The 101,226-nt window shown below is 38.0% G+C and overlaps 1 protein-coding gene across 1 annotated transcript; it reads right to left on the bottom strand.

Moving 5' to 3' along the window:
* Window positions 1-3,528: 3,528 nt before the first annotated feature.
* Window positions 3,529-77,471, bottom strand: WDR44 (WD repeat domain 44). The gene is made up of 20 exons (XM_058536578.1): window positions 77,006-77,471; window positions 52,242-52,275; window positions 45,721-45,795; window positions 40,462-41,104; window positions 39,574-39,704; window positions 38,334-38,429; window positions 36,923-37,059; window positions 36,009-36,092; window positions 32,212-32,318; window positions 31,040-31,191; window positions 29,299-29,437; window positions 28,496-28,560; window positions 16,664-16,777; window positions 12,860-12,982; window positions 9,721-9,912; window positions 9,422-9,523; window positions 9,090-9,205; window positions 8,095-8,222; window positions 7,293-7,427; window positions 3,529-4,585 (listed from the first exon to the last, which is right to left on the bottom strand). The coding sequence occupies exons 1-20, from the start codon at window positions 77,080-77,082 to the stop codon at window positions 4,491-4,493; spliced, it is 2,745 nt and encodes a 914-aa protein (XP_058392561.1). The 5' UTR covers window positions 77,083-77,471; the 3' UTR covers window positions 3,529-4,490.
* Window positions 77,472-101,226: the final 23,755 nt, after the last annotated feature.

The following is a 101,226-nucleotide window of genomic DNA, read 5'->3' as shown; positions in this document are numbered from 1 at the left end:
AAATTGTTGAGGTCAACAAAAGCATGGGAAGTATGAGAAACTGTCATGGTTAAGAGGAGCCTAAGGAGACCTGACGATCACCTATAATGCCATACCCTGGACAGGATCCCAGAACAGAACATGAGGTAAAAACTAGTGAAATCTGAATAAAGTATGGAGTTTAGTTAACAGTAATGTAGCAATGTTGGTTCCCTAATGTGAAAAATGTACCACAGCAATGTCAGATGTTAACAACAGGGAAAAGTGGTGCAGGGGGATGTGAACTCTTTGCAAACTTTTCTGAAAATCTAAAGCTATTCTAAAATAAAAAGTTGGGCCGGCCCCGTGGCTTGGTGGTTAAGTGCGCGCGCTCCGATGCTGGTGGCCCGGGTTCGCATCCCGGGCACGCACCGAGGCACCACTTCTCCATCCATCCTGAGGCCGAGTCCCACATACAGCAACTAAAAGGATGTGCAGCTATGACATACAACTATCTACTGGGGCTTTGGGGAGAAAAAAATAAATAAAATCTTTAAAAAAAAAATAAATAAAATAAAAAGTTTATTTAAATCAAGAAGGCATAATATGCTTGAATGTATTATGGTATCCTGGATTGGATCTTAGAACTGAAAAAGGACACTGGTGGAAAAACTGTACAGCCTGAATAAATCTAGAATTTACTTAATAGTAATGTACCAGAGTTGGTTTCTTTAGTTTTGACGAACATACCATGGTGATGTAAGGTATTAACATTAGGGGAAACTGGGTAAGGAGTACATGGGAACTTGCTGTATTTTCTTTGCAACTTTTCTTTAAATCTAAAGGTATTCCAAAATAAAAATTTTATTAAAAAAAAAGTAATGCAGGGCAGCTGGATGTACAAGCAAACTCTATCTGTTTGGAGCACCTTAGATAACCTGTAATGATGGCATTTGATTTGTTTGGGACTCTGTAGTGAATCTCCCTCCTCATCTCCACACCGTCCTCCACGCTGGCCCTGCTGTATCGGCCTGAATTTATTTCATGTGCGTGGATCTACACCAGAAAAGCGGCTGTGGTTAACAGGGGAAGCCTGGGTTCCCCAGGAGATTAGATGACTCAAGTTTAGAGAACAAAACAAAACAAAAAAGGTCAAGCTTCAGAACTGAAAGGAAGAGGAGAGCACGTGGGGGCAGGGGGTCTGTTAAGTAGCAGTTAGCTCGGAATAGACGACAGTTAAGATTTTTTGGGAAATAAAACAATGATTTTAGGCTGGGAGAAGGAGAGGGTCAGAGACCAGGGAAAATGATGACACAGTGGGTACTCCATTTTCTCTGTCTTATCTACGGTTTACTCATAGACTCTTTCACCCATATTATCCTTGCTGCTTGTAATATTAGATGAACAAAGATTGGCCTGAGAATCAAGAGCCTGTCATGAGTTACTAGGAAGGGTAGAACAGACGGGTTAAGGCGAGAAGGGGCATTTCTAGGGCCACAGCCACAAGACAGTTCCAAGCCTCTTGTTTCTGTGGCCTTCTCCTCCACCAGACTGTGAGCTCTTCTGGCACAGGGATGTTGCCTTATTCTTCTCTAGTCCCAGCAGTGCTCTATACATAATAGGTGTTCAATAAACATCTGCTTAATGAATAAGTAAGGCAGGAAGCTAGAAACCAGTGAAATTGGGAATGTTTTTCTTTTGAAAACTTATGGGGAAACATTAAATCCCAAATATGTCTTTACCTTGAATTCCCATAATAATTAAGGTATTTAAAAATATTCTGATAATTTGGTTTTTTCACAACAGTGGGGAGATCTGGCCTCTGACTCTCAAAATTATACAACTGAAATTGGAATTTGGAAGATGGTATATTAATGTTAAACATATATTTCTAAGAATAAAAAGCCACTGCCCAGCTGTATAATTTGAGGATCAGAGAAAATGCTATGCTAAATTATGCTGAGTCATTAATATTTTAATTCCAATTAAGGTAAACAAGACAGGTGAAAAATGGCTCAATATGACTCTTCAAAGAGCTTTTAATGAAATGCGGTTTTAAACTTGTTCATCTAGCACAGTGGTTCTCAGCTTACCACACCAAGTCCATGATGAAATTTTCACCAAAAGAGAAATTGGAAAATAAGGGAATATGGTACTTTTTTTAAAAGCTAGGTTTATTCACTTTAATAGACTGTTCATTGCTCTAAGATGATAAGATTCTGCTTGACTTTTTTTTACTATTAAAATGTTCTCTTCTATGAAGAGGTGATAGCAGATGGCAGCAGTTTAAAAAAAAAAGTGTCGAGTTGGCAAAAAAAAATGTTGGTGCCCTATGTCAAGGCCTAAAATGCCATTCGTCTATGAAATCCCAATGCTAGCTAGAAAGCACTTCCATATACTTTTCTCTTTTTGGTCTAGGATGGCACTCACGGTTTCAGGAGAGGCAGTAAAAAATGTACATTTGTTGAGTACACCTACTGACTAGGCACCAAGCTTTATACATACATGATTTCTCAGTAAATCTTTACAATTTCAGTTAGATACTCTCATGTTACAGATAAGAAAATGGAAATTAATATAGGGTAAATAACTTGCCCAAGGAATGTGCTAATAGAGGGAACCAAATCCAAGTTCATCTGATTCTAGAATCTGTGCTTTTTCCTATAATATCACACTGCTTATTATAGTGAGTTTCTAATACTCATTTTAGGGAGGAATATTGTTCAATTTTTCTTTGTATATATCTTAATGCTACCTTTTCAAACTCACTTTCTTATAACTTTGTAGTATATTTATATACTGACAGCAAACATTTAAAAAACTAAACTCAGAAATGTCAGTATTCTCTTAAGCTTGCATCCCAAATATTTTTGCCTTTTTGTTCAAGAAACCACATAAAACCTATCAGGAAATATTCACATGGCAACACCCCGATTACCTGCTGCTGAAACGATCAGCACCACAGCAGACTACAAGTCCTCAGGCAGAAGTCAGTGAAAGCCAAGTTGCCTCAAAGAGTTCAAGACATTAAGTTCTTTGAAACACTAGACCAATCACACTGCCACCCAGACCTTGAGACTAAAGAAACTGGTTGGTTAGAAAGCCAATGGCATAACAACTCGCTCTATCAGGTAGAGTATAGAAGAGTGAGCAGAGAGATGAGGAGAGGGGAAGGAGAGAACACAGCACTGGCAAGAGGAAGAAAGCAGCATAGGAGTAAAACCAAGGCAAACAGTATCCAATGAACTAGAAAATCTGGATTACTCCAAAACCATGCAGGATTAACAAGGATATGACTGTGTCTTCCCAGCTTCTCACTTACACACTAAAAACAAACACAGTAAAGAACATATAAGCATATAGATGAACTCTTAGGAGTGTTCATTTTAGAACTAGAATTAAAAAATTTTTTTTCCTTAAAGGTATGTAGTTTCCTTAAATGCATTATAATTTAGGGGTCCAAAATCTGATCTTCTGCTTGCTAAGAATCAAATTATAAAACAAGACTGTTTTTCTTACATTCCTCAATTTACTGAAGTCATCTGAAAATAAAGTCACATGTTTAACAAGTGTTGGCGACCAAGTTTTAATAATACATATTTAACTTTCAGAATCATATGCTAACCATCAACAACATGATCAGGGTTCCATTGCCCCAGATGTTATTTCATTGGTACATTATATCAATATTTACAGAAGCTTTCAAATTCAACAACACAAAACAAAACAGCTTAATTTTTAAAACTACAATGCTTTAAAAAAATGTAAACAGTTCATTTTTACATTATTGTAAAAAAGAAGACTCACTCCTTAATGCGGCTTAATTTTAAGTGAGCAAAGCCTGGTGCTCATGGATAAAGAATGAAAAGAATTCTTTACATAGAAACATTGTGCTCCAGTGTGGAAAAAAAAGGAAATTATATATACACATACAAAGAAAAGAATCTTAAGTCCACAATTTAGACCACAAAAAAAAATCTTGTCCCCAAATTGAGAAATTTATAAAAACCATTTACACATGGTTGTTGACCTACTGAAAACCTATATAACATTTTTAAAACAATAACTCAGTCAAAAGACACCACTTTCCTTATAAATGAAATTTTGTGCAAAAGAAATTGTTTAAGCTAGAAACAAGACTCCTCCCAAATAAGAGGCCAAAAGAGTCACTGAAATAATTTAACTCTGTTAGATTTAGTGCATGTAACCAAAAGGCACACACATGTGATTAATATATTAATATATTTTTCATGCATAAACCTGTGCAGGTTCACAATTATATAACAAAAACACAAACATAACAAAACATAAAGCCTAATGTTTGGCAATGTTATTCTAGCCACATTCCTTTCTAGTCTATCAGTCCAGGGTTTACTAGATCATTAACACTGCCTCTCGAAAAATATATTATATTTGAACAACTTCCAATAAAAATTAAAAAAAGGATGTTAGCCTGAAACACTATAGTATTTTTTTCAGTTCTGATACATATATAAACTTACTGATATGTTTATTTTAAATGTCATTTCAAATTAAGATACATTTTTCCTTTTGTTAATAAACACTTTGATTGCTCCAGTGAAGTCAGCAGAGAGAAGAACTTCTGTGTTATCTGTCTTCATAATACCTTAAAAGCATAAAAAGAATAGTTTTTAGTTGATTTTAAAGGAATATGAAGCCTGCTGCCACATGTCACATGTCCATGACCCTCCACCTTTGGCGTAGAAGATCCTCTCCAAACCTTTTTAGTCTCTTTTCCGGCTCACTCCTGTAATCCTTTCATCCTCCTGTACCCCTCCTCCTCTCTGAGGCTCACTTCCACTTACTTTGTCTTAGCTGGTCTTTCCCTGGCCTGGGGAGATTACAGTCCCTTGGTGCTACGATGCCTGGATTTACACCCAGGTAGCCTAGGCCTCTAAGTTGTTTAATGCTTCATTTCATGGCAAGAGGCCAGCGTGTTACTCAGCCCAGGACTGGAGTGCTGGCAGGATGCGTTCAGCTGGGCAAGCCTATTGCTAACAGGGTTCTCTAATGAGGTTGACGGTTAGGTTAGGTTTACTGTACAGCACACATACTGAAACTGCCATGAGATGAAGTACATGTCATCGTTCTGTAAATGCTGACAGCATCTTTTACCTTTACAATCCACACTGAGAGCTATGTAGCTATACTGACTGGCAAAAATGCTTACCTCTTAGATTCGCCAGTAAAAGCATTTAACAAACAAAATTCAGTGTTAACTAACTCTATTATGCATAGGCAAAAACTGTAGATTTAAGAAGTACTGATTGGGAAGGAAGGAACTTTTCTTTCTAACTTTTAATTGGAAAGTTGTGTACAGGATGAGTTAGACAAATGATTTCACTCAGATTTACTAAAAACATATCCTAAGCCTGTGAACATTACCACCCTTTTGGCATATCTCAAAGTAGTGCTATGCAGCAGAAGTAGCAGCAAAGGACTTAGGAATACGAGAAAGGCTAGAGAAGAAAATAATTCATCATATACATACAAATGCTTTTTAAGATACAATAATAATGAGGATGATAACGATTACATCTACTATATGCCAGGCATTTTGATGGGCACTTTACATATGTTATCTTTAATTCTTATCACAACCCTATAAACTAGGTATTATTGTCACACGAGGAAAATTGAAGCTTAAATTGCCAAACATGTCAGGAACAAAGAGAGGGCAATCAGATATATTTTATGATCTCATACCCTGGGTTTAAGAGTTTATTCTTAGATTATACCTAGATAGGTACAAAACAGCAAACACAAATCTGAGTATGATCCATTAAAAGTTATGCCTCTTTAAAAAGGACTCAGTGAATTAAGTGAACCTTGTGAATATGGTGCAACTTTGAGAAGTTAAAAAAAAAGTCCTTTAGATTTTTCCTCAAATTGTTTTTTTTTAAATTTTATTTATTTCCCCCAAAGCTCCAGTAGATAGTTGTATGTCATAGCTGCACATCCTTCTAGTTGCTGTATGTGGGACGTGGCCTCAGCATGGCCGGAGAAGCGGTGCGTCGGTGCGCGCCCGAGATCCGAACCCGGGCCGCCAGCAGCGGAGCGCGCGCACTTAACCGCTAAGCCACGGGGCCGGCCCTCCAATTGTTTTAAAAGCTAGAATTTTCTGTGGAATGTATAAGGGAAATGTATAGAGTATAAAAAGGTATCACTGTGGAAAAAGAAAAGAAAAAAACCCAAATGACTTAAGTTAGAAGAGAGAAGCTAGATTTGATTCTGAGAGAAAAAAAAAAAAAGGAAAGAAAAAATATTTCCCAACAGGCATTTAGTAAAGGTTTAATAATTTGAGTCGATTTATTTTTAAATCTTGTAATTGAAAAAAGTGCTAGACTCAAGTTCATCTTTGCTACCAAAATTTTTCTTTACAGACAGAAGAAAAAGTGTATTTAGTGTAGCGTATAGTGCAAATAATACCACAAGGGAAATTACTTTAGACTAAATGAAATAAAAATACTTGAGAACTTGTAAGCATTCAAATACTTTTAGAAGCACCTTTTGTACATTGTATCTGTTGTGGCTTAACAACGCTCTTAAAGGCCTGGTTGTAGTCTCTAAAGTAACAGAAAATATTTAATAAACTATTCTGCAACTGATTTTAATAATACGAACTTGTTTTCATTAACAACTGGTCCAAATTTACAAGGTTTTACCATACTCTTAAGGACTAACAGGGGCCATTTTTATATAATTGGCACTCAATACTATTTGATGGTTTCTTTTCACTTCCTCATCTGAGCATTTTATATAACTGGAATTACTATTCATTCTCAAAGCATATGCTGCAAATGGCAAGAAATTACAGGCTTGTAAATAGCTATCTACGAGAAGCTGTAAATTTGTGGCAAGCAGAAAAAGAACACTGCTTTCATTTTGGTTTAATTCATTTATTCAGAAAATGTTTATTAAGCACCTACTATGTGCAGGCAAGCACCGTGCCAGGCACTGGCACCACAACAATAAGACATAGAAAGTCTCTGTCCTCACAGAGATTACAGTCTAGTAGAAGAGACAGAGAATACATTTTGTATTTGTATGTCTTGTTTGCGTTTCTCCAAGGAGAATGGTTGCCCATAAAAAAAAATTATTAACTTTCAAAATTTTCATTTTTAATTCCCAGGTGAATTTAAAAGAAGTAAAACTTGTAAGAAGGATGTTACTGAAATGTTCAGAAATGGATATCTGACAACTATTATGTTGTAAACAAGAAATATTCTCCATACTCATGAAAACCTCTGAATACCCAATATTAGGTTAATGAGGCTACAAAAATGCAGGACAAATAAAACGTGAGTACCTACCAGAGGGCATGGTATCCAAAACTTCAGCATCTTCGCCTTTATCATTCCCTTCTGATTTCTCAGATTGCACATCCAAAGACAACATCAAACTTGGGTTTGGAGCAAAGATGGCCGATGTGACAACTGCATTATGCGCTGGGAAAAAACATTTACTTCAGGAGAACTAATAAATTTGATTCCAAACATCAACACAAAAAGTATAATATGCAAAAAGTACAATAGCGTATGTTATATGCAAATATCTTTTAAAACTAACATAAAAGTAACTAAGAACTATTTAAAACCCAAAAACATTTTCTAAAAAAAAAAAAAAAATACCACATACAAGTTCTGAGATTCTATCAACTCTCAAATTTTAGACAAGTGTAAGTTCTTCCTTGGTATAGAAAAATCAAACAGGGCCGGCCCCGTGGCTTAGCAGTTAAGTGTGCGCGCTCCGCTACTGGCGGCCTGGGTTCGGATCCCGGGCGTGCACGGACGCACCGCTTCTCCGGCCATGCTGAGGCCGCGTCCCACCTACAGCAACTAGAAGGATGTGCAACTATGACACACAACTATCTACTGGGTCTTTGGGGGAAAAAAAAAAGGAGGAGGATTGGCAATAGATGTTAGCTCAGAGCTGGTCTTCCTCAGCAAAAAGAGGAGGGTTAGCATGGATGTTAGCTCAAAGCCAAATACAAAGCAAAAGCAGTGATAACTGCCAAACTGTCTCTGAAATACTGCCTATACACAGTTACTGTTAGTACATCTCCACTTTCACTTTATTCACTTATAAGACACACCAAAGTAGGCATTTCCTTACCTTTAATACCCTCCCAAAAGTCATTCCGATCTCTTCTGACTGAAGTAAACTTGCTTAGGTCATGGTAAGTACTCCAGATATAAACATACTTATCTTCTGAGCCGCTAACAAGGTAACTAAAATCATGGCTAAATTTGGGAAAGAAAGAAAAAAACAATCAAAGTTTTGGGGTTTTTTTTTTGGTTTCTATCAGTGCTTCCCACTTTAAAATACCTAAGAAAACACCCAAGAGAGCTTGTTGAAATAGAGACTCCTAGTTTCACTGCAGAGGTTCTAAACATGTAGGTCTGACATGGGGGCTATCACCGGCATTAGTGTTTTCATCAAAGCTCTAGGCAACTGTGCTGCTGGTTAACCCACACTGGGAGGAACGCCTACTTAAGAGATGAAAGGGAGAAGCAGAGTATTTTACCAATTAAATTAGTGGGTAATTTAAGAAGAAAGAACTGATAAGAAAAGGGCTGAAAGAAAGAGGGCTAGAAGCAAGAAGAGGCAGGTATTTCAGGAGAGCCTCCAGACCCCAAATTAAGAGTTCAAATAATGATATGTAAAGGTATAAATACAGGACACTGTACTTTAGGGTGTTAAGATGCTTTATTAGCTTCTGTACTTAAAAGGATCAAGACCATGGGTGGGGGGTGGGTAGTGGTAGGGTAAACCGCCTCTTAATAAAGCTTACATAAAAGTACAAAAGCACAAACTCTGGACCTAGGAGTCTTCTAAATCCCGGCTCTGCAACTAACAGTGTGACTCTAGGCAAATTACTTAATTTTCTCGGTCTTGGTGTCTTCATCCGCAGAACCGGGGCAACTCTAACTCTATCTACCAAACAGGTGAATACAGTAAGTATTGCATGATTGATAATTTGAGATACCAGCTGTAAAAGTGCAAAGGAACTAAAACACCATATAAACATAAGGCATAAATCAACGGAAAAACGGGAGTAGAGGCGAAATGTTCTGATCTCTTTTGGGAATTTCTCATTGCCAATTTACCTGAAACTTGCTTTGATCTGACTGCTGCTATTCACATAACCCTTATACTTCATGGACAATGACAAATCTCTAAGATCATATAGTCGGATTCTGGAGTCATTTGAGGTTACCAGTATCTAAAAATAAATCAAAGGAAAAGTTAAAAATACCATCTTTTAATCTAAGTTAAGGTATAACCAAAAAAGGGTGTTACACACATATAGAACATACCTCAAAACTAGAAAAAGCAGTATTCCATAGGAAAGAAAATATGTTCTTAGCCAAGACATTAAGAACTAATTTCCAGGAGTCTATATATATTGTGGTGAGAGATGGTTCTGAATACTTAGTACCTTATTTTCTCCAGGTAAAGGCTCAATTCCAGTAATTTTTCTTCCAACCTTGTTGCGCCCTCTGGTCGATCGGACATGTATCTGTGTGTGGTATTTCAAATGCTAAAAAGAAAATGACAAATTAAAAATATCAGAATTAGAAGGAACCTCAAAGATCATCTGATCCAGCTTGCTGATAGACATGGTATTAATTGCCCCAATTTACACAGCCCAGAGAGGATACACCAACTTATCCAAAAACCACAGAAGTGTTTTTACTAAGTATTCGATCATGTAATTTACACAAGATAATTATTTACCTCTGTATCATAGAAAATACATCTGCCATCATATGTCCCAATCACTGCATATTTGCCATTCTGACAGAAATTTGCAGCTGTGATCAATTTTGTTTGACCATCTACTTCATTCCATAAAGCCACTTTTTTGTCAGGTATGTTCCAAAGGCGGAGCTTTCCATCCAATGACCCACTTAGAAAATACCTGTCATCCTAAAAATGTGGCAAAAGAGAAAGCTTTCATGTCACCAGATCAAGAAAAATTCATTAGCAAATCAAAACCTTAAGTCTATTAGAAATAATATTTAAAACATGTAGATCTCATTGAAAAAGTATTAAAGTTTCCTTCCCAACCCTCCCACAACTATTCCTACCTATATGCTTCTTCAAGCAAGCACTGTTTTATTCACTAAAAATAACAATTAGAAACTTCAGTATTCATTTTAAAGAAATGACTTTCTAATCACTTTATCATATCCTTCAACTGCTTTCCCAAGTATGGATGTTAACAGATAATGTGTTGGAGTGTATAATATGTAGGAGAGGATTCTGTGATTAAATAAGTTTGAGGGGCCGGCCTGGTGGTGTAGCAGTTGAGTTTGCGCATTCCACTTCGGCGGCCCGAGGGTCACCGGTTTGGGTCCTAGGCACGGACCTACTCACTGCCCATCAGGCCGTGGCCCACATGGAGGAGCTACAACTCTACAACTATGATACACAACTATGTACTGGGGCTTTGGGGAGAAAAAAGAAAAAAAAGAGGAGGATTGGCAACAGATGTTAGTGCAGGGCCAATCTTCCTCAAAAATAAATAAATAAATAAGTTTGAGAAATTCTGGGTTACAGAAAGTGAAACAGGATTTTCAGTTAACATGCATTCTGAATCTCCAAAGTGGGGACAATGTAGGTAGCATTTTCCAACCTATTAAACCACAGACTTTTGGGGGGGTTGGGAGGGGGTCAGGTAGGAACACCTAGCATGGCTAGCATCTTCAAGGAACGAGTTTTGGGAAAAACTATCCTATAATGATACCTTTGCCCATACCCTCCTCTGGGATACATGTGACAGTTGGATAAAAGAGTAATGCCAGTTAGCCCACAGAACCAGTCAGTTTTGGGAACTATGACATCATGTCAGCAGAGAATCGCTTCACTATTCAAATTCTCAATCTCAAACCACGGGTTCTCAACTGGCGGCAATTTGGCCCCACAGGGGACACATCTAGCAATGTCTGGAGACATTTTTTGATTGTCACAACAGGGGGATGGGGTTCTACTGACATCTAGAGGCCAGGAGTGCTGCTAAAACTTTCCACAATGCACAGGACAGCCTTCCCTCCCTCTACAACAAAGAATCATCCAACCCAAAATGTCAGTAGTGCCAAGGCTGAGGAATCCTGCTCTAAACTAAACCAGGCCTACCACTAAGCTGGTCTAATTCTTGGTAACATAAGAATTAAAGATAAAATAATTGGGATGCCAAAACAAGAAATGGATTCTCTTCTCTGCTCAAGATTACTATTCTTACTACCTCTGAAGCCTGTCAAGGGTAATCTATGCAGGATGGACATTTTTGTGGCTATGGTACAGTAGTTCGACTCAATGTCTACCAGTGGAAGAAGAGCTGAACAAGTAAAAATACTTCCTCTTGGTCGTACAATTCAGAATCCTATTTATATACATACACACACGTGTGTGTAAACACGTGTGCATGTATTTCCATTTTGCTATTTCTTCTACAACTCTGCTACCTTCCTTCCAGGTAATATTTAATAGAGTCATATTTCCTAAGAAAATGTCAACATCACCCCATTTTTCCCTAGCCCCTCTTAAAAACTCAACAGGTCAGTAGGATTTTTAGAAATAGGGCTTTTCAGTTTCCAAAATAAAACCAAATAAAAGTATAGAAAAATTATTGACTAAACACAAACCTTAATAATAAAGAACTACATAGATAACTATCCCCAAGTAAATACTTCTCTCTTTCCACTCTGATACATTCTAGTTAAAATAGAGGTGGAGGGAAGGATTTTGCTCACAGTTGCTGACAGGGGTAAATGTATCCTTTTGCTGCATCCTTGGGTGACAGGATGGGCCTGTTATTCAGAAAGAAGCCTCGAAAGGCTTGATGGTCAAAACTGATAATGTATTAACATAGATTAAACATTTTTAATTTTCAAAAGTTCTTAACCAAGTCTTCTAAAGGTTCACAATCATTACCACCCATGTTATAAGCCTGCCATTGAGGAAAAAAACCTTTTTCCCCAAATTCTTCTCTTAATATGGGGAAAAAGAGGAAGAAATATGAATATAATTGAAATGTTGCATTAAAAAGACAACAGGTGTCAAACATATAGAGATGAGGACATGATTGGAAATGTAATCATACATCAATACAGGGGAGGGAAAGCCAACTAGAGTCAGCTCAAGCCCTCCGCTTATTGCAATCTAGCTAGTGGAGTAGCACCAACATGTGACTTTCCTGTGCTTATTGTTGCAAAGAACTAAAACTAATTTAGCTGTACACATTTGGGTGGCTCTATACTATAAGGGCATAAGATAGGTTGGCAAGTCCATGATAGTAGATTCTTCTCCTTTGGTTGAAATCACATGAAATACTTTCTTTTCAGAGAAAAGATATTAAAGGATTTTCTACACTGAAAACAAGTAAGAAGGGATTTCAAGATTAACAATGTTTCCAGATATTAAATAGGAATTCAGTACATCTTGTAATAAATTTTGGTCTTTGCCTCCTTTAATCTTTTCTTCTTTGTCTCTTCCCTTCCCAACCCTCCCACAACTATTCTTACCTATATGCTTCCCTTTCTCATTTATATACCTGTTGTCTTCTCTTTTTGCTCTCATCTCTCATCTTTAATAGGATACTTTATTTCTTTATTTATACCCTGCATGTTTTATTAAAGATTTGGGGTGACTTTTCACTGTTGTATTTAGAATATAACATTTCCGGTTCTTCTAATGCAGATTAGCGAATATTTATTTCCTTTCTCATTTTTAAAGCAAAATGAAACACTAAATTAAGTTGCCCTTAACCACGTGACTGTTAATAATTTTTTTCCTGTAGTCCAATTGCCCTCCAGAGAAACCCAGCTCCCTCACATTCCTTATAGTATTAAAAAAAGTATAAATAATTACTTACTCTTGGATGGAAAGCTATGGCAGTGACAAAATCTATATGTTGAAAGCAGCAAAGGCATTCTCTTCTGGAAATGTGCCATAACCTGACTGTCTTATCCATCGAAGAAGAAAGCAGAAAGTAGTTCTAGAGAGAAATTGACATTGATTATTTTATCACAATAAAAGTGACCTTTTGGTGTTATGTACCTCAATAGTTTTGTTATTATTATTGCTATATGTAGCATCAGAAAGAACAAAAGAATACCTAATTCATTTGAAAGATCTCATTTTTTTCTAAACAGTTAAATACCATATTTCTTTGATTCTAAGACTTTTTCACATTACCTATTCTGAAATTAGGATGAATCTTATGATCTATGTCAAAAGAAATCTGCCAGGTACCAACAGAGGACTAAGGTGTGCCTTAGTTGTTATAGCCTGCATATATTGGAACTTAGCTATGAATATAAGGCATCTATTCATTTGATTGTCACTTTGGTTGAATTATTTTCACATCGACAACACTGGTGAATTTTAACTCACACGGATTCCCTAAATGTCACTTAAAATGCCTTCAAAAACATTACCCTATAATGCAGCAGGGAAATGAAAAGTTATTGTGCACCTGTCACACCCTAGGCAAGAAAACTAGAGAATAGAAATTGTCAAATCTCTCAGAATAGATCACAGAATTTTCAAAGCTAGAAGAGAGTAGTGTAACTGATTTAGGCATTGCTGATGGCCCATTACCCAGCACCAAACATCTATCTGTCAAAAGCTTCCAGCTGGTAGAAGTTCTTTGATTTCTAAACATAAACTATTTAAGGGGAGAACTATGAATTATACTGAACAAGGAAACTCAAATGAGACCCTAAGATTCTTTGGTATGCCTAAAGTAAAAATCGAAGTAATGATGACATTTATTGAGTACTTAGAATGTGCTAAACATTGTTCTTAGAATGTGCTAAACATTGTTCTTAACACGATACAGCAACCCTACGAGGCAGGTACATTATTATTCCCTTTTACAAATGAGAATGCTGAGGCACAGAGAGGTTACATAATTTGTCTAAGACTATACAGTTCGTCAGTGGCAGAGCTGGGATTCAAACTTGGGTAGTCTGACTCTAGGTCCAGGTTCTAACCACTAACACTCTTCTGCAGAGTGCTCAAGTAGACCACATGCTACAAAAAGAAACAAGATGCTTTGTCATTTGCTCAAAGTAATAACGAATCTTTAATCTTTGAATGTAAAAAGACTAAGTGCAAATATTGATTTGGCTATGTTACTGTACTAATAAATATATATGCTATTTTGGGCTGGTTTAATAAGTGTACATTTTATGTGGTATACCTGTTTTTAAATAGATGGTGTACCTTATAATTAAAAAATAGAATTTTGAAAGATTTACAATAACTCTTGAAAGACCCAATAACAATTATCTTTATTTTCAAGATCTATTCAGTTCCAGAAACGTTTTGAAGAGTATGTGCAGTTTGCTTTATATTTCTTGTTGATTAATAACAACTGTATAAAATCTAAATCCATGGTCTGCTGTTCATTAAAACTGACTTTATTCAATTCTTGCAATAGTCCATTGCTTTAATCATATGAAATAAATATAAAGACATACCTAAAAGTGAAGATGCTGAAGACAAGTTAAGACTTGTTCTACTAGGCCAAGATATTTCTATTCAATAAATACTTATTGAATAAATAAAATTAAATAATTTTCTTCAACTAAGCATGATCTTGGGAGTCAAAGAAGTCAGATTCAAATCTAAGTTCCACCCATAACTAGTTGTGTGATCTTGGACAGGTCAGAGGCCCAGTCTCCTCATCTACAAAATGAAATACCGTCTACCTCACAGGGTTGTTATTGTAAGAATTAACAAGGGAATTCTTGTTACCTGGCACAAAATAAGTCTTCAACAAATATAAAACCCACTCTAAACACTGATTGTGCTAGATACGGAAGAGAAACGACAGTAAAATAAGATCTGGTCCCTACTCTCAAGGGGCTTAGAATCTTGTTGCAAACAAGACATAGAAATGTACATGGTTAAACAGTTAAGTAAAAAAAAGAGTTTAAGAAAAGAACATACAGGCAGATGAAGGCTTTAAGAACAAAAACTGAGGTTTCCTGGAGAAGAAATTCTGCCTTAAGACTCCAGTATGACTCCTGCTGAGTTGCCAGCCTGCCAGCCTGTCCTACAGATTTCAAACTTGCCTGCCCCCACAACTGCATGAGCCAATTTCTTAAAATAATCCTCCTTATGTATGTATATCCTCTTGGTTCTGTTACTCTGGAGAGCCCTGACTGATACTGTGGTCAGTGGAGATCTCATTTCCTCCAGTTAGTGTTATATTACAGAAAAAATATTGGTTTGCTTTAAGCAAGTAAAATGAATGCAAGGTTCCCAGTTACGTGCTTTGTACTTCTTATTCCAGATGAATATGATTATCAGATTAAGGATACTTTAGATTTCCATCTTCTGACAACTCAGTCAGATTTCGCACAGGGTGGGGAAGGAGTACAAAGACACAATTAGGGCTCAGTTTACAACCAGACTACCAGGTGAGGCCCAAGCTTGTTCCAGGAGATTAGAGAAAGACATTATGACAAATGGGTTATGAAAACCATCCAGAACCTCTAAACAAGTATGATAGGAGCAGCAATTCATAAAAGAAGTGAGTCAAGGCTGAAGCTCAGGGAAAGACTAACTTGCCAATATATACCAGTGATATCTTTGTGGTACATGAGGTTCTCCTGACATATTTACAATATATAGGCAGCACTGGTATCCCTGATAGTATTTTGTTAATTCAGTTGACTTTTCTCAGTTTAAGGATTCTAAATATTACTTTCCCCCTGAATTCTTAATATATTTTAGATTCTGATTACTGACAAATTTTAATACAAAGAAAGTGTAACATATCATGCAAAAATTCCAAAGACTGCTTCATGCTTTAAAGACCTTACATCAAATTTAAAATCTCTCTCTAAATTTTCACAAAACTGCTAAGATATTTGATCAGTGGCAAAACAGCCCTTCTACTTCCGAAAAAATTTTGCCCTAAGGGGGAAAAAAAAATCACAAAATGAAGACTTAACATTGATTCATAGAATATAACTGGTAAACCTAAATTAATAATTTCACAGTAGCAGAATTACCTCCAAATGTAGCAAAATGTAGCAGATAAGCCCCAAAGCAGTCTTGATTAGACAGATCAGACTTCACCTTTGTAGCTGAAGTCATATCCATTTTGCTGAGGATAGTTTACTTTGCAAAATTACTTTATAAAAATGGGGCCAGCCCTGTGGTATAGTGGTTAAAGTTTGGCATGCTCCCCTTCGGCGGCCCGGGTTCACAGATTCGGATCCCGGGTGCAGACCCACACCGCTCATCAGCCATGCTATGGCAGCGACCCACATACGAAATAGAGGAAGACTGGCACAGATGTTAGCTCAGGGCTAATCCTCCTCAAGCAAAAAAATAAAAAGGAAGATTGGCAACAGATGTTAGCTCAGGGCGAATCTCTCTCAGCAAAAAAAGAAAAAAAAATTATTTATAAAAGAAGCAAAAGGTACAGTATACAGACACACCCAAGTAGAAACTGTTAATATAAAGTAAACATTTTCTTATTAGCCTAACCTGATGTTTCTCTTTTTTAACTTCGATTAATTTGTAGATAACTCCCACAAAATAGATACGAACATTCTAACACTTGACAGTGTGACAATCATACAAATAAAACATTTCCTTTTACCCTAAAGTCATATTACATACAATAAATACACAAATTCAAATAAGAATTTCTTACTTTAGACCATGAAAGATCAAGGAGATCTGCAGTATGTCCCTTATATTTGCAAAACGGCCGTTGTCGAAACGGTGCATTTTTATCATCAGGGTCTTCATCAGCTCCACTGCATACCTATTTAGACATAAAGACAAACATTAAAACTACCAAAGCAAAAGCTTCATACTCTTCCCACTCCATCTGTTCTCTCATCATTTTGTATGACGCCTCACTGAAATCTTGATCCACCAAAAGCAAACTCCCCTTTATGCTGCATCTACAACTTATCACCTCTTCACCTCCTTGACCTAACAAACCAGGATCAACCCTGAAGACACTGCGCTATCAGAATCTTTTCCCTCCCTAACAGAGCTCCCACTTTGTCCTTCTGAGCATCTGTTCCTTCAGGAGAGGCAGGAGCCAGAACCAGAGGGTGATCGTGATTGGTCTAAGCTAATCAAGATGAGCTCATTCTCTTTCCCAGTGATGACTGGTTTAGGCATGGGTATGCGACACAATTTTCATTAATTAGACATGAGGTAAAGTTTATTGGGGGATGAGGGGTAACAGGGAGATGCTTCTAGAAAGATTTCCTCATTCTTAAAAAGGATCATACTAAAGGGACCTTCCTCTTTCCTGCCTCTGAACATTGTTGTTGGCATGTGACACCTGTAGCAGCCATCTTGGGACCATGAGGGGAAGAAGCCCAAGAGAACAACAAATAAAGAGCAGCAAAGCAGGAAGATGGTAGGACCCTGTGTCCCTGATGACACTACTAAGCTGCTGAATTAACCAACCCTGGAACAGCCTTACCGCCAGACTTGCTTCCTCATTGTTTAAGCCATTTTCAGTTGGATTTCTGTTATTTGAAGTGAAAAGCATCCTGACAGAGGTAGGCAGAAAATTATGCCATACATGTGTGCTGCATATTTAGTTTACAACATGGTCTTGTATCCATTATCTAAACGAATCCTAACAACTTGGTGAGATAAGTAGTAACATCATGAAGAGGAAGAAATTAAGAAAAAAATTGAGGTTCAAAGAAGTTAAAATAACATATTAAAGGTCACACAGCCACCTGTAACCAGCAGAACCAAAGCAAAAACACAAATCATCTAACTGTAGGACCAGAGACTGTCCCTCAAATGTTTTAGAGGGTGTAGCATGAGCAAAAATATGGAGTATGAGCTAAGCCTTGAATATTTAGGGAAGAGTAGGTAGGATGATAAGGATGGAGAAAAAAGTATATAGAGATATAGCAGGGGATTAACGTGGAAAGGTACTTTGAGACCAGATCATAAAGAGCCTCGAATTTGTGCCTTAAAAGTTCAGATATTCTAAGGCAATGAAGAGCTGACACAGGTCTCTGAAAAGGAAAATAACACGATCTGACTGGAGCTTTAGAAAGAGAATGCTGGCGACAATGTAAAAGATGGTTTGGAGAGAGAGAGTGGAGGCAGAAACAGCAGTCAGTAAATTTAAGTAAGAATAATGAGGGCTTAAACTAGGACAGTGGCCATGGGGATAGATAAAAACTACCACTACTATTTGCTCAGAACTTCACAGTTTATAAAAATATCTTCACATCAATTGTCGAGGTAGACCAGCAACATAGATGCCCTGACCTTTTGCCAAGCACTCCTAATCCTAGCTGACTACAACTACTTGCCCTAATTTTGCTGCCAGCCTAGGGAGCACTGCTAGAAGACATAAACTAAGCAGGCTTGTCTCATTACATAAAATTCAACTTTCTGTTTAATAATCATTTATGTTTCATTAACTCCTTCGCATATTTCCTCTAGCAGTGATTCCAGACCTCTTTTTAATTCCTTAAACATCCATTTTCTTCTCTTTGTACTCTATCTTTTTTCAAAACACTTAAATAATGTTTTTTTTTTTAATTATAAAGTAATACATGTTCAGGGTAGACAATTCAGAAAACATAGAAAGTAGAAAAACCAAAATTAAAATCACCCATAACCTGCTACATTTTGACCATCTTCAATCTTTCATTTTTTAAAAAAATAACTGAAATCATATTGTACACACAATTCGGCATCTTCCTTTTTATTATACCACAAGCATTTTCTGTATTTCACTGTTTGAAAACATTTACTGGCTGCATAATATGGATGCATCATAATTTAATCATTCTCTATTTGTTGGTCATTTAGACATTTCCATTTTTTTGCTAATATAAATAGCAGTTTAATGAATATCCTGGAACATGAATCTTTATCCCTATTTTATTATTTGTTTATCCTAATATAAGGGGTATTACTAAGTCAAAAAGTATAAACCTAAGACTTTTATAATGTCTACTGTTGTTGTTTTTGATAAAAGCAGGTAAGTTTATTAAAGAAAACTTCAGAAATACAGAGAAGTATAAAAAATAAAATAAAAATGACCTAAAATCCTACCACCTAGAGATAACCACTATTAATAATTCAGTGTATTTTCTTTAAATCTTTTATCTATAAATATTTATAGATTTTTTTAGTCAAAATTGGGATAATATTGTATCTAATTCTTCATTCTCCTCTTTTCATTTTATTTTGAATATTTTTAATGTCATTAAACAGTCTTTGAAAACAATTTAAGGACTGCATAGTATTCTATTGTATGGATTATGCCACAGTTTTTATTTTTCAACTCTTATTAGAAATTTAGGTTGTTCAAATTTTAACTGTTGTGTAAATAATAAGATGAAAATCCTTTTACTTACATCTTTGGGTAGATCTGATTATTTCTTTATATATATATATATATATTTTTTTTTTTTGAGGAAGATTGGCCCTGAGCTAACATCTGTTGCCAATCTTCCTCTTTTTTTCTTTTTTCTCCCCAAAGCCCCCAGTACATAGTTGTAGGTCCTTCTAGCTCTTCTATGTGGGACACTGCCTCAGCATGGCTTGATGAGAGGTGAGTAGGTCCGCGCCCAGGATCCGAACTGGTGAAGCCCAGGCCACCAAAGTGGAACATGCAAACTTAACTGCTGTGCCACTGGGCAGGTCCCTAATTATTTCTTTATGATAGGTTTTTAAAAGTAAAATTACCAAGTGAAGTGTTACATATTTTATCTATATATCTCTCTAAATAGCTATCTCTATCTATCTATCTATATAACTTTTTATTATGGACATTTCAAATATACATAAAAGTAGATACAATATAATAAATAGTATAGGGCCGGCCCCGTGGCTTAGTGGTTAAGTGCGCGCGCTCTGCTACCGGCAGGCTGAGTTCGGATCCCAGGCGCGCACCGACGCACCGCTTCTCCAGCCATGCTGAGGCCGTGTCCCACATACAGCAACTAGAAGGATGTGCAACTATGACATACGACTATCTACTGGGGCTTTGGGGAGAAAAAAAGGAGAAGGATTGGCAATAGATGTTAGCTCAGAGCCGGTCTTCCTCAGCAAAAAGAGGAGGATTAGCATGGATGTTAGCTCAGGGCTGATCTTCCTCAAAAAAAAAAAAAAATAATAATAATAAATAGTATAATGAGCCCCATGCATCCATCACCTGCTTTAACAATTATCAACATTTTACTCATCTTGTGTTATCAACCCTCCCACATTTCTGTATTTGCTTATTTTTGCCAGAGCATTTAAAGCAAGATCTAGACACCACTGATTTTATCAGTAAATATATGAATCTCCAAGGAATAAGCCCTCTTTTAAATATAACTACCATGCCATTATCACACCTAAAAAATACCATTTGTATCTAATATCTAATCCATATTCAAATATCCTGATTATATAAAAATGTTTTAAAGTTGGACTGCTATCAAAACTTGTAAGGCTTTTGATATTTATTAGCATACTATATTACTATATACCAGATATATTACTATATTCCAGATACAGATATATTACTATATACCAGATACTGTATTGGTTGCTTGAGATACCAAAATAAATAAGACATTTCTTATCTTCTCATAACCTATTTTCAATATTTAAAAGCCAGAATGAGCCTTTTAAAACGTCAGAATATGTCATTCTCTGTTCAAAAACCCTCCATTGGCTCCCATCTTTCTCAGAGCAAAAGCCAAAGTCCTTGCAATGGCCTACACGTTATGATTGCCCATCCACACTTCTGTGACTTCATTTCTACTACTCTTCCCCTCGCTCACTGGCTCCAGCTACCCAGGCCTCAATACTGTTTCTTTTTGTGTGTGTGTGAGGAAGGTCAGCCCTGAGCTAACATCCATGCCAATCCTCCTCTTTTTGCTGAGGAAGACCGGCTCTGAGCTAACATCTATTGCCAATCCTCCTCCTTTTCTCCCCCAAAACCCCAGTAGATAGTTGTATGTCATAGTGCACATCCTTCTAGTTGCTGTATGTGGGACACCGCCTCAGCATGGCCAGAGAAGTGGTGCGTTGGTGCGCGCCCGGGATCTGAACCCGGGCCGCCAGTAGCGGAGCGCGCACACTTAACTACTAAGCCACGGGGCCGGCCCTCAATACTGTTTCTTGAACACACCAGAAGTCCTGCCTCACAGCACTTTCACTTGCTGTTCCCTCTACCTGGAATGGAATGGAGAAGATCCTCCAGAGAGCCAAATGATCACCCCCTCACCTCCGTCAGATTTTGCTCAATGACAACATCTCAGTGAAGCTTTGCTTGTCCACCTTATTTACCCCCACCAGCCCACTTTATGTGCTTCATTTTTCTCCATGAAATGTATCACCTTCTAATATATTACAAAATTGACTTATTTTGTTTCTGTCTCCCAGCACTAGAATTTAAGCTTCATAACAACAGATATTTTTGTCTCTTTTGTTCACTACTATATCCTCAGTTCCTAGAACAGTGATTAATACATAGTAAGCACCCAACAAATATTTGTGGACTAAATGAAGATACAGAGCCAGACCTCAGGATTCCAACTTTGCGGAGCATAATGGTTAAGAGCTTAAGCTCTAGAGAAAGATCACAGCTGGGTTCTAATTTTGGTGCTATATCTACCAACTGTGTGAAATTGCTGAGTTACTTAACATCTCTAAGACTTTTTTCCTTCATCTGCAAAATAACGTTCTTAACAGTACTTCACAACAGTACGAGGGCTGTTGTGAGGTTAATTGAGATAAGCCATAAAATATACTTAGCAAATATAGATGGCACATAGTAAAGGCTTATAAATAGTTAGCTGTTGTTATACAAATTGACATAGTATACTACGTGCTTTTAACGGAAATATGGGCAAAGTACCGTGGGAACAGTGAGAGAGTATATGAGTAATTATGCATTAGGTGAAGCAAGGAATGCTTCAGCAAGAAAACCTGAGTCTTAAATGAATTTGCCAGGCAAAGGGGAACAGTATATGTAAATACATGGAATCCACAAAGGATCTGTCATTTTTGTTGGGGCAACAACAAACTGAGTGGTTCAGAACATAAGGTTTATGAGAGGGAAGGGTGGGAAATAACAATGAGAGCTGAACTCAGGCTGATATCGGAAAGACTTTGAGCCAAGCTAAAGAATTTGGACTTAATTCGACAGGAAAAAAAGAGAGCCAAAAGGAGTGCTTAAACAAGAGAGAAACATGATCAGATTTGTTTTATAGGAAAGTAATTCTGCTGGCAGTGCGGATGAAAGACTGGAATCTGGGAGAACAGCTCTAATGGTCCAGGTAAGAGATAAAGGCCTGGATTATAGCAGTGGAAATGAAAGGAATGGCCAGATTCCAAAGACATTTCTGAGATCAAGCAGCAGGATTTGGTGAACGAGTAGACATTGAAGGAAGATAAGAGAGTAGAAAGTGATCACAGTTTCTAACTCAGGAGATGGTATGGGTGTTAAACAATTAACTGACATCAAGTACTCTGTCAAAGGAGTGGTTTTCTCAGGAAAATGATACTTAATTCTGTTTTGGACATATATTATCATTGTTGATGCCTGTCTTTCCCCGTGCATAGCTCCTTAGCATGGATTATCCATTGCATCTTTATAGTTTCAGTACCTAACACATTATAGACATTTAATAATTGTTGACAGAACCAAATCTAAACCAAAGTATATTTTTAATAAAATGCTGCATATGTACAATTTCACGTAAATTACCTCTCACTCCCTTACAGTTAACTCCCTTCATCCACGTTTTAGATTCTAATGATCTTGAAGGGGATCAGAATACATCACTCCAAAATATGCCCCTTTACATAAGGATTACTTTGAGCTGAAGGCATCTGAGAAGAAACAGACACAAGAAAAATCTCTGCCCTCCCACTTTCTACCTGAAAGTAGAGCATAAAATTTCCTTTGTGAAGGTGTCTCCCCTTCACCTCACCCTTACCAGGAAGAAGAGAATGAATCTTATCTCTGAAGATAGCCCAAGTCTGCATAAACAGAACCTTACTAAATAACCCTTATCTTCCATTAGTTTCCCCCAATATATTTACCTTCCCACAATTTACTGCCCCTAAAAGGCTAAACCCCTTTTTCTTTGTCTTGTCACTTCTCTGCAAACTTATTGCTCTTTGTTAAGATGATATATATAGCCCCTGGGTCTAACTGCTTCTTTGAGTCTTCACTATTTTTCTATGGACGGCTTCCATAAGCATATGTAATAAACCATTTCTCCTATTAACCTGCCTTTTGTCAGGTTATTTTGTAGTAGATCTACTCAGAACCTGAGAGGGTAAAAGAAATTTTTTTCCTTCCCTACAATCTACTCTCAAAAATTCTAAGCAGCAGGGGCCGACCCGGTGGCGTAGTGGTTAAGTTCGTGCGCTCCGCTTCAGCAGCCCAGGGTTCGCAGGTTCGAATCCTGGGCGTGGACCAATGCATCACTCACCAAGCCATGGTGTGGCAGTGTCCCACATACAAAATGGAGGAAGATGGGCACGGATGTTAGCTCAGAGCCAATCTTCCTTGCCAAAAATAAATAAATAAATAAAATTCTAAGTGGCAGTCAAATGCTGTAGCACCCATATTGATGTTCTACTAATCAAGCACACAAAACACAGATTTGCCCAAGAAAAGCATTAATTTCTAGGTAAACAGCATACTTGCAACTTCTAGTGTTAAGAAGAAATTTTACAAGTCTCTAGCATAATGGAGAAAACTAAGTATACTCCTCTTCCCTTCTTCCTTACATTTACTGAGCTACTTTTGGAAACCAATAGAAACAAACATAACAGCCAGAATTCTAGGCTTGGCAAGACCAATGAGTAGGTGAGTGATCTTGGGTGCATCATTCCGTATGCCCAACTGTACAATAGATACTTTTATGTATTCTATTTTACATGGATGCTAAGAAGAGGGAGAACATAATTCAAAAGAGATAAATATAAGATATCACTATCATGAGAAAAAAGGAAAAAAGAATACAGACATCAGGAAAATAAACTCCATTGTGCTTACTGTGCCTCACTGCAGCTAACACTAGGTTCAAAGATAATACCAGATACCAAACTCCAAAGGCATATGAAATAGAGGCCTCTTTTAACTGTCCCCAAATAGAATGACAGAAGTGAAAGAAACCCGAAACAATCTTTTCTTGATAACAGTAGATATAAATGATACTCAACTATTCCAGAAAAAAACCTCAGTACTCCAGGGGGTCACTACTTTTTGTGTCAAAGAACTACTATGCTCCTCATTTAAAAGGCCTTGCATTCAAACAAGATTGGGAGTTGCTTAGGTTTTTCTTGGGGGGTGGGGTGTATGGGAGGTGGAAGTAGTTAAAAATCTGTAAGGAGGATTATTGAAATACGCATAATACAAGATGGTATAAATAATCCCTGTTTTTAATAGTATCAACGCCTGGAAACGGTATGGTGAATTAAACTAATAAAAGCAAACCCTTTTCCCTAAAGCAAAGCAGTTAAAATCTTCACTGCTACATTAGTCAGTGAAGACTTTATGGAGGAAGTGGGTCTTGAAGAATGGGCAAGCTTTTTTTTTTTTTTTTAAGATTTTATTTATTTATTTATTTTCCCACCAAAGCCCCAGTAGATTGTTGTATGTCACAGCTGCACATCCTTCTAGTTGCTGTATGTGGGACGCGGCCTCAGCATGGCCGGAGAAGCAATGTGTCGGTGCATGCCCGGGATCCGAACCCGGGCCGCCAGCAGCGGAGCACGCGCACTTAACCGCTAAGCCACGCGGCCGGCCCAAGAATGGGCAAGCTTTGAATAGAAAGAAGGGAGATCACAGGCATCCAGATAAGAGAAATAGGAATAAAGGCACAGAAGCAGGAATTCAACACCGATTCAGGCCTACCACAGTCAGGCATGGAGTTACGTTCCAAGGATACTAAGATCTACGAAGTACAGTCACGCACCACATAAGGATGTTTTCGTCAACAATGGACTGCATATACGACGGTGGTCCCATAAGATTAGTACCACAGAGCCCAGGTGTGTAGTAGGCTACACTATCTAGGTTTGTGTAAGTACACTCTAGGATGTTCACACCACGACGAAATCTAACGACACATTTCTCACAATGTATCCCTGGTGTTAAGTGACGCACGACTGTACAGTTCTTTGCCTTAAATCAGCCCAGAGCCTAGCCAGTGAGACAAACTGCCAAGGAAGATGTGGTAAGTAATATCAATGTCAAAGTACATATGATGTGCTATCAGAACACAAATGAGGAGCAATTTTGCCTGCTTGATTCAGGGAAAATAATAAGAGAAGATAAGATATTTGAGCTGAATACTGAAGCATGAGTAGACATTTCCCCTGTGAGGAAAGGGGACAGGGAAGGCATTCCTTCAAAAGCAAACAGCATGGATCAAGACATGAAAGTGAAAGAATGTTTAGGGTACAGACCTATATCCAGCATGGCAAGTAGGATGAACAGGCACTAGGGAATTGGAACTGAGTTAAAAGAGGTAAGATGAGACAATATCAGGAAGGACCTTATTCTGTAGGTAACAAGGAGCCATCAGAAAATTTTAAATCACAAAATGGCACAGTCAGATCTGTATTTTGAAAAAAAATACCTGGTGGCAGTATAGAAAATGAATTGGGTAAAGAACAGAGACAGAAAAACCAATTAGGAGGCTACAGCAAACACTTAAATGAGGATCAAGAGCCTAGACAATTTGCGTGACAATGAGGAATGAGGGGACAAATTCCATGGGCATTTGTAGGTGGAGGTAGAGTGGATAGGAATTTGCAAGTAACATGATATGTGGGTAAGGAAGAAAAAGTAATAGAGTATTTTTGACTGAGTTAAAAAGGTAACTTACGGATGATGATGCCACTAAAGAAGGTTCAAAAGAGAGGGGAAGCCGGGTTGTGGGTAGACGATAAAAATATTTCTGTGAATGACCGTTAACATCTAGCCAGTTACTCAAGCCAGACACCAGGGAATCATCCTAGGCTACTCATTCACCATCCCAGCCAGTCAATCACCGAGTCCTAGAGATCCCACTTTTACATCTCGCGAATTTAGCTCATCTTTACGGTTTCCAGACCCATTGCTATCATAATCTATCATAATCCAAGTACTCATTTCTTTCCTGGGTTAAGAGCCTCTTAAGTGGTCTCCTTGTCTCTAGCCTGGAGCCTCCATTCCATCCGTCCTTTACAGTGCTACCAGAATGCTCCTTCTAAAACAAAAATCTGAACATTTTAGTAAGTTCTTGATCGAAACCCCTCAAAGCCCCTCCTCCCCCAGTAGCTTGCAGGATAAAGTTCAAATGTCTTAACACAAAAGGCCATTGAAAATCCCAATCTTGCCTACCTCTTCTACTACTCTCACACATGCACCCTTTGCTCCAGCCACATAGAATTTCTTGTAGTACCTTTAACATGCCACGCTATTTCAGCCTCCATGCCTTTGCACTTGCTATTTGCTCTGATACGCCCCTTCCTTCCTAACTCCTAGCTCAAATATCAACGCCTCCAGGAAGCTTTTCCTGACATCCTGATTCATAAGGCTAACTCCTATATTTGTATAGTACCTTCTGTAGAATATTACCATCCAACACTGTAATTGTGGATATGTGTATTTCACTAGTTACCAAGGTCCCTGAGGCCAGAGAATATGTCTCATCTGATTTTGCAGAATCTAGCAGTGTCTGGCACATGTAACAGGCACTCAAAAAACATTTGTTGACAAAGTTCAGTTTTAGACCTATTAATTGATGTACTTGAAGAACATGAAGGTAGAGAGATCCTATTATATTATTCTGTGAAAAGGGCAGCACACACAATAAGATTTCATTCTTGTTTAAAGAACATAAAGCTATTTAAAGGAACTAAAGTCAGTTCAGGACTGGATGCAGCCAGTGAATATGTCAATTAAGAATGGTCAAGGAGGGGCCGGCCCGGTGGCGCAAGCGGTTAAGTGCGCGCGCTCCGCTGCGGCGGCCCGGGGTTCGCTGGTTCGGATCCCGGGCGCGCACCGAAGTACTGCTTGGTAAGCCATGCTGTGGCGGCGTCCCATATAAAGTGGAGGAAGATGGGCACCGATGTTAGCCCAGGGCCGTCTTCCTCAGCAAAAAAAGAGGAGGATTGGCGGATGTTAGCTCAGGGCTGATCTCCTCACAAAAAAAAAAAAAAAAAAAAAAAAAAAGAATGGCCAAGGACAGGGCCGGCCCTGTGGCTTAGCGGTTAAGTGCATGCACTCCGCTGCTGGTGGCCCGGGTTCAGATCCTGGGCGCGCACCGACGCACCGCTTCTCCAGCCATGCTGAGGCCGCGTCCCACATACAGCAACTAAAAGGATGTGCAGCTATGATATACAACTATCTACTGGGGCTTTACAGGGAAAAAAATAAATAAATAAAATCTTAAAAAAAAAAAAAAAAAAAGAATGGCCAAGGACAGAACCCTGAGAAACAGGCGACATTTAATGGAGTAGAAGAGGAAGAGACAGCAGGGATATAGAAAGAGAATAAGGAAAAACAGAACCATGGAAAGCTAAGAGGAGTATGTTTAGAATAGGGAAAAACTAGTGTCAAATACTATAGAGCCAATAAAATCCCAGGAAAATACTGCTGAGCAAGTGGACATTTTAGGTTCTCTTTGTTTACATCACCCTTGCCTAGATCAATACATAGGAAGCACAATGGATAGCTCAGAATAATATTTCATATTCCGTTTTTTAGGTTTAAAATTGGTTATATTTAACCTTCCAGCTCTGAGACCAAATGAAAATCATTAAGATATTTTAAACTACCTGAAACTGTGATAAAGCATTTATTAAACCAAGAAGATGGAAAAATTAAAATATTTCAGTATCTTTTTTCTTTCCTTAATTATTTCTTATTCAGTAAACAAAAACCTAACATGGATTTGAGGAGAGGGGATTTTGTTTAATTTAAATTTACATTAGTATGGGCCGGCCCTGTGGCTTAGCGGTTAAGTGCACACGCTCTGCTACTGGCGGCCCGGGTTCGGATCCCGGGCGCGCACCGACGCACCGCTTCTCCGGCCATGTTGAGGCCGCGTCCCACCTACAGCAACTAGAAGGATGTGCAACTATGACATACAACTATCTACTGGGGCTTTGGGGAAAAAAAAAAGGAGGAGGATTGGCAATAGATGTTAGCTCAGAGCCAGTCTTCCTCAGCAAAAAGAGGAGGATTAGCACGGATGTTAGCTCAGGGCTGATCTTCTTCAAAAAAAGAAAAAAAAAGATAAAAAAAATAAATTTACATTAGTAGTTTGGGAGCTTGAGTAATATTATTCACTGTCTGACAACCTTTAAACATCCCAATTTTTCTTTACCAATTCTAATAGAAGAAACTCTTGTTTCTAATGCATCTTAATTTTAATTAACTGTTTTCATGCAACTGTAATTTCTGATAAATAATAAAGTACTTTATGGTAAACAAATCAAATCACAGTATTTAACAATAGTAACCATAAAATAATGAACATACCCCTGTATCTGTATCAGATTTTGATGAATTTAGACTTTCCTGAGAAGGCGACGGGGACACACGTCCTAAAAACAACATAATAATTGTAAAAAGACATGTACACACACACACACACAAAAACATCAGCCAGAAATAATGACACAGTAACACCTAATTAATAGTCATAGAATATAACATTCTGGAAAAATACATCATTCTAAACAAGTGAAGCATTAACTCTTTAAGCATCAAAACATTTGTTTTTATCATTTTTATATAAAATCTTTATAAAATGGCTTAACCATTTCCCCAATTTAATAAAATACTGTTAAATCCTCATTATTCAAAGTGAATACATTCTTGTCAACCATAACAAGTAGCAAGATGAACAATAAAGGGGCAGAAAGGGTCTAGGCAGGGGTGAGACTCAAGGACCACTGAAAATAGTCTTTCTGCTCCAGGCAGGGCAATAAAAAGAAATGTATAGTAACACGGTTTAACCTTTTGTCAACTCATTATCACCTTTAATTATGTATTATAACATAATGCAAGCAATACCCACAGGGCTACTCAAGTATATAGGTATACAGGGCCTCTGCACTACACCTGAAAAGGGATTAAGGCAAAAGCTTTGTGGTAGCTTGTTTCACTGGGTTTAAATGCTTTTTGCTGCTGACTTCTATCTTACTTTTAGGTTTGTGGCTACTATGGAAAGTAGTGGTTGCTGTAAATGATTGGCAGATAAGAGGGCATTATTATACCTAAAATGTAAAAATACTAGATGTCTCCAGATTTTTAAAGCCCACAAATAAGTAAAAAAATACCTTCAGTATTGTACTTCATTCGCATATTGTTGAAATAGTCGAAAGCATTTTTTAAAGCCCATATTCTCACTACATTGTCTTGTCCAGCTGAGGCAAGTAATCGGCCACAGTGAGAAAATTTCATGGTCCAAACAGCTCCCTATGAAAACAAAGGAAGATTCAAAGTTATTACTTTAAAATTGAGACATTATTTTTAAGCCAAAGTAAAAAATTATGTCAAATTATACATACTAAGATAATGCTCACATTACTATCACCACTTAAGGCCAACAGTCCAATGGTGCTACAATACCACAAAGAGGGACTTTTAGAAGAAAGGCAGGATAAGATAGTTGCAGTTTGCCGTAATCTAAACTAACAACTTCAAGACTCCAAACCTTGTCCACATATTAATGGAAACGGAGAGTTCTGAGGTGGCCAGAAATCTCCACTGTAAAAGTACAAATCCTAGTTTGAGATCTCAGTCTCCTAGCTGAACATAACGGGGAATGGGACAGGAGGAGGCAGAGTCGTCAGCACAGCACTAACAACTGCTGACCAGGGCTGAGGGAAGAATAAGGCCCACCTCAGCACTGACCCTCACAGCACTGGGCATTTAGAAGTCTTGGAATGGTATGGTCTCATCCTGTTTTTCTCCCCAGAAACAAGGTTTCACAGTACGTGGCTAGAATTCCCAGATAGATACTGAAAACAGTGGTGCTGTGTGTGTGTGTGTGTGTGTGTGCACGTGCACGCATGCACGCGCCACGTGTTGGAGGGATTACAGGTCGTGAACCCTTAAATTGGAAAGACCAAATCCTATTACAACAAATACTGTTATAACTACTATTATAACTCACATCTACACAGATCAAAAAGATTATCTAAATTAGAGGCAACAGCTCATTTACTGGAATAAAATTCATTTCTACAAAATTCAAGTATATTAAGAAATTTGTCATTTGGAGCCTACCATTTGGAGTCTACTACAATGAGATTTTACTTAAAACTGGAAATAATGAAAGATTTTCAATACAGTACAAGGAAATTCATCAGATTCCTTAAGGAAGTTATTATAACCAACTCAAGTATTTTATGTGTAGATTATAAGCACCAAAGTTTAAATTCCAATCTGGCTGCCAATCTGATATGTTTATGGTTGCTTCCTTCCAGTTAAGCCAATTTTTAGATTTAAAATCTAAACAGATAAATAGATTCCCTGATCAAGGACCCACAGCATCATTTATCCAAATCTGAGTTTATTACTGCCTTCTCTGTGTTTCTAGCATTTTTAGGGAGTAATTGCAATATAATTTGTGCACTTTATCTACTTTGATACATTTTAACTGTGATAGAGAACTTGTACCTCTACCTCTCTCCTTGTTTTAGCAATCACCTTACAAAATATATTGAGCTTCTAAAATATTTGTGTAAATTATTTAAAATATAGCAGGGAATAGTTTAAACAATTTTCAAAGTGATAGACTACCCACTAATTTAACTGCTTTAAAGTCTGGTACCTTTCCATAGCTTTCTTAATAATATAGGCCTGGTGTTTACTTATTCAATAACTCACTTCTTGAACAATAATTCAGATAGACTCTTTATTACCTAGTCATTAAATCATATTAATATCAATTCACTCTTCTTGAGTCAGGCTAGCAAAATTACGTCACATAAGAAGAGATCAGCTTTACAGAAGCCCAAGTATTTCCCTCAACGGAAAAAAAAATCAATCCTGAAAAATAAAAAGGTTGCTTACCATATGTTCACCGCTAAGATCTTGCACCACTTTGATCTGATCAAAATCATAAGGTCCTTTGAAACCATGTGCTGCTTTAAATTTAACTGGTCTCGTGTATGGCATTCCTTCATCATCACTTGACGAAGGATCATCTTGATCAGTATGGAACACTGAATAGAAAAGCAACAGAAATCATCACTAGCTAATGTAGATATAGCTATCATATTTTCATATCCACTGCTTACCAAGAAAATTCATTAAATGGAAAAGCAAAATCTATTACTAAATAGCATATTGGTTAAGAGTATGGAGTCTGGTGCCAGACTGCCTGAGTCCAAATCCAGCTCTGTCATTTATTATCTGTGTGACCATAGGCAAAGGTACTTGACCTTTCGGTGCCTCAGTTTTTTCATCTATAAAATGGGGATAGGGCCGGCCCCATGGCTTAGTGGTTAAGTGTGCATGCTCCGCTGCTGGCGGCCCGGGTTTGCATCCCGGGCATGCACCGACACATCGCTTCTCTGGCCATGCTGAGGCCGCGTCCCACATACAGCAACTAGAAGGATGTGCAGCTATGACATACAACTATCTACTGGGGTTTTGGGGGAAAAAAATAAATAAATAAAATAATAAAAAAAGATAAGTATGTTGTTCTTTAAAAACAACAATAATAATAAAATAAAATGGGGATAATAATGGTACCTATCTCAGAGGGTTTTTATGAGGATTAAATGAGTTAATACAGGTGAAAGTGCTTAGAACAGTGTGTGACAAAGAATAAGTACTATATAAGGGTTTATTAAATAAAACAAACAAGTACAATTATGACAGAGGCATAGGAAGCTAAGATCTATGCAAATTTACAAAATTTACCTAATTTTGAAAATATTTATAAAAACTAAAAGCCTTACAAAACTAATCTACAACTGATTATTAAAAACTCAACCCTTCCAGGTCCCCCCAGTGACAAAGTATGTACAAATTCATGTTTAAGATGCATATATTCGTTTTCTTCCTGCTCATAAAATTAAGTGATAGTGAGAGTAACAGCCTTTATGGAAATACTAAGAAATTAGCTATAAAAAAGTTTATTACTTTCAATGAAACAGAATGCTTCTTATAAACTACAGGCTAAATTTGGATGATTACAAATCAATTAAATATTCAGTTGAGATGTTCTATTCACTTACCTTCGTCTCTAACACTTTTAACTTTATTCACAGCACGTTCACCATATTCCTCAGCAAGGTGCTTTGCTCTCTTTACTGATTTTCCCAGGAACTTCTTTAATTGAGTCCTTACCAAAGGTACAAAAAACCAAAATTATTTTTTATTAATTAACTAACTGTAAAAGTTCAACAATTCATAATCTCATTAGCTGTGACTGGTAAAGTATATTATTTTGAAATAACTTTTTTACATAAATAGTAGGTTTTTGAGTTTCTAAATCTCTTGTTCTATGGAATAAATATATTCAAGTCAATATGGCTATAAAGGAAATACACGCGCTTCCCCCCAATGTACAATATCATATACTCTAGAGCACTGGTTTTCAATGGTGACTAATAATCAGCTGGCGGGAATGGGGTGGGAAGGGAGCGTTTAAAGTGCAGATACCTGGGCCCCATCCCCAGATCATCTGATCTAGAGGGTCTAGGGTGAGGCCATGAATCTGCAACAAGTAAATGCTTTGAGAAGACTGCTGTAGAGAGTCATCCTCAAAAACACATTTACCAATAAAAAGACACTGTAAAGAGGTATTTACTTAGAAAATAAAATGCTTTGGTATTTTATTAAAATACTAGGTCCCTTGTCCCTTCTCTTTCAGTTTGGGTATTTGCATGCAATACAGTTAGGCTGAGCTTTCCCAGCAGGTATTCCCAAACACAATGTAATGCAAGTATGTACCTCAAACTTCATAAATAGATCTTATTTATTGCTTTTTTAATTTTCTAAGTCTCAAATTTCATATATTAAGATTTTAAAATACAAAGCACGGTACATGATATTTAAAACTAAAACAAAATTTACAAATCAGGGGGAAATTTTTACCAATTCATGGGAGCTCATAATACTAAGGATAATATTTGAAAAAGTGGCTAAACTATATATACAAAGATGTTCATTGCTGCATTGTTTAGAATAGGTAAAAAGTAGAGATAAATTGAATTTTTATCAACAAAAGAATGGATAAATATGTGATGACATACCCTTACAAATGGAGTACAATAAAATAAATGAGGCAAACTTCAGCTCTTTAAATATACCAAGCTTAGTCACCTCAGGGCCTTTGCACATGAGGTTATTTCTGCCTGGAACACTCCTCCTCTGGCTAATTTCTATTTATCTTTTAGGTCTTGGACCAAACAGCTCTCTCAAAAAAGCCCTCCTTGACTCTTGAGAACAACAGGTTTTCCTGTTATATACCCTCACAGCACCCCATATATTTCTTTTATAGTAATTACCACAAATGTAGTTAGATTTACCTGTGTAATTACATGTTTAGTGTCTGTTTCTCCTATTTAACTAGAAGCTCTATGAAGGCAGAGACTATGACTACCTTCTTTTTTTTTTTTTGCTGAGGAAGATTTGCCCTGAGCTAACATCTGTGTCAATCTTCCTCTATTTTGTATGAGAGCCGCTGCCATAGCATGGCCTCTGACGAGTGGGTGACAGACAGTGTAGGTCCGCGCCCAGAAACTAAACCCGGGCCGCCCAAGCAGAGCATGCCGAACTTAACCACTAGGCCACCAGGGCTGGCCCTATGACTGTCTTCTTAACTACTGTATCTGCAGCATCTAACTCCCATATCTGACTGATAGAAAGGCTACAATATATTTACTATTACTGTTAGTACTGATATGAAAAGATGTCCATTAAATATTAGATATTTAAAAAAAAGCAAGTTGACAAACTACAGGCACAGTATAATTCCACTTCGGTGAGAAATAAAATTCTATGGAGAATATACCTAAGAATTAACACTGATTATTTCCAGGGGTTAGAGTATGAGAGACTTTTATTTTCTATTTTATGCATTTTTGTATTACTTTTGATAATTAGAAAACACAGATGATAAAGCATTTTTAAAATTACTATAAGGTCTCTGCTATCTATAACTCAAGTTATATTTTCAGTATAACTATAGGTTTACTACTTTCAGCAAGAAAACAGATATTTTGGGCTTTGGGGGAAAAAAAATAAATAAAATTAAGAAAAAGAAAACAGATATTTTAATCATTTTGGATGAGAATATTTGTAAAATACATACTTTTGTGCCCGCTTCAATGGCACTTAATGTTCGATAAGTTGCTTTCCTTAATAAATAGGGTCAGTTACCATCTTTACTGTTCTTTAATACATAGAGGGTTTTTCAAATGGATTGTAGGTGGGCCATAATATTAGTTCCCCCCTCAGCCTTCAAGGCAACAGGGCAGAGCCCAAGGAAGCCAGAACCCTGGGCCAGTCTCTTCTGGCCATCAGCCAACTCATCAGTTGACCTCAGCATTCACTGGAAATATTACTGTGGTCTACATGTGTCATGACATCAGAAAAAGTTGAAAGCACTGCCATACGGAATATTGTGGTATGTATGAATCCTCATCATTTTTCTGATTCCTCTCTTACAAGCAGAGTATCACCTGCCATTCTTACGTACTGACTTACATGTTGTCACTGCTGCTTCTATTTTGCTGTGAGCTCTGACACCAGACGACCAGATTTCTTAAAAATTATGTAAGAAGTAAGTATAATGGCTTTGAATACACCTGAAGAGCTTTTCTTTTAGAAAAATGACGAGCTTTAATGCATGGAGTTAAGTGACATCTCTCCTGGATGTTTATCTGTCTCCTGAATAATTCCTAATTCTCTGGTTCCTGGTAGTGGCACTGCTAGACAGGCAAGCTCCAGATATCTGAGGTGTTATCATATGGCCGCATTACAGGTACATCTTTTCTAGAAATTATCCCCGCTTTCTTTGATACACTTTCTACACTAGGAAAAGATCATACCACAGTGGCAAATTCACTTTGGGCCTTAGACTGAATTATTGCCAAGTAAGTGACTTGTGCATAATCAAGCAAAATCTATATGCCCACCACTGTGCTAGATGTTTGTAGGGGAAACAGAAGGATGGCATGATCACAATCCCTTTGCAACATATAGTTTAGCTGTTTAACATCTATTTATCTTGTTTTTTAAAATCAGAAAACAGCTTAAGATAACATAAAATAAAGGGCAAAGGTAAGTTATATAGACTATAGGTGTCACTTAAATTGAGAAAAGGAAGCAATTTACTGTGAACTGGAGTAGTCAGGAAGAATCTCAAGTAGTTGGGTTTGGAAAGACAAATAGAATTTGCAGAGATGAAGAGAAAGAGAAAAGGCAACTTCGAGGACAATCATGTTCTTCTACTAACACTTCTGGTACCTACCATCAGAAAAATAATACAGGCATGATGCAAAATTTATTGACCATTTACTATATGTCAGATGCTATAAAAATGGCCAACACAGCCTCAATGAACTCGGCTGGAGGCAGGGAGTGGTGGACGGACATATAAACTGGATAGAGCAGAGATTTAAAATAGTATGGCAGGGCCGGCCCCGTGGCTTAACGGTTAAGTGAGCGCGCTCCGCTACTGGCGGCCCGGTTTCGGATCCTGGGCATGCACTGATGCACCACTTCTCCGGCCATGCTGAGGCCACGTCCCACATACGGCAACTAGAAGAATGTGCAACTATGACATACAACTATCTACTGGGGCTTTGGGGGGAAAAAAAAAGAAAGGAGGAGGATTGGCAATAGATGTTAGCTCAGAGCCGGTCTTCCTCCTCAAAAAGAGGAGGATTGGCATGGATGTTAGCTCAGGGCTGATCTTCCTCACACACAAAAAAATAATAATAAAAAAAATATATAATAGTATGGCAGTTCTCATATTTTTTTGATAAAAACTTGAAATGAAGAAAAGGGATATACTGTAACTCACGTTTTCTGTTTTAACCTTCCACCATCAGTATCTGTTGGTTGAGATTGTAACTTCTCTTCATCATCTGACTGCGCTGCATCATTACTACAAGAAGGACAAGAAGTCACTCTAAAAGAAGTCATTTCCCCCACACTTCTCAAAAATCTGTATGTATACTTACTATAAATTAGCTTATCAGAATAAGAAGAAAAATGATGTTAACATGCTTTATATAAATTTAATTTAAATGATGACTCTGAGAATTTAAAGATGTGAGACATCAAAGAATAGAATCTTTAAGCAAGGTGCAATGTACAAAACGTAAGTGAACGCAATTTAGGAACTTATGAAAAACCTACTACTAACGAGGCTTTTTGCTGGGCAAAACGTGCTGCACAGAAATGACAAATTAACTTGTAAATATCTTCCTTTTCACTCATCAGGCACATCATGTATTAAATTTTAAAAAGCTTTGCTTTCACAGAAATTATTCCTTAGATCTACATACATCTCACAGTAAAGTCCATCACCTCATTCTAAAGCCACTTTCTGACCCTACAAAGACAAAACAATTATTTATAAAATTTATGATTCTTCAAGCAAGATTTCAGAAGACCAGGTGTTCATTCCACATAGCTTTTCAGCCTCAATATGTTTTAATACTGTCTCTAGTATAATATAAATTATTTTAAAAGAAGAGAAACAAAATACTATGGGATTTAAGACACATATTACTTTTCCCGAGTAATTGTACAGTCTTAAGAGAGAACAAAGTTTAAGAATACATATGTTAACTAATTCTATTTTAACTCCAAATGTAAAAAAAAAAAAAAACAAGACTGAATGAAACCAAATTAAGGACTGTCATAGTTCATAAACCGAGGAATCTTTATCACTCTGAAATATTACAAATGATAAATAACATTAGGTCATACCTTACATATTCCTTAGTCCTTCTCATGATGTGTAGAGTGAGAGGATTAATACCTGTCGGCAGTTTCTCTTCCGCAAGACTCAAAGGTATTTCTTCTCCAGTATCCAGGTTCTTAATCATTACACTGGCTAAAATTTCCTGAGGTAAAAAATAACACCAAGAGGACCTATAATTTAATTATCTTTTTGAGTCTACAAAATTCTGAAACATTTAAGCTAAGGACTTTCTAGATACATTCAGTACTGTGTACAATAATTTTTAACATTTTTAGTGAGATACAATTTACACACCACAAAATGCAATGGTTTTGAGTACATTCATAGAGTTGTGCAACTGTCACCACTATCTAAGTTTAGAACATTTCCACTACCCCAAAAAGAAACCCCATACACATTAGCTGTCATACCTCTTTCCCCTCTCCTCCCAGCCCCTGGCAACCGCTAATCTACTTTCTGTTTCTATGGATTTGCCTATTCTGGACATTTCATATAAATTAAATTATACAGTATGTGGTCTTTTGTGATTGGCTTCTTTCACTTAGCACCATGTTTTCAAGATTCATCCATACTGCAGCATGTATCAGACCTTTATTCCTTTTAATTGCTGAAAAATAGTCCGTCCACCTGGATGGATATACCACATTTTATTTATCCATTCATCAGTGATGGACGTTTGTGTTGTTTCCACACTTTGGCTATTATGAACACTTGTGTACATTTTTTATGTGGACATATGTTTTCATTTCTCTTTGGTGTATACATAGGAATGGAATTGCTGGGTCATGGTAACTCGATGATTAATATTTTGAGAAACTGCCAATCTGTTTTCCAAAGCACAATAATTTTTTAAAATGTGTTTAAAAGCAACGAAAACTAAGATTTTGCTTCAAAATTTCATTCTGAATAAATTAGCCAATAGATGTATACTAAATTTTAATGGTAAGAAGCACTGAGTTTGTATATACTGTATATCATCTAATATGTATGAAAACATATATCTAAAATATCAAGTTCTTTTTAAGCCTACTTTCTGTAAAATATAGGTCTTGCTTTCAAAACATTTATTCCACCATATAATTGTGTGAAAGGGCAAGTTTAAGTCAGAGCTGCAAACTCCAGCACATTAAAAAAACAAAAACTAAGACAATCTTCAATTTTCATTTTTTCTTCTACATGACGATTATTTTTGCCTAATAGCAATAAACTTAAAAAGATTTTTATAGTAAAATATACATAATATAAAACTTACCATTTTAACAATTTTTAATTGTATAGTTCAGTGGCATTAAGTATAAGTACATTCACATTGCCATGCAATCATCCACCATCATTCATCTCCAGAACTTCTTCCATCTTCCCATTATGATTTTTATATTTTATGTTTTTAAGACCAAAAACAAAACCTAATTATACCTCATCAGTAAGCTCTCTCCCGGAGTTGGATCTAGGTCTCTGAGGGCCCATCACTTCACCTGCTATTGTCTGCCCATCAGGCGCTTTTCCATTTTCCTGAAATTATGTTTTTATAAACAGAAAGTAGATTGAGTCGATTTCTATAAATATTCAATGATTCATCACCACACACAGTTCTAAAGAATTTCGTAATTCAGATAATGGAGGCTACTGAAAATTTAAATGGAATACTCCATTTCGGTCCTTTATTATTCCCAGCACGATGAAAAACATAGGAATCAAAACTATTGCTGCCCATGAAATAATGTCTTAGCAGTTTTGAAAGCAAATAAATGTTCTGTTTGAACCTGGCCCAAAAGCAGTTCTCTACTAGGAGAACGCTAGCCCTAAGACTGCCATTAATCAGGGCTGTACGTGTGGATATCTCGAAGGCAGGAGTTGGCAAACTTTTTTTGTAAACAGCCAAATGGCAAAATATTTTAGGCTTTCTGCTTCACATATAGTGTCTGTCACATCTTCTTTTTCTTCTTCTTCTTCTTTTTAACAACGCTTTAAAAATGTAAAAACCATTCTTAGCTTGGGGACCCTGCAAAAACAGGCCATTGCCAACCTCTGCTCTAAGGCTATGACAAGACTATAGTGTCTTATCTCCCAGTCTGCTAACCTGCCCCAACCACAGCTACCACATAAGTAACCCTCGAGTCCCAGAATGTGGCTATGGTAAAAATTCATATTATCAAGTCCTATCTATTACCTTATATATGGATATATATAGCCTAGCATTTGAAGTTTTTTTCATGATTAGGAAAAGGAAAGTATAAAAAAATAAAAGTCCCCAATTTTGACCACTATAGGTCAGGTAAATGAAGATTGTAGTTGGTGTTTATTAATATCCATAATATTACAAATAGCAGCATCTGTCGTTTTTTGAATGCCTACTACGTGCCAGGTACTTGGCACGTAGTAGGCATACTTTAGCTCATTTCATCCTTGTAAGAAACCTTCAAGGAAGGTTTTCCCCCTATTTTATCAATGGGGCATCTGAGACTCAGATGTTAAATAGCTTGCTAGAGTCGCCCAGCTACTTAGTAGCAGAGTTGGACAAGGGATGTTAGGAGGCCAGGTTTTGGGAACAAGAAAATATTCAGCTTGGAGAAGAAAGAAGATTTGACAATCAACAAACCAGCCAGTTGCAGAAAGTTGATACAGCCTATATCAAATATAACACAAATTCACCAACCTGGGCAGTAACTATTTTATCTCCACTGGTAGCACTTGCCAAATCCAGAGAAGGCTGAGAATCCTTGACTGTACTCTCTGAAGCCATGGTCGTAGTTAGGAGAGTTTCAGATGTAATATTCTCTTTGGGTACTGCAATAGTAATAATAATGGTAATAACTAATACTTACATAGGCTCTTATACATAGCTTCAAAAGTGCTTTAACTCCTATTTGTCTGATTCTTATAACAATCCTGTAAGGAAAGTAGTTCTATTACTCTTGTTTTATATAGGGGGAAACCAGTGTCCAAACAAGTTATTTAAATTCCTCAAAGCTATACAACTTATACATTAAGAGATCTAGGACTTGAATTCAAATCTTAGGTCTCCAAATCCTGTGTTCTTTTCACCACCCCACGCTGGTTTTCCAATGGTAGCAGATTTGAAGGTTTGAAGTCAGCAGAAATGTTCGATTATGGTAATGTAACTTATCAGCAATGTAAACGTTTTCACTTTTTATTACTAAAACAATTTTTTTTGTGTGAGGAAGATTAGCCCTGAGCTAACATCTGTTGCCAATCCTCCTCTTTTTGTTGAGGAAGATTGGCCCTGGGCTAACATTCGTGACCATCTTCCTCTACTTTATATGGGATGCCGCAACAGCATGGCTTGACAAGCGGTACGTAGGTCCACACTAGGGATCCGAACCTATGAACCCCAGGCCGCCGAACGAGTGGAGCATGCAAACTTAACCACTATGCCACCAGGCTGGCCCCTACTAAAATAATTTTTATAATTCAGTCATCAACATGATTGTACATAGGATAAACTGAAACAAAATCAGAAAGTTAAACATTTTCAATTCCAAAATCTCCCCACAAAAATAGTTATTTCTCAATTAATACTTGCCATCTAGATCAGGCGTTTTAAGAGCCTCAAACTCCAATTCGCTTTTCTTTTTTCTTGGTGGTGGAGCAGGTCGAGATGGAGGTGGGGGTCTAGGAGGTGGGAAATTAGTTGGAGGAGGCGGGCGTGCTGGAACAGGCTTCTTTGTACTAGCCACTATATCAGGTTCTGGAGTAAGCTGTCTTGGGGGTTTGGCAGGAGCCACTTCTTCCACAGCAGCAAAATCTTTAGTAGGTAAGGAGTTTGAGGACGCAGGTTCTAGAATGTCACTTCCTTTGACTTCCATGGTTTCTTTGTTCAATACTTCTGTTTCAGTTTCAGGCACATTAACATTAAGCTGCTCAGCTGAACTTATTTCAGTTACCTTAGTGGTTTCATCTACTGGTTTCTCACTGGTGTCATCAGAAGGAAAACATTTTTTTGACTCTAATTCAGTTTCTTCAAATACATTCTGACTCTCCGCCTTTTTGGAATCTTCCTGTAGTACTTGATCTATGGCTAACAGTCCAGGTATATTGCTAAGATCTGTTCCTGCCATGATAGGACTTGCAGTGGCCTGACCAGAGTGTCCCTTTCCTTTGGAATCCAAAGAGTCATCTTCAAGCTGTAGGACTTTCTGACTCTCCTCAATAATACTTTCAATAATCTGATGAAAGGTTAAAAAGTAGTTTTTTAAAAATAAAGCTAATTACAAGAACATAATAACAGTAAGTACTGTATAAATGATTGGCTATGTGCCAGACAATGTTCTTAACACTTTACATATTTTAATCTTTTCAACAACCTTATGAGATAGCACTCTTACTATTATATGAAGGAGGGAACTAAGGCACAGAGGGATCAAGTGATTTGTCCAAGGTCACAAAGCTAGTAAGTGATGAAGCTGGCATAAATCCAGGGAGCTTCGTTCCAGAATCTGCACTCTTAACCATTATAATAGGGAATCTGTGTAAGTAAGTGAATCACAAAATTTCAATCAATCCTGTAAAATACAGTTCAAATCTAAATTTACATTCAGACTCTTCTTGTCATAGTTCACTTACATATTTATGCCAAGTTAGCTGCAGTAACAGCCTGCTGGTTTGAGTCTCATAAACAAAACCATGAAAATCAAAACCACCTAGTACAAGAATTCAAGTTGTTTAGCTCTGAACTCAAGCCTATGACAGGAAAAGCCGGCAGATGTAGGGAGATTAACATTCTTAAACAGACTATGTCTAACACTCCACTATTGAGATAGATGTCAGGACCACGGGAAGAGTTCAAACACCCAGCTCACCTTGCTTTTTTTCCCTTTTATTTCTTATCTGTAGCTGAAAAATACGGACCGGTTTTCTATGTCTTCTACCAACATTTAGAAGAAAATATATTTTCTACCCAGTCTTGTCATTATTAACACATTAAATCTCCCACCCCACTTATCTTTCCACCATGCCCAACCATTCTGCTTCTTCAATTCCTTTGCTCTAGAAAGTTAACAGAATGTGTCACAGAACCATCCTGATCTGGCTTACCACCAATTCATGCTAACTTGAACTGGATAATACTGCTGTTCAATAATATTCATTCCTCACTTCCCAGCATATTCCATATATTAATTTTTCTCAAGCTTCAAATTTTTATCCTAAACTTACTTCACTTTTACCAGAGAAATATTTTTCTGTGTGTGTGTGAGGAAGATCAGCCCTGAGCTAACATCCATGCTAATCCTCCTCTTTTTGCTGAGGAAGACTGGCTCTGAGCTAACATCTATTGCCAGTCCTCCTCCTTTTTTTTTTTTCTCCCCAAAGCCCCAGTAGATATTTGTATGTTATAGTTGCACATCCTTCTAGTTGCTGTATGTGGGACGCGGCCTCAGCATGGCTGGAGAAGCGGTACGTCGGTGCGCGCCCAAGATCTGAACCCCGGGCCGCCAGTAGCGGAGCACGCGCACTTAACCGCTAAGCCACGGGGCCAGCCCTACCAGAGAAATATTAACTAGACTCCACTTAATTTGTCAGTTAGGTGGTTACTGGGCACTGAGTACCTTAGTGATAACAGAAGCCAGATTACAGTGGGTTTAAGAATGAATGAGAGGTAAAGACATAGACAGCCAGCACAGTCTACATACTCAAAAAGTTTGGCTATAAATGGAAGAGGCTGCAAGAAAGTGATCCAGGATTTTTATAAGTTGAGGGAAAGGAGCCAATGGAAAGGAAGATAAAGTTCTAGAGAAGAAAGGAAAAAGGGTCTACTGTGTATTAGACCCAGTACACACATTTTCTATTTAATCATCACACAGGCCTTGTGAGGTAGCTAGATTCTCATTCTTCTACAAAAAGAGGAATCTGAGGTAAAGACATTAAGAATTTTGCCCAAGGTCCTACAGCTAGTAAACTACAAAGTCAAAACTGAAATCCAGGTTTTTCTCAAAAATCTGGTGTTCTTTATATTATACCATGCCACTTTGGACAGGAAAAAAAAAAGAATACTAAACTCTCAGCAATGACACGAAAACAAGATAAAAGATAAAAACAAGTTTGCAGGTAAAGGAAGTGAGAGATGATGGAAAGGAGTGAATTCAGCCTTCTTAGCCTCTAATGCCCACATGCAGTAGGAAACAAGGTTATCTGCTGAAAGTGAGCGGGATGCAAGTGGGCTTAGTGAACAGGAGATGAATGTAAAGGTTTGAAATCATCACTATGCATATTGGAAAGGCCTACACCATAAGAGGGCTTAAATGAGGTCGAAAATCATGTCTTCCCTAATCCCTTATCTGAGAATAATCTCTCCCTTCTCTGAACTCCTGTCATTCTTACTGTCCATTATAGTATGAACTATAATATAAATACAAGGTAGTATATGGGCTAGCTCTGTATAAATAATTTCTCCACACCAGATAATTAGTTCCTGGGAAACAAGACCCATGTTTTCTACCTCTTGATATGCCTCGATAGCACCTATTTACAGTGCCTAGCCCTCTATTTTTTTCTGAGTTTCAGCGGTAGCAAACAGGAAAGACCAAGAGAAGAACAGTGAGAGAATCAAGACCAACACAGAGATGATCATGCTAAAGCAACTACTTGCTTCACATCACCTCCCTGCTTCAAAAAACTCACTGCTTTCCCAGTGACCATGAAATAAAAACCAGATGTTTTAGCATGACATAAGAGACATTCCCAGAACCTGGCCCTAACTTTGGCCTCTAGACTCATCCTCAAGCATTCTGCACATTCCTCCTCTCCTTGCCTTTGGTTATGTCTTTCCTCTCCCATCTCTGCCTGCCCCAATCTTATCTATTCATCAAGAACCAGCTCAGATGCTACTTCCTTCATGAACTCTTCCCCATTCCTCCCACGAAGCAGGAAGTAGTCTCCCCCTCTGTTCTTACAATAGCTTGTAAGTTTATTTGAACACTTATTACATTTAGTTTTGTGTTTATCCAATCTCCTCTACTAAAATGTAAGCTACTGGGAACAGGGATTGTATTCTGGTCAAGGATATATCCCCATAGCCTTTATCATTAATGTGTGATACTTAATTCAACTGAAAAGGCTAGAACTTAAAAAGTGATACCTAGAGTCTTATGAATCACTCTACTGTCCCATAGTGTTTACTCACTATTTTTTCACCTTCTATTCTCTCCTTAAAAGTCACCTTTTTTTTGCTACTAACCATAGATAGTTACCCATTTGTAATTTATCCTAAGAAAAAATTCTTAAAAAGGGAAAGAAAAGCTCTAGTGGAAAAAATAGAAACACTTCAAGTTTTCAATAATAAAAATGGCTAGATACATTGAAATACATTTGCTTGATGGAAACTGATACATAAAGTGAAAACTGAGTAATGAAATCATGTAGAAATATGAAAACCTAAAAACGCTAAGAGGAAAAGGTAGAATATAAAATTCCATCTATACTACAAGTAGGTATAAAAAAAAAAAAAAAAAAAAAAGCAAATGAGTCAGAACCAGAAGGGAATGCTGAAAAATCAAGACAGCTATTTGTTAAATGTAGAATTGTGGGCAATTTCTGATGTAAAAAAAAATGGTACCACTCTTGTTATCTTATTTATGCTGATACACAATCCCATTTCTTCCAAAAATGAAATTTTTCCTTTTAAAGGAAAAAGTATAATCAATATTAAAACATGTAGTTCATTATATTTCTAAATTCCGTAAGGGTAAAATAACGGATCTCCACAGGGGGCGACTTTGCCCAGCACCCCTCCCCAGACATTTGGTGATGTCTGCAGACATTTTCAGTTGTCACAATGGGGTAGGGGTGGGGGGAATCTACTGACATCTAGTGGGAGAAGCCAGGGATGCTGGTAAACATCCTACAATGCACAGAGCAGTCTCCCCACTTCCCTCCACAACAAAGAATTACCCAGCCCAAAGTGTCGCTGCTGAGAAACTCCAGGGTAGAGAATGTGTCATCTTGTTGGTCTCTGGAAATCTACTAGCTAGAACAGTGCCTGGGGCACAGACCGCACTGAAAACTAGTATAAATGAATGAACACACACCATCTTTTCTCCTTGGGTTTTATCCTGATACTGTAAACTATCTATTGTCAAAATTTTTTTTTTAATAATTTTATTCATTTATTTATTTTTCCCCCCAAAGCCCCAGCAGATAGTTGTATGTCATAGCGGCACATCCTTCTAGTTGCTGTATGTGGGACGCGAGAGGCCGGAGAAGCGGTGTGTCGGTGCGCGCCCGGGATCCGAACCCGGGCCGCCAGCAGCGGAGCGCGCACACTTAACCACTAAGCCACGGGGCCGGCCCCCCGTCTATTGTCAAAATTTTTATCTTGTGCTCAGTCTCTTCTAGTAAACAAAACTCTGAACCTTCATAGAATCAATTCTTTAAAAGGTATCAAAGGCACTATTACAATAATGACTTATTGTAACCTCTAACTCCTAAAGACATCAGAATTTGCTGCACTGAGCTTTTCAATACCTTTAACTCTTGGTAGTACCCTCAAGAGTAGCTACAGCTTATTCTAATAAAAATACAAGCATAAAAAATAAAAACACATTATAAACACATTATAAAACATTATAAAACATTGGATAAATTACCGATTAGTTTGATAATGAAATGACTTCTAAAAAGCCTGAGGTTATCTTCAAACACAAATTTAACAGATTCAAGGAACATTTACTGAACATCTACCACATACAAAGCACTACACTAAAAGAATATAGAAAATTTTCCACTTTAAATATACCATATAAATATGACATCTGCTAAACTAATATTGACATTATATTTTACCAACCTTTTTAGACACATCTTGTTTCAATTCTTGTACAGGGGACTCACTTCCAAGTTTGTATGCAGTGTTCCCTGTTTCCTATTTTAAAAAGAAAAGAACAGAGATCAAACAACATCTTTTCTTTAAAACTCTGTTTAAAAATAGGTATGAATTAGAAAATATAGCATTAATAAAGCAATGGCCCATAGAGGGCTTAGACATTTCTATACTGATAAATGTCCAGAGATTTTATGCCAACTGGGACAATGAGATTTGCATAAGAAGGTTACCAATCAGCGATTTTCTATTTTTCTACTGAAACAGGATATTTTTCCTTTAAATGTGCCCAACTTTTTTTTTTTTTTTTGAGGAAGATTAGCCCCGTGCTAACATCTGTTGCCAATCCTCCTCTTTTTGCTGAGGAAGATTGGCCCTGGGCTAACATCTGCGCCGATCTTCCTCTACTTTATATGGGATGCCGCCACAGCATGGCTTGGTAAGTGGTGCATCGGTCTGTGCCCAGGATCCAAACCTGCGAACCCCAGGCCACTGAAGCAGAGCACGAGAACTTAACCACTACACCACCGGGCCGGTCCCAAAATGTGCCCAACTTTTTAACATTAAAAAACTGTAAAGGAAGACAAGAACTACTAAGTATCTTTGTAGCTTAAAAAGATTAAGGATTTAAGCAAAGTGTTGAATGAGAATTGTTATTTTTCCCAAAGTATTGCTCCATAAATATGCATAAATATAAAAGTACATAACAGAAAACCACATTCAGAAAATAGTTTTCTTAAAAACGCTACATGCCTTAGATAAAAGGAATCAAGACTTAATCAGAAGTTAAATGAAGTCCCCCAAACAGTAACAGATGCAAAAAATTAAACCCACCAAAAATACATATATATCTACGTATACATTCATATACACATACGTACATATATATATATATTCGGGAGGTTAGAGAAGGTAGAAATGGATACTGCATTTCTGCTGGAAAAAAATTGGGGTAAAATAAAACAATCATACATTTGCAAATCTTAACACAATATTCTTCTCCATCTTAAGTTGTCTTTACATTTATAAAAGTACAGCAATTTGAACGTTACTACCGATACTGAGAAAAAAACTTTTCATAATTCTTGGTGCACATTAACAGAACTTGGTAGAAAAAGGTCGCGATAACCATTTTTGACAGATAAGTGAGCTAAGGCACATAAGGGTGTATGTAAGTATTAAGGTAGCACTTATACAAGTATCAGGATATGATCATGATAGGCTCCATGATAAAATTACTCCCGAGATTACTATAATGCTAGAGATTTAATGTGCTAGAGAAATTTCCTTCTTTCTTTCTTTTTTTTTTTTTTTTGGTGAGGAAGATCAGCCCTGAGCTAACATCGATGCCCATATTCCTCTATTTTTTTTGTATGTCTGATGCCACAACAGCATGGCTTGATGAGTGGTGCGTAGGTCTGTGCCTGGGATCTGAAACCCCGAACCCCAGGCCGCTGAAGCAGAGTGTGCGAACTTAACCACTACAGCACCGGGCCGGCCCCGTGCTAGAGAAATTTCTGTAGGACTTCCAATATCTTCAAGTTGAAAAGTTGTTTCATTGAATTCTCCCCAGCATTTGGGGAATGTTACCAATCTTATATAGATTCTTCTACAGAAAAGTTGTTTCATACAATTTTAAGTGTTAGGTAAAATCCAAACTCTACCACAACTCATGAGGGCCTAATGTGATATGGCCCCTGCCTACAACTTTGACATCTTCTACATTTCTCACCTCCTTCTCCCTCCACAACCCCACAATTACACTTTGGCCAACTGGATGGTTCCTTACCATCCCTAGGGTCACAGCTCAAGTGTTATTACGTCAGAAAAGCCTTCTCTGACCACCTTAAAATAACCTCACCTCCTTAACTTTCTATCACATTATCCTATTTTCTTCTTCTTCATGGCACTATCACCATCTGAAACGACCTAGTTTACTTGCTTATTTTTTGCCTCTTCCTTACCCCACTAGAATGTAAGCTCCATGAGAGCAAGGACTTTGTTCTGTCTACCATTACTTACCCAGTACTTAAAACAGTATCTGGCAAAAGTAATCATTTGCTGAATGTTGAATAATGTATGCTCTGGCTTTTCTTCAGTTAATACACATATCCTAAGTTTATATATCCTTTAATCAAATCCTGTTTTAAACTAAAAAAAAAAAACTCTAATCAAAACCAATTAGTAAGATAATCTTGACAAGATGAGGGAGAGAGAATACTTGAAAGCTGATGGTCATTAAGAACAGTTGATGCATATTAGAGAAACACCTTCAACTGTCCTGCAAATTAAGTATATTTTATCCAATTATCCTCCAATAATTGCTCATTAGTAGGAAAATCAGAAGCACTGTACGACATAATTTTGTGGATATTTTCCCTAAGTTGACCTAAGCAAAAATACACACTGACAATTCCTGTACCTCAATTTAAGTTGTTTTAATTATGTACTTACAAAGATCACAGATTAACATTCTTACACTGACCCAAACTGCCAAGCAGTGATCAGACTTCTATTTTATTTGGCTTTAACAAAACTCTCTTGGACTTTGAACTTTTCAAAGATACCCACTCCTGTAAGGTAAACTGCTGTTAAGTCACAAGTTTAAAGGAGTGATATGGCACCTACCAGAAGATCTGACCTCTAGAGAAGTTAACTGGAAGATTTCTTAGTAAAACCTGACTTAGCATATGATTATGTCTATGATTAGTATATGTCTTAACCTATGATTCTGTCCCAGTGTGGTCTAAAGTCCAGGTCCTTCCCCTAGTGCCTCAATCAGGGTTTGGGGATAGCAATGAAAGCTAAGCATGTGCCTGCAGACAACCAACACCAACCTAGCTAGACATGCGATAGTCTTCATTTATTATCTCCTTCTGGAGACGGACTGCCCTATTACTAAAGCACAGCAGTTACTAAATCCAGCTTCCTACCATCAAGGCCATTTCTCTAACCCCTACCTATCACAACTTCAGAAACATGCTTCCTTAAAAGGTATGGTAGATCGTTCAATTTCTAGCAATTCATGCCACTGTTTCCCTCCAGCTGTGTTGGATAAGAGAGCTACTTGTACCCTCCTCACAGTATTGTTATGAGATTTGAGCTTTTTAATTTTAATAAGTACATCCAACAAAAGATAACTTGGTTTCACAAATCATTTGTACAAAAGCGATCTACACTCAGAGAAATCTTCATTATTATCTACTAAACAACATTAAGCTAAAAATGTTAGTTATTTAAAAATTCTGGTTACTTCCAGATTTTAGTAGTGAGCAAGGTGAAGCTATTAACAATGACTAAAATGAAATTTAAAAAAATGTTTTAGAGATGTGAACTCCACCCGTTTTGATGGAAGAGAAAAAACCCACAGGAAACAACTCTTAAACTGTTGTCATATCCATCCATCCATTCCCATGAACACTATCTGTGTCGGAGTCTCACGTCTTGACAATCTAACTGCCTTTTAACAACTCTCTCTGCACTTAGTCTCTTTCTTCCAAACTTTCTTCCACCCTTCCAGCACTTATCTTTTGTTAATTCCCCAGCAAAACACCTTGGAGAGCACAGCTATTAGACATACAAAAAAACTGACTTTTTAAATGTCTTGCTTCAAAATTTTAAAGCCTATAGTTCTTAATCTGACATTCAAGGCTCATCAAAATCTGGCCCCAATTTACTTGTTCAACATTCCATCACTGAAACGTTTACATAGGTCACACCAGTTTTTCAATGCTCCCAGCAAATTCCACGCCTTTGCATATTATTAGTTCATACTACTGCCTAACACACAATGCTTTCCCAATTTTTCTCTATCTACCTATGCAAATCTCTCCCAATTTTCAAAACCCAGCACAAGTTCTACCTCCTCCCTGAAATTTTTCTCTATTTCAGGTAAAAGTGCTCTCACAGTTGTTCTATCTCCCCCTTCTTCCTCCAAATTCCTTGTAGCACTTAAGGTCTATTCTATTCTACAAACACCAATACCTCGTATATCATCCCTTCGTACACGTCTCTTCTGTGAGATTGTAAAATTATCAAAAATTGGGACTATATCAAACTTTTCTTTGGATTGCTTAAGACATCAATAGATATGCTGTTACACATAATATGCACTTAATAGTCTGAGTATATCCATACCATAGAATACTACTTAGCAATAAAAAGGAACAAACCATTAATACATGCAACAACTTGGATGGATCTCAATCCTTTGAGTCAATCTCAAAAGGTCACACACTAGATGATTCCATTTATAGGACATTCTCAAATGACAAAATTATAGAGATGAAAAACACATTAGTGGCTGCCTGAGATTAGGGATGATGTGGGCAAGGTGGTGGATGTGACTTTATAAAGGGGTAGCCCAAAGGAGATCTTTGTGGTGATGAAATAGACCTGCATCTTGACTGTGGTGGTGGATACACAAATATACACATGTAATAAATTGACATAGGACTATACATTCACATTGTACCAATGTCAAACTCCTGGTTTTGACATTGTACTGTAATTAAGATATAACCACTGGGGAAAATAGGTGAAGGCTACACAGGACTTCTCTGTACTGTCTTTGCAACTTCCTGTGAATCTATAATTATTTCAAAATAAAAAGTAAAAAAGAACAATATCCAACTTCATATTTATTTACTAAATATGTACCTTTTCTATCTAATTTTATTCAAGTTAAGGACAATCTATAATTACTGAGATAAAGTAAATTCCCAAAACCTATTTGTTATACCCTAAAAATATCTTAGAGCCAAGTGGCTTTTAAAACCTATAAGTATAAAGAGTACGGTCTCTTGAGGCCGGCCCAGTGGCGTAGCGGTTAAGTTCATGTGTTCCGCTTCGGCAGCCCAGGGTTCACCAGTTTGGATCCTGGGTGCGGACCTACTCACCGCTCATCAAGCCATGTTGAGGCGGTGTCCCACATAGAAGAGCTACAACTTTACAACTATGATACACAACTATGTACTGGGGCTTTGGGGAGAAAAAAGAAAAAGAGGAAGATTGGCAACAGATGTTAGCTCAGGGCCAATCTCCTTCAAAAAAAAAAAGAGCACAGTCTCTGGATATAGGGATTGGCAGGTGGAGGATGAGGGATGGGAGGGAAGCTACATTTTCAACCATCTACTTTTTACACTGAGCAAATTTTAACCATATTCATGTATTATTTTTAAAAGTTGTTTTTATTAAAGTAAATATAAAAGGATTTCCATAAAATATAAGGAATACAGAATTATGATATAACCTTTCTTAAGCATTCAGTTCAGGAAAAAGAAGATTATCACTATTAGCTTTCAAGTCTTTTGTATATCCTTCTCCATTTCCATTACATTCTTTCCCCTTCAGAGATGACTGACACCCTAAACTTCGTGTTTATCATTTCCTTGTTGTTCTTTATAGTTTTACTATGCTTGTATCTCTAAACAATGTATTCTCTAATTTTGCATGCTTTTGAACTTAATATAAAATGAATCTTATTGCATATATTTTCCTATGACTTGTTTTTTTCCTCCCACTCAACACTATGTTGCTGAAATTCACCCGTGTTATTATGTATAACTAATTCATTCATATCCACTGCTGTAGAATATTCCATATGAATAATATACCACAATTTATCAAAGAGATCCGTATCCAACGTGTATAAATAGAAGGCAGGATGGGGCCGGCCCCGTGGCTTAGCGGTTAAGTGCGCGCACTCCGCTGCTGGCGGCCCGGGTTCGGATCCCGGGCGCGCACCGACGCACCGCTTCTCCGGCCATGCTGAGGCCGCGTCCCACGTACAGCAACTAGAAGGATATGCAGCTATGACATACATCTATCTACTGGGGCTTTGGAGGGAAAAAAAAAAAAATCTTAAGAAGGCAGGGATACTAGAACTGAAAAAAAAATAGAGCATGTTTGAGATTATGCATACATATGTACAGGTATACACACACACACAAACATACACACATAGTATATACTCTATTTGATGTAATTAGTTCTGTTTGGTGATATTCTTGTACTTAAAATGGCTCTCATTGATATAATGTCTCAATACCAAACTCCTTTGCTAAGAGATAAGACTGGGATTGATTTTTATATATAGTGATGATAACAATATGTGTGCCCATAAGAAGTATACAAGTGTTTTGGTTATTCCACATTTTTGCCATGCAAGTTTTACCTTTTCAGTTAAAACACACACACACAAACGCAAGTATTTTATAGTGTTCTTTTATTCTAAAAATTATAAACCAAATAAAAATTAGTAGAAATCTAAAAAACACTTATAGTCCCTTCCCTATAGCACAATATTTAATTAGGTATTTCTAGAGTGACTAATCACACCTAGTAAGATACAATGACAACATTATTTAGAAAAAATAAGTAATAGAAAGCAAGAGCAAGAAAATGAAGAATTACATAAAAGAGAAAAATGAATGAAACGTACACGCTTTGTAGAAACATGCTTATAACTTTCAGAAAGCACAACTTACCTTCGATGTTGAAATCCCAACCTTTCCTGGAGACCTGTTCAGAAATAAAAGCAAGGAGGCGTTGAATAGTGGAGGTGAGAAGGGAAATACTTCCACACACTTACTAAAGGCAAGCCCACATTTTAAAATACATGTACATATTTTGTGATTGAAAAAAGTCTTCTGTGCGTACAGAAAATGTAGAAAACACAAAAAAGTAGAGAAGAAAATTAAAGTGACCCATAATCTTACCACCTAGAGATATGAGTATCTTTTGTCTTCATATATATATATATATATATATATAAAAAACATATAATACTATAATAAGCATCTTTGTAAATAAAATTTTGTGCTCTTCCATGATAAGTTTATTTAAAATAAATTTCTCTAGAAGTAGAATTGCAAGTCAAAAGTATACACACTTTTCAGGATTTTGAGAAACTTTCAAATTGCCCTCCAAAACAGCTGTACCAATTTAGACTCCCACTGCTCAGAGTGCCTGTTTCTTAACACCCTTGCCAAAAATGAGTGTTATTTTTACAAACCTGATAGGCATAAATATATCTCATTATTGGCTTAATTTGCACATCTTTGATTTATAGTGTGGATGAAAAGTTTCATATGCATTAGACATTTACATCGCTTTTGAAGAGAGAGAACTCATTTTTGTTCGCAGCTCATTTTTCTACTGGAGCGAAACTCTATTCTTAGACTACTCTAGATATAATAATTTTAAAAAGTAACTTCACCAATTATTTTCACCCCCCTCCTCAATTTTTCTTCAAATAGGAACAGTTTGATATCTGTTTTAAAACATAAGAGAGAGACACACCCTTATAGCTGCTTATTATATCTCAGGGTTATGCAGTAAGAAACACTTAAATAATTAATATTAATATGCCACTCCTAATTTTTTTTTGTAAAATGCAACGATCACAGATGATACAACTTTGTGTTGAAAGGCACCTTTAAGATCATTTAATCACATAACCTCTTTTTACAGATAAAGAAACTGAGTTGCCAAGAGACTGTGACTTTCCCCAAAGTCACATATTTAGGGGCAGAACCAAGAAAAGCATGGAGTACTACTACCATGCTCTTCATATGCCAAATTGAGCGATCCATATTTGGTATAGGAATCCTTGACCTCTAATCAAAACTTAGTGTGATAAAAAAAAAAATTACTTTTGCCACTTATTAGAAAATCAACCCCTCTATTCAACATGTAGGGACTACCTACTATGTACCAGGGACTAGAGATATGAAGATGAATACGACACAATTCTACTTTAGGGGTTTTTAAAGCTTGGTTAAAAAACAAAAAAAGGAAGCTGTATAAAATAGTGTCCACCCCTTTAATTGCAGTGCCTAGACAATATAATTTCATGTTAACAGGACAATTTCCAGAAATGAAAATTTTTATATCCCCAATTATTTAGCTTCCTTAGCAAACCTATACCGCTATGTAACAAAATTCTGTTTATCCAGAGGTGATTAGGACCAAGGCTATTCCGATTTAAAAAAAAGAAAAAAGGTTCCAGATAAAGGATTCTAAAACAGTGCAATCAAAACACAAAAATAAAAAGAAACAAAAAAAACCTTGAAGAGGTTCAAATTTCCATGTGGCATATATTCTGAATGCCAATCAGGAAAAAAACAATCACCTGCCACAGAGGTGTAGCGGCAAGAGAAAATAAGATTTAAAAAAACTTAAGGGCCGGCCCCGTGGCTTAGCGGTTAAGTGCGCGAGCTCCGCTGCTGGCGGCCCAGGGTTCAGATTCCCGGGCGCGCACCGACGCACCGCTTCTCCGGCCGTGCTGAGGCCGCGTCCCACATACAGCAGCTAGAAGGATGTGCAGCTATGACGTACAACTATCTACTGGGGCTTTGGGGGGGAAAAATAAATAAATAAAATCTTAAAAAAAAAAAAAACTTAAGCCCCATATGAGGTAGAAAAGAGAAGAAAAAGAAGATCTGCCTTCCCCATGACCCTCACTTTGAGAAATCTGACCAGGTTTTTTTTCTGTCAAAAAAACAGAATAGGGAGCCACATTTCTCTCTTGGATGTAACTGGTTTCATAAAGAGCACCTGTTGGCTGTTGATTCACAGGATCTAAGTTATGGACCAATTGTTGACACACACGGAAATATTCCAGATTGGTTCTGGCGGGGCCTTACCTATAGCATGTACAAACTATAAAGAGTAATTTATTCCTTCTCTTTGAGAGCCAAGGCGCTGTAGTGAAAAGAGCATGGGCTTTCGAGCAGCTAAACCTTGCTTGAATATTGTTTCTACCATTTACCCTATGTGTGATCTTGATCAAATCATTTAATTTCTCCAAGCCTTAATCTCCTTCTTGTAAAAGGCAGTAAAACCATCTACTTCACAGGACTGCTATAAGGATTAAGTGAGAGCACATGGGGCACACATATAAGTGGTAGTTTCTTCGGCAGCTTTGAATTGCTCCATCGAAACTCACAAATGATGAGCTTCACCAAGTTTCTCCAAGGCACTTTGGCAGCCTGTCAGTAGTGGGGAGCCTGAGACCAGTTTCTGGAACACAAAAGATATCCTACAGCCCGTCAAGCTCCAGCCCACTTAACAACAGGGAACATGAAAAAAGCCAGATTATATTGAGCTGGTAATTAAAATGGGATCCTGCTTGCATTTTGTAGTGTCATTAAACAAAAAACTAATAACAAAAGTCACTCATGTTTGAAACATATTTTAAATGTTGTAAGGTCTTGGTAGGTAGTAAAACATTTCAGACTACTATAGCTTCTTCCAGTCTAACTAAGCCTAAAATTATCTTTATCACGGTACTCTGTGAGACCAGAATTCTTTTGTGATACATTTTTTTGAGCCATTTATAGAACATTAGCATCTAGTAAAAAGTGAAAGCATATTTATAATTTGCAAAGTTGGCTAAAATGATTTGTATCATGTGCCAAGATGAAAAAAGAATAATTCATTTCACCATAAGAAACAGTAAATCATTATTTTGTATTCCCACAGGAAGCATTCCCAATAGGGGCTTTGTAATAATAATAAAACAATGGCCATCATTTATTAAGCATGTGCCAAAAACTGCTAAGACGACCTGCTTTAGTTTCTTTAGTCCTCACAACTTTCCTATGAGTTTATTATCTTCCCTATTTTACATAACAAAAAACTGAGGCTTGGGTCAGATTACGTCATTTAAATTGCACTGCTAGTAAATAGTAGGGCCAGAATTTGACCCTGGGCAGTCGGACTCTAGGGCCCACTATCTCAAATACCTCACAACATGGCCTCCTTTCCGGGTAAGGTCTTAAAAGATGACAGTTAATGAAAATATTCTAATTGCTGCTATGAATGAGCACCAGTAAAGGCAATTAGCGCTGCATCTTGGGTTGAACTAAACAGATTAAGTCAAAGGCTCTGAATCCTGATCTGCCTTTAACAACTACAATTAATGCCTAATTGATTTGGCACTGCTAGGGAATAAAATAATGAAATGTTCCATATATAAAATTGCCAGAGATGAAGCTTCTCTTTGAGTGCTAAACTTCTGAAAATATTTTAATTATTTTTGAATTTCAAATTTCAAAAGCAGCGTGTAAATAAGTACATTATAGGCTAAGCCTTGCTGTTTGAGTAATCATTCCCTTGCAAATACCTTCTTTAACAAAGGATATACAATTTTCCCTTTCTTACTGACTCAGAGTAATTATCACACTCAAATACTACCCCATATTTTAATGCAATAATGCCCTTTGGGGACCCTAAAGTGCAGGCCTGCACACTACAAGACCCTAGGCTACTATGTTTGGAAAGTCTATGTTTTATAGTTTTGTGTCTCCTTCCTCGATTTACGTGGTCACTTTTCACATTTGGCCATGTGCCTGCCTTTAAAAGCTTTCCTCCCCTCCTCTTCTAATTTTTGCTTCTAATTTGCATTGAGGTGGGAAACCAGGGTTTTAAAAATGGAACTGTATGGTAAACGAAGAATGCAGAGATTCTGAGTGAGGGTCTTCCCATGCGAATTTTTGTACATGACTTTATTGTGGACTTTGTGGCACTTTTTTGATTGTTCAGAGGCTAAGTGATTATTTATTTCCAGCTGTATCGGAGAATCGTCATCACCAAAGAAGTGGCTGCCAGATATGTGAGGTGTCACTAATCTTTGGGATCCCTAGACAACCACTCAACTCTTCTCTGTAACTAGTCTCTAACTTCAAAGTAGAGATAATAACAATATACTATTTCAGAGTGATCATGTGCCTAAAGAAAACAACTATTCATGTTTGAGTTTGGGGACAGGAGAAATGGGAGACTAGAGGTCAAGAAAATTAAGTTCTACTCAGCTTTCCCAACCAACTAGCTGCAAGACCTTTAAAAAAAGATTTTTAGAGCTCTTGCAATTTTAGGAAATTTTATTTTAAGACCCTTCATTAATTTGGGAGTGAAGATGTAACTTATACCATGATTAACGATCTAAATTTTATACCCTCTGATTTCCCTTAACTTTGAGATATATTATAGGAAACCTGGACATAATGCAACACACACACATCCAGAAATATCCAGTAACACTTTGATACATCTAGTTAACCAGAAAAATATTCCTTCAAAATTTTCTGTAGATACTAAACAGAGTAAATTAGAATCCTCCTTTTTATAGTTTGTCAGTAATTTTTCCCAGAAAAAGTCCAAATGGTTACATAAAACAACTTTTATTATACCCCACACAAGTGAGAAACCTTTAAGAAAACTCTAAAGTAACAGGTAGACATATTTAAGTATTGGTAGTATATGACTCACTTTAAATAAAACCTAACAAAACAAAATGAGAACTGCAAAAGTTTTCATCATAGAGTATTTTTAAATCAAATATTTTTGACATTTAAATATGATTAACAAAGCTTAATTTAAATGATAAATGTGCTTCTTAGGAAGTTGAACAAAAATATACCTTTAAAGGGCTAAATTTTCTTGATTACCTAATAGCATAAAAAAAATCTTCCAACATATTAATACTAATTACAAACAGTAAATCTTTGATTTTGCAGCATAGTTTCTGAAATTGAAGACAATGTCTATCAATGGTACTATTAAATTTAAACAAGAAAAACAAGCAATTTCTGAAACAGCTTCAAAATAAAGTCTGCTTTAAAGAGCATTGGTATTCTACAAAAAAAACACAAAACCCACATGGCTTACAGATCAAATTCTAAAATTATTTTTTATGGTGGCTTCCACTTAGATCTTGAATACAAAAATATTTTCAGATTAGTACTTCAGCAACTTTCAATACAGATAGAATATTTTAATTTATTATATCCTGTCTTCTATAGTAAAGTTATTTTCATGCACTTGCTATGTTGAGTTTATACTAACAAAGCTCATGTTTGAATATAAAATAATCTGCGACAGATGCTTTCTCCAGTCCCTATCCATTTAGCATTTTAATTATAGGAGTTTTCCTTTTGCAGCTAGGGTATTTGTGTTTAGAACCAATGCATTTTAATATCTGCACAATATTCATTATTTTAAAATTTTTACATGGCTTCAAAATGTTGCTCTGGTGATTTTTCAGGACGGTATAGGAATTATTTTTCTTTTATACACTCTGACCTGATCCAGTGATAACATCCAGATACCTGAGGCAAAATTTCATTAGAATAATAAGGTCATTACTCCCAAAGATAGGTACCTAGTCACTGGGATTTGCATCTGACGACAATAACTGCAACTTACCCAAAAGTTGCCCACCAAGTTTCCATAGGAAGCAAAATGTCAAATCCTTTATAAACTCTTACATAATAATACTGCACTCAATACAACGTCAGTGAAAGGTACAAATACGCAAGCAACACAACATTTGATTAACCTTCTTAGACAGCTCGACTTTGGAACTTGCTAGACCTGACTCTCTAGTTTAGTAATGTCGAGAACAGTATTCATTTACTTTATAGAAACAAATCAATCCAACAGCAAATGCATAGCAGTAGGCTATTTTTAAGAGATTTGGATGCAACATAACACTATGGGTTTTCTGTCACAAGTGTTGGAAGTGAGTATGCTACCTACTGTTGTTACCTAGTGTTAAGGAGATTTACAGTAATTCTTTTCAAAATCCTAAAAGGATTTTAAAAAATCACTCAGAAGAGACAAACAAATTTTTGATAGTGTTTGAGGGAAGCTAAAGAATCATCTGGACCAAGCACCTCATTTCACATGTGAGGAAAATGAAGCCAAAGAAGGTTAAATTAATCCATTCATTTAACATTTACCTACTGCTTCCCATGTACCAGCACAGTGCTGAGCACTAGGTGTAAAGTAGTGAACAAAGCAGACAGGATCCCCACTCTCCTAGAGCTTATGCTAAGATCAAAGGCCTAGTTAGGACTTGGACCCAAGTCTCTTTGCTGATTCTAACAATCCATCGATTTACCCTAATAATTCTAATATTCCTTCATGGTTTCATATGGGTAGGTAGCCAGTCAAGTGAAACCAGACATTTTTTTTTTTTTTTTTTTTTTTTTTTTTTTTTTTTTTTGTGAGGAGATCAGCCCTGAGCTAACATCCGCCAATCCTCCTCTTTTTTTGCTGAGGAAGACGGCCCTGGGCTAACATCTGTGCCCATCTTCCTCCACTTTATATGGGACGCCGCCACAGCATGGCTTACCAAGCAGTGCGTCGGTGCGCGCCCGGGATCCGAACCAGCGAACCCCGGGCCGCCGCAGCGGAGCGCGCGCACTTAACCGCTTGCGCCACCGGGCCGGCCCCGAAACCAGACATTTTTTAAAGCCTTGATTATCTAGAAGTACCACCACAAATTTCCCAGAGATGACTTGGTGGTCCCAGAGACTGAAAGGGCAATGTGACATCAACCTGGAAGTAGAAGGGCTATAAGTTTAACTACATAGTAAAAGAACATGAGCCGGAATCAAATCTGAGTTTTAGTCCTGAATCAGCCAGTAACAATGCATTTGACCATAAAAAATATTTTGGGAGGGCCGGCCCCGTGGCTCAGCAGTTAAGTGTGCGCATCTGCTGCTGGCGGCCCGGGTTCGGATCCCGGGCGTGCACCAACACACCGCTTCTCCGGCCATGCTGAGGCCGTGTCCCACATACAGCAACTAGAAGGAGGTGCAGCTATGACATACAACTATCTACTGGGGCTTTGGGGGAAAATAAATAAATAAAATTATTAAAAAAACATTATAAAAAAAATATTTTGGGAGAGTTTTTCCATCTTTTAATTATGGCTATTTCAAACATATACAAAACTGGGAGAATAATATTATGAACCCACACGTACAACATGTTGACCATGTTCAATAATAATCAATTTTAATACCCATCCCTCCACTCCCCTGCCAGATTATTTTGAAGCAAACCCCAGAAATTATTTCATTTTTATCCATAAAAATTTCAGTATGTATCTAAAAAAGACTTTCCTTCAAAACATAACCACAATACTATTATCAAATTTAACAATTCTTTATTACACAGTCAACTTTCAGATTTCCCAGATTGTCAAGTTTTTTAATTATATGAGTTTCAGGTGTATAGCTTTATAATTTGACATCTGTATACACTACAAAGTGATCACCACCACAAGTCTAGTTACTATCCATCACCATACAGCTGATCAAAAAAAAATTTTTTTACAGTTAGTTTATTTCAATCAATACCAAATAAGGTCCATGTGTTGCCATCTTATGTCTCTTTCAATCAGTAAACTTCCCTTCAATCTCTTTTATTTCTTGCAGTTCATGTGTTGAGGAACTAGGTTGTTCATCCTGAAGAGGAATTTTAGAGCAGTGAAACTACTCTGTATGATACTATAATGATGAATGCATGCATGTCATTATAAATTTGTCCAAACCTATAGAATATACAACACCAAGAGTAAATCCTAACGTAAACTATGGATTTTGGGTGATTATGATGTGTCAGTGTAGATTCATCAATTGTAACAAATGTACCATTGTTGTGGGGATGTTGATAGTGAGGGAGGCTATGCACGTGTGGAGGGAGAGGGTGTATGGGAAATCTCTGTACCTTCCTCTCAATTTTGCTGTGAACCTAAAACTGCTGTAAAAAATTGAATTCTTAAAAAACAAACAAACAAAAACAAAAGAAACTAGGTTGTTCATCCTGTAGAATTTCTCATGGTTTGAACTTTGTTGACTGCATCTCCATGGTGACATCATAAGAAACATTTTAAAGGAAAACATGCAGAAGAGACTGGGGGGATGGAATGGGCACCTATCCAAGGAAAACTGCAAAAACCTATAAGAACAGTATCAGAAAGACTGGTGCTCAGAATGTGCTAAGATTTTAAAAAATATCAGAAACAAAACTTTTATTTTAATTTATATCCAGAACAAGAGCAACAAAAAGAAAGTGCAGATCTACCTATACATGGATAAATAGTATAATGTAAAAGGCTGCCTCAGTTCTTTTTTTTCCAATTAAGATTACTGATATTCAAACCAGAAAGGGAAAAACAAATTGTAGAATGAAAAAATTGAATCCCAAAGCATTCAAGGAAATAAAAGCACCTAGCTAATCTAAATGAGTTCAATTCTCCTGTCCCAGACAAATTATATCCCTGCATACTCTAAGGATTTACAGAGATCAATCCCTATCTAAAACCTTTGAAGAATCAGGGAGAATCACTCTAATAGTCAACATTGGAAAGCAGGTAGATGTCACAAACTATAAACAGATTCGCCTGATGTCAATCCCAAGCAAAATTCTTAAGCACACTGTTAAATGGTTTAAGAGCCCTAGGCGTGGGAAAAAGATACTCATTAAGAGTCAGTAAGCATTCACAGAAAGCCAATCATGCAAGATTAACCTAATTTCCTTTTTTGATAGGGCCACTGGCCTAGAATATAAAGGGCATACTGCACACACACAAAAAATCTGGATTTAAGCACTAAATTTTATAATTCTCTCATGATATCCTTTTAGATAACAAAGAGATGTAGGCTAGAATACACTTTGGTGGGTTTGTAACTGGTTGAACAACATTACTTAAGGTGTGTTGACTAATGGATCAATGAAAAACCATAAGAAAATATCAAATAATTTCTCTAGTGCTCTATCCTACTTGATGTTCTATTCTACTCGATGTTCTGGTAAACTTTATTATTTATTTATTTATTTATTTATTTTTTTTTTTACTCTTTTTTTTTTATTGGTTTATAACATTGTAAAAATTTCAGGTGTACATCATTGTACTTCTATTTCTGCATGGACTACATCATGTTCACCACCAAAATACTAATTACAACCCATCACCACACACATGTACCAAATTATCCCTTTCACCCTCCTCCCTCCCCCCTTCCCCTCTGGTAACCACCAATCCAATCTCTGTCCCTATGTGTTTGTTTATTGTTGTTATTATCTACTACTTAATGAAGGAAATCATACGGTATTTGACCTTCTCCCTCTGACTTATTTCACTTTGCATTATACCCTCAATGTCCATCGCAAAGGTACATGCACCCCTGTGTTCTACTCGATGTTCTTACTAATGTCTTGGATGAGGACGCTGCTGGCATATCCACCAAATTTGCAGATGACACAATGTTGGGAGGGATAAGGAATATACTGGCTGATAGGATCAAAAAATATTTCAACAGGCTAGAACAATGGGCCAAATCTTAACAGAATGCAATGTAGCAGGGATAAATGTAAAATGCATGACGAGGGAGATATAACTTAGCAGCAAACCATGTGAAAACATTTAGGTATTTTTGTTGATTGCTCAGAGTAAAAACTGATATGGCTGCTGAAAGAGCTAGTGTGATCTTAGGCTGAAGTAAGAGAACTATTTTATCCAGGGCAAGGGGAGTGGTAAATTCTACTCTACTTCTCACTGATAAGAGCACACTTAAGAATACCGTGTACCACTGGGATACTACATTTTAAAAGGAGCACTTATAAAATAGAACATATCTGAAAGAGAGAAACCAATTTGGTGAATGTTTTAGAAACTGAGTAGAATGATATAAAGAACTAATGATGGCTGACCTGGAGAAGAGAAGGAAGAAATGAATGCCTCTTTACTTTTTGGATTTGGGATTTATTTTGGAAAGTACAGGCAATGAAACTTTGTATATAGCCTAATTTTCTTATTGAAGCCTATGTTTTAACTTTTAAACTGTTATTCTATATTTGATATGTACAAAAGAGTATGTGTAGCATATACATGTAATTATGAACCATAACAAATAAAATGAAGTGTGACTCACCACATCACCTAGAATAAGAACAGCATCAAGACCAGTGCAGCTACTGTGTGCTCTATTCCATTTGCTGCCTTTCCCTTAGAGGGAACCACTAAGCCTAGATTTGATTTATTGTTCCCTTACTTTGTCATTTTTAAAATGTAATGTATCCCTAAACAATAAGTTTAGGTTCTGTGATTTCTAAGATTTGTTTTCAATGATGCATTTCCAAAGAAAAAAACTGTTGGACTCTAAAATAAACATTGCACTCAAACATCTTGGTATCCCCTTCAGAGAAAGGCTATCCTTGTCATTGCACACTTGAGATGTATTTAAGTCTCACAATTGTGCCCATACCCAATGGTCTCCTTCTGCTTCTCCCTCACCTAGGGTTGCTAGATTTAGCAACTACAAATATAGGCTGCCCAGTTAAATTCCAATTTCAGATAAACAATGAATACATTGTTAGTATGTTTATCTGAAATTGGAATTTAACTGAGAGTCCTGTATTTTATCCGGCAACTCTATCCCACCTCCAAGTTAATTAGATAGACAATTAATCCTATGATCTGTTAGTGTGTGATAAAGGGACAAAGTGGGAGGAACTGCATTGCCAATCTCATTATATAAACAGTCACCTAAGTATTCAATAGCATTCACTGGGAAAAAAAAATTGCAAATTGGAATTCAGTCAAAGCTTTCCCAGACAGTGCATTCAGTGTATATGCCCAAATGCAAGTACTGTATTTATGCTATTATGTACATTTTTCAAAAACACTCAGTGAAGAGTAGGAAAGTGTATTAATTGCTTCATTATTTTGGCTTAGATTGTCGCTCACAAAAAAATCAAAAACAAGGTGGCTACTATAAGAAAATGACAAAATCTCTAGATATGTAAATTGACTTCAACCACTGATATTTATATCATTTTGAAACTGTCCTCAGTCAATGTGTTCAAAATGAGGTTAATCTATATTGGTCAAATAAATATCAACAGCTAACTTTCTAGATAAATATCAATTAAAATTATGTTTTATTAAAAAGGGATTCAGTTACTATATATACAAAGTCATTTTAGGACACTCTATAAAAAGAATACTAGAAATATTTCCGATACACTATTTCTTTAACAATCAAAAAACTGATGAGCTTTCTGCAATATGAAGTAGAATTTGCATCTCAATTCTATCAATACATAATCTCAACATCCTCCCACAACCTGAAGCACTAATAGCTCCTCGATTTGAATGGCAATCAATATAAGTGTGTATTAAGAAGCCATATAGATTAGATTCCCTAAATAGAAGTTAGTTGCATTGCCTTGCCTGGCTTACTACAAAATCCACGTTTTGAAATCAGGTATTGACATGGCTGACTATAGCAGAAGTCTAACTTGGTTTTCAGAGCTTCAGCGAGTGGTTCCTCAACAGGCAATCATTGGATCACCTTTTCCAATTTTAAACTCAAAATCTGCTTCACTCATTCACTATGCCTTTAGGGTAATCAGGACTCTTAAAATAACGGTGCAAGTGCTTAAGTCTACTTTTAAAAAGCACACTGAGGGGCCGGCCTGGTGGCATAGTGTTTAAGTTTGTGCACTCCGCTTCAGCGGCCCGGGGTTCGCAGGTTTGGATCCTGGGCGCAGACCTACACACTGCTCATCAAGCCATGCTGTGGCGGCGTTCCACATACAAAATAGAAGACGGGCAAAGATGTTAACTCAGGGCCACTCTTCCTCAAGCAAAAAGAGGAAGATTGGTAACAGATCTTAGCCCAGGGCCAATCTTCCTCACCAAGAAAAAAAAGAAAAAGCACACTGAATTTCTGTGGTTTCAAAGAGCCAGATCCCATAGCCATCCTACCTCTCTAGTTCTCCCCCTTTAGCTATAGACAGATCCTTCTGCCTTTCGGGCTTGTGTTTCTCTACCTCTTACTTGAGGGTTATCTGAAAAACAAACAATCTGAAGCCTTCTGAGAACGGGGAGGAAGGAGTGTGCAGACTAAACCTACATTTGCCACCTGCTTCATAGTCAACTAAACAACTAGGAACTCAAAGAGACACCTCCTAAAGTATACAAATAAAATCTAAGAGCGATCTCACACTTAACGTTCCCATTTCCAGACTTCTCATAATACGAGGTGAAAAGAATATACCAAAACAATTGGGCAACACACAGAAAAATGGACTAACAAGGTCTTCTTTTCTTTTTCTGTCAGTAAGAGGACTCACTTTTCTTTAGCCTCTGAGAAAAAAAGGTGGTTGGTTCTGAAGAAGCCTCTTGTCAGGTTGCAAAATTCCTGGCAGACCACTAAAGAGGTAAAAAGGATCAATGACATGGAAGGAGGGAGTATAGAGTGAGTCAGCTAGAATAAAGCTGGTGGCTTGGGAAAAATTTTTCTCATAGGAAGGTGAATACCAGGGGCTTAAAGAGAATTACCCTATGGCTTGATTTTGTTTTATCCCCCTCTTATTTTTGCATTTGCCAGTAGGAAAATATAAAAGTAAGATGAGCTTAAGCAGTACATCAAGGAACTGAATCAAACAGAGCAAAGAACAGCTTGTCTGTACAAAGAAGATGCTGGGATCCGAAGGTCCTTGAGGTGAAGAGGATGTGAGCCTAGCTAGGGCCTTAGCCAGCCATTAAAGTAAGTGGGTAATTAAAGGGTTTTGATTTCTAAAGCCCAGCAAGCTGAGATAGAAAGATCTGATGGTAAACTAAGACCAACATGAAAGTGCTAAGTCTAAACTACAAATCAGAAGGGTTCCGGTGCTCAGAAAGCACTCACATGAAGATTTTTTTCCCCACTTGGGTCAGGAAGGAAAACAACAACAAAAACAAAGCAAAAAACAAAAACAAAACAAAACCCTGGGTTGAACAAAAACTGAAAACAGTTCAAATTTAGAGAAAAAGATACTGTTGTATTTTTTAAATCTTGCTCTAAGTGTGTAGGTTTTAATATTTGGTATGCAGTACTGTTCAATGGAATTGAAATGTATATACTGATTAATTAGTTACATTCTTATGGCAAGTTTTACTAGATTCTGTGCTAAGCATAAAACCCCCATAGAAGGTGGGAAGTCAAGCAGCACCTTCAACCTAATAACAGTAGTCAAATTAAAGAACCGAGACCTAAGAGAAAATCGTCTGCTGGTCTTTCAAACTCAAATCACTTGTGACAGTACCAGGCCCACTCTTATAGCCCTATATTAAGTTGGCTACTACCAAAAGTGACAATCCCAACTAAACCTGAAAGCCTAGGAATGGCAGGAAAAAAATAAATGCTAGGCAATCAGAAACGAGTCTTACCTCCTAGCACAACCTAAAATGTCATGTTTTAACTAGGCAGTTGAAAATAAGAATCACTTAAATTTTCCTAGATACATGGCAATACTGGTTTATTAACAAGATTAACAAAAAGCTGAGAATATAGTTGTGACAATTATCTAATAGGGAATTAACTGAATCCTCAAGACGTGAATCACTACTTTGATTATCCCTTGAAAGACCACTGTAAGTTTTAAATACTATGAAAGCCAAGAAGTAAAACATATCTAAAATACTTAATAAGTAGTTTATCAATGATATTAATAGAAACAGATGGTGAGAAAATTTGGCACAATGGCTCTATGTTTTTGAACGTAGGTTTTGTGGCAATATTTTTAAATGATATTTAATGAAATCAAAGGAAACTTTATAATGAAATATACATCTAGTCAAATGTAATTACCTAAAGTGGATCCTTAAGCAACTATATCTTGTCTAAAATAACAACCGGATTTTTCAAAACTGATTTATGTAATTCATATAGTTTTATGCCATATTCCTGAAAGAAGAGTTTGATTATTTATTGACAAAATAACAGAAAGATAGATCAGTTCCCTGGACCTACTCAAGAGTTCTAAACTAAAAACATTCTACTCTGCACGTTTACAACCATTCAATAAATACCCACATTAAAATAACAACTCCAGAGTAGGGCAGCTATATCACAATGTGCCAGTCCGTCAAAGTGGGCTAGATAAAAGTCACATGTATTAACGATTTAAAGTAATTTCTAGTAAAATCACAACAGAAACAGACAACTAAATTTATGACTGCCTGGAGAAGTTAATACTAATGCAATCACGCTAAATCACTTTATAACGTACTTTTTAAAAAGTAAACAAGATACTGGGCTACAGGCCATATTACAGAAGTCTTATCAAGTTAATGTGCTAATACGATTTTGTAAGTTATCTAAAACATCCAATATTGTACGAATCTTAAAAAGTAAATGCCAATAACTTCTAAGGTCACCCTATATAAAAATTAGAGCTCTAATGAACCTGTCACAATCCCCCTTTTCAAAAAATTTAAATAAATCAATTCTATTATCAGTGAACTGATTATTCAGACGTTGAGATTCTTTGCTTTTCTCCTTCTGAGTTCACTGCTCATCACCAAAGATGAGCAGAAGAACAAAAATCAAACCAAACCATTTATTTTGTTTTTTAAATTTTTTAAAAAAATTTACTGTTATCTCTGATAAAAGGTTTGATGGGAATGGCAGTTGTAAACTAATGACTAAACTGAGGTTTTGGTGTAACTGGTAGCTTTTAATTATTCATGTTCTCCCTCAATATCATGAACAATAGAAAACTGAACATATTTCAGTAAGATTTAATATTAAGTACTTTATAAATTCTATTTCTATGCTTTATGTATTTGAATTTCTACTTCTGCATTCTTTTTTTTTTTTAAGATTTTATTTATTTATTCCCCCCCCAAAGCCCCAGTAGACAGTTGTATGTCATAGCTGCACATCCTTCTAGTTGCTGTATGTGGGAGGCGGCCTCAGCATGGCTGGAGAAGCGGTGCGTTGGTGCGCGCCCGGGATCCGAACCCGGGCTGCCAGCAGCGGAGCTCTTGCGCTTAACCGCTAAGCCACAGGGCCGGCCCTACTTCTGCATTCTTTAATGAAATATGTATTAAAGACTCGATAAATATTCTAGAAAAATCTCAAATTACCTAGAATGCTTACCTACATAAAACATTCTGTAAGCCAAGTTTATTATTTATTATAAAAAAAAACTATTCAATCTTATTTACATCTTAAATAGTAATTACTGATAATGTAATTTTTCTAATTACCTAACTACTAGGAATGTATTTTTCCCATTAATATTTGATATCAAATAAATTTGATAGCCAATAGAGGTTTGATTAGGAACAGAATATTAATAACTACCACACACATTCATTGTGACTGCTAGAAAACACCTCTGAGGGGCAAGAAAAAAAGAAACATTGTGTTTCTAATTAGTGGCTTGTAGCCAAAAACATGAATCAGAGTTATACCAAATAAAAAAACCCCTCAACAACTGTGGCCTAACTAAACAACTGACAACAATCTACAAAACAATTACGGAAAAAAAAAATCTGGGATCAAAACTTTTTGATGAGGCGCAGAAGCCCAAATCAGTAGTGGCTCACATCTTGAGGGGTTTTCCCTTAGGAACAAAGAACATACCCTTTGAAATGCAGTTAGCAGTGTCTGGGATTCCAGCTCTTTCAGTAGCAAGGTCATTTTGTGACCTAGCCACCGTACCGCAATCAATTCCATCAGAGCTTAAAAAGAAGAGCATAAAAAAATACTGCTTTTTATTGCTTTAAACTGTAAATTATACACACCCACATGGCAGGAGAGTTAGCCTCATCACTTTAATACTTCACATTTAAAATATAACATCAGAAATGTTTATAGTTTAGAAAAGGAAAGTAGGGAGGAATCTAAGGTTTTATATCTCCATTCAAAACATCATCTAATTACCACAAATTAGTCAAGTTCCACTTTTGCTGGCTGTCCTTTATCTACCCTGAGCTGAGTTTTCTTATTTGCAAAATTAGGATAATAATTGTCCTATCTCTCCAAAATTGTCCGTCTATCTCACAGAACTAACTGCAGGATAATCAGAAGAGATAACATGAGTAAAAGTACTTTGAAAACTAATGCCCAACACATTAGCTGATAGTATGGCATTATCATTCTTTACATGTAACAACATGTAGGACTATAACACTTCTTTCTTATTGTGAATACATTCATCTCTGGGAAAAAAAGTTGGTAACAAGGAATTGATATGACTGCAGGATAACTAGCAACATCTCCCAAAGCTTCACTGTGAACATTTAATATTTATTGAGTACAGGATGTCCCCAAGTCACAAAGGTCCCATAAATCCAAACCACTGTCCTTGCCTCAGCCCCCTCCATTCCCTCCCTCTTCACTCTTATAGGAACTGGAGTGTGCTCGAGCACAGGGGAGGAGGGTATCTGAAAGAACCATGAAGTTCAAAAGAAACTGTGAAGAGAAGTAGAAGACCACAGAGCATGCCTACTCACTAAACCTTTTGTCGCTGCTACACATCAACTGTGGACATCTCTCTATGCTGGGATATAAGGCAAAGGTTAAAAGTCAACAGACAAGAGCTATGATCTGGGACAAAATAGAGAGAGTAAAGTTCACTTAAATGAAAAAAGACTGATCTCAGTCATTAGCCTTAATCTCTAAAGCCAATCCAATAAAGATAAAATACCAATTGCAAAATACTGACAAACCCATTCACTTTCACTCACAAAGGTACTAATTTTATCAAGTTACCTATTCATTCTGCTCACCTAACTTCCACTAACCCAATAACCTACCCCTACCTGTGATGATAACCAATCCCACTTACCAATGCATCCACTACAGCCAATTTAACCTATCTTTCGCTTACTCCTTCCCAAAGACCTACCCATTATATTTCATCTATCACTGTCCCTTCTCAGTTGTAAGGGACAATGAGTTATTATGCTAGGGAATCTCTGTACTAATGACACTGGGTAAGCTAGGAAGGAGAAAGATGGGGGTGAATGGGATGAAATTGGGGCTGGGGAAAATGTTCAAACCACCTATCATTTCAGTTTGACATGGGTAGATAAGCCTATTTTAAAATAGAGATTTTTAAAAAACACACAAATTGTTAATAGTACTGCTAATAACCAGAAGGAGGATTCCCTTGGTCTCCAAATTTAAATAAAGACTTTCAGGAACAAATTTAAAAGAGGACTATGGGGCCAGCCCCGTGGCTTAGCGGTTAAGTGCGTGCGCTCCGCTGCTGGCGGCCCGGGTTCAGATCCCGGGCGCACACCGACGCACCGCTCCTCCAGCCATGCTGAGGCCGCGACCCACATACAGCAACTAGAAGGATGTGCAGCTATGACATACAACTATCTACTGGGGCTTTGGGGGAAAAATAAATAAATAAAATTAAAAAAAAATAAAAATAAAAGAGGACTATGGATATTAAGTTTATCCATGGCTAGTCTTTCCAGTTCAAGAGCAATGCCAGAAAGAACACTCCCAATCTCTTCTCTTGAGCCTACTTAGTAACCAGGATGCCTGCTTCTGAGAAAGTGGGTTTGAATATAGCTCTACATTCTATTCACTGGTTCTCTAGAAAGCTTGACCCATGGTTCCTAAGAATGCCCATGGTTCGATGAGTTTGTACTGGAATAGTCTATTATAATTAGCAGTGGTTAAGTAGGTTTTATGTAGGTACGGCTTGCTCTAACACGCTGCCTACTGGAAAATATTGTTAAAGTTTTCTGTCAGAAGTTTCCAAAAATTTTATGCTTCACTCTTTGCATTTTTTAAAAAATATTTTATCCTTCCCCCCTCTCTTCTTTAAAATTTTAAAGATTTCTGTGGAGAAAGTAAACTTCTTCTGCTCTTAAGTCTATTTTGTGCAATTAAAACAAAGTTCTCCTTGGGGCATGATCAGAATTTAACCACAGTTTTTAATAGGATATACTAGTCTTAAAATGAAACCATTCAAATCATGATTTCAATAAAAATTCAAGCCAGGAAGATTTAATTTAATCATTTCACAAACTTACAAGCTTACTACATAATCTTCTAATTCAGAAAGATAAACACTTTTTGAAAAGTACACACAGTATCTTAAGACTAAAATTCCACTTTGATTTTTAAAAAGATATTACTTATGTCGTTGTTAAGTAAGGAAATAGATATCAATATTGGCTAAATCATTAACAGATTAACTACCTTCAATTCAGTTAACTTGAGAGATTAATTGTGCATATTTAGCAGTTATTACTACACCATACAATATTAACAAGCATGAGCACCAAAAACAATCAGTAACTCAAACACTAATATATAAACTAACAGTTTACAGTTTATATATCCTAAATATTTCTTCAATATCCTTATTTTTAGCAAGTAAACATTTATAATTTAAAACTATTTTAGTTATATGAATTCTGAGGTTTTTAAAAGATCTAAAATGTATTTGTCAAGTAAATAGAAAGACATAATAAAGACCCATACAACTATTCAATCTTTACTTTTCTTTCCCTGTTTATTCAAAGGCTGCAAAAGAAAGATAACTTTTCCTATTAAATTTCTAAACAGTTTTCTCAAATTAGAATGAATTAATATATAGGCCAAACATTCCTTTTACAACCTACAAAAATTATTTTTGTTAGAAGCCAGATTATTTATTTGGTAGTTGCTGATGAACAAAGGTGCTTTTAAGTCACTTGAGCTAGTTTGTGATGATACAGAGTCTAAAATCACATCTGCAAATATACTTCCTAAATGGTCACTCAATCTTGAAATTTATTCTAGCTGATACTACAAAAAGATGGCCATTGAACACCAGTGATGCAATGCATTCAATCTTCAAGACAATGACTAACAATGGAACTGAGAAAATTAGTATGAGGAAATTGTTGCCTAAATGTCTTCTTGTTAAATTTTGTATGTTTAAAATGTTTGGAGACAAAAAGCCTTTGTGGACTTAAAACCAATTGACCCTGATGGAATGCCAAACTGTAAACTGCCAGACAGCTGCAGCTGGTAGTAAAATGCTAAGACCTGAAGAGCTTTAGCAGAACCTGATTATATGGTAATCCTAGTATCTGAGAGAAGGCAAAAGAGCTGGAAGAATAACTGATAGGCTGGTTGTTATAGTAACCAAGATAAATCTGTATACTGACTGGGGAAAAACATCGGGGTTGCCATTAGGTATGAGGCCCACATTATGTCTTATGTGCTTTTTTCTCAATTTTGAATCACCAGATGACAGACTAACACAAAGACTGCTCAGTTTGAAACAAGAGAATAAATAGGGTTCTGCCCTGAAGAACAAGGAAAGCACCCAATTAAAGGTTTAGCTGGTTAGCAGAATAATATCTGACAGCTAGAGGGAACAGACCTTGTGAAAATTTGCAGAAATTAGCTTAGCTCTGGGTAGAAAACAGAAATGTAGGTTAATTATCAATTCAAGTTAAATATCAGTAGGACATCATAAAGTATCTACAATTTTTATTACTTTAAATTTTGTTTGAGGTATTTCTTATGGGCTACTAATCTCTTCCAGAAAAGGTTATTTAATTCACACTGTGTAGGTGCGTATTTAAAACAATACTAAATGGTGTGACTTATCTCAGTTATCCATGCCCCAGGAAGCAGCCTTATAACCTGGTCTCTACACAGGCTGCTAGGGCTACATTCACCACTTCCATCTCCATCACCACCACCCCCATCACCACTCCCTTCCTCCACCTACACTACCCCCAGGAAGTAATTACCAGAATTGCAGACAGAATCTGAGGAGGAAACAAACAGCCTCTTTAAGGGGCTTGCCTGGCAAATTCCCCTGATTTTGTCAAAGCTAAAACAACGAACCGAAGAGAACACATGGATTGTTGTATAATGTAAGGGTTACACAATAAGTCTCTAATACCAACAATTAGAAATTATTTTCTGTTCTGTAGGACCACCACTGAACTGTCAACATCCTAAACTGTTTTTAACATTTTTAAAGATCAAATTTTATCTGCCCTATTTTATGAAGTAGGTTATCACAAGAACAGAATGAAGTTTTCAGTTTACAGGAGTTTCTACAGATTCAAATTGAGCCCCCAAACTGCCATACTGCTAAGGATTGTCCTATTTCCATGAGTCAGCAATTGACAGTTGGAAGCCACTAAATATAGAACTTGAGTTTACTAATTAATATGTAGAAGGTTTTTCCTCCACTTCAATATGATGTTACATGGGTGTAACAAAACAGCATTTATAAATATTCTATCAATCAACAAAGCCAACAGCAATCAAATACAATCCATGATTAAATGTAATCTATATTAAATGCCAACCCGTGAACAGCCATTTTTAAGAAATCTTTCCTAAAGTAACCCATATCGCAAAAGAAATTTTTTTACTGAAACATATCAATTTTCAATTCAGAGAGAAATGTTTCTGATGCCTAAATAAAATGATAAGCTGAGCTGCAACAAAGGCAGCCATGCAATTTTTTGTTTTTCAGACTGAACAATTCTTCGGGACAATTTGATCTCTGTTGTCATGACTTAAAAATCAAGATTTCACCATTACTCCAACCTAAAATGATAGACTGTGGTTGACACTAACTAGACTCCTAAAAATAAAATAAAACGAGTAACAACCACTGTTCTTAGATCAGCTATTCTGCCACTGTTTTTCATCCTGACTTGGGAGAAAATTTGTGGGCAAAAGTTAGGATCCTAGAACAGTCAAGGGCCTCTGAGAGCATTCCATGAAGAAACAGAATCACGGCTGATAGGAGGAGACCATCTTAGGAGCCCCACTAACAGGGTAAGTGCCAGAAACCTAGAGCAGGATGCCAGGCAATACTTTCCCTCCTTCCACAGACAAGGCAGCACACTATAAACGAGGAATCAGGAGACTTGGGTTCTAGTTCCGAGTCTGCCACTAATCAGCAATATGTCACTTCCCCTCTCTGAGCCTAGGTTTCTCTTTCAGTTAAATGGGAGGGCTGGGCTACAATCTCCGGTCCCTTCCTACTCTAAAAACGTTACCATTCTATCTTTCCTTCCAAGGCCTCAAAAATATTTTGGTTGCCACACAAAAAATTTTAAAATAAAGAATGCTCAAAATGTCACGTTTATTTTTATAACATGTTCTCAGTGCCAGCCTTTAGTATGTGTATGTATAATCCACACAAACCAGTAGGAGTATTTATCTCATATATAATTTACCCAGTAAATATCTAATTTCAAATCTATGGGTCTTGAATCATGTACCCAATACAATCAAGTTTGTTAAACTAAAAAAAAAAAAGATCATGGAAAGATTTCCCAAGAACAAAAGCTTTTCAGTAAAAGCACACTATTAAATCTCAACACAAGGACAGACTTTTAGAGTTGGAAAGGTTCTCAGAGTGTAATCTCCTCAATTTAAAGATGAGGAAATGAAATGACTCATAGCCCAGGCTTTTTTCTACTATACCACACTTCCTCCTGCTTTCCTGCTTTATCAAAAGACAGCACGGTAGCAAAAAGAACACCAGACTGTGAAAGTGATCTGGATTCTAGTCCTAACTCTGACATTAATTTGCCGTGGCACCTTGGACAAGTCACTTTCCCTCTCCAGGCTATGGTTTTCACATTTTATATGAAGGAGTTTAACTAGATGTCCCTTCTAGCTGTAACACGCTATGATCTAATAAAATTCCTATCTGACAAACAAAATACGTATTCCTGAAAGAGAAAGTGGGAATTTCTAGCCAAGAGAACTGAAAAGTTTGGGCTGCTGGTTTTAAATAGACGCATCAGTTCAATTCAACAAGTTGGTCCTAAAGCGTTTTACTCCAGAATCTCTTAGAGGGGAATACCCTCTACACACACACACCCACACCCACACAGTCTGGGGCAGCTATGATGTACTAGGAAAAAATACTGGACTAGGAGTCTGAAGAACTGGTTTCAAATCCCAGCTCGGTAGCTTACAAGCTGTGTCTCCTAGGCCAGTTCATTAACTTCTTTGAGTCTAAGGTCTCTCATACGTAAAAAGAGAGATAAGAATAAGGAAACCTGACCTAAAATATCAATCAAAATAAAGCATTATAAATATGGTGTATATTGCAGAGCTGGGCACGCGGAGATGATCTGCCACTGTGGAAAAGTAGGCTGCATTGGAATCAAAAGTCTTTCTATTAAAAAACTGGGCTGATTTTTAACTTATTAAATTTGCTTTCAAAGAGTAGAATAACAAAGCTGAAGACACCAGTGGAGTGGAAATAGAAGAAATCAATTTTAGGAAAGGGATTGTGTATGTGGATTCTGCTAATTAACAAAACACACCAGATAACTCGCAACTGCCTACTCAGCTTACTACAATTTGGTGAAATGGTCTGTGTACTCTAGAACATGCAATAGCAAGGAACATTTCTTGAAGTGCCCAAACTCAGTCTGTTAATCTTAGAGTTTGTATGGTATGCCACTACTCCAGTTCATATCAAGGGACAGAAGATATTTCTGATGACCAGATATCTAGTGACACCATCTGTTTCCACAAATCAAGAATTCTCATTGCATTTCTAGGTTGTTAGTTACCCAGCCAAGCCTCCTCACAGTACCTTATGCAAATGACAAAACTTGTCACAAAGGACAGAGAAAATGTTAATGATGCCAACCTTTTGCTGTCCTCCCAGTACTGCTAGTTCTTTTCAGATGCAGTTCTCCAGATGAGTCTAATTCTCTTCCAAATCCCCTCACTAATACAGGATAGAGCCATGAAATTCACAGACTGACATAACAGTTTTAACCACAGAGCTCAAAATGCTCAATATTTGGGCAGGTCAGAGTTAAAATTAGAATGCTGGGTCCCAAGAGACATTTTTACTTTTCACCAAGTATCAAAGGATCAAAGTGCTTGAGAAGCTATATTGTCCCGTGAGAGAAGAAGTGACTCTATCAATTCTATCAAAATGACTCATTCAGTTTAGATAAGTTAAATAGCTCCAAGTTCTGCATACTTCCTCCCAAAGTAAGCACTGTGTGAAGCTAAATTTGCAGGAAAAGAAGTCAGAAGAGAATGAACATTTGAGTTCTTTCTCTGTGCCAGGTAATGGACTAGGCAGTTTACACAGGTCCTGATATAACTGTCCTTAAAAATTAAATTTGCTTTATTCATTGAAAAGGAACAATATTCACATAGTTCTAAATTGATTAAAATCATATACATCCATTGCTATTTTCCTCCCCTCCTTCGCATACACACACACCAAAGTACTAAAGGATTAGGCCTTATTTCAACCTAAACTGACAGTTGATTACTTTGAGGGGAAAACCACAAAAACAAAATTTAATTTCAAGGGACTCCAAAGTATTTGGAAATCCAAATGTATTTTCTATCCTCTACCATCTAGCTATGAACTTGTGTCAGATACTGAACTTGAAGGAGATTCAGTGCCATCTCAAGATTGGCCAGCGTCACTCAAAATCCCATAATGGTGACATGAAGGTTGGTGGAAACACACACACATCAGCCATCTACCAAAGTACATTTCTTTCGACTTTGTTGCTGCCACTTTTTTGGTATATATTATATATAATATATATTAGGTTTTATAACGACTTCTAGAAAGTACAGATAACTTTATTTACATCAAACAAGGTATTTCTTCTACCGGGTAAGCTTGAAAACTGAAGGCAGCTGACTCCTGGAACCATATTAGGGACTTACATTAACATACAAATTTTACCACTTCTCTAGTTCTTATAGCATGAAAATATATTTCACTGCCTCTAGTTCCACACAAGTCTAGAAGAGTTCGGTGAAATTGCTTTAAACATTATTTCAACTTTGAAAAGTGGAGGAGTGGGTAAGCAGAAGTCTCAGTCAAGCGAAGCACTCCAACTACTGGACTTCCTACTCAGAATCTCCCAGATTAATCACCACTAAAACATCTTGCAGAATTAGATAAAGAGCACAAAGCTGTGGCTCTCCTTCCAACCACCAGATTACTCAGCACTTGTTTGTATCCCTGTAGTCGGTTGTGTACGTTTATGTCCGGCTACCCTTTTAAGACCGCGTTCTTCCTAATGGTAAAGGACCTTGTCTTCGATTTCCTTTGCCTCACGGTAAGGTGCTATTTTAATAAAACCCTTTTGATCTAGAGGTACATCAGCTAGAGGACTTTCCCAAGTAAACACGCAACCTTTCTCCCGCTCCTCTTCTTTCTGTGCAGCGAAGAGGACGGCGAATAGGGAGAGTTACAGCTCCCTTTGAAACGAACAGGTAAGTCAGCGGCAAAAGAAAGAAAGAGATGCGAAATGTAATTTCTCCTGTTACTGCTCCTTTAATCTACGGTCCCCAAGGCCAAAACGGATGTTTCAAAGGTAAGCTCTGAACCCCACAAATACAAATCGCCGGCTCTCAGGCACCTAAGCTGTCCCACCTCGCAGAAGCTGGACAAGACGAGAAAGGGGCTCCGAGAGAGCCGCTGGGGCCGTTCACCAGGGAAAGGAGGGGATGTGCCCGAGGTGGGCGACTCCCCCTCCCCCGACTCCCTCTGAAGTGCCCGAGTGAGACTGAGAGGAGCAGCGGCGGCGGACACAGCGGGACCGGGGAGGGGTGTGGGGAGAAGGCACGGGGGTAGCCGGGGGACCGGGACGCCCGGCTTCTGGGCCATAGCTACAGTTACTCACCCTACAGGGTAGCCGCCCCCTAGGTGCACATCTTCAGGGGCATCAAAGAATTCCTCGGTGTCGCTTTCCGACGCCATTTATAGGACACACCCGCGGGTGAGGGGGCCGGCGTCGCCTGGAGAGAGGGTGACTCTGGTCTCCTCCTCGTCGTCCTCCTCACCAGCGAGACCGTGGGGAGGTGGGTGCCGGGCGAGGATGAGAAGGGAGCAGATGATCTGGAGTGAGGAGCCGGTTAGGGGCAGGGGGCCGCCGTCGGCTGCCGGGCTGCGAGAATGACCGGCAGAGCGGCCGCCTGAGGAGGCGGCGGTGGGTCCAAAGACTGTTGCTGCCGCCGCTCCCGGCGATAGGTGTACAGGGAGAGCGAGAGAAGAGGCGGTGGCTCTCCTCAGTGGGGGAGGGCGGGCGCGCCGACGACAGCAGCTCCAATTTCTCCCGCAGCAGCAATTACAGCAGCTGGGAGAGCTGGTTGCCCGCAAAATACGGACGCGCACCTACCCTCGCGAGATTTCCAGAGGGGACGGTAGGGCGTGGGCGGGGCGAAGAGGAGGCGGGGGCGGCCCCAGAGAGGCAGCGCTCCGATTTCTTCTACTCGAGAAGCCTATCAAAACGGCGCAAGCGCGTTGAGGGCATTAGGTGAGAGCCGGAAGTAGTCGAGAAGTGTGGGGATGAGCCTCCTGAAGGGAGGAGTTTAGGACCTGCGCAGGAGCGGCGTGGTGCCCGGGCGCCGAGGGGCGGCTGCTGATGTTGGTGGGGTCCGGCAGAGCGTCGTACCCGCCTAACTCTGCGCTTCCAAAGAGAGGCTTTTTCAGAGGGGTGATTTTGAGTGTGCTTTTTACTTGCGAGAAAATGCTGTCGGAAAAAACGTTGGCATTGTGCTTTGCGTTTACGTCGACCTCACTTATCAAAGCCCGGAATATCCCACCCTAGGGCGTAGGCAGGTCTACCACCTCTAGCGTTACAAGAGTAAACCGCCCTATTTATAACAAGATCTCTAATTGAGATCCCTAAATACGGTCCTGCCGGCCAGAGGGTGGGGTCGGTGAGAGATACGTGGGAGTATGCCAGTTCCATGAAGTAATAATGGATATGCTGCTGGAGCTGAGCCAGCATAGGGCCTCTGGTTACTTTTTCTCTGCAAATATCTGTTGCCCACGCTTAATGTGAGAAAAATCCGTACATGCTGGCCAAGATGTGCGTCAGTCAGATGGTAAATGTATATTGAGAAGACACCGTTGCAAGGCTAAGAGCTAGTAACTTAATTCTGATCCTCGACTGCCCGAAGTCCAGTGATGAAAATAGAAAGGTACTTTTTAAAAGACCAAGATGTTCTTTCTTAAATAACGGGTCATTGAGCATGAAAGTGATAACATTGATTTTCTATATGATCGCAAAGCACATTTATTTTTCCCACTGACGTCATGACAGGCAGGCTCTCTGAGCTGTTAGCGCAGCCTCAACTATTGCTCGAAATGGCGGCGGAAAAGAAGGATTGGGACCAGGGGCATGGCCTCAGAGACGCTGGAATGGGGCTCTAGATTCCTCCTTGTAAAGCAACCAGGAAAAGATGTGGTGTTGTCTGGTGGACTTGTGTAAAACCAAATGCCATATACTGTATATTCTGTAACACCCGAGGGAGTTCAGGGAAAACACGGCATAATCAAATAAGGTACTATTTTTGCAGCAAACCGTATGATTATTCATACGGCGTAAATAAATATCAGTAAATAGCCTCATTCAGTTCAGGTCAGATACTACTGACAAGTAAGTTTAAGTTAGATCAATTTGACTGTCAAATAGATTGCTAAACAAACCAAAATTCTTAGTTTCCAGAGCTTTTTGGATTTCAGAACTGTGGACAAGAGATTTGTGGATCTTTGTGAGGATATGACTTTTGTCACAATCTAGTAATTATTAGCTTTTATGTGTTTTAAACATGTTAATTTTCTAGGCATAAAAATGTATCTCAAAGTACTAACCTGTTATTTTGTTGCTCACTAGGAAAGATATGCTTTTTTCCTTATGTTATGGAAAGATGTAAGTAAACAAACTACCTGAATTTATTCTCTTCCTAGTTATCTAATAATGAATTTATGTTTGCCTTAAAAATTAAAGTTTGGTATAATGTACTGTTCTAGGTGCTGAGGACAATTCAAAGATGAAGACGACAACTTAGTTCCTGTCTTCCTGGAAGGAGCTCACGATCTGGCAATGGAGACAAATATGGAGTCCTAGTTGGATGCTTTTTTTCGCTATACCATACCACCTCTCTTGGACCTTTTAAGGTACCTTAAACATTATACTTAGAAAAAGTCAAAATGGAATAGGAGTGATAAGATGAAAACATTTTTAGAGCTATTAAAGTTGTCTATTTAAATGCTTTTATCAATTGTATGAGAAAGTGAATTTCTGAGAATGTCAAAACATGTGGGTACCACCTATCATTTTTAAAGATGTCAAAAGATGTGTTTGTTTTGCCTGTAACATCTGTTGTTGAGTTTTAAAGCAGCAGGTTTTAGGTTTAGTCCAAGACAGTGAGTTTGAAGTTTTTCTCCTTATTAGAAATGGAACCCTTTAATCAAACCTAATTTCATGCAAAAGTCCACATATCGTAAAAATAAAAACTGCTCTAGTTGAAGCAGGAATAGTTCAGGTCCCTGCCTGTTTGGCCTTCCCTGAGTCTCCAGAGACTACACCAAGGTTCCATTTAAAAAAAAAAAATTGAAAACTACTAGTCCAAAGCAGGGGTTGGCAAATTATGGTACGTTGGATGAATCTGTCCTGCCGTCTGTTTTCGTAAATAAAGTTTCATTGGAACGTAGCCAGGCTTATTCGTTTATGTATTGCACATGTCTGCTCTCAGGGCAGAGTTGAGTAGTTGGGACATAGACTCTACAGTCTGCAAAGCCTAAAATATTTACCATCAGGCTCTTTACAGAAAAATTTTGCTGACTCTTGGTCCGTAGGATGCTATTTCTAGGGTACCCCAGAACTGAAAGTATACTCAAATTAAATGGTTGCTTGAATCAGTTTCACAACAGAATTATATAATGCAGCAAAATCATACATATAGATGAAAATGAAGATAAAACCTTTTTCCACCTGGCTCAGTCCCAATGATTTTAAAAACTACACAGGTCTAAGGCTAAGGTAAGTTTAGGGAAACTTTTTATGCTTCCTTATCTGCGTAGCATAAACTCTCCTTAGGAATTCCAAAGGCTTGAGGTTACAGCCACTGTATGGAACAACTTGTCTGTGGGATGCTTGCTCTCTCCTCTTGGCGAGAATAATACAAACTGGTAGTATCCTTGGGGCCAATTTCGCTCCAACCCCAAGTGTAATCATTTGTAACGTGTGTAATGCATGTAGGCTTTTGTTACAAACAAGAGCTAACGTGATAACTCAGGGAAAAACTTTTATCTACAAGGTTAGGTGATTTGAAGATACAATATTGACATGAAAAGATTTAATATTGCAATCTCTGTGAGGGTTTTTATGGATTTTGAAGTATCAGAATCTATGAAAAAATCATTCTGAAACTGGCCAAAATTTCTCCGAGCCAAGATAAAATTCTATAATCATCAACCCTTAATTATCTGTTTGAAAGGTCAGTTGTGTTACAGGTTATAATAGTAAATATTCAAAAAAATCATTTCTCTTTGGCTTTGAAATCTTTATATCTTTTTCAAGTCCACCTTACCTTCTTAATAATGGTTTATGTTAATATTAAAATGAATTATTAATCTCTGAGCACACAAGAACTGAAAGTAGACAAAGATAGTCTAGAAATGTGTTAAGAGAGACAGAAAAGCCAGCCTGGGATTTAAAATGTGTAATGGAATATTATGTAGCCATGTATTACTGTTCAGAACTCTGGAAGAAAGCTAACTGGAATTATCTTAAACAAAAAAAGGGAGTTTATTTGTTTGCATAATCAAATACAGATTGCTATGACACTTGTCTGTTCCTTTGTGATTAATATATTAGAGAACAATTTGAGCATAAGGTGAATTTTGCGTTTGCTTATGTGTGATTTTATCAGCCAGAAACATTAGGTGAAAGCAGAAAACTACGCCCAGCTGAATCAAGTCGCATAGGAATACACAAAATACACACATACATACCCCAAACATCTACCAGCTACCTCATTTCCTTGTGTGTGTTTTGAGCCACACCCATCTACCTCTGGTATTACTTTTCCTCTGATTTCAGCTGACCCTCCGTCCACCACTTCACAATAACTCCCAAGCTGCAACCTCTCTGATACCTATTTCCATAAGCAAACTTCAAGTCTTTTTCAAAATAAAGCACCATATTTATTGTAGTATTTATGTATTTCTTAACTATTTAACATGTGTAAAACTGTGCTACCATTTTTATTAGGTTCATATCTTTTTGTGTGTGTCACTGACAAAGTTTTTGAGTGTTGTACTCCTAGCCCCGTTTTCCCCATAAACCCTGTGGTTTTTATTGAACAATTTTGCATAGTGCATTGATTTTTAGGAAAGCGTATGTCCCCTTATAGCAGCACCAACTGTGGTCCAGATGAAGTAGCTTCAGGCATGGCTGGATCCAGGGTCCCAGATACATCAATACTCTATCTTCCTGTCCATCTCTCATCTTTACTTATCTCTGCTGCTTTTTGTGCTTTGGCTTCAATCTTCCTCTTGCAGATAGCTTCCTCTTCTAGTCAACAAAGATGGCTGCAAGCAATTTCAGTTTATAATGTCTTAATAATTCTCAATCCCAAAGGAAGTGAGACTTTCTCTCTCCCAGTGTTCATATATTAAATCTCAAGAACGATGTTGATTGGTCTTAGGAAATCCCTCTAGCTAAAGGCATAGAGAATTCTAATTTGTCAGGCCTGGGTCAGCTGATTCCCTGCCACACACCATGTGGGGAAAGACTACTGTGCTTATCTCCTTCACTAGGACCAGGTAGAGTATGCAGTGGATATTTTTTTCTAAGAAAGTGTTAGTAGCAGACAGGAACAATGTGCTCACCATAAGTTATTAAGGGTTCAGTTTCGATATTCATTGACATGACAAGAGCTCATGATGTGTTAAATGAAAACAGATGTTACAAAATACTGCATGTGGAATAATCCCATTTCTGTAAAATCATTTATCTATGTATCTATATATGTATATAAGCATAGAGAATTCTGGAAGAATGTTCACAAATGATTGATGGTGATTGTCTTTGGTTACTGATTAAAATAATTATAAGAGGTTTGTGGGGCCGGCCCCGTGGCTTAGTGGTTAAGTGAGCGCGCTCCACTGCTGGTGACCCGGGTTCGGATCCCGGGCTCGCACCGACGCACTGCTTCTCTGGCCATGCTGAGGCGGCGTCCCACATACAGCAGCTAGAAGGATGTGCAGCTATGACACACAACTATCTACTGGGGCTTTGGGGGGAAAAAATAAATAAATAAAATCTTAAAAAAAAAAAAAAGAGATTTGTGCCTTATTTGTATCTTTATATAGTGATTGAATTTTCTATAGTGAATATGTATTACTTTGTAAACAAGGGGAAAATAGTAAAAGAAGATATATAACCAATCATATACAAGTACACTTGTATCATACACTTGTATCATATACAAGGTAGACTTACATACAAAATTAAGACCGGAAATTCATTCCCAATATAGTGTATGGCTGTGAGTCCTGGGCCTATTGCAGGTATTACACTTAGCTTCTGGAACAGTTTAATAAGTGCCACTGAGAAGCTGAACTTGGAAAAAATACCCACAAAGCAAATCTTGGAATGTAATTAGCCTACCAGTAAAAAGTCGTATTTTCTGATTGCGGGCCTGACACTCAAAGAGAATGGTAATGGTAATTTCCAAAGTAACTGTGAAATGATGGACTGATGTGGAGCTTCTAGAACCAAAATATAATATTAGAGGTTCACTTCTAATAATATGGGCTAAATATAATTATGTTTTTCAAAATAAGCAGTATATATGGTCTGATCTAAACAGAGAGAAACTAAGACATATGAACTTTATGCTTCAAAAAATCACTCTAGGTCAAAAACTGGAGAAAATCTTTTGTTTTTCTCCCATGGCATTTATATGTAGTTTTAACTGCTGAAACTTAATCTAATGGCAAACATTTATATAAAAATATCAATTACCAGGCTAATACACACACACACACACACACTCAACAGCAACAACTAGAATTTTATGGACTCTTAGAATTGGAAGGGACTTTTGTTTTGTTTTTTTATAATTTTATTTATTTATTTATTTTTCCCCCAAAGCCCCAGTAGATAGTTGTATGTCATAGCTGCACATCCTTCTAGTTGCTGTATGTGGGATGCGGCCTCAGCATGGCCAGACAAGCGGTGCGTTGGTGCGCGCCCGGGATCCGAACCCGGGCCGCCAGCAGCGGAGTGCACGTGCTTAACCGCTAAGCCACGGGGCCGGCCCTAGAAGGGACTTTAAAGGTCACCAGTCCAAGCCTCATATCTAATACACGAATTCCTTTTACAAAATTCCCTAAGCCGTCACTCAGGGACATGGAGCTTACTATTTACTCAATCCTCTTTTTTTTTTTTTTTTTTTTGCTGAGGAAGACTCGCCCTGAGCTAACATCTGTGCCAGTCTTCCTCTATTTTGTATGTGGGTTGCTGCCACAGCATGGCTGCTGACTAGTGGTGTAGGTCCGTGCCCAAGAACCCAACCCAGGCCACCAAAGCTTAGCATGCTGAACTTAACCACTAGGCCATAGGGCTGGCCCCTACCCAATCCATTTGTTGATAAAGGTTAACAAATTTCTTCATTGTGTTTAGCCCAAATCTGCATTTCTGCAATTTCCATTCACTGGTTATAATTCTGGCTACTAAGTCCTTACAAAACCTCTTATCTACTTAAAGATGGTTATCAGTCCTCTTTATGTTTTTTTATCTGGGAATATACACCGATGTGTTTACACTGAATGTATTCAGAGACAAAAATAAATGGGAATTTCAACTGCACAATTAAGGTGGTACATTAAATAAATATGTGATAATATAGGTACATACTAAACGTGTTATATATAGGGTACCCTGTCTAATCGTATGCTTTCTATGTGTATCTAATGATAATATGTTATATTAGAATAGCTCTTTATACTTTCTGAGATAGTTTCACATCTCTTATGTCATTCAATGATAATAAAATAATAATAATTGCTATCATCAAATTAGTGCTAGGCACTGTATTAAGTACTTTGCATATATTGTTTCACTTAATCCATATGCTATATGAGGAATATACTACTACTGTCCCCATTTTGTAGGTGGGGAAATCTGAGGTTTAGAAGAGTTAAGTAACTTGCCCAAAGTTTCACAGCTAGCATTTAGTGGTCAAGATTTGAGCCCAAGTCAATCTGAATCCAGAGCCTGAACTCTTAAGTGCTTTAAAGTATGAAAGATCATATTATCACCTGAGACATTGAGAGGTTTAATGACATGCCCAAGATCACACTTTTATTTTATTTTATTTTTTCCCCTATCTCCCTACAGTTTGCTCTAGTTTTACTAGCTTGTAGCAGATGAGCCATGTTAATGAGTGAAGTGCCTGAAATAATATTACAACAAAAAAAGTAGTTGATTGATATCTCTTATTTTTTTTCATTTTTTATGATGTTCTTTATCTAAATGGGTACATCTCTACATTGGGGATTGTGGTAGGCAGAATTTTAGGATAAACCCCAAGGTTTCCTAGCTCCTGGTGTACACACACCTCCTCCCAGTTACTCAATTCAGTGCTAATCTAGGTGCTGCTGTGAAGGGATTTTGCAGATGTAATTCAGTCCCAAATCAGTTGACTTTAAGATAGGAAGATTATACAGGTGGATCTGACCTAATCACATGAGCCCTTTAAAAGCAGAGTTTTCTCTGGCTGGTGGGGAAGAGGAAGCCAGAGAAATGCACTCTGGCTGGTCTGGAAGAAAGCAAACATCTATGCTGTGAACTGCCCATGGGGGCCATGAGGTGTGGAATGTGGCCTCTAGGAGCTGAGAGTGGCCCCCGCTGCTGGTCAGTGAGGAAATGCGGACCTCAGTCCTATGGCTGCAAGGATCTGAATTCTGCCCACAACCTGAATGAGCTGGGAAGAGGACCCCAAGCTCATGAGAAAGCAGCCTGGCTGACACCTTTATTTCAGCCTTGTTAGACCCCGAGCAGAGAGCCTAGCCACACTATACCCAGACTTCTGACTTATAGAACTGTGAGCTAACGAATTGGTATTTCTAAAAGCCACTGACTTTGTGGTAATTTGTTATGAAGCAGTAAAAACTACTACGGGGGTAAATATCCCTGTCCTCCCTCTGCCAGTTAAGAACCACGGGTCTAGGAAGGGAATGGTAAAACAGGCGCAATACATCAGGAGGTGCTGTTTGCTTTCTGAAGTCTTTGAGTGCACTTGAGAATAAACTTGGGAGTGAAGGTTAAGGTGTAACAGGAGAGAAAAACAGTGAATTCAGAAAAAAATAACCTAACGTGCATTTGAGATGTGAAAGAAGCATCTTGTTTCACATACACTCATACATACAGTACACCCAAAATTCAACCCCATTTGCAAAATATTCCGCAGAGCTTCAGCAATCCTGCTACCCATGTAATGTTAGGGACTGTCCAATCCCCTGTTTCTGTGGTTTTTTACCGTTGAGTGAACCCGCTTGCCTTTAGAACTTGGGCTTAGTTTCAATGTTAATCTTACTGCTAACCTTCCAGTATCATTATCTGGCTTCACTGTGGTTGCTTGTTCATTCATTCCTTCATGCATTAAACAGATGTTTATCAAGGGCTTACTGTGTGCCAGGCATTGTGCTATGTAGTGGGTTAACAATGGTATGGCCTCATCCTTCTGGTTTGGGCTTTGCATCCCTGACTTGTAGCTCCAGTACTCAGCTCCTGGAATCTGACACATGTGACGCAAATCATCTGGGCATGGGGCTCCCAGTATTCATTGCCCAGCCCCTGAATAACTAAATCCCCAGCTTTTCATTTCTGGCTTTAGCCTATGTTCCTCATCTTTGAAGCCTAAACTTTTGCACACCAGCCTTCTCCAGCCTGCCTTGACTACAGTCTTTCCATGTTCTCTGGCTAGTGCTAAGTTATGGACTCAAAATCTAGCTTGCTGTGCCAGATCTTTTTGCCTGCTTGAGTCGTCCTGTCCACCTTTACTACTCTGTCCACCTGAGTCACATTGGCTGGCTGTTCTGGTTGGTCAATATCTATTCAATCCTTAGACCCGGCTTACCCAGACATCTTGAAGTTGAGAAATAGTAGATACAATTTTAGTATTTCACATTTTCTAACAACGTTTTATACCCTAAATGACCATTTTGTCAAGAGTAGATAACTTGTTTAAATACTTATAGTCATTGATCTGGCCTCAGTCTTGGGCAAAAGTCTGAAAGTCATGACCTAAGAAGAGGGATAGGGGATAAAACGAGAATAATCATTTATTCTGTACCTATGATCTGGCTAGCATTGTACACGTTATCTCAATCATTCAATTCTTAAACCTCCCCCCACTGTGTTTTTGTTTTTATTTTATAGAAAGGGACCTGAAGCACAGTAGCAGGATTAGAATTTGAATTTAAGTGAAGCTGACCCTTAAATGCATGCTTTTCCCAGTATATTGCACCAAAATGCATACTTTTATCTCTGTTTTTCTTTTTGAAGGTTGCAGAATGGCCAAGCTAGGAGTTAGAATTAACAGAGCTCACCTACCAGATACCATGTCAGACTCTGAAGGAAAGGTCTACATCGACTCTACATAATCTCAGTTCTAGTATCCTGAAAAAACCATAAGGCTTGTTCAAGCAACTGTGCTTGTTCTCCTTTGCTCCTTTTGAGGATGACATGACGGGGTACCCTGATTGAGGTCAATCCAGGATTCTCATGTGGGCAAATGCAGGTTTTGTGTTAGCCTAATAAATTTAGTAGACAGAGTGAGGATGCTAACTAAATGTGGCCTGAATCTGAGGATTTGTGTATTTCACTAATTGTGGAAAATTCACAGCCATTATCTATAAGATATTGTCTGTCTTTTATTCTCTTTAGTATTTCCTTCTAGAACTCCCTTAGATGCACATTGGTCCTTCCCATTATATCCTCCATGTGTCTTAACCTGTCTTTCATATTTTCCCTTGTGTGTGTTGTGATATTTGTTTGTGAGCACATGTTCATTGGAACTTTCTGTTTGGAGGTTCTTTGAGACCTGGGTTTAAAGTGAATTCTTCCAGAGGAGATTTGCACTTACTCCCACTAGTCACCTGAGAATGCTGCCAATCCAGAACTATTTTTTTCTTTCTTTCTTTTTTTTCTTGCTGAGGAAGATTCGCCCTGAGCTAACATCGATTGCCAATCTTTCCTCTTTTTTTTGCTTGAAGAGGATTAGCTCCTTAGCTAACATCTGTGCCAGTCTTCCTCCATTTTGTATTTTGGTTGCCGCCACAGCATGGCTGATAAGTGGTGTATGTCTGTGCCTGGGATCCAAACCCGCGAACCTGGGCCGCCAAAGTGGAACGTGTGGAACTTTAACCACTATGCCATGGGGTGGCCCCAATCCAGAACTATTTTAAGCTAAATTTCTGGTATGAGGTGTTTTGGCCATACAGGTACTGTGAATTCTGGACCTGGACCCTCCTGAGTACAGATTTGGGGTTATGATGTCTAAAGGGAACTTTTCTCTCTCTCTCTCTCTCTTTTTTTTCTATTCAAAGCCAAAAGCAAGACAAGCACATATCTCTACCATCCGCCTCTGGGTGGTGTTTTTTTTTCCCCCTGTTCATCCATTAAGAGCATCACCCTTTGGGGGTCTGACTTTAAGCAGAGAAGGAGGGGGATGGTGTGTGCCTGATCCAACTTCTAACCTTGCCTGGCCCCCAGGGTTTGTCTCTTTCGTCCCTTGCACTTGATTGGCCCATTAAAACTACTCTCTAGGGTTACTAGGAACCAGTAGCTATCCCAAGGTAAATGCCAGCTTCATAGCTTCCTTTTTTTCCCTCTGGAGTGTTGCTAACATATTCTTACTAGCTCTCATTTTCCCACCATCTCAACCACCAACTCTGCATTTAAAAGGAAATATTCCACCTATCATATCTATCTATTTATCATTTTAAGATGTACTATACTGGAGGTATTTCTTTGGCCATCTCTTTCTTCTTGTTTTTTTTTTTTTTGGTGAGGAAGATTAGCCCTGAGCTAACATCTGTTGCCAATCCTCCTCTTTATGCTGAGGAAGATTGGCCCTGGGCTGACATCTGTGCCCAGCTTCCTCTACTTTATTTGTGGAACGCCTGCCACAGCATGGCTTGATAAGGGGTGCATAGGTCCGTGCCCGGGATCTGAACCTGCGAACCCCAGGCCACTGAAGTGGAGCGTGTGAACTTGACCACTACGGCACTGGGCCTGGCCATCTCTTTTGACATGTTACCTCAATTCAGTTCTATTACACAGAAAGAGAGGGATTTGAATAGGTGAATTAAGTTCTGGTGGAATTATCATGGAGGCAGTCTTTTAGGCAAAAAGTAAAACTGATTGTACAGAAGCTCTGCCTTTGGGTTCATATTGATTAGGCCATTACATAGTTGTTGCAGTGGATATGTTGTTACCAGATTTATAGTGTCTGTGAAAAGATAAGGATGTTTGAGCTCCTGGATCAGGCAGTGTACCATAGCTACTTCTACCAGCAGCAGGTCCTGAAGAGGACGCTTTCTGGACTGGAGAACTGCAGAAAGAGGATCAAGCATTGTTTGGGTAGAAAGTGAGAATGTATTCTTTCCAGAAGAGCGTAAGGATATCTAGTCTGCCTAGGAAGTATGGAGATTCAATCTGTTTGAAACCAAGCTACTTTATTACTGAGGAGCCATAACCTTTGTCTAAGAAGGGTCGTTGATTTCTTTGACTGGAATCTAAGTCTTCCTCTTTTGGGTGTACATTGGTTAGTGGACAGCTATTCAATGTCCATCATTTTGGTTGAGGGATGAAAGTCAAGGAGGCTAGTAACAGAAACCCATTTCCCTTGGTCATATACCATATGTGGGAAAGTCGAAATCTAAGCCATATCTCATACCAACTCTCAGAAAGACTCTGGACACCATTAATCTCTGAGGATGCCCATTGTAAACCCAAAAGTCATTCTGTAGATCAAAGGATAGAAGGCAAGAAGTGATTAACTAGTAATATCCTGAGCTGATGCTGCCCAAGGAGTAAGGGTTGGGGTGGTAGCAGAGGATGTTTATGGTGTTATAAAAGAAGAGTTGTGTTACGGACACGTGTAGTGAGAGAAAAAGCAGTATTTGTTTTCAGCTTAGACTCAAAACTGTGAGTGGCTTTTCCCAGCAAAGTGTATTTGAAATGCACCTCCCATTGTCTCACTTTAAAGATGCAGAATGCTGGTTAGATCAGTAATTCTCAACCTGAATTCCCTACTCCATCCACAAACTTAGGTCTTGCCAAAATCTCAGGTATTCTGGGTCGAGGGCACATATCACTTGAAAAAACTCCTCAGTTGATTTTTATATATCCCCTTCCCTTCCCACTGGCCCCCCTTTTGGAACCATCAGATTAGACATTTACTGAATGTACTGCCAATTTCAATTAACTGGTACCGTAGGTAGTCAGCTGTTTACAGAGCGTATTGGAAGGAAATAAAGCTTAATGTAGAAATCAATTAATTCTCAATACTTACAGAAAGTACATGGGATTCCTAATAAGCACGCTGAAGAATTGGATCTCCCAGGTCAGTCAGCATGGGATAATAACAACTTGGGAGACAGACACTGATCCCTAGAACCTGGAAGGAAAAAGTACACAGGGCCAGTTGCTTAGAAAGGAGGATATGGAGATTGATATCAAAACCCACCATAGGGGCCAGCCTGGTGGTGCAAGCAGTTAAGTGCAGGCGCTCTGCTGCGGCGGCCTGGGGTTCGCTGGTTCGGATCCTGGGCGCGCACTGACGCACCGCTTGTCAGGCCATGCTGTGGCGGCTTCCCATATAAAGTGGAGGAAGATGGGCATGGATGTTAGCCCAGGGCCAGTCTTCCTCAGCAAAAAGAGGAGGATTGGCAGATGTTAGCTCAGGGCTGATCTTCCTCACACACACACACAAAAAAAACGCCGTAGACCCTTAGAGTTTTATCTAAATATATACAATAAGTAAACAAGCAGTGTGTGTGTGTATGTGTGTGCACATGCATAAGTAGGTATACAGTTCTTATTATTAGAGTTGAGGTTTAGTTATTCTCAACAGACATTTTTGCTGTCTTCATAAAGTCCCAAGTTAACGAACTTTCCTCATATTGTTATGGGTGCATTACTTGATAACCACGGTCAAGATCCTGACACCTAAGCTAAACAAAGCTATGTAAGCAGCCTGTCTTACTGCAATGGTTTTCAAACTATACGCTCACCTAGGGAGCCTGGTAAAATATAGATTCTGAGACTTCACCCTAGATCTATTGAATTCTGATCTCTGGGAGGGCCCTTACTTAAATCAGAATTTTAAGAAGCTTCTCCCAAGTGACTGTGATGCAGATGGTCCTTAGATAACACTTTAAACAAGGTTTATTTGAGGGAGCTTCATGTTATCTTTTCATACTGTAAGGATGGACATTTGGCCATCAGACTGAGGATTCCAGCCATAAATACTCAGAGACATCTGTAGAAAAAATGCCTTCCTTCCTCAAAGTGACTATGAAATTGGCGATGTGAGGTCTAAAATTGGGACTATTAAAATATAAATATAAATATAATACAAAATATATACTTATAAAATTTATAAATATATTTATAAAATATAAATATAAATTTATATTGTAAAATTAAGCTAATTAATTTAATTTAAATATAAATATAAGAATCTTAAGTATTTGTAAATGCTTTATAACAGTGTGTGTGTGTGTGGGGGGCTGCTTTTGAAGATGTGTATTGTTCAAGCATGAATGAGGGGAAAGATTAAACCAGAGGGAGGTAAGGAAATGCAGCCCTACATGGTGGGTGGGTAGGGGTACCCTTGTAAAAAACAAATCCAAAATTCAAAAATGTTTTTTTTTTTTTTGAAAAAAAGAAAACATGGCATGACCAGAGTTAGGGACAGAAAGAAGTCTAAGAGAGCTGGGTACAGAATATATGATGGAAGCTGGAAAGTATAGCAGCTAGGGAGAGAGTCTAGAGAGAGACAATAGAGTGAAACTGCAGACCATTCAGGATGCTATAATCGTGGGGTCAGGGACCAGGAACAGTGTGGGAGCAGGGCCACTGTCACAAGTAGGGAGGAGGAGATAGAAACAGGACAACCTGGGAGCAGCCAGGGGGAAACTAGCCAAGTGGGTGCTGAGAGGTGGTTGAGAAGTTAGTGCTATTTCCAAAACCATGTTAGTGCTGAAACCCAAAACCATGTCTGTTGAAGGCCAAATAACAAAGGACTTTGCCCCTCGAAAGACCAGAAAGGAAGTTAAAGCTTATATTGTCATCTGGGACTGGAAGATGGCAGGAGGCAAAATTAATTTGAAAAACTAGACTTCAAGATCGGAGTCTAGTGACTGTTGTCACTCGTCTGTATTATAGGAGTGTTAGCAGTGAATACTGGAAGGGCCTAGTTAGTAGTTCACCCTGTGCAAAGTTGAGCAATACTTTGCCATCACTACAAATGCAAATCACTTTTCCCCAAATTTTCCTCTCAGTGCTTTAAATTTACTCGCGTCTGCAATAGACTAAGGGAGCTGTTCTGTAGAGAAAAAATAAGGAGCCCAACTAGAGAATGTCCAGATCCATTTCACCCCGTTTGAAACCCCAATAGAGCTTTCAGTTAAAGAACAAGATGCTCACCCTTTAAGTCCTGAAAATAGGAAGAATGTTTGCCGTTTTTATCCCCAAACAGTCCTCCCTAGGCTAGGGCTGAGGCAACAGCTAGCCTCCTGGCTGTCTGTAGCTTTAGACTATGCTCCTACATAAGAATTTGTTGATATGTATTCCAGCTACTTTTGAACCCTGGCTTTCTTGATCTGGCTACACATGCACCAAGACACTTTCTTGCTTCCCAGTCCATGGCCTTATCAAATATTCAGGTCCCTTTTCTTCTGGAAAGGAATAATGGTCCCATCCCGTAAATACTCTATGTGTGTCTAGTTAAATGAAGTGAAAAGAGTTGAGAGGGCTATTTAATAGGACACCCCTGACAAAGCAGGGTGCAGGTTAGGAGAATGCATGTCCCAGATCCTACTCAAGTTAGACCTTCCCATTTCCCCATGGCCAGAGACCTCCAAATTGTGGTTAGGCACTCCTACCTAGGATCAAGGCCCAAGTTTTCTGGTGTCTTCTTTGTTGTGGAATGACAACAACAGATGTCCTCTATTTCCATGGTCTCTCAACTATCTCTCTTCTAATCCCAGAAATATCTTCAGGTTTTTTGGGCTGGGCTGGCTGAGCTGTCCTCAGGACTTTTTAGCTAAGCAGCTGTTGATAAGAATGTGATGCTGTAATGAAAGCATCTAGAGAAGCTGCTCTGGGGATAAATTGTCCTTGGTCCCAGGATCGAGTTCTATCTAAAAAAGAAAATTTTAGGTGGCTTCATTGCACTCTGTGTCTACTACCAGGCCCTGGAATGTTGCTGCATGCCAAAAGTAAATTTATCCCCACAAAGTAAGACTAGCTAAAATTATAAATAGCTTCTGAAGAGATTTATTAATTCACCTATAATAGGTTTATAATAAATTATTACAGGAAGCTAGAATTGTTATAGGTATATCTTTGAGCAGGTTGAGGTAGTTGTCAGTGAGGACAATCATGTTCTTTTACACTATTGGTGACAATATCTAATCTCAATCAGCAAGACAATTCTTATGTTCTTATAAGATAATGCTACATCATATTTTTACAAAAGAGAACTATATATGGTTATGATATGACAAGAATATTAATGGAAACTTATACTTTTATATTACTGGTAGGGTTTATTCACTCATTCATTCATTTCTTCTCCACAGGTACTAGGATTGCAAAATTGGGTAAGACATGGTTTATTCCCTCGAAGACCTTAGAGTTTAGAAAGGAGGACAGATATGCTAAAAACTAGTTAAAATACAGTGTAGTGTGAGATATATCACGGCAGTGGTTCTCAATCTTGGATACACATCAGAATCACCTGGAGAGCTTTGAAAAATGCTGATGCCCAGGCGGCACCAGAGTGACTACCTTTGCCTGGCCAGAGAAGGAAACTCCAGAGCTGAATTTCGAAGGATGAGTAGCTCATCAGGTTAAAAAGAGGAGGAAGAGCATCATAGGCAGAGGAAATAGCACTTGCAAAGGCACAGATGGACAAGTTTGGGGAAGTCAGATCTTAGCACACAAGAGAAGGGACTGTGAAAGATGTGTTTGGAGAAGTAGAAGGAGACAGATCTTAAAGGACCCTAAAGAGACATTTGGGGGCCAGCCCCGTGGCCTAGTGGTTAAGTTCAGTGCACTCTGCTTCGGCAGCTCGGGTTCAGTTCCTGGGCACAGACCTACACCATTCATTGACGGCCATGCTGTGGTGGCGACCCACATACAAAATAGAGGAAGATCAGCACAGATGTTAGCTCAGGGCAAATCTTCCTCAAGCAAAAAGAAGAAGATTGGCAATAGATGTTAGCTCAGGGTGATTCTTTCTCAGCAAAAAAAAAAAAAAAAGAGAGATTTTTACTTTATTATGTATGGAGCCACTGAAGGGTTTTAAGCAGGGGACTGCCATGATCGTGATCAGCTTTTTGGTTTTAAAAGCTCATTCTGGTGGTGGTGTTAAGGAAGGAGTAGAGGACTCCAAACTGAGTCAGAGAGATCCCTTAGGAGGTTATTACAGGAGTCCAGGTGAGAAGTCCTTTGGGTCTGGACTAAGGCCATGGCAATGGGGATAATGGGAAGGTAAAATCAGCTTGGAGCATGGATGAAGGGAATATAGGGGAAAAGGAGGCACAGGACTGTGGAGTTTCTCATTTGGGTGGCTGAGAGAATAAAAACATCATTGACAGAAACAGAAGTCAGAAAGGAAGGCATGTGTTTGATTTTAGTGTTTGGTTAAATGTGAAGTGATTGACAGGAAGAAATTGTTAGGATGTACTTGAATATACAGGACTGGACATTTGAGAAGTGATCAGGGCAAGCAATACAAAGTTTAGATTTGTACTCATCAAAATGATAGGAACTGTGGGAACTGTGGGAACTTGTCTGAAGTTGGACATTTTGTTTCTTCCTCTTTTGCTTACCTTACCTGACAAGCCCTCTAGTGACAACAAGCACATACTACATTTCTTAAAAGTGCCTCAGCTCAGTTAATGTGATCATGAAATGGATCTTCAGAACCCTGGTTTGGTCAAAATATTGTTGTACTTGGGCCGGCCACGTGGTGTAGTGGATAAGTGCACACGCTCTGCTGCTGGTGGTCCGGGTTTGGATCTCGGGTGTGTACCTTCGCAACGCGTGTCAGGCCATGCTGTGGTGGTGTCGCACATAAAGTGGAGGAAGATCGGCCGGATGTTAGCTCAGGGCCAGTCTTCCTCAGCAAAAAGGGGAAGATTGGCAGATGTTAGCTCAGGGCTGATCTTCCTCACAAAAAAAAAGAAAGAAAAAAAAATATTATTGTACTAATATTTCAATATTAGTGTGTGGCAGCACATCTATGCAGCAAGGGTCCTAGCTTGAGCCTAAAGTTATTATTCATCGTATTCAGGGAGAGTCAAGAAGACTTGAAATTGACCTACCAGGAATATATTTACATGAGGAATCGCAGAGCCCCCTGTGAAAGAATTTATTCTAAAACAATGGTTGTCAACCTTGGCTACACATCAGAATCACCTGCAGAGTTTAAAAAAAAATCCTGATGCTCACAATGCCTCCCAGACCAATTAATCAGAACCTCTGAAGGTGGGACCTGGCCAGGCATTAATATTTATTAAATTTCCTCGGGTAATTCTTTGTGCAGCCAAGTTTGAGAACCGCTGCTCTAGAGCCTAGTGATACACAGGGCTGAGTCAGGATACTGGCCTATGTGGCAAGGGAGGAGTGGTTCTGGGTGCAGCATGTGTCTGTCAGTCAAATTGCCCCCAGGGAGTCATACCTGAGGCCATATGTGAATTGACATACCTGAAACCTAGGTCTAAGGAGCTAGAAGAGAGTAAAAGCTAAAATAACAGCATCCTCTAAAGCTCAGTAGGATCGCAAGGGCACAAGGAGTCCACAACTTTGACATTGGCAACAACACGGGCAGTATTGGTGATGGTGATTCCTTCACTCAGCAACATTTTATTGAGAGCCTGTACTATGTGCCAGGCACTAGCATAGGTGCTAAGGATACAGTGACAAACAGCATTGACAAAGTCCTTTCTCTCTTGGATCATGGATTCTAGTAGTTTTGTTGGTGGGGATGGACTAACAAAACAGCGTTGGGTAGTGAGAAGCACTGTGGAGAGTATTAAATAGAGTGATGTGATAGAGAATGAATGGGTGCCTGTTTGGATTGGTAGGTCAGGGAAGGTTGCTCTCTGCAGAGGGGAGGTTTAAGGTAAGAGTATGAATGATGAGAAGGAGGCAGCCATATGAAATGCAGGGAGAAGAACATTCTAGGCAAGAGGAACATCAAATATAATGACCCAAAGGCAGGAGAAGCTTGGCATGTTTGAAGAATAGAAAGGGGGCCAGTGTGGCTGGACCAGGTTGATTGAGGAGAAAGTGGTACAAGATGAGGTTCTAGAGGTAGTCAGGAGCCAGATCATGTACAATCTAGTAAGTCATGGTAAAGAGTCTGAATTTTAATCTAAGTTTAATGGAAAGTCACTGAATGGTTTTGAGCAGAGAAATGATAAGACCTAATTTATATTTTAAAGGATCATTCTTACTACTGTTGTGGAAAATGGATTGGATTGGTGTAAGGATGGAAACAGGGAGACCAGTTAGTAAGGTATTTGTATTAGCACAAGTAAAATATGGTGGTGGCTTAGGCCAGAGTGATAATAGTGGACTTGGAAAGAAGTTGGCATATTTGAGATATGTTTGGAGGTTGAATCCATAGGACTTATAGATAAATTGGACACGAAGGTGAGGGAAAGAGAGGTACCAAGATGATGGTGATGGTGGCGGCAACATCGGCAGTGGCATTGTGGAGGGCAGTAGCTCTGTTGGCAATGGTACCTTCAGTGTCTTTGACAACTAACATTGGTGCTTTAGCTCAGACATCATCTCTTGTGGCCTTTATGGGCACTGTTGGCATCCTAGCCTCTCTTGGTGATGAAAGGAGTGGGAGACAGCATTACTGGAGGAAAATGGCAGGCACTACATGGCAGCAGAGCAGACTCACTTACAGAGCATATGTGAGATAGCCTCTGGGGACTTATTGCCAGAAATGTTTGGGAAAAACTTAAGAAGGATTATTTGTAACCTCTGCAGAGCAGATGGGAGTGGAGTCAGAGATACACCATTTTGTGATTGTGCTTGTGATCCCATATTATCCATAAGCTGCTTTGACACAAGTAACCTGGATTATTCTTGAAAGAGGTCCCAATCAAAGCTATACTAAATTAAACATTATCAAATATATTTTTTTGTAAAAATTTCTTCACCAACTATGCAAACATTAACATTTTTTTTTTTTTGTGAGGAAGATCAGCCCTGAGCTAACATCCGTGCTAATCCTCCTCTTTTTTTTTTGCTGAGAAAGACCGGCTCTGAGCTAACATCTATTGCCAATCCTCCTCCTTTTTTTTTTTGTTCCCCGAAGCCCCAGTAGATAGTTGTATGTCATAGTTGCACATCGTTCTAGTTGCTGTATCTGGGACGCGCCTCAGCATAGCCGGAGAAGCGGTGCGTCGGCGTGCGCCTGGGAACTGAACCCGGGCCGCCAGTAGCGGAGCGCACGCACTTAACCGCTAAGCCACGGGGTGGGCCCTAACATTTTTTTTTAATGGAAGTTTTTCTGTTTAATTTCCCCCATCCTCACCTTTTACAATTTGATTTTTTTTAATTGATGTTTTAATAGTTTTTAACATTGTGAAATTTTGGGTTGTACATTTTTGTTTGTCCATCACCATATATATGTCTCCCTTCACCCCTTGTGCCCACCCCCCACCCCCATTGCCCCTGGTAACCACAATACAGTTTTCTCTGTCCATGTGTTTGTTTATATTCCACATGAGTGAGATCATACAGTGTTTGTCTTTCTTTTTCTGGCTTACTTCACTTAACATAATACCCTCCAGGCCCATCCATGTTGTTGCAAATGGGACGATTTTGTCTTTTTTTTATGGCTGAGTAGTATTCCATTGTATATATATATACCACATTTTCTTGATCCAATCGTCAGTCGAGGGACACTTAGGTTGCTTCCACTTCTTGGCTATGGTGAATAATGCTGCAATGAACATAGGGATGCATAAGCCTCTTTGGATTGTTGATTTCAGGTTCGTTGGGTAGATTCCCAGTAGTGGGATGGCTGGATCATAGGGCATCTCTATTTTTAATTCTTTGAGGAATCTCCATACCGTTTTCCATAGAGGCTGCACCAGTTTGCATTCCCACCAGCTGTGTATGAGGGTTCCTGTTTCTCCACATCCTCTCCTACATTTGTTGTTTTTTGTCTTGGTGATTATAGCCATTCTAACGGGCGTGAGGTGATATCTTAGTGTTGTTTTGATTTGCATTTCCCTGATGATTAATGATGTTGAACATCTTTTCATGTGCCTATCGGCTATCTGTATATCTTCTTTGGAGAAGTGTCTGTTCATTTCCTCTGCCCATTTTTTGATTGGGTTGTTTGTTTTTTTGTTGTTCAGTTGTGTGAGTTCTTTATATATTATGGAGATCAACCCCTTGTCAGATGTATGTTTTGCAAATATTCTCTCCCAGCTGGTGGTTTGTCTGTTCATCTTGATTCTGGTTTCATTTGTCTTGTAGAAGCTCTTTGATCTGATAAAGTCCCACTTGTTTATTTTTTCTTTAGTTTCCTTAGTCTGGGTAGGCATGTCATCTGAAAAGATTCCTTTATGATCAATGTCAAATAATGTGTTGCCTATATTTTCTTCTATGAGTTTTATAGTTTTAGGTCTCACCTTCAGGTCTTTGATCCATTTTGAGTTAATTTTTGTGAATGGTGATAGCAGATGGTCCACTTTCATTCTTTTGCATGTGGCTGTCCAGTTTTCCCAACATCATTTATTGAAGAGACTTTCCTTTCTCCATTGTATGTTCTTAGCTCCTTTGTCGAAAATTAGCTGTCCGTATATGTGTGGTTTTATTTCTGGGCTTTCAATTCTGTTCCATTGATCTGTGTGTCTGTTTTTGTACCAGTATCATGCTGTTTTGGTTACTATTGCTTTGTAGTATGTTTTGAAGTCAGGGATTGCGATGCCTCCTGCTTTGTTCTTTTTTCTTAGGATTGCTTTAGCTATTTGGGGTCTTTTGTTGCCCCATATGAATTTTAGTATTCTTTTTTCTATTTCCGTGAAGAATGTCATTGGGATTTTTATTGGGATTGCATTGAATCTGTACATTGCTTTAGGTAATATAGACATTTTAACTACAAACATTAACATTTTTATATTACATATATACAAGAAATTTTCAGATACATGCTTATCAAGATTCAAACAATGCAGAAGTGAAATTGTATAATTGTTAGACTTCCTGCAACTGCTCCCAAGTCGTATTCCCTCACAAGAGGTAACCATAATGAACAGTTTAGTGAGTTTCCTTCAAAATATTTTTCTATGGTTTTATATAATTTTTTTCTATGCTTTTTTCTATGTGCATATATGTATATTCATGCACATACGTATGTAGTTTTCCTCATAAATAAAATCATACCATCAATATTGATCTGCATGTTGCTTTTGTTAATGTAATAATAAATCAGAGGCATCTTTCCATGTCAGTGTATCTTCCTTTTTTCAACAGATGCATATATTTCATTGTATGAATATTTTGTAATATATTTAATCAGTCCCCTATTGATGGGCATTTAGTTTTATTCTTACATCTATACTTTGTATGCCTATGCAAGTGTATCTGAAGGCTGACACTCTAGAAGAGGAATTGCAGGGTTGAAAAACGCGCTTAATATTTTTCCTCACACACACAAAAATATTGTCACATAAGTCTTTTGTATTTTCTTCTATTCTTCTCTGTTCTCTTTTTTACGTTTAGGTCTTCAATCCATCTGGAATTTATTTTTGTGTATGGTATAAAGTAGAGATTCCAAATTTTTTCCCAGATAGATGGGAAACCATACTAAACTCATTTAGTGAATAATCATTTTCTTCCCCTCTGAATTGAAACCCCACTATTATCACATACTAAATCCCCAGAAATACGTAGATATGTTCCCAGACTACATTCGTTGTTGGTGCTTTATGTAAGCTTTGCTTTCTGGCAGAGCAAGTCCATTCTCATTATTATTCTTTTTCAGAAATTTCTAGGATATGCTCTTACAGATGAATTTTATTTTATTTTTATTTATTTATTTATTTGTGAGGAAGATCAGCCCTGAGCGAACATCCATGCTAATCCTCCTCTTTTTGCTGAGGAAGACCGGCTCTGAGCTAACATCTATTGCCAATCCTCCTCCTTCCCCCCCCCCAAAGCCCCAGTAGATAGTTGTATGTCATAGTTGCACATCCTTCTAGTTGCTGTATGTGGGACGTGGCCTCAGCATGGCCGGAGAAGCAGTGCGTCGGTGCACGCCCGGGATCCGAACCCGGGCCGCCAGCAGCGGAACACGCGCACTTAACCTCTAAGTCACGGGGCCGGCTCTTACAGATGAATTTTAGAATTAATTTTAACATTTCCAAAAATTTCCTTAGGTTTTTGATAAAAATTACAATAGATTTATACATTAATTTAAAGAGAATTTTTTATTTAGAGTACTGCATCATCCCACCCAGGGACTTGGTATTCTTTTCCATTTTTAAAGATGTCCTGGGCTGGCCCAGTGGTGTAATGGTTAAGTTTGTGCACTCTGCTTTGGTGGCCCGGGGTTCGCAGGTTAAAATCCCAGGCGTGGACTGATGCACCACTCATCAAGCCATGCTGTGGTGGCATCCCACATACAAAATAGAGGAAGATGGGCACAGATGTTAGCTCAGAGCCAATCTTCCTCAGCAAAAAATAAATAAATAAAAATGTCCTTTTATGTGCTTCAGTGAAGTTTTTTGGTTTTAGTCACATAGGTTTTACACATTTTTTCTAAGTATTTTATAGTTTTGCTATTACTGTGAATAGGTTTGTTTTCCTTGCATTTTCTTTCTTTTTTTTTTTAGTGAGAAAGATTCACCCTGAGCTAACATCTGTTGCCAATCCTCCTCTTTTTTTGCTTGAGAAGGATTAGCCCTGAGCTAATGTCTGTGCCAGTCTTCCTCTATTTTGTATGTGGGTCGCCATCACAGCATGGCTGACAAGTGGTGTAGGTCCATGCCCGGGATCCGAATCTATGAACCCCAGCTGCCAAAGCGGAGTGTGCCGAACTTAACCACTATGCCATGGGGTCAGCCCCTCATGGCATTTTCTAATTTGTTATTATTGTTATACTGAAAGCAGTTGATTTTTGCGTGTTCATCTTTTATCTTGACTCCTATAATTTTATTAGTTTTTATTTCACACTTTTCCAGTTAGACCATCATATCCTCAGCAAATAAGTTGTTTCTTCCTTTCCAATATTTAGCACTCACTTCTTTTCCTTCTTTTTATTTTTTTACTAACACGAATGTGGTGAAAGTGTATATATTTTTTTCTTATCACTTAATCCCGATAGTTCCAACCATAGATGACTACTAAGCCTGCGTCTCTCACATTTTATATTCAGAACGGGTTTTAAATGTTGGCTGGATGTTTCCTGGAACCTTAAACTCAGTGTGTCAAAATCGAATGTAAAGTCCTAATTGCCCACACCTGACCAAAGCTTTGCCTTAGTACTTATTTCTTTATTTCTGTTATTCAGGTTCAAATGACTCAATTGTTCTAGTCATTCAGGTTCAAAACCTTCATTATCCTTGATTTTCTCCCTACTTCTTTCCTCTCTCTCACTACTTTTCTTTCAGAAATTTCCCTTGATTTTGTCTCTACCTGTTGTTATAACGCATATATCCTTTCTATTCTCACTGTTACCTCCTTTCAATCTAATTTAACAAACTATTACTTAGGGCATTCAATTTTTAGGTACAGTACATGGAGATACAAATGTAAATAAGACAAAGTTC

This window comes from Diceros bicornis, chromosome X (assembly GCF_020826845.1).
Source record: "Diceros bicornis minor isolate mBicDic1 chromosome X, mDicBic1.mat.cur, whole genome shotgun sequence".
NCBI classification, from domain to species: Eukaryota; Metazoa; Chordata; class Mammalia; order Perissodactyla; family Rhinocerotidae; genus Diceros; species Diceros bicornis.
This window is presented reverse-complemented; position numbering and strand designations above follow the sequence as displayed.

Bases quoted from the DNA above. Each gene is read 5' to 3' on its own strand.
- WDR44 (XM_058536578.1), bottom strand. From the start codon at position 77,082: ATGGCGTCGGAAAGCGACACCGAGGAATTCTTTGATGCCCCTGAAGAT. The intron at 52,276-77,005 runs GTGAGTAACTGT...ATTTCTGAACAG, and splicing joins GGGGGCGGCTACCCTGTAGG to GTCTCCAGGAAAGGTTGGGA. The intron at 41,105-45,720 runs GTTGGTAAAATA...ACCTTTCATCAG, and splicing joins AACAAGATGTGTCTAAAAAG to ATTATTGAAAGTATTATTGA.